This window comes from Artibeus jamaicensis, unplaced genomic scaffold (assembly GCF_021234435.1).
Source record: "Artibeus jamaicensis isolate MK-2021 breed Jamaican fruit bat unplaced genomic scaffold, CSHL_Jam_final scaffold_378, whole genome shotgun sequence".
NCBI lineage: Eukaryota > Metazoa > Chordata > Mammalia > Chiroptera > Phyllostomidae > Artibeus > Artibeus jamaicensis.
The window spans coordinates 214,505-336,400 of record NW_026522044.1 but is presented as its reverse complement, the minus strand read 5'-3'; the positions used below and the strand labels follow the sequence as shown (position 1 = coordinate 336,400).

Genomic DNA, 121,896 nt, shown 5'->3' with positions numbered 1-121,896 from the left:
ACCTTTGGTCCTTTTGACAAAGCCACTCCTGCCAAGTCCCATCTGTGGTCTTCCAAGTCCAGCCTGTTAAATCGGGCTGGGGTTACTAACCCTGGAGTCACAGTTTAGAAAACAATGGTTCAGAGGCCAATGATCGGAAGCCGCATCTCTGGACTCTGTGGCCAAAGCTCTTTCCCGTAGACAGCCTTGTCCCAGTGTCCAGCAGAGCACTGTCCTTTGCACCTCTGAGGCCCCACAAGTTGGCAAGCAGCGGCGACACGGGTCTGGGCGCGTGGGGGAGGGGCGACCCGCAGGCGCTAGGGCTGGGCCAAGACTTGGTCAAGGAAGTCTGGCCCCAGAGGAAGACTTCGGAAGGTCCAGGAGGCGGTGCGGCCAGGTGCCGAGCAGCAGAGCTGGGGAGCCGCCCCGCCCAGCCCCCCGCCTGTGCCTGCTTGCCTGGGTTACCTGCGGCCGGTGGGCGGGGCGGCCCTTCCCGTCTACGCCGGCCCCAGCCTCCAGGGCCGAGGAGCCGGGAAGTGGGAGCTGGAGCGAAGGAGGCGGAGACTGGTGAGGCTGCCACCACCCGCCGCGCCGGGCTCCGTGGCGAGGGGCTGAATGGAGCTGCCGGCGTGGCTCTGTGTGCTGTGGGCGCTGCTCCTCTGCCCTGCCAGCTGTGGGAACACCGCGCCCACGGGTGAGTGCAGTCGCCTGGCCTGGAGCGAGGGGAGAAGTGGGGCGCGGGCGAACAGGCGGGCGAGGGCGCCGCAGGGGCCGAGGGCCGCGACCGGGGTGGGCGCCGAGGTCTGTTTTCTTGACACCCAACATTCGGCAACGGCAGCCTCCGGCGCCCGCTTCCAGGTGGGGGACCAAGGGGCGCCCGAGCTTTTCCTGATCGCAGGCGGCGACGGCGGAGCGGGAGGACAAAGTCTCAACGTCGCACTTTCGTTGCGCTGTCGGAAAAGCCAGGGAGCCTGGCTCGGGGGCGCGGGACCAAAACAGCCCAATGTGTTCGGGATCGAGGGTCGTGGGATCTGGACCCAGAATGTCGCCTGTGAGTGCAAGAGGGGATGAGGGGCCGGGAGCCAGCGGGGACGGCGATCTAAATCCGGCGACCTGGGTCCAGTGAAGGGAATCTCTGAAGATCCTTGTCCTCGTAGGAAAAGGATGTGTCAGTCACGGCCTCCTCTGGGATCCGAGAAATCCGTTGGGAACTCCAGATCCGTAGTAGCATCCCGGCGGATGCTTTTTTCCCCCTTTAATACCTTTTAAATTTTGGAATAATTTTCTGTTTACAGAAAAGTTGTGAAGAAAGTACAGAGAGTTCACGTAAACCCCTCACCCTATGCAGCAACTTTTATCTAACCCGTCAGAATTAATGTGAAAAGTTAGGGGCCAGTGATTTCCCCATGGACAGCTCCTGGCTCGAGTGGCCTTCTAGACATTTTGGGCAATGAGAGTAGGTCCAAATTTGAAAAAGTTTTTATTATCATATTGACACAAACACTCACAATCTGCTTACTGCATTTTCACCAGTGTGTTTTGCTTTGAAACCTCGGTTGAAATGCTGATTAGGAAATCTTGACATTCTCAATTAATTTGGTCAGCAAAACACATGCAGAGTCTGCTGTGTGCCAGGCAGTATTTTAGAGGCTGAGGATGCAGGGGTGAGCAAAACAGATCAAGTCCTTGCCCTGTGGGGCTTATCTGCTACTGGTACAGTTGGGAGGGGATATAGGGGAGGGATATAAGGTATGTCAGGTAGTACTAATTACTATAGAGCAAAACAAAAGCCAGGAAGAGGTTTGCCATTGTAAAGAGGATGGAGTTCCCATTGAAAAGGTGGCATTTGAGTAGTGAGGTTTGAAATTTGTCACTCAATAATTATTCAAGTGTCTGCCTTGTTTAGTACTCAGCCAGGCTCCACACGTTTGCTTAGAGCCTCAGTGTGTACAGTATCATCCTTGCCCCCGGGTGCCCCTAGTTCTGTTAGGGAGACCCAATTCCCATAATTATTCATGGAAACTGCTGTCCAATGAAGAGGAGGGACATGTCTAGGGTCACCCATCTCACTAGTCCCCTGATTTTCACAGTGCTACTCCAGCATCCTCCCTGTCACAGACTCCCTCCCACACACACCTGAAACAACAGCTGGCCTTCTAGACAATACTAGCAACTTTGACTGAATTGTAACTTGATTACTTAGAATACAGACCCTTTTTTCCCCAATGGAAATATCAATAGCGTTGCATTTGAGGTATGATGAAGGGGAAAAAACAGTCAGGGAATTGAGTTTTAGTGGTCTGACATTTCCCAGCTGTGGGACCCAGGGCTAGGCATTTTCCCTCCATTGTGCAGCAGTTTTCTGTGGAAGAAGAAGGTTGAACTCTGTAAGTTCTAAGGGCTCTTCTAGCTCTAATCCTGAGAATGATTGTGTTACCAGTTTAGCTTAGTGTGTTTAGATTGGTAGCTCATACTGTGGTGTGAATTAATAACACCAGCTAGCATTTATATAGTGTTTACGCTGTGCCAGGCAGTGTTCTAAGTTTTTCACTTGTAATATTTCATTTAATATTTACACAAAACCTATCCTGTAGGTGCCGTTATTACTCCCATTTTGTACATGGGGAAGCTGAAGCACAGCGAAGAGCTTTGCTCAATGTCTCACCACTGGTAGAGTGGAAGAGCCAGGCTTCCAACCCCAGCAGCCTGATTTCAGAGGCCTTAACCACTGTATCAGTGCCTCTCTGTTTAGGAGTGAGGGGAGTCCTTGGTTGGGAGAGGAACAGGGCGCCTTCCATAATAGTAGGAGAGGACTGGTTGGAATCCATGAAAATATGTACAGGCCACTTGATATGAAGCGAATGATCATAGATTGGAGACTTGCTTTAGAATTGCCAGACTGTGTGATCCAAACAGTACTAAGTACTCTAGGAACTATGAGGGCTGATGGTTTCATGGAAGTGGTAAAACTTGAGCTAAACCTTCAGATGTGTGGAATTTGAATCGGTGGGGAAGTTATTCCCATGGGGGGTTGGATAACAGGAGCGAAGACCCTGGTGTGGGAGGGTGAGAGTGTTCTTTTGTGATCAGTGAGGAGCCCAGCTTGGCAGGAGGGTGCATTGGCAAAGTCAATCCAGGCAGAAGACCTTCATTTGCACTTGAAGGCCCCAAATGGGGGCAGAGTGGACACTGCAGGAGAAGCGAGCAGGGAGACCTAAGCAGGTGAGGGGAATCATGGGGATATGAAGCTGCGCAGAAATCTAGGGTTGAGGGTGTCCACTAGAAAGTTGTCCTGTGAACACCTGTCCAGGATCATGATGGATTGCCTTGCGGGGGTCCAGCAGAACACATCAGTGTGATTAGGGTGACAGAGAGAGAGATGATGGTGTAAGAAAAAAGGGACAGAGGTTGATTCTTGTGAAATCCTTAACTTTTACCAAAATATGTATGCAAAACTATTAGTTAAGCAACATGCCTTATTAGAAAGATCACTGATTGTGTTAATTCCTAATTAGAATAGAATATTGTGCTAGATGATCATACAGACTCCCTTGAGGTTTGAAGTTTAGTTGGGGGAGCTACTTGAGTCCATCTCTCCTTCCTACTTTGCCTTTCTGAAGTCAGTGATCCGCTTCTAAGAAATGGGTAAAATGAAATGCCTAAGGAAAGCTTATCAGGCACAAGAGAGATGTTCTATCTCAAAGGCCATGGACATATTATCACTTTTGGAGCAAAAAAAGCAATTATTTAGAGCAGTTTTGTCTCTTCAGAGAAAAAGAAAGCAGCTAACATTTATCTAGCACTTGCCTATGCCAGGCAGTGTTCTGAGCATTGTGTCTCTATTAACTCGTATAATCTTCATAATAATCATTAGGTTATTATGATCATCCTCATGTTATATATGAGGAAACTGGGGCATAGAGAGGTTAAGTACCTTGGCACCTAGTAAGTAGCAGAGCAGGTATATGAACTCTGGCAGTCTGGCTCCACAGTCATTACATTATACTGAAATTCTGTGTCCTACCGCATGTGAGCAAGAAGTACAGTCTCCACTATTTATGTAGCTGTCTAGATGTATTATACATACATACACATGTATTCATATCCATTTCAATATTTTGAGACTGTATTTGAAGTTCCATTGTGTGTGTATCTGTGTGTTTTAAAGTATAGGAAGAAAAATCTCAAGAGAAGTAGAAGGAACACCACTGGGGAAAAAGGAAGGATGGCAGATATCCACGAGTAGCCTAAAATGCAAAACAATGACACCTGATTAGAGACACTTCAGAACAGATGGGGGGAATTAAATCCATTTATGAAATTGGAAATAGGGCAGGCTATTAGTTTATTAAAATATGGAGGTTAAAAGTAGACTTTAAAATGTCTTAAAGTACTTGAAAGTTGCAGTCTGATTTAAGTGAACCATAAACATGTAATATTCTTTATCGTCAGGGCTTTAATTTTTGTGTGGCAGTGGGAGGTAGGTGGGAAGGTGGTTTTAGGAAATTTGCTGCCATGTGGTTCTGGAACCTGCAAAATAAGGCAGAGAATCTTAAAGTAGATTGTAGTCTTCAGTAGGAGAGAGTTTTTATTACAGGCCCTATACCTGACAAATGATTTGTCTTCAGAAACATCCCTAATGTTGTGTTCGAAGGGCCAAAACACAACAGTTGTACACTCCTGTAATCACTTAAAATCCTATAGCCTGAGCCATTGGTGCTCCCTGACACTAGCTGGTTTGGTATGAACTACAATGGAAAATCCCTGTTTCCACAAACCTGTTTCCACAGCACATCCATGCTGTGTGCTGCTCCCTCCCACATTTGGGCCTCTGATCTACCCTGCTAAAAAGGTAATGGTAGTGGAGTCAGGAAAGAGGGGATGAATATTGAGTTAAGGGCCTCTGTAGGCTGCAAGGTACAAAATTGACTATTGGGGAAATCCCAACTACTTAGTGCCTGCGGGATTGATATTGGGGGGGCACATGGAATTCTTTGTGCTGTTAAAGAGGAAAGAAATGCTGCATGTATTGCAGATTTTGTAAGATGCCCAGTGCACTCCACAGTGGTAGCATAGCATATGAGATATAACTATCGATTGACAAATTAATATAACTGTACTCCTTAATAATGATTAAGTTTGCCACTACAGAGACAACACGGGGGGTTGTTTTAAAAATTAGTTCAATAAACTTTATTTTGGAATAAGTTTCAATTTACAGAAAGGTTGTAAAGGTAGGACAGAGCATTCCTGTACACCTGGTAGTCCTGGCCTCAGGAGAGAAGTTCTTAGGAAAGTTTGAAATGATGCCCCCTGCACAACCTATTTCCCTGTGTTTGGCTGAAGCAGTAAATTCCTTTCCCTGATCTTAGAGCTGGGTGCAAAATAATAGTCAGTAAATAGTGGACACAGTGCTGAATTTTCTCCAAATGAAATACATTTTTAAGATACTAGTTCACAGTTTCTCCTCTTTTCTTCCCCGATTCAGATTAATTAAAGGTACCGTTCCAGCTTTTTAGTGTCAGACCCCAGGGAAACAGTAAGGGCTATTAGTCTTTCTTCCTCAGTACTTCTTTAGAAAAGTTATAGGAACAATTGCCAGATCACACAGATGAGCTTCTTAAGCTCACTGGCAGAACTGCTGAGATGGAAGTGACTTTATTGAGGGAGACATGATTCCAAGTGTGGGGAAGCCCAGGTCTCTGCAGGAGGAAAATTTAGGAATATACACTTCTTTGTATAGCAAGTAGTTAAGAATGTGGCCTTGGAACCACAAGAATTTCTGGGTTTCCACCTACCTCTGTCATTCACTAGGATATGGGACAAGTGGCTCAACATCCCTGCACCTCAGTCACCTCATCTTTAAGATGAGGCTGATAGTCCCTAGCTCATAAGATTGTGAGGATTCACCAGATAAATATGTGGGGAGTTCTAAGTACTAATATTTCTGCCCAGTTTTCTTATTCTTGGCATCTGGGAGTTGGAGTAATGAATTAAATAAACCACCCCCCAAACTGGATGATGTTGATAGATTTATTTCTTGTGCTTGATTTGAACAGAAACTCAGCCACCTGTGACAAATTTGAGTGTTTCTATTGAAAACCTCTGCACAGTAATATGGACATGGAATCCTCCGGAGGGAGCTAGCCCAAACTGTAGTCTATGGTATTTTAGTCACTTTGGCAACAAGCAGGATAAGGTAAGTTTTCTGGAACATACAGAATTGATGGGATAAAATGAATGCTATGAATTGGAGCCAAGAGTAAGACAAATTTTGCCCTGACTGGGTAGCTCAGTTGGTTGGAATGCTGTCTGTATACCAAAGTTTCGGGTTCAACTCCCTATCAGGGCACATATAAGAATCAACCAGTGAATGTCTAATAAGTGAAACGATGAATTGATGTCTCTCTCTCTCTCTAAAATCAATCAATAAATTAAAAATTTAAAAAAGAATAAGCCAAATTCTAATCTTATTTCAAGGTGAGTATTTTATTTTGGGCTATGTCTAAATTTTAACTGGGAAAATTACAGAAACAACTGTTGAGAAAATTGAACACATGAAATTATTTGCTAATTATTTGATAATCAAATGCAGTTGAGATTCTCTGATACGAAATACTAGATATCTTTATCTATTAGGCACTTGATAAATAATTATGTTAAAATTGGTTCCTGTGTTCCTGCCTAAAGCCTTGTATCTATATAACATTTTCAGTTTGTCAGGGAATTTTCACATTCACCATCTTGCTAGTCACATGCACTGATAGATATACAAGAACTTCGTGATGCAAAGGAAAGAGCTTGACGGCAAGTGAAAAAAAAAAAAGATGTACTTAGCAGGTCGGATTAACTAAAAGGTTTCGTGATGCCTGAGGAAAAATGAGGAGAACTTTCAGCCTTTCCAGTCAGCTGTTTTTGGCTCATTTCAGTGAATTTTTGTTAACAAGATTGGATAATTTCAGGTTTTTTAAAAAATATTTTATTTATTTTTAGACAGGGCAAGGGAGAAAGAGAGGGAGAAAAACATCAATGTGTGGTTGCCACTTGAGCACTCCCTTACTGGAGACCTGGCCTGCAACCCAGGCATGTGCCCTGACTGGGAATCAAACCAGCCACCCCTTGGTTAGCAATCTGGTGCTCAGTCCACTGAGCCACACCAGGCAGGGCATAATTGTATTTTTTAAATGGTAATTTTATTTAACAGAATTTTCTCCTGGGCTTTATTGGTTTGTAGCCCCTTCAGATGGACAGATTCTTCAAAGCATCAGATCATTTGTTCAAAACTGTCATATCTTTATACTTTGTTTCCATGGGGGTATACATGGAGGAGTTAGGGAATGTTGGGGGTTGAATTTGTCTAGGATTTTGAGGAGGCCAAATGAGATGTTGTTATTAGTGACAGTATTTTGAAGCAGTGAATTGTGAAAACACCAGTTCAAGCATTTTGGTGGCAGGGAGATGCAGGAGAACTAAGTTTTATCTGGTGTGCCACTTAGCTAGCTCAGTGGCTTGGGGTAAATTACTTAAGTTGAAAAGACCTCTCTGTGCCTCAGTTTCCTTGTGTGTCAAGTGTGGCTATACTCACTTCCCTGGTTTTGCTAGGGCATGGAAAATAGTGTATGTGAAGGCTTAATAAAAGTGAGGATGGAGTAGGCTCTTTTTCTTGAGGGAAATGTCCTAATCTGTCTTCTTGGACCTTTTCTTGCTGAGGTGTTAATTGAGGTTTCAGTGCTAAGTATTAAAGAATGGAGGCTGGTCAAAAGCATTTACGTTTTAAAAGAGGTCCTCTAAATGCGGAAGCCTTTAATATTTCTAGCAGTGAAACTTGTGTAGTCAGAGTTCTGCTTTTCACAATGTTGGCTTCCTCTTGTTCCTAAGGAGGCGCTTTAGGCATTTACAAATCTTAGCAGCAATTTTTGGTGGTTCAATCTTGAGAAATTCCGGGAAAGACCCTTGAGTCTCTCCTAAGTATCTAATTGAAACCCTGAGCAGAGGTCACTCTTTTTCTAACAGGTTCCTTATTCCTTAGGCTGTTAACTATGGTCAAGGATCAGTCAGGTGATATTCTAGCCTAGAAACTGGGTTTATTCCTCAATATTCTTACAGAAATTTAGACTTAAAAAAGTAACTTTAGGAGATAGTGGAATCAGAATTGGATTTGAAATTTCGTCTCTTTCCCTTTCAAGCTGTGTGGTCTTGGGCAAGTCACTTAACCTCTCTGAGCCTTTGTTTTGTTGTTTGTAAAAGGCTGGTGGGAGGATCAGCTAGTAAGAGTACAGTCGACCCTTGAACAACATGGGTTAGAACTGCACAGGTTCACATATGTGAGGATTTTTTTTCAAGAAGTATAGCTGGCCCTTCATATATGCTGGGTTTGCCTCTGTGTGTTCAACCAACTGTAGATCAAAAACATATTTTTGCATTCCTAACCACTGTTATCAAACTGTGGATTGAAAATGCTGTTTTCAGTCCATGGTTGGTTGAATCTGTGTATTCAAAGGGCCAACTATATGTGAAAAAGTTATATGAGGATTTTAGACTGCTAGGGGTGAGGGTTGGTGCTCCTACCCACCCTACAATTGTTCAACAGTCAAATATACCTACTTCATATGAAGGTTGTATGTATTAAAAGGAGATGATGTTTGTAACGCACCTGGTACAGAGTTAGAGTTCTATAATTGTTAGCTTTAGTATTATTACTCTTTTTTAAAAAATAATTTTATTAGTATTATTACTCTTAATAATTATTGAAACATAAGTAATTGTTACTTTTATAGATAATATTATCACTTAATCTTGTTCCCTCCATTTTGCCCCTGAGGAGACCATAAAGGGTGATCTTTGCTTAAAGTCATTGATTTCAGCCATTTGACAGCATTGGTTGGTCATTGTCAATCCTGCATTTATGATGAATGTGGATTATTCCTTCCAATTAGTGCTGGGAGGTGCTTCCTGTCTGAATCTTTTGAAGGTTACAATCTTGAGGCCGAGCATAAATGGCGGGAGTAATTTTCCTTTCCTCTTTCTGTCCTTTGGACTCAGCATTAACATCATAAGACAAAAGTAAGGTACATATGTCCCTTGAAGCATATTGAAGAAATATGGCATTATGATAGCTTCTGCATGTTAAAGGGCTTATTTGAATGTCTTAAGGTCTCAAGTTGCTAAGTGAATTCATTTTTAGTCTTACGGTTGGAAGGTCATTAAGATGAGTCAAGGATTTATGAATAATTCTTGGAAATAAAAAAAATTAGGTAACTGGCTGTCCTCTACCACTGTTTTAATATTCTGTAATAGTTTCCCAATCTGGCAAGTGCAAGAAGGATGTGGAATCAGATTTTAGATATCTTTCCTCACCAAGAGATTGGTAAGTCTCACCAGGTGAATAAATTAAAAGGTTGTGGTTCTGTCCAGGCATCCTGAGAGGCAAAGCTGAAGCTGACCCATGTTTGCTTCTGAGAAAGGAATCTACAACTTGGGAAAGGTTTGATTCAGCCAAATTAACACTGGTCCTAAGGGGAAGAGATCAGTTCAGGACTCTTGCCTTGGTTTTTGATAAAATTTTGAAAGGAGGCCAGATTCTCTGATGGGTGGAGCATAATGTCATACAGCAGCTAGCTACCAGTGCAGTGAGTCACCGTAGCTGAAAGTCACGTGGGCGCCATCATGCATACCTCATGAAGATCTGCTGGGAGGGCTTTAGTTCCCTGTCTGATAGAAAGAGGTATAGTTCCTGACTGGCGTAGCTCAGTGGATTGAGTGCGGGCCTGTGAACCACATGATCGCGGTTTGATTTCCAGTCAGAGCACATGCCTGGGTTGCAGGCCAGTTCCCAGCAGGGGACTCACAAAAGGCAACGATACATTGATATTTCTCTCTCTCTCTTCTTCCCTTCTCCTCTAAAGATAAATAAATAAAATCTTTAAAAAAAAGAGAAAGAGGTGTAGTTGACTTGACAATCATTGACAATTCAGGTTCCTACTTTATTCATACCAATTTAATATAATTTACCTTAAGACTTAAAAGAGATTTTTAAAAAAATATTCTTTCCCCCTACCATGCCTTTTCTAAGTCATTTTATTATTCCTATCCCCAAAACATAAGGTTCAAATTTAGGTAGTGAAGTATTTTTTCAATTAAAAATTCCATTATTATAAAAATACATAATAAAATGCCATAGCCCTCTCCCTGGAACAGTATCTAATATAGTAAGAGAACTGAGATTTTTCCATAATGATTCTGATACATGGCATTTCACTGCACATTTGCCCCTGGTATCTACAAAGGACAAATGCAGCTTCTAAACAAGAATTACCAATGACCCTTGGGTCAGAGTGGTTCCTTCAGTGGTATATAAGAAGTCCTGGAGTAAGGTTGTTTTGTTCAACATTGTTTTGTTGTAACATTAATGAGATGCCATGCAAACTCAACTCTTATATTAGTTAACCTATGGTAAAACTTAAAGGCGTAGAACTACTGATGATGTTAAGTGAGCACTTACTGTGTAGGACTTGTGCATAATAAAATTGTGAGGTCAGTGAAATTTGCATTCAGAGCTTTCCTGATACCATTACCACAATCCTGAGGCTGGTTTTCAGCTGCACAGGCTGAGAAGCTTCATTTCCTCGGCACACATTCACCTCTCAAGGGCCACTTCCTTACTTTGCCATGAAAACGATAAAGGTGAAATATTGTAGATAGCCTTCTTTTGGCCTAACTGGTGTGTTCCATCTCTGTTGGCAGCAACTGTATTGAAAGCCAAATGATAAGTAGCCTTCTTGGCAAAGAATTAGGAATTAGTTGCGAAAATGTATTTGCCTAAGAATAGCCAGAGGCCTCAGCGAGGGTAGGCATAGCTTTGCTGACAGGCCAGAAAACTCAAATGTCCATAGAGCTAAATCATCCTCTCTTGTCTCCCAGCCAGAATTTTGGTAGCAGACATTTCGGGTTTTTTTTTTTTTTCTTCCAGAGCTGACAAGTTAACTCCCTTTTCAGAGGGCTGTTTTGTCTGGGCCTAAGAGCTGTTCAGTCTCTGTAAAATAATTTGCTTTTATGTCTTTGCTATTCATAAATTCTTTATATGCTAGCTACCTCTCAGAGGGCATCCTTATGTGCTACTTTTGGGAATATCTCACAGTTGCCCTTATGTTCATCAGGCAGCAGGCATGAGATGTGGCAGAATAGTGCCTTTGGGTGGTAAATAGAGGTAGCTGTGACAAATTTCCCCTCCGTGGCCATCAGCACGTATGTAAAAGGAAATGCTGTCTCCAACTTGAGTCAGAAACTATTGCAAAACAGGAAACTTCTTGGAGCTCTGATTAAAAGCAACTCCATTCGTAATTATTCCAACTCTGTCACCTTGGCAGATATTTTCCTGAGGAGCCCTTTACTCTTATTATTCTAAATTATCATAGCTACATTTGTGATTTATGTCTGTATGCTGTCTTTAAGTTGGCTTTCTATGGTTCCAGAATGCTTATCTACTTTTGAGAAAAAGAGTGTGGTATACCCAGGGTATACATCAACCCTTAAAATTTATATGGATATGTAAGATAGTCAAAATGGTTAAACAGTACAGAAAGATTTTTAATGAAAAGTCTCTCTTCGGCCCTGAAGTACCATTTCTGTACTTCCTCTCCTGACAAGTGACCAAGATGACTAGATTCTCTTTAAAATAAAATAAAAGTTTTATTTATTTTTAGAGAGCAGGGAAAGGAAGGAGAAAGAGAGGGAGAGAAACATTAATGTGTGGTTGCCTGACTAAGACAGGGGTTGCCCCCTACAGGGGACCTGGCCCACAACCCAGGCCTGTGCCCTGATTGGGGATGCAACTGGTGACCCTTTTGTTCCCAGGTCCATGCTCAATCCACTGAGCTATACCAGCCAGGGCAGGATGACTAGATTCTTAGAGCAGTCTTTTTCATTTTGATGTATTTTTAAGTATATTTTATTGATTATGTTATTAAAATTGTCCCATTTTTTATTTTCCTCTTTATCCCCTCTGCCCTGTATCCTCCCTCACTCCAGCATTTCCACCCTTTATTCATGTCCATGGGTCATACAAATAAGTTTTTTGGCTTCTCTATTTCCTGTATTATTCTTAACCTCCCTCTGTCTATTTTGTACCTACCAGTTATGCTTCTTATTCCCTATACCTTTCCCCCCATTCTCCCCCCTCCCCCTCCCCACTGATAACCCTCCCTGTGATCTCCATTTCTGTGATTCTGAACCTGTTTTAGATGTTTCCTCGGTTTGTTTTGTTTTGAGGTTCAGTTGTTGATATTTCTGAGTTTGTTGTCATCTTACTGTTCATAGTTTTGATTTTCTTCTAATTCTTAGATAAGTCCCTTTAACATTTCATAGAATAAGGGCTTAGTGATGATGAACTCCTTGAATTTGATCTTATCTGAGAAGCACTTTATCTGCCCTTCCATTCTAAATGAAAGCTTTGCTGGATAGAGCAATCTTGGTTGTAGGTCTTTGGATTTCATGACTTAGAATACTTCTTTCCAGCTCCTTCTTGCCTGCAAGTCTTCTTTTGAGAAATCAGCTAATAGTCTTATGGTTACTCCTTTGTAGGTAACTCTCTCCTTTCCTCTTGCTGCTTTTAAGATTCTCTCTTTACCTTTAAACTTGGGTGACTTAATGATGATGTACCTTGATGTGTGCTTCCTTGGGTCCAATTTCTTTGGGACTCTCTGGGCTTCCTGGACTTTCTGGAAGTCTGTTTCCTTTGCCAGACTGGGAAAGTTCTCCTTCATTATTTCTTCAAATAAGTTTTCAATCTTTTGCTCTTCCTTTCCTCCTTCTGGCACCCCTAGGATTCAGTTGGTGGAACGTTTAACTTTGTCCCAGAAGTTTGTAAGACACTCTTCATTATTTTGAATTCTTGTTTCTTCATTCTGTTCAGGTCGAATGTTTACTTCTTCCTTCTGGTCCAAATCATTGATTCGATTACTAGTTTCCTTCCCTTCACTGTTGGTTCCCTGTATATTTTTCTTTATTTCACTTTGTATAGTCTTCACTTCTTACTTTATTTTGTGTCCATCATTTCTATGAGCAATGTGATCACCAGTGTTCTGAACTCTGCGTCTGATAGGTTGGCTATCTCCTCATTGCTTAATTCTTTTTCTGGAGTTTTGATCTGTTCTTTCATTCAGGCCATATTTGTTTGTATGTATGCACCTGTTACGTAGTAAGAGGCAGAGGCTTAGGTATTCGCCAGGCTGGGCAACCCACTTGGCTGCATTGGGGCACTGTATGTGGGAGAGGGGTCCAAGAAAACAATGCCACTTGCTCAGCTCTCACTCCACTTTTAGTCACTTTCTCCACTTCCCACAAACAAATTGGACCATTCTGGTGCTCATTCCAGGGTGGGTGTGTTAGTGTATATTCTAGGACTCTGTGGATACCTCCAATGGACTATCCTGTGAGACTGGGAGTTCCCCCACTGCCACAACCGCCACAAGTTTTTACAGCTAGAGATTTTGAGGTTTGATTTCCCTGTGCTCTAACCCTGGGTTTCGTGGTCTGTTTTGCTCCCTAGTTGTTCTTCCTGGTTTATCCACACTCGAATGTGGGAGTACCTAGTCAGCCAGCTGCTGCCTCCCCAATCTGGTGTGCCAGCCACTGCCTTGCCATGAACCCTCTCTGCCCCAGCTGCCTGTCTCTGACCCTCCTACCGGTCTGGATGAATGTTTCTTGTTTAACTCCTTGGTTGTCAGACTTCCATACACTGCTGTTTTATGGCAGTTCTGGTTGTTTTTTTGTTTTTAAATTGGTTATAGTCCTTCTTTTGGTTTTGCAAGGAAGCAAAGTGTATCTACCTACACCTCCATCTTGTCTGGAAGTCCTTTTTCTCCTTGATCTTGATGGGATGCTGCATATGTTTGGAATTGAATTCTGACAGTGTTATAGTTTTTTCTTTTAGAATTCCTTTTAAACAGTTGATGTTTTGGTATGGTAGGTTTTAGAGGTAAATGTCATGATGTCTGTACATTTAAAAAGTTCAATAAAACAAAAAAATCTCTTTAAAAAGTGGTAAATTGTCTTTTATCACACCAGGGTTTCTTAATGGTGGCAGCCCTGACATTTGTCACAGGACAAGTCTTATTTTAGGGGGAGAGAAGGCTGATCTTTGTATTTTTTAAAACTTTTTTTGAAGATTTTATTTCTTTATTTTTTAGAGAGGGGAAGGGAGGAAGAAAGAGAAAAAGTGAAAGATCAATGTGCAGTTGCCTCTCATGCACCCCCTACTGGGGATCTGGCCTGCAACCAAGGCATGTGCCCTGACTAGGAATTGAACTGGTGACCCTTTGGTTCACAGGCTGGCACTCAATCCACTGAGCCATATCAACCAGGGCTGATCTGTGTATTGTACGATGTTTATCAGGATCCTTGGCCTCTACTCACTAAATGCCAATAGCAACTCCCTTCAAGTCATGACAACTGAAAGTGTTCTTAGACATTACCAAAGGTCCCCTAGAGTGTTGGGTGGAGCAAAATCACCCTAGGTTGAAATAAGTTATCTATACCATTGGATAACTCCATGTTTTATGTATCTCCACATGCTACTGTTTTATTATATAAGTGTATTTCTGTGTATTTGCTATAGCAATCCCTATTTTTATTTCCTAACCTTAGAAAATTGCTCCAGAAACTCATCGTTCAAAAGAAGTGCCCCTGAATGAGAAGATTTGTCTGCAAGTGGCGTCCCAGTGTAGCGCCAATGAAAGTGACAATCCTAGTGCTTTGGTGGAAAAGTGCATCTCACCCCCTGAAGGTAACAACTGAAAGCAATTTATCTTGATATATAGAGAATAAATCCAAATTATCTGTATGCTTATGTTCAGTGTTCATTAATTCATCAGTTGCAAACATTTGCTGAGTCTAATAAATTCAAGCACTTGTTCTAGGCGGTAGCAACACAGTTATCAATATGAGGACATCCTGCTTTTCAGGTGCTCACAGAAACCTTACATAACAATCCATAACAGTTATATAGCACTTAATAATTTGGAAAATGACAGACACAAAAGACTTTCCCCAAATCAAGCCTCATAAGCTTATCTTGTGAAGTGAGTGAGTCATATATTATTATTACTGTTACCACTTTATAAGGAAACTCAGTAAGTTGCTGCAGGTCTTCAGATTCCAGGTCCAGTGCTTAAAAAAAAACCTCAAAATATGTGCTATCTTCCTCAGTATATAGAGATTGGTTTGATATACAGGATATATCTGAGGAAAGATGTTAAAAAGGGAAAATGAACTGTTGGCCTGGCTCCAATTCCAGATTAGCCTGAGGAAAAGCTGTCAAGTACTCAGGTTGATCATTGTCCCCCAACTGCTTTCCCACCCATCACCCAGTATCCTTCTGGCTTTTATGTTGCATACAGGGAACAGCATGTACTGGTTAAGAGCAGAGCTACCAGAGCCAAAGGTCCAACTTTAAAACTCAGTTCTGCCAGTTTCTAGTTGCATGACTATAAGCAGATTACTTAGCTCTTCCTTCCTCATAGGTAAAGTGGATATAATGATAGTATCTACCTTTCAGGACTGTTGAAAGGATTACATAAGTCAGTATATGTGAGGTGCTTAGAATAGTTGCTGGTAAAGAGTAAATGCTCTGTATATAATGTTGCCACCTTGGTTGTGCAGGGCCTATGTCCTACCTCCAAACCTTAGCGCAATGTGGCCTGTTTGCCAGACCATTCTGTCTACTTGCATTGCACTAATCAAAAGTGTATGAAGTGGCCCTAGTTGGGTAGCTCAGTTGGTTAGAGCATCGTCCCAATCTGCCAGGGTTGTGGGTTTGATCCCTGGTCAGGGCAAATACAAGAATCAACCAACAAATGCATCAATAAATGGAACGACAAACTGATGTTTCTATTTGTCAAATCAATAAAGAGGTAATGAAGTAGTATTTGTAAAATAAAATTCTGTATTGTTAGAAGGGTGGGAGCATGGTTTAAAACAACTTAACTCCCCAATTCTCATTTCTTTAGGAGATTAATAATCTGAAAAAAAGCTAAATTGTATTATGACAGTAAAATGGTTGATGATGACTCAGTGCAATAGCATGTTAAGGATCCTGGTGGATAAACAGGTTTGCAATTAAACAGAGGCATTTAATATAGAGACATGATGTCTCAACTGAAAACACTTTTTTTGTTGTTTTTTTATTTTGTTTTTTATTTTTTAATATCACTAACCTTTTGTTTGTTTCTTTCTTTTTTAATATTTTTTGTTGATTATGCCATTACAGTTGTCCCATTTCCCCCTCTTCATTCCCCTCCAACCTGCACACCTCCTCCCACCCACATTCCCCCCCTTTAGTTTATGTCCATGTGTCATAAGTTCCTTAGCTTCTACATTTTCCACACTACTCTTGCCCTCCCCTGTCTATTTTCTCCCCACTGTCTATGCTACTTATTCTCTGTACCTTCTCTCCCTTCTCCTCCTCCCACTCCCCTGTTGCTAACCCTCCATGTGATCTTCATTTGTATGGTTCAGCTCCTGATCTAGCTGTCCTCTTAGTTTGGGAACTCCTTTGTAGGTGCCTGCCCCCTTGTCTCTTCCTGCTTCTAGAATTCTCTCCTTCATTTTAACCTTGGCTAATGTAATTATGATATGCCTTGGTGTGTTCCTCCTTGGGTCTACCTGCTTTGGGACTCTCTGAGCTTCCTGGACTTCCTGGAAGTCTATTTCCTTTGCCAGATTGATTCTCCTTTACTATTTGTTCAAATAACTTTTCCACTTGTTGCTCTTCCTCTTCTCCTTCTGGTACCCCTATAATTTGGATGTTGGGACATTTAAAGATGTCCTGGAGGCTTCTAAGCCTCTCCTCATTTCTTTGAATTCTTGTTTCTTCATTCTTTTCTGTTTGGTTGTATCTCTCTTCCTTCTGGTTCACTCCATTGATTTGAGTCCCAGTTTCCTTTCCATCACTATTGGTTCCCTCTGCATTTTCTTCATTTCACTTAGTGTTGCCTTCAGTTTTTCATGTAATTGTGACCAAAATCAACCAGTTCTGTAAGCATCCTGATCATCAGTGTTTTGAACTGTGCATCTGATAGGTTGGCTATCTCTTGGTCACTTACAAGTATTGGCTCTGAGGGTTTGAGTTGTTCTTCTGCTTGAGCCATAATGTTTTGGTCTGTTTGCACCTGTTAGGTATGAGGGGCAGAGCCTTAAGTGTTCACTAGGGCAAGGCAACCCAGTTGCTGTGTTGTGGCACTGTATGTGGGGGCGGGGTCAGAGAGGGAGCAATGGCACTTGTTCTCTCTCGGCAATGGCAATGGCTCTCTGTCAGATTTCTGTCCCCTCTGCCACTTCCCACAAGGAAATTGGTCCCATCCGGTGCTGGTTTCCCAGTGGGTGGACTTGTGTACATTCTAGGACCCTGTGGGTCTCTCCAACGAAATCTCCTGTGAGGCTGGGAGCCTCTCCCTGCACCTCAACCCATGAAAGTTTTTTCAATCAGTGCTTTTAGGCTTTATGTCTGGTCACTGGGGCCCTGGGTTGCACGGTCTGTCTCACTGCCCATTTTTTTGCCTGTTTTATCTGCGCACGTTTGTGTGTCCGCGGTCAGCCAACCGCCTTGTGTGCCTGGTTTCCTCCCCACACCCTGTTCTGGTAACCACTGCCTCCTCCTGCCAGGACCCCTCTCCACTGGCAGCCAACTCCACCCCTCTTACCGGTCTGGATGAATGGTTTGTTGTTGTCGGACTTAAGTACAGTTCAATTTTCTGTCTGTTCTGGTTGTGTTTTTGTTCCTAAATCTTTGTTGTCCTTAAGTTTGGTTGTATGAGGAGGTATAGTATTTTCACCTATGCCTCCATCTTGGCTGGAAGCCCTAAAAACACTTTTTAATGGTAGAGATTTCAGATTATAAAGATTTTAAGGCTCCTAAAGTCATAACACACAATAGGCAACTAGTAAGAGTGACATTATACTTACCTTTTTCCAAAATGCTTCAGGAAAATTGTTTAATGTTTAGGACAAGATGTGATAGTATTGAACAAAAGATTAGAAGGTAAAATATAACTCAATAAACTTGCTATTTTAACGACAGGTAGATAGTGCTCGCTTCACCAGCACATAGACTAAGATTGTAATTATACAGAGAAGGCTAGCATAACACCTATGGAAGGATGACATGCAATTTTGTGTGTGGGGGGGAAGGATAGATATACAGTTTTTTTATACTTTCACATTCATTTAGAAATCCTATAGTCATTTCTTATGATTAAGATATTATTTGCCCTTTCACCTGTGTCTCCAGTTAGGGATGTAAGAGTTAGGGTCCCTCGATAATAAAAATGTTTTCTTAGTATGTGGAGGTGACAGAGAAAGTTGTGAGCATTATAGATTTGGATAAAGCAGCATGAAATACCCCATTCATCCTATGCCCCAGAGTGATTGGCTAGTCTGCCTTATAAGGAAAGGAGGGTCCTAAACTCTTGGCTGGGTGTTCTAGGTGATCCAGAGTCAGCGGTGACTGAACTACAATGTATTTGGCACAACCTGAGTTACATGAAGTGTACTTGGCTCCCTGGAAGGAACACAAGTCCTGACACTAACTATACTCTCTACTACTGGTAAGTTTGAGCAGAATGCTTATGGAGAAGGGCGGTTGTAATGGTGTTGGGAGCCTTTGGACCTAACCTAGTTTAAAAAACAAAAGAACAGCCTATTTTTGGCACACCCAAAAAGATGAGCAGTTTGTTACAGTAGAAAATATATCTGGTTTTGGTGTCTACTTAAAAAAAAACTTTAAAAAATCATTATAGATCTATAGGATGTTGCAAAAAATACACAAGGAGATCCTGTGTACCTTTCACCCAGCTTCTCCCAATGCTAACATCCTATATAACTAGAGGATGATGTCAAAACCAGAAAGCTGGTATTGGTACAATCCACCTAACTTTTTCAGTGTTTACAAGTTACTAATGTACTCACTTGTATGTGCATGTGTAGTTCTATGCAGTTTTATCACATGTGTTAATATAGAACAGTTCCATTACCACAAGGATTCCTGGAGTTTCCCTTTTATAACCTTACCCATCTCCCCTCTGCAGCCCCTCCTGCTGCCCTCCTCACCCTCTAGTCTCTAACCTCTGACAACCACTAATGTGTTCACCTCTGTAATTTTGTCATTTAAAGAATGTTATTGGAATGGAATCATACATCATATAACTGCTTGATGAGACTTTAAAAAACTTTGCATAATACTCTTGAGATCTATTCAAGCTATGGTATGGATTAATTTTTGTTGCTGAGTAGTATTCCATGATATGGATGTACCAGTTTGTTTAAACACTGATTTATTGAAGAATATGTTGGTTGTTTCTAATGTTTTTATTTTTATTACTATTTTTTAAAATCTTCACCTAAGGATATATTCACTGATTTGAAAGAGAGAGAGACAAGCAGAAACAAACCAACATTCATGTGAGAAACATCGATTGGCTGTGTCCCATGTAGGCACCAATTGGGGATTGAACTTACAATCTTTTGCTGTCAGGACAGTGCTCCAACCAAATAAGCCAGTTGGCCAGGGTGGTTGTTTTTACTTTTTTGGTGTTATGAATGAAGCTGCTGTAAATATTGATGGATATAACTTTTCTTTTCCTGGAATAAATGCCCAACAATACAATTGTTAGGTGCCATGGTAATTGCATATTTAGTTTTATAACAAACTGCCAAACAGTTTTCTACTAACAAACTATAGAAATGACCCCAGAATGTATAATCTTCCAAACTGTTTTCTAGAGTGGCTGTACCATTTTACATTCCCACCAGCAATGTATAAATCACTGGTGTCTCCCTTACAAAGGAAAATTATATGCTGCTCCGGTTAAAAACTAATTTAGTTCTCCACAAAATAAATAATAGTTGGTATTTGTTACTATAGCTACAAAATCTGTTAAAGTCATCAATTAATCTTTAATCATTTTTCTTTGCTTTAGGGCCTAGAATTATTAACAATAGGACAAGGAAGAAAAGACCAGGTTAATCAATTCAATTCAATAAAATTTTAATTTGTACACATTATGGGCAAAGTGCTGAATGGACAGCTGAGGTAGAAAAACATGTGTCTGCTCCTAAAGGTTAAAATGTAAAGAGGTAGACAGTGCTCAACACAAATACCTATATAAAAAGAAAAGTGAAGATGAAGGCTGTTGCAGAGGTATAGACAAACTCGTGAGAAGATAGAGTGGAGCTTCGGGTGCTGACAGGGGGAGACTGGGAGGCTTTGATGAAGGTGGACAGCATAGGTGGAGGGTTTCTCAGAGGCTAGCGTTTGGGGAGGAGCGTTCTAAGGAATGGGGATATTTAGTCACTGTGATGTCAAGGTGGGAAACTCGGGAACTGGCAGTCTGTTATTCATGTAGCCTTGTCCCCTTTTCTGTCATTCACTCCAACTGCTTCGGATTGAGTGGAGTGCAGAAACCATGTCCAGGATTTCTGAAGCTATAAGATAAACATGGCCTTTCACCCTGGAGTGTCCATTTTGCCCAATGACTGGATGAAAAGTGTTTTTGGTATATTAAAACACTCATGCCTAGACCATAGAATAGAATGCAAAAGTCACATGAATTTTTTTAACAAAAACCTCTAAAGTTACCTGGGGGTTCACATACTTCTGGCAAAGATGAAAAGCCCTGCTGGGGAAGCCAGGTGGCCCCACCCCTCTTGCACTCTGCTATTGGGCCCACACTGAACTTTTTTCAGTTCCTCAAACTGACTCTTGAAATGCCCAAACAGAATGATGGAATTCCAACAGAATAGTGGAACCATTCTGTATGCCCTCACAGCCTGTTTCTTGCCCTGTCACCCAAATACCTCTTATTTGTCCTTATCTCTTCCTCAGACATCATTTTCTCTCCGCAAAGCCTTCCTTGACCTCTCAAGTCTGTATATATGTGCCCCGTCATTGTTATGTCCCACAGTACTTTGCACTTTCCTGTATCATAGTACTGGGCACAATGTTGTCATTTCCTGTTTACTTAGTGTTAGCCCTCCCCAGACTGTGGTCTCCCTTGAAAACAGGGACTGTGTCTTGTTTCCCCCTCTGCCTGACACATGGTACATGCTGCATATAGTAGTTTTTTAATGTTTTGTAGGTAGGATCCAATGCAAGAGACTATTCGAGACTGGGGTGAGGACTTAGGATGGATAAACACCACAGGAATATTATAGTTCAGGACCGAAAAGAGAGGAGAATTGAGTACATCTCACTCTCTAAAGAAATGTTAGTGGCCCTGACTAGTGTGGCTCAGTGGATTGAGTGTCCTCCTGAGAACCAAAGGGTCGCAGGTTTGATTCCCAGTCAGGGCACATGCCCGGGTTGTGGGCCAGGTCCCCAGTAGGGGGGCATGTGAGAGGCAACCACATATTGATGTTTCTCTCCCTCTTTTTCTCCCTCCCTTCTTCTCTCAATAAATAAATAAAGTCTTTATAAACAAACAAACAAACAAACAAACACTTTAAAAAATAAAGAAATGCTAGTGAAGGGTCCAGAGAACTAAACCTTAAAAGGAACCTGTCTCTGACAGTGTTGCAGTGAAGTCTGAGAGAGCTATTATTACAAGCTTTCAAGAGACCTTACAATTTGGTGACATCCTGTGTTGATTATGCTATTAACTCCTCTTCCTTCCCCTGGAGTTATTGTTGGTAGAATCACAGGGTCTGTGTCCATAGAGAGGGCAGGCAAAGGAAGGGAAGACATTTTAAAACTGTCTTATTCCATGGCAGACTGCAGGAAAGTAACCCAGATATAGCAACTGGGGTGACACTGGACATAGATGGTGGCCTAGTCCTTGGATTTCTTATAAGAAAAATAGGAAAGTGTGTTGGGTCATGTACTAGCATAAACCACGTCTAGAGCAAATTGCAAAATGATTGCCTTGATGGGTGACTAAATTACAAAGATACTGGACCAACCAATTGGAAAAAGCATTTTTCTGCTGGGTTAATGCATTGTCTTACCAAAGCTGACAGCAGATGGTGCTTCATCTGCCTTTAAGCCCTCAGTCGATGCAAGTGCAGGGCACAATCTCCCATGATTGGAGGTGGCTCAAGACGTCATCTCAAGGGAATGGTGGTTCACTGGCACCCCAAGGGGCAGAGGTCTGGGGTAGCAGTTTGTGTCATACACATTCCTTCAGTTGATCATCAGCATGGACTCTTGCTAGACCTGTGCTGTTCAGTATAGGAGCCACTAGCCACATATGACCCTTTCTGTTTTAATTTAAATTTCTTAAAATGAAAGCTAATTAAAACTTTAGTTGCTCAGTCTTACCAGCCAATTTCACACAGGGCTAGTGGCTCTAGTGTTAGCACAAATATTGAACACTTCCATAATCCCCCCAAATTTTGTTGGACAGTGCTAATATAGATTCTATACCTTCTGCCCTCACCATCCTGTAACTTATTTTTTAAATATTTTATTTATTTATTTTTAGAGATAGTGGGAAGGAGAGAGAAAAAGAGGGAGAGAAACATCAATGTGTGGTTGCCTGTTGCACACCCCTACTGGGGACCTGGCCCACAACCCGGGCATGTGCCGTGACTGGGAATTGAACCAGCAACCCTTTGGTTCACAGGTAGGAACTCAATACACTGAACTGCACTGCCTTCAAATCTTGGTTTTCTTCCTTACTAGCAAGTGTGATTTGGGGCAAGTGCCTTTTCTCTAAGACTCAGTTTTATAATCTGTAAAATGGGGGTAGTAATAATATTACTAGTTCTTAAGATTGTTATGAGGACTGCTCTCATATGAAAAGTATTCAGAGCTGTGCCTAACTGCTAACATATATTTGGTAAGCACTCCATACATAATAGCTATATTATTTTCATTACATCCTCCTCCCTTGCAGATGTAGCCAGTATACATTGCTGGCTTCTTCCCCTACCTTGCAGGATTAGCCCGTAGCCCATACTTCCTCCTCCTCTGCTCCCCTCTAGAGAGATTCTTTCTAATCAAAATGACAAAAGAAAGAGAGACTCATGGCTCATTCATTACCAAGCACTTGGAATTGATTTAGATACCATTTTAAATCATGTCAAATGACTAGACTGTTTCCCTAATCCCCAATCTAAAAATGTAGTGTCATTTTGAAGACTCAGGGCACTGACTTGTGGCTCTGAATGGAGAGTATGTCACTGAAGCAGCCTGACCTTAATAGCTGCAGACTAGCCATGCCAATTAATTTAAGAGAATTTCTTACCACATTAATCATCTTTAGAGTTGGGGAAATAGTGTTTCATTTGTCCATTTCTTTCTTACTATGTCTGTGGTGTGAGTATGTGGAGAATTTCAGTATGTGATTTTTTAAAATTGTTACCCGAAGTTATGTTTTTACTGATTTGAGAAAGAGAAAGAGAAACATTGGTCGGTTGCCCCTACCCTGTATGCACCCCAACTGGGGATCAGACCCTCAACCTTTTGGTGTATGGGACAGTGCTCCAACTAACACAGTCACACAGCCAGGGCTGTGTGTGAATTTTTTTTAAAGATTTTATTTATTTATCTTTAGAGGGGAAAGGAAGGAGAGAGGGAGAGAACTGGCCTGCAACCCAGGCATGTGCCCTGACTGGGAATCGAACCGTGGTTGCTTGGTTCCCAGGCCCGCACTCAATCCACTGAGCTACACCAGCCAGGGCTGAATTTTAATATTAAGTAACTGAATGTTTTCTATCTTAGGTTATCATCTTGTCTTTCACAAGAAGTCCCCCAAAATTGTCTATGCAAAACCAATACTTTCTATTTTCTTATTTTTTTTCTAAATTATAACAAATTTAAATTCTATATCTGGGGTCCATGAAAATATGTGAAATGCTCAGTACAAAATTGAAAAAGGAATCTCAAAGATTGCCCATTAGAGGAGTCCCTTTATTATTTGAAGCAAAAATAATTTTGTACATAGTTTTCTTTAGTTATGTAACAAAAAAGTTCTGTGTCTTTGGTTTCTGTTTCTGGCTGTGGATGGAAAACATTCCAGGCCTGTGTGACCTAAAAACTATCCAGGGCAGTTAGTTCTTAAAAAGGCTGTTTTTATTTATGAACTACTGGGGACTACAGCTAGGAGAAAAGCCTTATGTACTATTTTTTAAGGAACAAGAACATTTTCTATATTGAAGCATTTCTTTGCACAGCCTTTGAAGGATTAAATATATTAGATTTGAATTTTATTTTTTAAAGATTTTATTTATTTTTAGACAAAGGGGAAGGGAGGGGGAAAAAAAAGGAAGGGAAACATCAATGTGTGGTTGCCTCTCATGCACCCTCTACTGGGGACCTTGCCTGCAACTTAGGCATATGCCCTGACTGGGAATCGAACTGGTGACCCTTTTTTAAAAAATTTAGTTATTTTTCAAGTACAGTTTTCTGTCTATTTCTCCCATCCCGGCCCACCCCACCGCATGCTCCCCACCTCCCTCCCATTTCCACCCCCCTTAGTTCTCGTCACTGTGTCCTTCCTATTTGTTCCTCCAAATCCCTCCCCCTTTTTCCCCTTAACTTCCCTTCCTTCTCCCCTCTGGTCACTGTCCCCTTGTTCTCTATTTCAGTGTCTTTGTTTTTTTTTTCTGCTTGCTTGTTTGTTTTGTTGTTTAGCTTCCTGTTAAAGGTGAGATCATATGGTATTTGTCTTTCAGCACCTGGCCTATTTCACTCAGCATAATGCTTTCCAGTTCCATCCATGTTGTTGCAAAAGGTAGTAGCTCCTTCTTTCTCTCTGCAGCATAGAATTCCATTGTGTATATGTACCACAATTTTTGGATCCATTCATTTACTGATGGGCACCTAGGTTGCTTCCAACTCTTGGCTATTGTAAGTTGTGCTGCTATGAGCATTGTGGTGCATAGGTTCTTTGATATTGATGTTTTAGGGTTCTTAGGATATAATCCTAGCAATGAAACTGCTGGGTCAAAAGGCAGGTACATTTTTATTTTTCTGAGAAAATTCCATACTGTTTTCCATAATGGTTGTACCAGTCTGCAATCCCACCAACAGTGAACTAAGGACCCCTTTTCCCCACAACCTCTCCAACATTTGTTGTTTGTTGCTTTGTTTATGATAGCCATCCTGACCGGTGTAAAGTGATATCTCATTGTGGTTTTAATTTGCATCTCTCTGATAGCTAACAATATTGAGAATCTATTCATGTGTCTCTGGATATTCTGTATGTCCTCCATGGAGAAGTGTCTGTTCAAGTCCTTTTCCCATTTTTTAATTGGGTTAGTTGTCTTAGAGTGGAGTTGTGTAAGTCGAACTGGTGACCCTTTGGATTGCAGGTCAGCACTTAGTCCACTGAGCCACACCAGCCAGAACTTCTTTTCTTTTTTTAAAGACTTTGTTATCTAGGTGTAATTTTAGGTTTACAATAAAATTGAGAGGACTTCCGCCAAAATGGAGGCATAGGTGGATAAGACGTGCCTTCTCACATAACCAAGTTTAGAGACAACTAAATATTAGCAACAGAAAACACAGCCAGAACACAGAAACTTGAACTTTTCAGAAGTCTGTTAACAACAAATTCTTCAGCCTGACTGGTAAGTGGCGAAACCAGCAGCTAGTGGAGCTGGGTTGCACAGGAAAACTCAGGCGCGCGGAATCCAGGCACAGGGTTGGACCTAGTGAGCGACCGAGCGACCGAGCAAGTGACCGCGGGGGAAACAGCAAGAGAGCAGGGCTGCGGGTTGACTGTGGTGGCGCATTTGTGCGCGGATAGACAAGCGAGGGAGTGGGCGATTGGACCGGAACCCAGTGGGTCCCCACAGCTAGCAGCAGGGAGGGTGCCGCCATTTCCCTGCTCTAACCCCACTTCCACATACAGCATCATAACCCAGCGACTCTGAGTGGCCCAGCCCTGGTGAACCACCTAAGGTGCTGCTACTCACCCAGCGATGGGAAACAGCAGAGGGGGTCGCCATTTCCTGCTCTGACCCCGCCCCCACATAAGCGTCACAACCCAGCGACCTGGGAGTCCAAAGCGCTGCTCCTCACACTTAAAGGGCCAGAACAGACCAAAAATGGCTCAAGAAGATCTCAAAGCCCCAGAGCCTATAAATCTAAGCGATGAAGAAATAGCGAAACTCTCAGATGCACAGTTTAAAACACTGGTGATCAGGATGCTCACAGAACTGGTTGATTATAGCCACACATTAGACAAATATATGAAGGCGAAACTAATTGAAATGAATGGAATTGCACAGGACACCAATAGCAATGAAAAGAAAACTGGGACTCAAATCAATGGAGTAGACCAGAAGAAAGCAAATAATGGCCAAACAGAAAAGAGTCAAGAAGCAAGAATTCAAAGAAATGAGGAGAGTCTTAGGAACCTCCAGGACATCTTAAAGACACTCCAACATCCGAATTATAGGGGTACCAGAAGGGGGAAGCGCACAGCCACCAGTGGAAAACTTATTTGAACAAATAATAAAGGAGAATTTCCCCACTATGGCAAAGGCAATAGACTTCCAGGAAATCCAGGAAGCTCAGAGAGTACCAAAGAAGTTGGACCCAAGAAGGAACACACCAAGGCACATCATAATTACATTAGCCAAAATTAAAATGAAGGAGAGAATCCTAGAAGCAGCAAGAGCTAAGGGGACAGTCACCTACAAAGGAGTCCCCATCAGACTGTCAGCAGATTTCTCAAAAGAGACCTTACAGGCAAGAAGGGGCTGGAAAGAAGTATTCCAAGTCATGAAATCCAAAGACCTACAACCAAGATTGCTCTATCCAGCAAAACTTTCATTTAGAATGGAAGGACAGATAAAGTGCTTCTCAGATAAGATCAAATTCAAGGAGTTCATCATCACCAAACCCTTATTATATGAAATGTGAAAGGGACTTATCTAAGAAAAAGAAGTTAAAGAAACATGAACAGTAAAAGGACAACAAACTCACAGTTATTAACAACCACACGTAAAACAAAAGCAAACTAAAAGGACAGCTAGATCAGGAGTGGAAACATAGAAATGAAGATCTGAAGGAGGGTTAGCAACAGGGGAGTGGGAGGAGGAGAAGGGGGGAGAAGGTACAGAAAATAAGTAGCATAGACAATAGATAGAAAATAGATGGGGGGCAAGAATAGCATGGGAAATATAGAATCTAAAGGACTTGAGACACATGGTCATAAACTGAAGGGGGTGTAATGGTGGGGATGAGGAGGTAGGGTGGAGGGGAATGAAGGGGGGGGAATAGAACAACTGTAACAGCATAATCAATAAAAAATTTTTTTAAAAATTGAGAGGAAGGTACAGAGATTTTCCATATATGCCCTGAGCTCACACATGCATAGCCTCCCTCATTATAACATAACCCAACAGAATGGTACATTTGTACCAATGGTGAACCCGTGTTGCCACATTATTATAACTCAAAGTCCATATTTTATCTTAGGGTTCACTCTTGCTATTATGCATTCTGTGATTTTGGACACATGTATAATGACATGTATCCACAATTATAGTATCATGCACAGTAGTTTCACTACCCTAATAGTCCTTTGTTCTCTGCCTATTCATCCCTTCCCCCACCAATCACCTACTGATCTTTTTACTGTCTCCATAGTTTTGCCTTTTCCAGAATGTTACATAGTTGTAATAATATAATATGTAGCCTTTTTAGACTGGCTTCTTTCACTTAGCAAGATGCATTTAAGGTTCCCCCAGCTTATTTCTTTTTAGGGCTTATAATGTTCCATTTTCTGGATGTACCACTGTTTAACCCACCAAAGGACATAATTGTTTTTTTCAAGCTCTAGCATGGTCTGTGACTAGATTGAGTTTTCGCATGTGGATATCTAGTTGTTCTGGCATCATTTGTTGAAAAGACTATCTTTCCTCCCTAGTATTGCCTTCACTCCTTTGTCAAAGATTAGTTCACTTTATTTATGGGAGTAGATCTGAGGGGTTTTTTCCTTTTTAAAAATTGTTGTTCAAGTACAGTTGTCTTCATTTTACCCCATCACTCCCCCAATCCCCTATATCTGGGTTTTATAAAACATGATTTGCAGCAGAATCCCCTGGAGAATTGCTGTCAGAATACTGGCTCCTAGTTCCTGGACAAAGCCTTCTAAGTAGCCTCTGGGAGAAGGTTTAAGAAATCTACATTTTTTACACTTTTTAAACAATTTTATTTATTTATTTTTAGAGAGAGGGGAAGGGAAGGAGAAAGAGAGGGAGAGAAACATCAACATTTGGTTGCCTCTCATGCACCCTCTACTGGGGACCTGGCCTGGAACCCAGGCATATGCCCTGTCTGGAAATTGAACTGGCAGCCTTTCTGTTCCCAGGCCAATGCTCAATCCACTGAGCCACACCAGCCAGAGCACTTTATTTTTAATTATATTTTACTGGTTGTGCTATTACAGTTGTCCCAATTTTTCCCCTTTGCCCCCCTCCACCCATCACACCTCACTTCCTCAGGCAATCCCCCTACAGCATTGTTCATGTCCATGGGTCATGTGTATAAGTTCTTTGGCTACTCCATTTCCTATACTGTACTTACATCCCTATGACTATTCTGTAACCACCTATTTGTGCTTCTTAATCCCCTCACCTCTTCACCCGTCCCTCTCACCCCTCTCATCTAGCAACCATCAAAACTCTTTATATCCATGATTCTGCCTTTGTTCTTCTTGTTTGCTTAGTGTGTTTTTTAGATTCAATTGTTGATAGATATGTATTTATTACCATTATATTGTCCATAGTTTTGAGCTTCTTTTTCTTAAATAAGTCCCTTGAACGTTTCTTATAATGGTTTGGTGATGATAAACTCCTTTAGTTTTTTCTTATAGGGGAAGCTCTTTATCTGCCCTTCAACCCTAAATGATATCTTTTCTGGATGGAGCAAGCTTGTCTGTAAGTCCTTTTTTCATGACTTTGAATATTTCTTACCAATCCCTTCTAGCCCGTGAAGTTTGTTTTGAGAAATCAGCTGATAGTCTTATGGAACTTTTCTGTAGGTAACTAACTTCTTTCCTCTTGCTGCTTTTAATATTCCATCTTTATCTTTAAGCTTTGGCATTTTAATTATGATGTGTCTTGGAGTGGGCTTCTTTGCATCCATCATAATGGGATTCTCTGTGCTTCCTAGATTTGCATGTCTATTTCCTTTGCCAAATTAGGGAGTTTTCTTTATTAGTTTTTCAAATAGTTTTTCCTGTTTTGTGCTCTTTCTCTTCTCCTGGCACCCCTATGATATGAATGTTGGACCTCTTAAAGTTGTCCCAGAGGCTGCTTATACTACCCTTGTTTTTTTCAATTTTTTTCTTATTGTTATTCTGATTGGTTATATTTTTTGCTTCCTTATGTTCCAAATCATTGATTTGATTCTTGGCTTCATTCACTCCACTGCTGTTCCCCTGTAAATTATTCTTCATTTCTATTAGTGTATTCTTCATTTCTGACTACGTCCTTTTTTATGCTGTTGAAGTCCTCACTAAGTTCCTTGAGTATCCTTATAACCAGTGTTTTGAACTCTGCACCTTATAGATTGCTTATGTCCATTTGGTTTAGTTCTTTTGGAGTTTTGATCTGTTTTTCTTTTTTCTTCATTTGGATCATGTTTCTTTGTCTCCTCATTTTGGCAGCCTCCCTGTGTTTGTTTCTATGTGTTAGGTAGAGTTTCTTTGACTCCATATCTTGGTTATGGACTAATGTAGTAAATGTCCTGTAGGGTCCAGTGGCACAGTCTCCCCTATCACCCAAACTGGGTCCTTGAGGTGCACCCTTCTCATGTGGGCTGAGTACACCCTCGCCTTGTAGTTGAGCCTTGGTTGCTGTTGGCAGGTCAATGGGAGGGATTTACCCAGGCCAGTCAGGTGGAAGGATTGGCTGTGACCACTGACCACCAACTTCCACCCTCTGTGGAGGATAATCGATGCAGGGGCAGGATGGTGTTGGTCTGACATGGTCTGTAGATGCCACTGGGTGTGCTGGCCCTGGGGTTTCCCAGGCAGTGCAGGCCAAGGTCAGCCTCCACCTGCGTTTTTACCACAGCCACAATGCATGAGCTATAAAGCAATCTGAGATAGCTGCTACTTGTGTTGGGCTTGGAGATTCCCAGGTGAAGCTAAGCTGTAAATCTAGGCTGGCTGCTGCTAGTTCCAGGCCTGGGGCCACTTAGCAAGAGGTCTGAGGGCTGGGGATTTACTGAGATTGTCTGTTGCTTGTTTGAGAGGATTTAGGAAGTTGTGAATCATGAGCCAAGACCAGCCATTCATATGGAAAAGTCATTGTTAACAGCTTGGGTGGTCTGGTAACTTGGGGAGTCTCTGTGTATCTCAAGGGTGGAGCAAACAATGTTAGCTAGGTTGATGGAGTCTCAGATATGGCACCAGCCTTCTCTCTCTGTGGCTCTGTGGCTCTGTGAGTGGAGGGTTCAGAAAAGGGACAATTGCCTCTGCCCGCCTTTCTGTCTAGGAGAAAGCTGTCTTCCACCTTCTACCTTGATGCCTGACACTTTAGTTCCTCCCTTTATACTACTGGTGCCTTTCAAGCTGCTACCCCAGTGCTAGAACTCAGAGGAGTGAATCTGGGTCAGCGAGTTCAGGTGTGGGTTCTTTAAGGAGAACGGCTTGGGTCTCCAGTAGTTTGTTCTACTCATTCAATCCCTGATGGTGTTTGTAGCTAGAAGTTATGGAGACTTCATGGCTCTGGAACCCTGCGCTGGGGGGCCTGATGCAGGGCTGGGACTCCTTGCTCCAAAAATATCTTTCCAGAATATTTCTACCACACACATGGAATGGGTTGTGGGACCAACCCGTTCTGCATCTCTGCCCTTCCTATCAGTCTGGATGGATGTAGTTTCTTTAATTCCATAGTTGTCAGGCTTCCACTCACCTTGATTTCAGATGGTTCTTAGTGATAATTGTCTATTTGTAATTTTGATGTGGTTGTGTGGGGAGGCGAGCCGTGCTCACCTCTGCTGCCATCTTGACCAGAAGAGGAATGTGCATTTTAAATGACTACAGATGAATCTGCGGTAAGAGGTCAAGGGTTTGGCACTCTACTCTTATTTCATTATTTAAACCATTTCCCTTTTCTGCAAAATCTTTGCATAGCTCCCATTTGGGTTGATGATATAAGGCTTGACCTGTGTTTTCTGCCAAACAGAATCGTTAGCCTAGAAAAAAAAAAGTGTAATGAGCACATTCTCTCTGCGTATATTATGCTAGGTGTTGAGGATCATTAGAGAAGTTACGTGTACAGGATTTTGTAACAGGAAATAAGGTATCAGTGGTACTGGTTATGGAAAGCAGTTAAAGCCACACAGTGAGGTAAGTCACTTAGAAAGCCAGTATGTTCTGGAACATATATCTGGCAGTGATTGGATGGAACTAATAATGAAGGTGTGAGAGGTTAGTCTGGAAAAGACATGAAGGCTGAACTGATTAGGAAATGCAACAGGGTGAAGGCAATGGGAATATCACAAGAGAGAATCCAAGAGGCTTTGCAAAGGAAGAAATAACAAAATTTGGTGATAGAATATAGGGAAAGGAGAGGCAAAAGGTGGTTTCAAAGGTTGTAATTGAGGATCTCGAAGGAAATGAGCTCTAACTAGTGGAAATTGGGATCATTAGGAAAAAAAGGCAGTTTGTTAAGGAAAAAGGGCATATGTGTGGATGTTGAATTTGAGGCAAGAGCAGAACACTCAAATGGAGCAGTTGTAAATCTGGGACTGGATCCAAGGTCAGGACTAGGCATCCCTAGCATAGATATTCTACTTGAGGGGTGAAAGTAATAAGCTGAGGGTGAACAGATAGATAAGGGAATAAGAAATAGAGAGGAATGTGCAGAGGGCTATGGAATGGATGGGAGCCCTCTGAGAAGAGAAGGGAGAGGAACAAGAGAAAACAAGGAAGAAGCAGACAAAGGACCAGAGGAGAATCATGGAATTCAACAGATGGGGTATTTTTAAGAAGCATAAAACTTGACATTTTGGCCTCATAACACCTTGTATTCAGAAGAGGAAAAAGAACTAGTACTCCTATAGTTTCCATAGCTATTGAATGTACCTGGGTTTGACAAAAAGGAACATTCATTTCTTCTCAGAGTATGAACTGGAGCTATGTAAAATAGAGTTTTAGAAAAAGCAATCTTGCCATGTTGCAAATATTGCTTTTCATGAACATCTTCAGTCATTAAAAAAATTCTGCCATTGTTTCTTGAGTTCCTTGTTCAAAATAATGCAGAAGATTTTGTAATTTTGCCTTGTAGGCACAGCAGCTTGGAAAAAATTCTTCAGTGTGAAAACATCTACAAAGAAGGTCAACACAGTACTTGTTCTTTTACTCTGACTAAACTCAAGGATTTGAGTTTCGACCAATACAGTGTTCAAGTCATGGTCAAGGATGATGCAGGAAAAATTAGACCATCCTTCAGTATAGTGCCTTTAACTTATGGTAAGTTTTAGAAGTCCTCTGTTGTCCTTTTGAACAGTCAATGCAAATAATAGTAAAGGATTTTGGTTTTAACATCTTTCCAGAAAAATAAAGGCTATGTTTATGTACCTTTCTTTGATCTTTTTTAAAGTAGCAAGGTCAGAGATTCTGACATTCTGTGTGGTCCATGCACTGATTGGTCAGAACAGCCAGTACAGCCTAGTGTTAACCTGTTAGAAAGAACCTCCTAATTGAAAACAAAATATCAGCTTGAGGTACTAGCTCCTTCACTTTGGACAAGGCATATAGGTTCTCTTTAAGTGTTCCCTCATCTGTAAAACAGGCTACATACTCCTTCTTGATCTCAAAGGATTATGCAGCTGACCCTTAAACAACATGGGCTGGAACTGTGTGGTTATACTGATATGTGTCTTTTTTTTCTTCTAGAAATTTGTACAGTACTGTAAATTTGTTTTTTCTTCCTTATGATTTTCTTAATAATATTTTCTTCAGCTTACTTTATTATAACAATATAGTATATAATGCATATATACAATATGCATTAATTGACTGTTCATAATATCAGGAAGGCTTTTGGCCAACAGTAGGCTATTAGTTATACATTTTTTAGGAGTCAAAAAATATAGACAGATTTTTGACTGGGGTGTGGTGAGTCCTTTAACCCGTTTGTTGTTCAAGGGCCAACTGTAGTTAAGTTTCAAGTAATGTGAGGTGTGTCAGAGTGTTTTGTAAATCTCCAAAGCCAACTACTATAAGCATCATGTTTATTTATTTGTTGTAACACCCTAGCAGGGAGGTCATATTCTGGCTACATGATATACAGAAAATTTATACATAAATAACCATGAAATAACTAACAGAAGTTCCCAAGTCTGTGAGCAGAGCACTATTTACCACTCTTTCAGATAGTTGTGGAAGTGAATTCTAATAGTGAATCAAAGGCAGCTTAGTTTATAGGTCGGGGGACTGAGGTCACAGGAACATGCTAAGTGGGATAATCTGAAGCAAAGCCTTTCTCTGTGCTCCCCCTTGCTTGGCAGGTTGTCCTTGATGGACCTTTTGACGCTCATTTTGCTAGTTTTCTTCCTAGAGATTAGTGGTGACATAAAGGGAGATCCTTCTCAGCAAGAGAGTGGCACCTTCAGGTTTTCTGTCAATTTTCCATTCTCTTCTGTTGTGTGGTCTTACCCATAGTTGAGTCCCCCAAAACTAAATTGACTAAGCAATTTTTTTTACTTTATTCTAAATTGTGGTTATAATCACTTAACATTAAATTTACATATCCATTCCTAAGTGTACTGCTCAGCAGTTAAATATAGTCACATTGTTGTGCAGCAGATTTCAAGAAATTTTCCATCTTGTGAAATTGAAACTTGATGCCCCCCAAACACTATTTCCCTGCTCTGGGTAACTACCTTCCTACTTTCTGTTTCTATGATTTTCATTACTTTAGATACCTTATGAGTAGAATCATATAGGTACTTGTTCTTTTGTGATAGGCTTATTGATTTTTTAAGGGTTTTATTTATTTATTTTTAGAGAGAGGGGAAGGGAGGGAGAAAGAGAGGGAAAGAAACATCAATGTGTGTTTGCCTCTCATGTGGCCCCCACTGGGGACCTGGCCCCCAACCCAGGCATGTGCCCTGACTGGGAATCGAACTGGGGACCCTTTGGTTTGCAGGACAGCACTCAGTCCACTGAGCCACATCATCCAGGGTGTGATGGGATTATTTCACTTAGTATGATCTCCTTGAGGTTCATCTATGTTGTAGCATGTGACAGAGACTGGACTAGTGTTTAAATTGTGGTCTTTGATTGGTACAAATGGCTGACAGCCAGGGAATCTTCTTATACCTGGTGCCCCTGTTACTTATTAGGTGAATGAACATCTAGATCCAAGCCCTTATTTTCTTTATGATGCAGCTGGATGTTCTGATTATACCCTGGCCATGCTCTAACCTTATGCAGGTCAGAGTTCATGTCACCTGGCAGACACCCAAAGATGTTCCTTAGATCCATTTTACTCAATGATTTAAAATCAGCTTTTTACATTAATTGTGCCTAATCAGAAATCTAGAACTGTATGTCTGATCATGTAATGTAAGACCATTCAAAGTATCAGCCCTATTTGGGTTTAACTTTGTGACCTTCATTATCTCTACCCACATATGTATCATATCAAAATAAACTCTGGAAGCTAATTTGTATTTTTCTATCTTTCAGTGCAACCTGATCCTCCACATATTAAAAGTCTCTCCTTCCAAAATGGTGTGTTATACGTGCTAGGGAAGAATCCACAGAATTTTAGTAGAACTTGCTTATCTTATCAAGTGGAAGTCAATGACAGCCAAACGGAGACACATTTTATTTTCTCAGTAAGTTTTTTTAGATCACTGTTTTTATTTGGATATTTTTCTGTCACTTGAATTTCTTAAAGTGTAACACATTGAAACATCAATGGAACAGTGTTTAGATTTGTCACATGATTATAATGATACTGAAACTTCTTGTCTGAAATAGGACGGTGGAAGGCTTGAGGTTTTATGGTAGCATTGACCTCAAGATTCAAGCCATACATTAATTCATTTGCTCAAAAAGTTTTATTATGCATCTACTCTGTGTTTACAATACCTGACAAACAAGTTGTTTTCCATGAAGCTTATGTACCTTACCTACTAGAAGATAAATATGTAAATGACCCAGCTAATTTCAGGGAATGGGTGCCCTGAAGAAAATGAAATGGGGTGACATAGTGGAGTAACGGGGGGGCTGAGGGAATATTAGGTAGGGTAGTCATCCAAAGTGATGACATTTGAGATGAGACCAGAGTGATGAGCAGGAGCCAGCCATGTGAAGATGTGGGGTTGGAGAGGGTAGCAACTACAAAGACTGAAGCAGCAATGAGTGTGGCATGAGCTAAAAACAGAATGGAGGCTGGGATGAGATCAGGTAGGTACTTGGAAGCTCCGGATGGCCATTCCAGAGTTTTCTTGGAGTTTGAATACTAAAGTACTAAAGTACTAAAGTATTCAAATTTGAGTAGTCAGTATTGGTTGGATTATCTGTGGTTTTGCTATTCAGAATCTAATATAAAACATGCTAATTAGAGCTCCCTGTAGAGAACTGGGCATAACAGCATGGGGTATAATATCAGGATATCAGTGTCATTGTTATACTTTAGAGTAGAGGCCATAAACTGGGCCTCCAACATTTTGTTTGTAACACAAGTGGGGTTTTGTTTATATGTTTTTTTATTTGAATTTTTTGCCCAGATTTAAAATTATGAACTCAAGGAGCATAGTTTCTATAAGGTGGCACCTTGAGACCACAGGGACTGTGCCACTCACTTGTGTGCCACCTGCCCAGGCCCTGTGTGCCTTTGAGTTTTAGATGTTAGAAACCAAGTGTTTTACATTGGCTTTTATGGAAGCCCAGCACCTCACATGAGGGCGAATTCCGTTGTTCAGTTGTTTTAGCTCATCATGGAAGTTTCAAAATACAGACTTACTATGGTTTGGCTTATGATGATGCAAAAAGTGATGCACATTCAGTAGAAACTGTACTTCAAATTTTGAATTTTGATCTTTTCCTGGACTAGCAATATACAGTACGATATTCTCTATGTGTAATTACTTTCAGTTCAATGCTTCAAACATTCTTCAGGCCTACTTTGCTTTTAGCTGTGTCCATTAATGATGAGTACCCATACATCCATTGTTTTTTTCATTTTTTTGTATACTATTCAATAAATTACATGATAGGCAACACTTTATTGTAAAATAGGCTTTCTGTTAGATGATTTTGCTACGTAAGTGTTCTGAGCATGTTTAAGGCAGACTAGGATAACCTGTGATGCTCAAAAGGTTAGGTGTTTTAAATGTATTTTCAACTGAGGACATTTTCTTTTTTTAAATTTTTTATTTTATTTTAATTTTTTTATTTACTTTTTTTTCAAGTACAGTTTTCTGTCTATTTCTCCCATCCCAGCCCAACCTGCCCTGTGCTCCCCACCTCCCTCCCATTTCCACCCCCCCTTAGTTCTTGTCCTTGTGTCCTTCCTATTTGTTCCTCCAAATCCCTCCCCCTTTTTCCCCTAAACTTCCCTTCCTTCTCCCCTCTGGTCACTATCCCCTTGTTCTCTATTTCAGTGTCTTTGTTTTTTTTTCTGCTTGCTTGTTTGTTTTGTTGTTTAGCTTCCTGTTAAAGGTGAGATCATATGGTATTTGTCTTTCAACACCTGGCCTATTTCACTCAACATAATGTTTTCCAGTTCCATCCATGCTGTTGCAAAGGGTAGTAGCTCCTTCTTTCTCTCTGCTGAGGACATTTCCAACTTATGAGGTGTTTATTGGGATGTAACCCCATCATAATTTGAGGAGTGTCTGTACGTAATAAAATAGGCCACTGTTGACAGGATGTAATAATTCCAGAGGGAATGACCAGGTCCACAGCTGAGCAGAGCTGTTCTGGAAATTTGCAGATAAATCTATTTCAGAAATAGAGTAACCATTATCTGGAACAGAAATGGGTGTCCCCATACAATACTGCAAAGGGAAAAAGCAAAGGCTTCCAAGAGCAGAGGAGGTGTGGCTTGCAATGTAACTGAGCTACCGGAAAGCTGAGATTTACTTGATGACTCCCAGCCTTTAGTGCTCTCCTGCATCAAATTCCAAACACACATGCTACTTGTATTAGTCACTTGGCGCTGAATTATGTCCTGCTAGTTATCCTGATCACATGTGTAGGCCTTTTCTCTCCACTATAAATATAACCTCCTGTAGGGAGGAGTTAGGTGCTATTTACCTTGTGCTGTCCCTGCTATTAATAGCAGCTAACAGGTATTGAGCACGTAGTATGTGCTAGGTATTTTAATAAGCATTTCATCTGAATTGTCTCATTAAGTCCTTACATTAATTTCAAGGGTCTAAATCCTGCTTCTCCCCTCATTTTACAGATGAGAAAAATCAGTCTCAGAGGTTATTCCTAAGATCACAATTTTAGAAAGTGGTAGAGTCAAGATTGCAGCAAAAGTCTAAGTTCAAACGTTTTGTTATTAACCACTGGGGACCACATTAATACTTCCCCTTAATAGTAACAGCCATCATTTATTAAGTGTTTGTGATATGCTACAGATATCTTCTTTTGTGTACTTCTTATATAGTGGCTTATAACATTTCATGAAATAGGTTATACTTTATTGAGAAACTAAGGCACAGAGAGGTTAAGTAACTTACTACAGGTCACACAGCTAATAAATATGACTTCAAAAGTTGGTCTTCATGTATTAAACTTTGACAAAGAATACTTGGTATAACACCATTTGTGTAATTATCACTTAATAAATTTTTGTTGAATTGAATTACCTTTTTTACAAACTTCTGAATGGAAGAGAACACATATACTATGGAATTTATTCACCTAAATCAGAACTATAGTCTATAACAGAGGTGTCAAACTCATTTTCACCAGGGGCTACATCAGCCTCACAGTTGCCTTCAAAGGGTCCAATGTCATTTTAGGACTGTATAAACATAACTATTTCTTAACAGTTAAGTAAGAGCTTGGCACTGCCATTGGGTAGAAACAGGGTGCTGGGCCGGATAAAACAAAGTGGAGGGCTGGATTTGGCCCACAGGCCTTGTGTTTGCCACCTGTGGTCTATGTGGAATTCACTCTTTACACACTTGAGTTTAATGTAGTCTCTCCTAGCAGATGGTCACCAGCTGCTTCCTTCCCTAGAATGTCATTGGCTTTTTGTGTGAACCCTGATCTTGAGCTGTGCTAGTTAGACTTTTTTTTCTTTTTCAAGACCTTTTGAGGAATTGCTTTGCCTGATGTTACAGTTAAGAGGGGGAAGTAGGCTGGAACATGAACTGGTGCCATCACATGGGGCTGTGGGTAGAAGTAGCCTATGACATACTCACAAAGTAAGACAGGTCTTATCTGACTACCTCCATCCCTGAAAACTATCTACTTGGTTCTCTGTGCCTTTGTTTTCCTTTTCTCATGGAGGTATCTGAGTAGCTGATACACAACACAAGAGGATTTACATTTGAACAAGAGTCCAGAGACTTTAGTTTACACAATGATTTGTGTATGTGTGTTTGGGGGGGGGGGATGGTCCAAGGGCAGGATGTCAATCTGCAACCTGATCCCTCAAGTGGTACTTGACACTTGTGATTCCCCAGCAGGCCTCTGATTCCAAATGACCAGCAATGAGGTACAGTAGTCCCTCAGTGGCTTTTTCTCTGTACCTATATAAAGCGTTGATAGGATGACCCTTCATCATTCAGTTGGCTTTTCAGCTCTTCATAAAATGCTGATAGGAACCATTTAGTGAATGACACTGAATGCCAAAAATCACGGCTATGTGTTCTGGTATTTGTTCCATGTTTGAACATCTCTTTGATAGAAGTTGAATTATTTTTATAAATGTCTAATAACTTACATTATATACCTGAAACTAATATACTATTGTTTGTCTATTGTAATTGAAAAATAAAAAATTGTTTTAAAAAAGAAGTTGACTATTTTTTCCAGTTTTAGCGAGGTTATGATTAACAAGTGAAAATTGTATATATTTAGGTTGTACATGTAATTATTTTTAAGGTGTACAATCTCATGATTTAATATACATATACATTGTGAATTGATATATACAATCAAGTTTATTAAGATCCATCACATGACAGAGTTATCTTTTCTTTTTGGTATGGTGAGAACACTTAAAATTTATTTTCTTAGCAAATTTCCAGTATACAATATGGTATTGTTATCCATAGTCCCCATGCTGCACATTAGATCCCCAGATGTCATTATTGACATTTTGTGCCATTTGACCAACATCTTCCCATTTTCTGTATCCTCCAGCCTCTGGCAATGACCATTCTATTCTCTGCTTCTATGAATTTGACTTTTTTAGATTTTACATAAAAGTGAGATCATACAGTATTTGTCTTTCTCTTTCTGTCTGACTTCACTTAGCCTAATGCCCTCAAGTGTCATCCATGCTATTGCAAATGGCAGTATTTACTTCTTTCTCATGGTGGGATACTATTTCATGGTATATATGTGCCACCCCTTCTTTATCCGTTCATCCATTGATGGATATTTAGGCTGCTTCCATATCTTGGCTAGGGTGAATAATGCTGCAATGAACATAGAAGTGCAGATAGTTCTTTGAGATCCTGATTTCATTTCCTTTGAATATATACACAGGAGTGAGATTACTGGATTGTATGGTACATCTATCTTTAATTTTTTTAAATATATTTTATTGATTATGCCATTACAGTTATATTTACCCCCTTCATTCCCCTCCACCCTGCACACCCCTCCCTTACCATTCCCCCCCTTTAGTTTATGACCACGTGTCTTAAGTTCTTTAGATTCTATATTTCCCATACTATTCTTGCCCTCCCCCTATCTATTTTCTACCTACCATCTATGCTACTTATTTTCTGTACCTTCTCCTCCCTTCTCCTTTTCCCACTCCCCTGTTGCTAACCCTCCATGTGATCTCCATTTCTATGGTTCACTCCTGATCTAGCTGTCCTCTTAGTTTGCTTTTGTTTTACGTGTGGTTGTTAATAAATGTGAGTTTGCTGTCCTTTCACTGTTCATCTTTTTTATCTTCTTTTTCTTAGGTAAGTCCCTCTAACATTTCATATAATAAGGGCTTGGTGATGATGAACTCCTTGAATTTGATCTTATCTGAGAAGCACTTTATCTGTCCTTCCATTCTAAATGAAAGCTTTGCTGGATAGATCAATCTTGGATGTAGGTCTTTGGATTTCATGACTTGGAATACTTCTTTCCAGCCCCTTCTTGCCTGTAAGGTCTCTTTTGAGAAATCTGCTGACAGTCTGATGGGGACTCCTTTGTAGGTGACTGTCCCCTTATCTCTTGCTACTTCTAGGATTCTCTCCTTCATTTTAATCTTGGCTAATATAATTATGATGTGCCTTGGTGTGTTCCTCCTTGGGTCCAAATTCTTTGGGACTCTCTGAGCTTCCTCAATTTCCTGGAAGTCTATTTTCTTTGCCAGAATGGGGAAGTTCTTCTTTATTATTTGTTGAAATAAGTTTTCCACTTGTTGCTCTTCCTCTTCCCCTTCTGGTACCCCTATAGTTCGGATGTTGGAACATTTAAAGATGTCCTGAAGGTTCCTAAGCCTCTCCTCATTTTTTTGAATTCTTGTTTCTTCATCCTTTTCTGTTTGGTCATTTTTTTCCTCCTTCTGGTCCATTCCTTTGATTTGAGTTCCAGTTTTCTTTCCATTACTATTGGTTTCCTGTGCATTTCCATTCATTTCAATTAGTTTAGCCTTCATATGTTCCCCTAATTTGTGACTAAAATCAACCAGTTCTGTGAGGATCCTGATCACCAGTGTTTTGAACTGTGCATCTGAGAGTTTGGCTATTTCTTTATCACTTAGATTTATCAGCTCTGGGGCTCTGAGTTGTTCTTGAGCTGTGTTTTGATCTGTTCATGCCTGTTATGTATGAGGAGCGGAGCCTTAGGTGTTCACCAGGATGGGGCCACCCAGGTCGCTGGTTTGTGAGGCTGTATGTGGGGGCGGGTCAGAGAGGGACAATGGCGGTACCCTCTGCCGCTTCCTGCCACTGGGGTCTGCTTGGTCCATCTCACTGCTTACTCCGTCTCACTGCTCGCTCCTTCGCCAGTTTATCTGCATGCGAATGTGTGACCACAGTCAGCCCTCAGTGGATCCGCCCACTACTCCACACCTGGGATCCACCCATGGCTGCTGGTGTACCTAAGTTGCATGCCTGGGTCGGTCTGGTGGATCTTTCCAGCCCAACCCTGCTCTGCTGCTGGCTCTGCCCCCTTACCGGTTTGGCTGAAGGGTTCATTGTTATCAGACTTCAATATAGTTCAATTTTCTGTGGTTTGGCTACATTTTTGTTCCTAAAACTTTGTTGTTTTTAAACTTGGTTGTGTGAGAAGGTATAGTGCTTCCACCTACACCTCCATCTTGGCGGAAGTCTCTCTATCTTTAATTTTTTTTAAGGAGACTCCATACTGCTTTCCACAGTGTCTGGACCAGTTTACATTCCCACCAATTGTGTTTGAGGGTCCCCTTTTCTCCACATCCTGGACAACACTTGTTATTTGTTGAGTTTTTGATGTTAGCCCTTCTAACAGGTTTCGGATGATAGCTCATTGTGGTTTTAATTTGCATTTCCAGGACAAATAGTGATATTGAGCATCTGATGTTCATGTACCTGTTGACCAGAAGTAGACTAAACAACAGATTTTTTATGTGTTGATTTTTTTTACTCAATTTTGAAGTATTTGCATTTCAGTAACTGATTATTCTCTTTATGTCAGACAGCAAGTAACTTAAGTTGTGTGGAATACAATTTTATACTATACTTTCTTTTCTGTAACCTACTTATTTTGGATATATTCTCCACAAGAGGGAATGATTCCTCTTTTCTTTTTTTTAACATGTAATTGATGTATAGTCTATGTAGAAAAATGTACATCATTATATAAAGTTCAGTGATTTTTTACTGACATAACAAGTACCCCAGAAGCTCTGTAACCCTTTTTGGATACTGCACTCCCAACGAGCAGCTATTATCCTGACTTTTAATCCTATGGATTAGTTTTATTGACTCTTTTTAAATGTTATAGAAATGAATTATAGGCAATTTATTTTTTATTTTAATTTTATTTTTTATTTTCATTTGAATTTTTAAATTATCATTCAATTACAATTGTGCTCATTTCACCCCCCCCCAGGGTACTCTCCCCTGCCCCATACACCTCCCCACTTCCACTTTTTTTAACTTTTTAAAAATTAAAAAAATTTTTTTCACATTTAAAAAATTTTTCAAGTACAGTTTTCTGCCTTTTCCCCCCACCCCAGCCCAACCCCTCAGCCCTCCCACCTCCCTCTTGTGTTTCTACTTCCTCCCCGTTATTGTCCATGTGTCCTCTATAATTGCTCCTGCAAGCTTTTCCCCTTTTCCCCAAAAATTCCCTTCCTTCTGCCCTCTGGTCACTGTCAGCCTGTTCTCAATTTCAATGTCTTTGGTTATATTTTTCTTATTTGTTTTGTTGATTAGTTTCCTGTTAAAGGTGAGATCATATGGTATCTGTCTTTCACTGCCTGGCTTATTTTGCTTAGCATCATGCTGTCCAGTTCCATCCACTCTGTCACAAAGGGTAGGAACTTTTTTTATATGTCTGCTTTCTTTCATTCAGTGTTACATTTATGAGATTGACTGACATTGTTGCCCATAGCTATAGATGGTCCATTCTCATTGCATTCATTCAATTATGCCAATATACCACATGTGATTCATCCATTCTCTCATTGATAGGCATTTGGATAGTTTCCAGTTTGGAGTCTTATGAGTAGAGCTTTTAATGAACATTTTCATACTTGTCTCAGTATACGTGTGCATACATCTTGGTTGAGCACATATAGGTCATAGGGTTACATCTAATTCTCTCTAGGAAATAATATCAGTTGTCTCAAGTAATTTTGCCAATTTACACTACTAAGAGTGGAAATTGAGAGCGCTAGATTCTTCATATTGTCACCAACACTTTGTATTTTCTGATAAGTGTGTGTATTGTTATCTTGTGAATTTAATTTTCATTTCCCTAATAATTAATGAAGTTGAGCACTTTTTTATGTTTACTGGCAATTTTAATATCTTCTTATGAACTGCCTATTCAATTCTTTTCCCAGTTTTTCTATTTGGTTGTCTGTCTTTCCCTTATGAACTTTTGGATATATGTATATGTGTGTGTATCATATATAAATGTAAATACATATTATAGAACATATATATGCAAGTCCTTTGTAAGAAATGCAAATATCTTCTCATTCTATATCTTACCTTTTATTTCCTTAGTAAGATATATTTTGATGATCTGGAGTTTTTAATTTTAATAGAGATAACTTTACAAAAGTTTTTTCTTTATGATTAATATTATTTTGGTTCTATTTAAGAAATCTTTTTTTTTTTGCTTCAAGGTCATGAAGATGTTCTATGTTTTCATGTAAAATCTTGCTTTGTTTACATATTTATTCGTTCATTTATTTTAACTTTTACATTTTGATCTGCAGTCTTTCTGGAATTGACTTTGTAAATAATGTGAGGTGGGGGTCAAGAATTTTTTCCCCATATGAATATGTACTTGACCTAGCAACACTTATTTAAAAAACATTTTTTTTCACTGCACCTGGTTCTGTTTTAATGGGATAAAGGAAACCTTGTTAGACATGGTTAATGATGTGAAATGTAGTCTGTAGTCTTTTTAATATTTCTAATTTACTCATTTTTTATATTTTCAAGGATGAAAAACTCATGTGTGATAATTCAGAAATTGAGGGAAGCCTGGAGGTCAGTAAACTCAGCTTTAGCTATTTGGGCTTAAACTCATAATAGTAATTGGGGATGGTATAGGGTGAGCATAGCCTAAATTTGAACTGCTTTGAGCAAATGATCTACTTTGTTCTCTGTGTTATTGCCAGTTTTTATCCAGGGGTTGTAAAGTCAGATAATGTGGATTACAATCCAAATTTTAATCATATACAGAATGTGGGCGATAATTATATTTAGGATTCAGAACCAGAGAAAGAGAAAAAACTGTTAATATTTCTTTCTTTTTTACTTTATATAAAAGAGTACAATTTGTTTCCGGGTTCCTGGTGTTCCTCCTGATACTTCGAACACAGTCAGAATGAGAGTCAAAACAAATACGTTATGCTATGAGGATAAACAGCTCTGGAGTAATTGGAGTCCAGTAATGACTATAGGTAAGGGAAAAGGATTTTGTTAAGATTGAAACCACTGATGCATAGAATCTATGCTGAAGCAGCAGATAGGGTGGGGGAAAGGACTATTCTGCATTCTTGATGTCAGCCAGAGAGTATTGCACTTGAAATGAATTTTCTGTTTCATTACTGTCAAATCACCCAGGGTTAATTTGCAATATATAGTTCTTTGAAAATCCACAATCTGAATGGTGTTATCTTCTCTTCTGTCCTGTCTCCATCTTGAAAAACCTGAACAAAAATATAGAAGATAGGCATGATTAAATCTACAGATTGTGCAATGGGAGAAGACTAATCTTTGTGCTGATGATAGAATCAAGAGTAGAACAGTGACCCTTGATGGTATTTAATAGGGATAAACCTGTATCTAGAGTTGAAAAAATAAGTTTCATTTATTAATTGAGAGGATGAACAAGCTACATGCCAGGCTTGAGTATTGGATTGAAGATACCTATGGTTTATGAACGTGTGTGTTGTAGGGTGGGTGGGGTACAGGGTTTTATTTGACTGTAAACTCAAAGTGACTGAACATTGGACCCTTAAGTGTTCCTAAAGGCATATGCAATCATAGGTAGCAGTGGTAATGCAGCACCTGAAACAAGGGAGTTCTGTGGGTGGGGCAGTAACCTGGCCACATCAGAAGTGTGTTGTATTCATTCTGGGCACCACATTGTAGGAGGAAAATCAACAGACTGGAATCTATCTTGAAAGGTAACTGGGATGCTGAAGAGTCTCAAAATTGAGGAAGGAACAGTTGATGAAATAAGCTTGAGGAGTCGTGATTGATGAATCCTAACATTTGAGGTGTTAACATTTGAGGAGGAAATAGACAGGCTCCATGCCCTTTTTGTGGCTCCATGGGGCAAAATAGGACCAACCTAAGGACTTTCTAACAGCTATCTAACAGTCAGAAACAGGTTTTTGAGGTAGTCGATTCCCTATTAATTGAGAAACTGAACAAGATATGTGCCAGACATGGTTGTATTAGTTATCTATTGTTGTATAACAAATCACCCCCAAATATAGTGGCTTTAAAAACACATTTATAATCTCACAGTTTCTTTCTGTGTGTCAGGAATCTGGGCACAGCTTATCTAGGTACCTCTGGCTCAAGTTCTCTCATGAGGTTACAGTCAAGCAATCAGTGGAGACTAGAGTGGCATCTGAAGGCCTGACTGGGGCTAGGTAGTCCACTTCTAAGCTCACTACTAATGTGGTTGTTGGGGAGCCTCAACTGTATTTTCCAAAGAGATATATGTTCAAGTTCTAACTCCTGGTACCTGTGAATGCAACCTTATTTGGAAGAGTTTTTGCAGATATAATCAAGCTGAGATGAGGCTTAGGGTAGATCCTAAATTCAATGACTAGTATTCTTATAAGAAGAAGAGAGGGAAGATGGTGGCATAGGCAGACATGACTCACCTCTTCACACAACCACATCAAAATTACAATTAAAATATAGAACAACCACCACTCAGGAACATCAGAAATAGAGCTGAATAGAAGTCTGACAACTATGGAATTAAAGAAACCACATCCATCCAGACTGACAGGAGGGGTGCAGATGTGGGACAGGCTGATCCCACACCCATGTGGCTAAAAAATTGGGATGGGTATCTTGGGATTGAGGAGCCCCAGACCCACACCAGGTCCCCCCCCCAGCTCAGGGTTCCAGTGCCAGGAAGATAAGTCCCCATAATTTCTGGCTGCAAAAACCAGCGGGGATTAAGTTGGGGGAAGAAACTGATGAAGCCCTAAGCAGTTCCTCTTAAAGAACCCACACACAGACTGAGCTACTCAGACTCACTCCCTCTGAGCTCCAGCACCAGGGTAACAGCTTGAAAGGCACCAGTGGTATACAGGGAGGAAGTGAAGTGTCTGCCATCAAGGCAAGCAGAGGCCACTGTCCCTTTTCTAAACATTCCACCCACAGAGCCAAAAGGCTGGTGCCATATCTGAGACTCCATCAACCTGGCTAACATTGACCCACCTTGGAGATCCCCAGAGGCTTTTCCCCACCCAACTTATAGGCCCACCCAAACTGCTTTTCCATAAGAACAGCTGGTCTTGCTTTTAAATACTATCAAACAAGCAACAGCTGGCCTCAGTGAGCCTCAGGCTCAGCACTAGCAGAAGCCAGCCTACATTCACAGCTTGACTTAGCCTGGGAATAAATATCCAAGCCCAGCACAAGTAGCAGCCATCTCATATTGCTTTATAGCTCATGGAGAATGGTCCCAGGGAAAACACAGGTTGGGGCTGACCTTGGCCTGCACCACCCAGGGAACCCCAGGGACAGCACACAACTACAGTGGACAATTACAGACCGCATCAAAGCACCACCGCCCTACCCCTACACAGCTGATCCTCCACGGAGGGTTGAGGTTGGTGGTCAGTGGTCACAGCCAATCCTTGCACCTGACTGGACTAGGTAAATACCTCCCATAAAAACAACCAATCAGAACAACAAAAAGAAAAAGAGTCCTAAAACATGAGGATAGTGTAAGCAGCCTCTGGGGCAACTTCAAGAGGTCCAACAATCACATCATGGGGGTGCCAGAAGCAGAGGAGAAAGAGCAAGAAATTGGAAATCTGCTTGAAAAAATATTGAAAGAAAACTTCCCTAATTTTGTGAAGGAAATAGACATGCAAGTCCAGGAAGCACAGAGAATCCCAATTATGATGGATGCAAAAAGGCCCACTCCAAGACACTTCATAATTAAAGAGCCTAAGGTTAAAGATAGAGAGACTCTTAAAAGCATCAAGAGAAAAGAAATTAGTTACTAGAAGGTTGCCAGATGCGGGCAGCGGGGGGGTGGGGAGGTGAGGGAGAATGGGTGAAGAGGTGAGGGGATTAGGAGGTACAAATAGGTAGTTACAGAATAGCCATGGGGATGTAAAGTACAGTATAGGAAATGGAGTAGCCAAAGGACTTATACTCTTGGCCCATGGACATGAACAATGGTAGGGGGATGGCCTGAGGGAGTGGGGGTGCTGGGTGGAGGGGGACAAAGGGGGAAAGATCAGGACAACCGTAATAGCATAATCAATAAAATATAAAAACTGAAGAAGAGAGGATACACAGAAATACAGAGACATACAGACACACAGGGAAGAAGACTATGTGAAGACAGAGGCAGAAATTCGAGTGCTGCAGCTGCAAGCCAAGGAAAACCAAGCATTCTGGGAACCACCAAAAACTAGGAACAGGCAAGGAGGGAGTCTTCTCTAGAGCCTTCAGAGGGAGCATGTCCCTGTGGATACCTTCATTTTGGACTTTCAGACTTCAGAACTGTGAGAGAATATATTTCTGTTACTTTAAACTGACCAGGGTATGGTGATTTGTTACAGCAATTCTAGGAAATTAATACAGAGAACTTCTTCAGTTTCTTGCTACATGGACCTCCTCAGAGTCTACCTCAGACACAGCAGCAGCTGGCTTCCCCAAATGAATGATCCAAGCAAAAAAAAAAAAAAAGTACGAGAGAACACCCGATATGGAAACCACAATCTTTTATAACTTGATCTTGGAAATGACATCTCATCACTGTTGCTGTTCAGTTCTTCACAAATGAGCCACTTAGTCCAGCCCACCCTCAAGGGCAAGCAATTACACAAGAGTATGAATATCAGGAGGCAGGGGTTTCCTGAATATCATTTGGGATCATCTTAGAGGCTACCTAAAACAATGATGTTAGACCTTGATGCTTTCTAAATGTTCATGCTCTTGTGGAAAATGTAAGCAAATAAATAGACATATGATATTTCATGTGTTAGGTATAACAAGGCAGTTAATGAAACACTGTGGAATTGGTCAGTGCCAGATTTGAGGCTTGGCTCCATCACTTACTAAACCCTTAGGCATAAGTCAGTAAAACACCCTGAGCCTTATCCTTCTCATGTGTGTAAATAGGAGACAATATTATCTATCTCTATAGCATAGATATAAGTATGTAGAAGCACCTGGTATGGTACCAGACATATAGAAGGTGCTGAGTTAAGGATAGTAGTAGTGGTAGTTGTTGGTAGGATGATTTTAGTTGTTCTAATAGTATTAAGTAACCAATAAGAAAAGATAGCCACTGTTAATCAGATGACATATTTAACAGACAGAATGTATTTGTTAATAGTTTCTGAAACCTGTCAAGATATCTTGGTTTCAGATAATTTTTAAGGTGTTCATCGATTCGTGGAATTTTAGACACTAGAGCAGGACTCCCCCACTCCCAGTATTAAGATAACAGAAGATAAAATAATTGAAGGCTTTTGAAAAATAGGTTGAGGTAGAGGGGAGAAATATCTGTGATATCACCAGTCTCTAATAAAGCTGTTGCTTAATTTATTTTTGAAAGGATTTTATTTCTCATATCTTTCTGTTTGCTTTCATTTTCCAGGGAACAAGACCAATGCCACACTCTACACAACCATGTTACTCATCATTCCGATCATCGTTGCAGGTGCAATCACAGTCCTCCTGCTTTATCTAAAAAGGTAAGGCAGCTGCTGAGGCAAACTTGACACTTTGTGCTAGCCCAGTTGCTAAGGTTATTATATTACTCCATGTGGGTGTTTGACGTTTGCCCAGTGTGTTAAAGGAATTTGGATTATAACTGGCATTTGGTACTATGACATGGCAAAGCAATATTATTATACACATTTTCTGGTGAGGAAAGTGTTAGATTAGTTTCCCAGGGCTCTGCTCAGGCCTGCTCCCTTTGCATGTATTTAGAATTATTGGTAAGACCTGTGTTCGCTCTACTCTTCTAAATGCCTAATTTATTGATACTTAGTTGATAGCTGTTAGAATGAAGTTTTAGAAATGGAGACCATTACTAATTAAATAACCTGTCTGGTATGAATGCAGATCAGGTTGCTACTTAATGCCCCAGGAATGAGAGCTTCTCCAAGTTGTCTGTAATATATGGTATTTGAGAAATTTAATACCATATATTAAAACTTGAGAATGTTTTCCTCTTTTTTTTAGATTTTATTTATTTATTTTTAGACAGGGGAAGGGAGGGAGAGAAACATCAATGTGTAGTTGCCTCTCAGGTACCCCCTATTAGGGACCTGGCCTGCGACCCAGGCATGTGCCCTGACTGGGAATCAAACAGGTGACTCTTTGGCACACAGGTCAGTGCTCAATCCACTGAGCCATACCAGTCAGGTCTGTTTTCCTTTCTTTATTTTACCATAGGGACTATGGTAGGTACAATAGCACTCTGGTGCTATTCTATGCTCCTTCAGTAAATACACATATTTATTGAATGCCTATCTGTGTAGGCATGTAGTCACCATCTTCATTGCTGGCGTGACAGCAGTGAACAGTACAAAGTCTCTATCTATATTTTGGTGGGATGGATATACATATATATAAAAGAAATAATAAATACTACAACTTCACTTAGTGAGTATAAAGTTCTGTGGGTAAGGGATAAAGGCTACATACATATTCAGAGAAAGAGTATTCTAGGCCAAGGGAACACTAAGTGCAAAGCCTCCAAGGCGGGGATGAACTTCATGTGTCTTGTTGGAGTAGAGTGTGCAAGGAGAAAGTGACAGGAGATGAGGCTGGAGAGATTGGCAGGGCTGGATCATGTAGGCCATGGCAGGGATTGAGCTTTTATCCTAAGCATAAGGGGGAAACATTGGTAAGTTTTAAGCAGGGGAGGGACATGATCTGATTTACTGCCACAAAAGATCACTATAGTTGCTCAGTGAAAAATAGGCACGAATGGAAGCAGGCAGATTAGTTTAGGAGGTATTGCAGTGTTTGAAAGGAAAGATGAGAGTAGCCTAGGCTAGGTGGTTGGCAATGGAGGTAGTAAGAACTGGTCTGATGTGAGATATATTTTGAAGATAGAGTAGTACCAGCTGTTGGCTGCTTCTCTGTGGATATGGAGGGGAAATTGAGGATTCAAACATAACAGATTTTTGGCTTCAGCAAACTGAGTGAATGCTGGAGCTATTTACTATGGTAGAGAAATTTGGGAGGAGAGTTGGTTTCAATATAAAGGTGAGAACTTCAGTTTCGAACACAGTAAATTTGAGATGCCTATTAGATAGCCAAGTAGAAATGTTAAGTAGGTAGTTGTATACATGAATCTGGAGTTTAAGAGAGGTCTGGGTTGGAGATAGAATTTTAGAAGTCTTTGGCATGTAAATGATTTTAAAGCCCTAAACAGCAAGCTCCCATGTGGTCTATGGTAACTAAAGCATTATTATTAAATGGTAGGGTATCACACATACACAGGCATAGCTACATGAAATGATGGATGTGTAAATTTGTTTGACTGTGGCGATCATTTCACAATGCATATATATATATATATATATATATATATATATATATATATATATCAAACATCGCATTATACATAGGCTTCAAATATGTACAGTTTTAAAAAGGTTTTATTTACTTTTAGAGAGAGTTGAAGGGAGGTAAAAAGAGAGGCAGAGAGACATCGATGGGGAAGAGAAACATCAATATATTGCCTCTTGTATGCATCCCACCTGGGGTCCAAACCCACAACCCAGGCTTGTGCCCTGATAGGGAATTGACCTTTTACTTTGTGTGTCGACACCCAACCAACTGAGCCATGCTAATCAGGGCCCATTTGTACTCTTTTAAAATTTGTCAACTATATCTCAATAAAGAAGGAAAAAATTTAAATAGTAGGCGATAGATAGTCTGCTTATCCTGAAGGTCCCTTTACTCCACCCACACTTCATTCTCTTTGGACATTGATTTCTCGGCCTGTTTTAGAAATTTCTTGCCCTGGCCAAGTAGCTCAGTTGCTTAGAGCATTGTTCCAAAAAGCCAAGGTTGTGGGTTAGATCTCCAGGGAGGGCTCATATAAGAAGCAACCAATGAATGCACAGATAAGTGGAACAACAAATCTGTGTTTTCTCTTTTTTCTCTCTCTCCCTTCCTCTCTTTCTAAAAAAATCAGTAAGTAAAACTTTTTAATAAAAAATGATTTTTTTACAACTGCTCTATCACAAAAGATGTCTTCTTTACCATATCTTTTTTCCAAGCCTTCTTTTAACATGGGTGTTTTTAAGTGTGATGTTCTATGACGTGAAAGATTTGATTTAAAATGTTTTTATTTTCTTAAAGGCTCAAGATCATTATATTCCCTCCAATTCCTGATCCTGGCAAGATTTTTAAAGAAATGTTTGGAGACCAGAATGACGATACCCTGGTAAGCACTGACTCCATGAGATTCCAAGTTGGGTTTATATTTTTTGAAACTATGGCATTTATTTTAAGTTTGGTAAAATATACATACCATAAAATTTACCATTTTAACCATTTTAAGGGTGCAGTTTAATGGCATTTAGTACATCTGTGATGTCATGCAAAGATCATCACTATTTCCAGAACTTTTCATCTTCCCAAACAGAAACTAGGCCCATTAAACAATAACCCTCAGCCCCTGGTAACCTCTATTCTACTTTCTGTCTCTCTGAATTTGCCTAATTTAGGTACCTCATGTAAGTGAAATCCTTCAATATGTGTGCCCTTTTGTGTCTGCCTTCTTTCACTTAGCATAATGTTTTCAAGGTTCATCCATGTTGTAGCATGTGTCAGAATCACCCTCCAAAATTGGTTATTTGGAACTACATTTTATCTAAAACATTGAAGAAGAACTGATTGGAAATGTATCTCAGTCCAAGCATAACATTTAAGAAATCTCCAGAATACTTTATCATAGCACTTGGCTTCATTCTCTCTCTGGGGTGGGGGACGTATTCGATCCAAACATGTGGGGGAAGGGCCTCTGTTATGAAACTAGCCCAATAGGCAAGGCTTTTGACTCTTGGAATAATTTTACAGCTTGATTTGAGGAGCTATAAAGATAGGTAAATAATTTAAATAGATTTTGCTCATGTTATTGCCTGGAAACCTGGCCTCTGAATGCATGGAAGTAAAGCAAGCCCACCCCAACTGTTACAGTTAGTTTGTTACAAACTCTGATGTTAGAATCTGTAGCTGGGAAACCTAAAACCTTATGGGAACAAAGGAATTTGAAGTTTCTGTAATCAATACGTTCACCCAAATAAAGCAATGAAGACATTAAATAAATGAATATCAATGTTATTTTATAATCTAAAATTATTAATATGAGGCATAGGGCAGTTAATTGAGGGAAGTAGTTTAGCAGTAGATAATAGCCTGGGCTCTGGAGTCAGATTGTCTGGATTCCAGTCTCTGCTGTGTCATTTACCATCTCTTTGACCTGAACTAATTTCCTTAACCTTCTGTACCTCAGTTTTCCCATTTGTAAGCAAGAGGTAATAATAACACTTGCCTCATAGCATCATTAAATGGATTAAATTTATTTCATGCATGAAAACCACTTAGTGTGCCTGGCATATTATAGATCCTTAGTAAGTGTTAGTGATTCATATTACTAGTGATAATACTTTCCATTTATCTTTAGTCTCCAAACAATTTTTGTAATAATGAGTGATTCACAGTGGCAGTGATGATATGTAACTAGGGAAGTAAGGCAGGGAGGCTGACATGCTACCTAAGGATACTTCATGTGGATCACTTTTACACCAAATAATGCTGGCAGACAGTGGATACCTTTGCCAGACCCTGAGGGACAGGGCACTACCAGGCAGGTAGGTTGAGGTAGGTCCAGAAGTCAGCTATCTGAGGAAGAGATTGCACACAGTAACTGAGGTGAATATGGCAACCAGTGGTGCTTCAACTTTAGTTGAGTTACAGTCACCTAGGGTATTTGCAACAATGTAGAATCCTGGGTCCTAGCTCTAGAAATTCTGATTTAGCAAGTCTGGGATGGACCCCAAGAGTTTGCATATTTGCCAAGGGCCCACAGATGATTCCAGTCCTGGGAAGATAGTATGTAGACCAGATTTTGAAAATCACTGTTACAGATATTTGCCTTCAGATTACTCCCCCATCTCTTTCTTCATTTCACCAGCTACTGTGATAGATCCTGGAGGTTGGGAATTGTGCAAGTACTCTAATAACAACTCCAACCATCTCTTAAAAGTCTACTATGTTCCAGGCAGTGTACTAAGTGCTTTTCTGATATTCCCTTACTGGAATGCGAACAAACACCCTGTGGTGTAAGTGCTGTTAGTACCATTTAAAAAATTGTTTAAAAGATTTTATTTCTTTAATTTTTAATTTCTTTTAATTAATTAATTATTTTATTTATTTTTAGAGAGAAGGGAAGGGAGGGAAAAAGACAGGGAGAGAAACATCAATGTGTGGTTGTCTCTCATGTGGCCCCCACCGGGGATGTAGCCTACAACCCAGGCATGTGCTCTGACTGGGAATCAAACCAGTGACCCTTTGATTTGCAGCCCGTGCTCAGTCTGCTGAGCTACACCAGCCAGGGCTATTTATTTTCATTTTTAAAGAATATTTTAATTGATTATGCTATTACAGTTGTCCCATTCTTTTCTCCTTTTTATCCCCCTTCACCCTGCACCCCTACCCCCACCAGCATTCCACCCCCCCCACACTTAGTTCATGTCTGCGGGTCATACGTATAAGTTCTTTGACTTCTCCATTTCCCACACTATTCTTAACCTCCCCCTCTCTATTTTGTACCTGCCATTTATACTTCTTAGTCCCTGTACCTTCTTCCCCATTCCCCCTGCTGATAACCCTCCATTTGATCTCCATTTCTGTGGTTCTCTTCTGTTCTAGTTGTTTACTTAGTTTGCTTTAGGTTTTTTTTCCTTAGGTTCAGTTGTTGATAGTTGTGAGCTTGTTGTCATTTTACCATTCATAGTTTTTGATCTTCTATTTCTTAGATGAGTCCTTTTAACATATCATATAATAAGGACTTGGTGACAATGGGCTCCTTGAACTTCACCTTATCTGGGAAGCATTTTATCTGGCCTTCCATTCCAAATGAAAGCTTTGCTGGATAGACTAATCTTGGATGGATGTCCTTGCCTTTCATGACTTGCAATACCTCTTTCTAGCCCCTTCTTGCCTGCAAGGTTTCTTTTGAGAAATCAGCTGATAGTCTGATGGGAACTCCTTTGTAGGTGACTGTCCCCTTATCTCTTGCTGCTTCTAGAATTCTTTCCTTCATTTTAATCTTGGTTAATGTAACTATGATATGCCTTGGCGTGTTCCTTCTTGGGTCCAACTTCTTTGGGACTCTGAGCTTCCTGGACTTCCTGGAAGTCTATTTCCTTTGCCAGATTGAGAAAGTTCTCCTTCATTATGTTTTCCAATAAGTTTTCAATTTCTTGCTCTTCCTCTTCTCCTTCTGGCACCCCTATGATTCAGATGTTGGGACCTTTAAAGTTGTCCCAGAGGTGCCTAAGCCTCTTGTCATTTTTTTGAATTATTATTTTTCATTCTGTTCTGGTTGAATGTTTATTTCTTCCTTCTGCTCCAAATCATTGCTTTGAGTCCCAGTTTCCTTCCTGTCACTGTTGGTTCCCCATATATTTTTCCTTATTTCACTTTGCATAGCCTTCACTTTTTTCTCTATTTTGTGACTACACTCCACCATTTCTGTGAGCATCCTGATTACCAGTGTTTTGAACTCTGGATCTGATAGGTTGGTTATCTCTTCATCACTTAGTCCTTTTTTGTGGAGTTTTGACCATTAGGGCCATATTTTTTTTTTGTCTCAGCATAGCTGTTTCTTTGTAAGGGGTGGAGCCTTAGGTATTTGCCAGAGTAGAGCAACCCAGTTCACTGTGTTGTGATGCTGTATGTGGAGGAGGGGTCAGAGAGGGAACAATGGTGCTTGCTTGGCTCTCACCCCATTTTCAGTCACTTCCCCCACTACCCACAAGCAAGTTGGGCCCTTCTGGTGCTGATTCCCTGGCTGGTGGGCTTGCATATGTTCTAGGACCCTGTGGGTCTCTCCAATGAACTCTCCTGTAAGGCTGAGATTTTCTCCCGCTTCTGAACCCCCACAGATTTTTACAGCCAGAAGTTTTAAGAATTTATTTCACTGTGCTGGAGCCTATCATCTTGTAGCACATTCTCTCCCCACTGGCTGCCTGTCTCTCTCCCTTCTACTGGTCTGGATGTATGTTTCTTCCTTAACTCCTTGGTTGTTGGGACTTCCATACAATTTGGTTTTCTGGCAGTTGTGGTTGTTTTTTGTGTTTAAATTTGCTGTTATCCTCTGTTGGTTGTGCAAGAAAGCAAAGTGTATCAAATTATGCCTCTATTTTGGCTGGATGTTTTGTCCGGATGTCTATTTATTTATTTTTAGAGAAAGGGGAAAGGAGGGAAATGGAAACATCAATGTGTGGTTGCCTCTCATGCGCCCCCAACTGGAGACCTGGCCCACAACTCAGGCATGTACCCTGCTTGGGAATTGAACTGTCAGCCCTTTGGTTTGAAGGCTAACACTCAATCTACTGAGCCACACCAGCGGGGGCTGTTAGTACCATTTTAAAAATGAGGAAATGGAGCATCAGCAAGGCTAGTAGGTGGTTACATGGGATTTGACACAGGACTATCTGATTCTAGAATTCTTTCTTTCCACTATGCTGTAATCACTTTTGTAAGAGAGAATGCACACCTCAAGCACCTTACTCCCTTTGAAGACTTCTGTATGACAGAAATAGAAAGTTGGGAGAGAGGAATTCTGACAAAAAGATCACAGTATGGCTGAATTTATATAGGAAAATAATAGGAATGCCATTCTGACAATAGGAGGGGAGATTAAATTCTAATTAAGGAGGGGAGGCACTAGCTTGTAGCAAACTGGGAACCTAGTCATGAATTTGCCCCATAGGTGATTTATTTGGGCAGCATGGTGTATTTAATTTTTTCACTTTGGAAATTTGAGTTGGAATTTTTCACTTTTGGAATTTTGAACTGTGCAGTTCATCTCAGGCCCTACTATTCCCAATTCCCAGTGTGGTTTCAGACCCCTAAAGGCATTTGAAGTTTACTACCCCTCTTAGCAGAATGAAGACCAGTCAAAGTGCCATAACACAAATGCCCAATATCTGTGAAAACACATTTGGACTCACTAATACACACAAGGCATGCCAACCAAAGCATTGATGAGATACAAATTTCCAGCCTAATAATTTCAAAAAATGATAATATGCTGTGTTAACAAGTGGGTGAGGAGCTGGCACTTTTTGTGCACTGCTAGGGGTCTGTAAAATGGTATATATTCTTGCTGGAGAGCAACATGGTAAATTGTAGCAAGAATCTTTGATCTTGTAATTATACATTTAAAGATCTATTTTAAGGGAATAACAATGGCACAAGGATGGTCAATGCAACATTTGTTTTTAACCTGAAGAATTAGAAACCATGAAACATCAACAACTGAAAGTAGTTTTTAAGAAGTTAGGTTTTCAAAATATTTAATGTCATAGTAAAACATTCATGATATAAAAGTAATGTATCACAAATGTATAGTGTATTATAATCCTAATTTTTTAAAAAAAATGTTGTATTTGTTTCTTAGAGACAGGGGAGGGAGAAAGAGAGAGAAACATTGATGTGCTAGAGAAACATCAATCAGTTGCATCTCAAAGGTGCTCCAACCCAGGACTGAACCTGCAACCCAGGCATGTGCCCTGACTGGGAACTGAACCAGCGACCTTTCGGTTACCAGGATGACATGGCCCAACCCACTGAGCCACACCAATCAGGGCTATAATCCTAATAAAAAAAATTAGGCCAGAGGGGAGAGGGAAGGGAATTTAAGGGGGGAAAAGGGGAGGGATTTTGAGGAACAAGTATGAAAGACACAGGGATAAGGACTAGGGGGGAGGAAATGGGAGGGAAGTGGGGAGCACAAGGCGGGGGGGGGCTGGGATGGGAGAAATAGACAAAAATGTACTTGAAAAATAACTAAAGAAAATTTTTTTAAATGAATTAATGTTTATGCAGAACAATGAATGGTTGGAAATGGGTCAAAAGGATCGTCTCTGGGCCCATTGGATAATTGATATCATTCTGTCTCTACTTGTATGAAATTTCCAAATTGCCTATAGTGAGCATGTGTTACTTTTATGATAAAAAGAAGCCCTTCATAAGTTATTAAGGGAACAGAGAATATTGTACCTCATCCAAATCTGAGAGGTGATAGGGACTTGAACCAGGGTGGTAGCAGAGGGAATTGATGCAAGAGACATTGAAGGAAACTCATTAGACTTGATGACTGTGTGTGGGTCATGAAAGGTGGGGAGAAAGTAAAAGAAAAAAATCAGGATTTCAAGCCTGGATGATGGAATGAATGATGGTAACACTGACAGGAAAATCAGATCAATTATCTTTCTCAGAAAAGGGAAAATTGCTTTTTTTCAGTTTGCTGTCTAGAGGATAATACATTGTCACCGTGAGTTAGATAATGGTATAATTTGGTGAGGCGGATACACTAACAAGATGGACCACGAAAAGCATTTGATGTTTTTGTTTGTGATGGTTGCAGACCATTAAATAAAATCAGTGTTTAAAACTAAAAGTATAATAGCCCTGGTTGGTGTGGCTCAGTGGATTGAGCACAAGCCTGAGAAGCAAAGAGTCACCGGTTCCATTCCCAGTCAGGGCATTAGCCTTGGTTGTGGGCCAGGTCCCCAGTAGGGGGTGTGTGAGAGGCAACCACACATTGATGTTTATCTCCCTCTCTTTCTCCCTCCTTTCCCCTCTCTCTAAAAATAAATAACTAAAATCTATTTTAGAATACTGAAAGTATAATAAAAATACCAGAGTGGGGATAGGGTAATAGAACAAATTTTCATGTTTCCTTTTTAACCAAATGAGAAATCTTCTTTCTCTACATGGCAGCGATCCTCTTATTTCTAGAATCATCAAATTACAGAATGAACGTGGCCCTAGAGTCATGTAATAAGGTGGAGGTTTACATGGTTAATTACATTTCTTTAATTATAAACTTCCAAAACTCTAGATTCTAGTCCTGCCTCCTCATTTGAAAGATGGGGACATTGGGGCTTACAGAGAAATTTCTGAAGGACTAGTACATAGAGAAATAATTGTAGAACCTAAATGAGAAGCCATTATAGCCCATTACTGACTCATAATCCAAAGAAATAATCTATGTCCTTTTTAAACACCAATAGTGTTTCTTTAAAGGCTTATTTAGGTGTGGTCACAAATAAATTGAATCTTCTGCATAGTTTTTCTTAAGGTTTCTAGTGTTTTGAAGTGTTTTGTTCATCACTGTAGCAACATTTTGGCTGCCAGCATTTCTTTCTGTTCCTTTGCTGTTTGCCTTTTCTCTGTGAGTAATTGGGCTGCTGGCCATATTGGGAGAGGGGGGCACACAAGGTATTGCTTTTCCTTTACATCTGTGTTTATTTTTCATCACAAAATATTTATTTATTGTTTCCCTGCTTCTTGGAGACCAAATATATTTTCAGTACTGTGCCAGTTTTGCATTCCTAATTGGAAAGCAGCTTTATAAATTGGAGTTGACTTCAACAATTGATGATTTTTTAAAGTTCAGTATATCTCTTTAAAAACTAAGAATGCTATCTTGTATGGTAAAACTAGCATGGTCACACTTTAAGAGTTATTCATCTCTTCATATCATCTAATACTTAGTCCATATTTAAACTTTTCCCAAATGTCCCAATTGTCAAGAGACAGATATTGTCCAGTTGTCCCACCATTAATGAGGCTAAGATTGACCCCTCCTGCCATCTAAACTTATTTCCCCCTTGCCACCTGATGATAATTTGTGTGATGTTATGTAAGCACCCTGTCAATTCTTCAGTTAATGTTTTTATGCCAGTTGAATCACTAATTTCATTAGAGGTTGTGTAATGATGATTTTTCTCATCTATTATTTAATCTACATTTATAAGCTGGCACTTTTGTATAAAGTGCTGCTTCCAGTCATCAACTGGACTCTTTGTTTCTGAAATTAAGTTTTGGCTAGAAAGGCAGGAAACATGTTTTATTCTTTACCTCAGTTTTTAAAGTGAAGGGTTGGATTATTAGTCATATCAAATGGTACCAAATTAGCCCCCTCCACACCACAGTCAACAGTTCTTTTTGAAGCTACAATGATTTTAAGTCATGGGGACCTTCAATTTATATTGTACAACTTCCTACTGTGAATGTTGATCTGATGAAGACTGGGGCATGTAATCAGTTGACTTGTATACAGAAGGCCAGTGTTTTGTATGGTGCTTAGGTCCATGAAACCCACTTAACCTCTATGGAAAATTTGCTGTGGGAAATAACCAAATCTTGAAAGTACTCTTCAATTGGGAATTGATATTCCATTATACTATGAGATTTGTTTATTTCTTTAAAATATAAAAGCCTGTATAACACACTATTTTTCTAGGATTAGATTACTTGCACCTAAAGTCAGTAGTGTTAGCTTCCTAACCACTGATTTTTTTCATCTATGGTATTTTTCATCTTTGGCCCCTATTCTATTGTTGATTACCTTGTTTTAAAAAACCAGGAATGTGAGAATTGAATTGTGAAATGGTAATTTTGTGGATTTATTTTTTCTATGAGTGATTTTAAAATTAGACTGACATACAATTTACGAAATTGAAGAATAGGTCAGAGCCTTTCCATTTGTTCCTTTTACCTTACATGCCCTAGTCATAGAAGCAGTGTTCAGGAAAAGGCCATGATGCCAATGATGAGTAAAAATTAGAGTAATCCAAGTTTCAGAAATGAAGCAAGACAACTGAAAAAATGAATGTATCCTCAGAAGCCTTTTCTGCTGCAGTGTTCACCTCATTGAAACAGATCGCTTTATTCCTATCCAACACAGCTAAGCACTGGGTCTCATGACCAAAAACCAATGAAAGTATAATGCTTAAGGTGTATTTTTAGTATATGTGCAGCTGAAGTGAGCACTTTAGGGTGTATTTTTAAAAATTAAAACATTTTCTTTTAAATTAATACATATTTATTATAGATGAATTAGGAATACAAATAATCAAAAGATAAAAATAAAGTCACTCTTAATCCTACCACTCAGACATAACCATATTTAATGTTAGGTGAACAACATAGAGAAAGGAAAATACTGGCCCTGGCTGGTATGGCTAAAGTGAATTGAGTGCTGGCCTGCGAATCAGAAGGTTGCTGGTTTGATTCCCAGTCAGGGCACATGCCTGGGTTGTGGGCCAGGTCTCCAGTTGGGGGTGTGTGAGAAGCAAGAAACATTGATGTTTCTCTGCCTCTCTTTCTCCCGTCCCCTCTGTCTAAAAATGGATACATAAAATGTTTTGAAAAAAAGGAAATGAAAATACTTTTTATTGGTAGATGGAATAATAGCAATACCAACAATAATGATAATAGTTCATGCTTACTGAACTTTTACTATGTATCAAACACTTTTTGAGGCACCTTACTCATTAATTGGTCCCCTTCTGCAGTAGTTATTATCTCAGTTATACAGATGAAGAAAATGAGGCACCAGGGAATTATGTGTAATATTTCTAGTACATAGCAGTGGTAGGATCCAAACTTAACCAACAAGTATCAGAGCTGGGATCTGCACCCAGGCATCCTGATTCTCTATGCCACAAATGTTTTAATTAAATGCTCATATTTCATTTTATTTAGATTTAACAGGTGGGAAACAAATAGGTGAAACTAAAAGAATTTGTGAACTTTGGACAACTTATAAAGTAATTTTTAATGATTATTAAAAAGAATATTTTTTCCATTTCATTCTCCCCCATTCTCTCCCAATTTTAAAAGTTGTTCAGTATCTACACTGTCAGTGCAGAAGGCCATTATATATTATATTATGTCCCTTATAGCCCTCATCTGTGTGGGTATGTTTTGATGCTTACTAGATGTCTTTATGTCACTCTAGTAATTTTGGTTGTTTGAAGCTCTAAAAGTTTTCTAAGGAAGGATTCATGGGACCAACATTCCCTAAAATGTTTATGCATTGATGGAGTCTGCTCTACTAATAATTATAAATCATTTTAGCTAGATATAAAATCTGTGGTTCATACATTCTTGTGTTGGGTATCTTAAATGTGTCCTCCATTTTCTTCTGGCATAACATGTTGCCAAAGTCTGCTGACAACATAATTTTCTTTCTGTATTAAAACACTTGGTGTTTTTCACCTGATAAAAGATTTTTTTCCCACCTTGACTGGTGCGGCTCAGTTGGTTGAGCATCATCTCACAAAGTGAGAGGTCTCTGGTTTGATTGCCAGTTCAGGGCATATTGCCTGGATTGCAGGTTCTATCCCTGGTCAGGGCACCTATGAGATGTGATCAATTGATGTTTCTCTCTCACATTGATGTTCCTCTCCTCTTTCTCCCTCCCTCCCCCTTTCTCTAAAAATAAATAGGATCTTTTTAAAAAATATTTTTTTCAAAGTTCAGTAATTTTACTAGAATATGTCTTAATGTTGTTGGTCATCCTGGGTTAGTTTTCCAAGAATTTGTTGTGCCCTTTCAGTATATAGTTTCAGAGTTTTAAAAAAATGTTCAGTAAAATTTTCTTCACTTACAGATTTTAGTTATACTGTTCTCTGGTTTTCTTTTTCTAGATATTTGCCGTATCCTCTTGAATACTTTTTATCACCTTCATTTCTTTTTTTATTTAAAAAAGTTCTTTTTTCTTCTGTTTCTTTTAAGGTATTATCTTTTGTGTTTATTTGCTCTTGTATTCCTTCTAGCTTAGTCTTCATTTCTGAGGTTATTTTCTGGCACAGCAACTCAACTCTGCTATTGTAGCATGAAATCAGCCATAGACCATACAGAAATAAGTGGGTGTGTGTCTGTGTTCCAGTAAAACTTTATGAACAAAAACAAGTGGCCTATGGGCTTTGGCCCTTAGACCATAGTTTGCTAGAACTTGGTTTAATCTAACAACTTTCTTGTGCAGATGAGGGGACTGAGCTCAGGTTTTATCCTTTCCCTTGATTTGTAAGTAAAGATGGCAAGGACCAGGTTGTTGGCTTTTACTATAAGAGATACACTTAAATTGAGTTCAGGATGAGCTTAACTTATGCATAATTCCCTGTTCTAGCAAATGGTGTTACATGGAACTGTTAATACAGGGTCTTTCAAAACTTTTCACTGCACTAAGACTTTTGGGACATTTCATATTGCCATTTACTAAAATGCTGGCTGACCTTTTGAACCTATTATATCTCTGGAACAATGGTCAAATTTGAATGGTAAGAAAATAAAGGTCACAATAATTGAAGTAAGAAAAGTATGCCACTCTTTTATTCTTCAGACGTCTTTGTTTCTAATTTTGGAGCTGTCCAGATTTGTATATCTTTTATGATAGCCATTCAGTGTCACATAAAAATCCCATGCTTTTTCCCTCTTTAACGTTAATTCCTGATTGTTTTGTTTAATTACTTGTTCAAATAGAAGATTCTTTGGTTAAAAAAAAACACATAACAGCCTGGTAGTTCCATGCACGCAAAGCTAAAAATAAGCATTGGCTTTGAGTACTCAGGGAAAGAACATGATTTAGAAAAGTCATCATGTATATGTTTTCTCCTTTTTTCCCAGCACTGGAAGAAGTATGACATCTATGAGAAACAAACCAAAGAAGAAACTGACTCTGTAGTGTTGATAGAAAACCTGAAGAGAACCTCTCAGTGATAGGGATAATTTATTTTAACCCTCATCGTGACTTTGTGAAGATTCTTCCCATTCTCCACTTGTTCTCTGGGAACTTGTTAAATGGAAACCAAAACTACTGGACTATTTAAAAACAGGCAGCTCCTAAGAGCCACAGATTTTTATGTTGTTGTGCACCGAAAAACTAAAAATAATTGGCCCTTTGGAGAAGAAAGTGGAATTATTCTCACTGAATTATAAAAGCAGGCATCTTTTGTGAAGGTTACAAACTAGGAGACAAAGCAAAAAGTGATGAAGACAGTAGAACTGATCTCATCAAGAATTGTGACAGCAGCCTGAGGGATGGATCTATGTCTGCTTTGTATCATCTGTGTCAAACAATACCAACAAATTTTATTTGTGGGGGAACTCATTTTTGGGTGCAACTGTTAATGACAAACGAGTCACAGAGAAGATCTAGCAAACAGAATTGAAAAAAAAAATTGTTATCCATTGTTTGGGATCCCAGTAAGTAATGTCTGTAGCTATTAAAACTTAAAAGGCTGAAATCATTGTCCCTTTGGCAACATTTTCCTCTGCTTTGAAAGGGCCAGACATCAGTATTGGTTGTCCATGATGACACCTACAGACAAAGCAGAGGCAGCTTCTGTTATTGGGACCTTTCAAAGCCATTGCAGGCTTTTAAAGGCAGCAGAGACAGAATGACTTATTGGGTATTAGAGTTTGAACCACTGCATTCTATAATAATATATTGTTTTTTTTCACCTCCTCTATTCAAATCAAGTATTTTCTATATGTCCAGACTGTTCTAGGCCCCCAGGGGTGAGGCATCTCCCTTAAAAGGTGGACACTCTGGTTGGGACTCCTCAGTTCTTAACCACTTTCTTTTTTTTCACCAGTCATTTTCCACACCTTTCAACTCCCTCATTCCCACACCTGATTTCCCCTTTGCCTTTTCCCTCATTGTAGTCTTTCACCTTTCAATAGATATTACAATAAAAATCTACTCAGAACACCTAGAGGAGCAGGGAGTAATTTGCAGCTCAGGTAAATTGTGAGTAGACTGAGAGACAGTGACAAGTCTTTGCATATTTTGTAACTTCTATGTGTCTGCATTTATTTGAAGGTTTTCAGCATTTACTGTTTCTCTACATATTTTCTAAACAGAAAGGAGATATTATCTTCACTTAGAATTTTGCTATTTGCTTGGTAAAAAAGAATAGTTTTATTTACCTCTTTTTCCTTACTGTCACAAAGTTATTAGTAGGTTTTATGACTTATATAGATAGCCAGCATCCAAGGCTCCAACATTTGTATGCATTTTTTTGCATATGTTAGGGTTCCATTCTCACTCATCTCCACAACATATATATTCCCTCTACTCCTACTTACTCCAAATTTAAAGTAGTATGGAAATGATAGTGCCCTCACCCACACCCCATGTTTCTCTCCTTACACACATAGAGTCAGATTACAGGTAGGAACTTGACAAATTTGTATCACCCGTTCTCCAAACATTCACCCCTTTGTATTAATCAAGTGACACTACTTGTAATTCCTGCTGTTAGGGGATGGGAGATCAGAGATCTCTGCTCTTCACAGGTTTGGGGAAAAGTGGCAACCTGCTTGTACTGCAGAGGAGGAGTGCAGTGTCCCTGGCTTTTCTGAGAAAATTGGTGTCCAGAGCAAGAGTAGATGCCAAGGTGTTCCCTCCCTGTGCTTTTATTTGTGAGGTCACATTGAGGGTGGGAGACAGGCATGAATGTTCCACTTTGTTCTACTGTTGTGTAAAAAAACATACTTACTTTTCCTTTTTAGGAATGAGATTCCTTCCTAGCCAGGTCTTTTATAATTCTGGGAAGTAAAACACTGAAATACCTCACCCAAAGCCATTTTTCCTGTTACCCTATTCAGATAGTATTGGTGTGGGTGCTTTGATATTCTATTTACCCAAGCATCAGATGCTGACTATCAAGTATCCTGGGATTGTAGAAATTGTATTTTGTTCCCATTCTCTTTTAGTAGTAAAATAGTTGAGGGAAAAGGGGGCAGTGAGTTATGCGAGTTGCTAGCTATGGCAGTTTTATAATTGTTGAAAAGTGATCCCCAGGTCTTGGGAGCTCTTGGAGACTTTAATACTAGGTGTAGTGAAAGTAGGTTTACAGTTGTTCATATGGAAAATAATACAATAATAAATAAATAATAATACAAGAATAAACTGTGTTTCACGTACTCACAACTGCTAACCTACTCCCCGGCCCACCCCCACCCCCCGTACATCAGTGGGATTATCATCACCTGTAGGAAAGTAGTACATTCATTTACTATTTTATGTCTAACATAATACAGATTGTTTTCTCCGTATACTTAAGTAAACCTACTGTAAGAATTTTTATTCTTATTCTTGCATTGAGATAAGTGTTTTCTTCATCTGGGCACTAAAGGGATATGTGAAACAATATTAACATTTTTGGTAATAACTTCAACTAGGGATCATTGTGTTTAACTTCTTATAAGAAAGTTTGAATAAAATAAATATTGCCTTTTTATATGTCACCCAAATGTTTTCCTTTAGTATTATTTTGGGGGAAGTATTGTTAGGGGTGGGTGGCATAAAAAATTGGAGTTAAAAAAATAAATGTGAAAAATTCCAAGGTAGCTATTTTATCTTATACTCATTTATCATAAGCTTCCCAGCTGTTCTCCGTATGGCTGTGTTTCCTGATAAGGCATGCACTAAGGAATGTAAGCATTTGATAAATTGTAGATATGTTGATAAGGGAAATGGAAAACTGGTGCTTTCTAATATTCAGCTTAAAATAGAGTGCAATATATTTAAGGAAGCTGTCATGTTATACATGAAGGGGCACCCCCTAGTTATAAATTCATCACATTACCAAGTTAGATTTGAGACTAACAAAATCAGTTCTCAATAGCTATCCTCTTAAAAGAAAGTGATATAGTTTCATATTTTCTATAACAGCAAAATGCTTTGAATACCACAGAGGGTTTTTCTCATTTGGGTTGAGCCAGACCACATTTGTCATAGGCTGAGTCTTCACAGGATCCAGACCCAGGATATATGCAGGGGGTTTTGATCTTGGTTAGGTTAGTCCTATTAACTATCTTGAATGATCCAAGAAGATTCTGGAAATCTACTTCCAGGTAAGTATAGTTTTGTTTTTTAACATAATTTTTAAATTCTTTTTTAAAAGATTTTATTTATTTTTAGAGAGGGGAAGGGAGGGAGAAAGAGAGAGACAGAAACATCAATGTGTGGTTGCCTCTCACGTGGCCCCCACTGGGGACCTGGCCCAGGCATGTGCCCTGACTGAGAATTGAACCTGCAGCCATTTGGTTTGCAGCCCATGCTCAATCCATTGAGCTACACCAGCCAGAGTGGAAACTTTTGATTCTTGATATATCAAAACACTGAGTAGTATAATAGAAAACATTTAACTGAAGGCCCTTGGGGTTGTATGTCTGTATGAGGTCTATGGAAAACAAATTCCTGTATCCACACACATAGTCACCTCATCTCAGAGGGAAAGGAGCCAGCATGATCTAAGCACATTGATTTCCAGAACCTCTTTTAAACCCTAATGATTAGATCAAGCAAAAAAATTGTTTGGGTAAATACTGTAGCTAAATCTTGGCATGCTTTTACTTCAAGGGAGGAGTTTTACTGACTTTTGGATGTGCTAGCTATTTTTGATATCAACCCCCAAATGATTTCTTTCTGAAGGTTCTTTGGCCTGTTTCCTAATGGCCATGCTTTGAGTTTATCAGCAATAGCAATAGGAACATATTTCACTTCTAGTTTTCAACATTGATTATATAGACAATTACATAAAAAGAGAAGATTAATAGTTATTGAGTAACCACTGTGTGCCATTACATGTGTTATTTCACTAAATCCTCATGTGAGTGCCAGGGGATAGGTTACATTATTATCCTCATTTTATAGGTGAAAAAGCAGACATAAGATGATTGGTCTATGTGTACAAGATCACACAGCCAGTAATTGATTGAGACACAATTAGAAAACAAGTCACCCCAACTTTAGAGCTTATATAATACAGCCAGTGATGTATTTGTCCTAAAGAGGCAACTACCTAAAGAAGAAACATTTCACATTATCATTTATCAACTGGAAGACTGAGAATTTAAATTACTTAATTGCAAAGTGAGCTTTTTACAATGTATTAAGATTCATTTGTGTATTCATTCATCTACATGCCAGGCAATGTGCTAGGTACTAGGAATTTAGAAGTCAATAAGTTCAGCTTGTTATTAGGTGGTTAGTCAGGAGGCTACTTTGTTCAGGGGAAGGAAATCTAGATTAGAATTTAGGAGTTCCAAATGACCTTGGCCAGGTATTTCTTCCTGTCTGCATCTGCTTTTTCATCTATGAAATGCAGATAGATGTTATGCTTAGTGATTTCTTATCCTATTCAAGGCTCATAAGAGGCTGTAAGTTGTGGAGCTCATTTAGAAGTGACAATTTTCACTATACAGTGATCCCTCACCTATTGTGGGAGTTACATTCCAGAGACCTCCGCAATAGGTGAAAATCTACAAAGTAGCGGCATTATATTTATTTTATTATTTATATATACTTTAAGGCTTTATAAATCCTTCCCACACTCCTATAAACCTTTCCCACTCTCTTATTAACCTTTCCCGTGCTCTTATAAACACTTCATATGATCTTAAACACTTTCTACATTCTTAAGCCTACGTAATTTTAACAACATATAAAATTCTATATGGGCACTCACCAGTGAAGTATACAGTTGTCCCTCACTATATTGCAGTTCACTTATTGTGGCTTCACTGTATCACTGGTTTTTTAAAGCCCATGATACAGTGAAGCCGCAATAAGTGAACTGCAATATAGTGAGGAATGACTGAAAATAGTAGCAATACCATGGACAGGTCCCTTTCTCTATTGGGACATCTATAAAATGAGGAGGTTGGACTAGATCAGCTCTATTCTGACATCCAAACAAAGATGATATTTACAGTCATCTACTCTTGATCCAGGAAGGAGCTAGCTACTAGTAGTAACTGCCAAAAATAACCAGAGTAGGTCCTTTATTTTATTTTTTAATTTATTTTTTATTGATTATGCCATTACAGTTGTTCTATTCCTCCCTTCATTCCCCTCCACCCTATCCCCCGTCCCCACCATTACCCACCTTTAGTTTATGACCATGTGTCTCAAGTTTTTTAGATTCTATATTTACCATATTATTCTTGCCCCCCCATCTATTTTCTATCTACTGTCTATGCTACTTATTTTCTGTACCTTCTCCTTCCTTCTCCTCCTCCCACTCCCCTGTTGCTAACCCTCCTTCAGATCTTCATTTCTATGTTTCTGCTCCTGATCTAGCTGTCCTTTTAGTTTGCTTTCGTTTTAGGTGTGGTTGTTAATAACTGTGAGTTTGCTGTCCTTTCACTGTTCATCTTTTTTATCTTCTTTTTCTTAGATAAGTCCCTTTAACATTTCATATAATAAGGGCTTGGTGATGATGAACTCCTTGAATTTGATCTTATCTGAGAAGCACTTTATCTGTCCTTCCATTCTAAATGAAAGATTTGCTGGATGGAGCAATCTTGGTTGTAGGTCTTTGGTTTTCATGACTTGGAATACCTCTTTCCAGCCCCTTCTTGCCTGCAAGGTCTCTTTTGAGAAGTCCGCTGACAGTCTGATGGGAACTCCTTTGTAGGTGACTATCCCCTTATCTCTTGCTGCTTCTAGGATTCTCTCCTTCATTTTAATTTTGGCTAATGTAATGATGATGTGCCTTAGTGTGTTTCTTCTTGGGTTCAACTTCTTTGGTACTCTCTGAGCTTCCTGGATTTCCTGGAAGTCTATTTCCTTTTCCAGATTGGGGAAATTCTCCTTTATTATTTGTTCAAATAAGTTTTCCACTGGTGGCTGTGCCTTTCCCCCTTCTGGTACCCCTATAATTCGGATGTTGGAGCGTTTAAGATGTCCTGGAGGTTCCTAAGACTCTCCTCGTTTTTTTTGAATTCTTGCTTCTTGACTCTTTTCTGTTTGGCCATTATTTGCTTTCTTCTGGTCCACTCCATTGATTTGAGTCCCAGTTTCCTTTTCATTGCTATTGGTGTCCTGTGCAATTCCATTCATTTCAATTAGTTTCGCCATCATATATTTGTCTAATTTGTGGCTATAATCAACCAGTTCTGTGAGGATCCTGATGACCAGTGTTTTAAACTGTGCGTCTGAGAGTTTTGCTATTTTTACATCACTTAGATTTATAGGCTCTGGAGCTTTGAGATCTTCTTGAGCCATTTTTGGTCTGTTCGCGCCTGTTAAGTATGAGGAGCGGAGCCTTGGACTCCCAGGTCGCTGGGTTGTGACACTGTATTTGGGGGCGTGGTCAGAGCGGGGAAATGGCGACTCACTCTGCTGTTTCGCGCTGCTGGGTGTGGTGCAGCATCTTAGGTGGTTGGGCCACTCAGAGTCGCTGGGTTATGACGCTATATGTGGAGGCGGGGTCAGAGCAGGGAAATGGCGGTGCTCTCCGCTGCTGCTCGCAGGGGGGACCTGGTGGGTCCCGTCCAATCGCCCACTCCCTTGCTTGTCTATCCACACATGAATGGGCGACCACAGTCAACCCGCTGCCCTGCTCCCTCGCTGTTTCCCCAAGGTCGCTCGCTGGGTCTCTCACTAGGTCCAACCCTGCACCTGGATTCTGCACGCCTGAGTCCATCTGACCGAGTTTTCCTGTGCTACCCGGCTCCGCCAGCTGCTGATTTCACCCCTCTTACTGGTCAGGCTGAAGAATTTGTTGTTAACAGACTTCCGAAAAGTTCAATTTTCTGTGTTCTGGCTGTGTTTTCTATTGCTAATATTTAGTTGTCTCTAAACTTGGTTGTGTGAGAAAGCACAGCGTCTCCACCTATGCCTCCATCATGGTGGAAGTCCCAGAGTAGGTCCTTTAATAAAAGGAATTGATACATTGCATGAATGCTGTGGTCCATTCAAATCAGAATTTTCACAAGGGCCCAGCCATGGTTGTGCCTAACAAATACTTTTTTTTAGCAAGCTTTGCAGACCTTAGGTCATTTTGCCTAGAAACACAAAAATGGACTTTCTATTATATAGATTGCTTGTATAATGACTATATTTGATACATTACCTGAAATACAGTTCATTTGATTTCAATGCTTGCAAATTTGGTCATTGAATTTAATGTCTTGGTTTTTACTTGATCAAAACAAAACATGTACATAATATTTTATTTTAATTTTAATTATATTTAATTGTTGTTCAACTACAGTCGTCTCCATTTTCTCCCCACTACTCTCCACCACCTCAGCCATCCCCACTCCCAACCCTTGATCTTACCTCTCTTTGGTTTTGTCCATGTGTCCGTTAAAAATGTACATAATTTTAAGAGTACCACAGAGCTTATAAAAACATCAGTTCCCTGCCCCACCTTTCCTTAGGCCTGCTCTCTGCTCCCCAAAAAGATGCCCACACTCTAATCCCTTGGAGCTGTGAAAATGTCACTTTACATGGCAAAAGGGACTTCTTCGCAAGAGTAATTAGTATTATAGACCCTTTTTTCCCCCAGAAATGTTATACTTATTTTTAGGGAGAGGGGAAGAGAGGGATAAAGAGAGTGGGAGAAACATTGACGTAAGAAACATCGATTGGCTGTATTCTTATATGCAACTGAACCTGCAAACTGTGTGACCTGACTGAGAATTGAACCTGCAAACTTTTACTTGGTGTGACAATGCTCAACCAACTGAGCCACACCAATTGGGGCTACATTGCAGACCTTAACTGGAGAGATTATCGTGAGTTATCTGGGTGGGCCCAATCTAATCACTTGAGCTCATAATAGAGTAATTTCTCTGGCTGCAAGCAGGAGAGGAGAGATTCCAAGTTTGGAAAGGGCCTAAAGTGCATTGCTGGCTTAAGGATAGATGAGACCATGTAGAAAGTGTTAGAAGGAACCAGATCCTGCTCACAATGAAATTGAACCTAGAAGTAGAATCTGTCCAATACAAGAGCCCAAGCATGCCAAACCCATAATTTTGGCCTCATGAGTCCCTGAGCAGAAAATTCAGTCATGCTGTACTGGACTTTTTTTTTTTAGAGGATCTTTTTAAAAAATTATATTTTGTTGATTTTGCCATTATAGTTGTCTCAATTTTTCCTTCTTTGACCCCCTCCACCCAACACCCCCTTCCTTCTGGCAATCCCCCCACCATTGTTCATGTCCATGGGTCATGTGTATAAATTCTTGGGCTACTCCATTTCCTATACTGTATTTTCCATCCCCATGGCTATTCTGAAACTACCTATTTCTACTTCTTAATTCCCTCAGTTCTTCACCCAATTCCCCCCATATCCCCTCCCATCTGGCAACCATCAAAATGCTCTCCATATCCATGATTCTGTTTCTGTTCCTCTTATTTGCTTAGTTTGTTTTTTAGATTCGATTGTTGATAGATATGTATTGATTGCTATTTTATTGTTCCTAGTTTTGATCTTTTTTATTTTTAAAAAAGATTTTACTTATTTATTTTCAGAGAGGGGAAAGGAGAGAGAAAGAGAGGGAGAGAAACATCAATGTGTGGTTGCCTTTCACGTGCCCCCATGGGGGACCTGGCCTGCAACCCAGGCATGTGCACTGACGGGAATTGAACTGACGACCATTTGGTTCACAGGCTGGCATTCAATCAACTGAGGCACACCACTCAGGGCTGATCTTTTTAAAAAAAACAGTTCCTTGAACATTTCATATGTCAAGGGTTTGCTGATGATTAACTCCTTTAGTTTTTCTTGCCTTCCCTTTGATTCTAAACGATATCTTTCCTGGGTAAAGCAATCTTGTCTATAGGTACCTGCTTTTCATGATTTTGAGTATTTCTTGCCAATTCCTTCTAGCCTGCAAAGTATTTTTTTTTGAGAAATCAGCTGACAGTCCTTACTAACTTCTCTCTTGCTGCTTTTAAGATTCTCTCTTTATCTTTAACCTTTGAAATTTTAATTGTGATGTGTCTTGGAGTGGGCCTCTTTGCATCCTTCTTGTCTGTGACTCTCCATGCTTCCTAGACTTTCATGTCTATTTCCTTCACCAAATCAGGGAAGTTTTCATTCATTATTTTTTCAAATACATTTCCAATTTCTTGCTCTTTCTCTTCTCTTTTGGGTACCCCTGTGATGCAAATGTTGGACCTCTGGAAGTTGACCCAGAGGCTGTTTATACTATGCTTGTTTTTTTGGATTCTTTTTCCTTCTTGTTGTTCTGATTCATTGTTTTTTGTTTTGTGGGGGTTTTTTGTTTTGTTTTGTTTCGGGTTTTTTTTGTTTGTTTGTTTTTTGCTTTCTTATGTTCCATATCATTGATTTCATTCTCGGCTTTATCCTCTCTACTGTTATTTCCCTGTAAATTGTTATTTATTTTAATTAGTGTGTCCTTCAGTTCTGACTACATCTTATATGCTGCTGAGGTCCTCACTAAGTTCCCTGAGCATCCTTATAACCAGTGTTTTGAACTCTGCATCTGATAGATTGCTTATATCCATTTCCTTTAGCTCTTTTTCTGGAGCTTTGATCTGTTCTTTCTTTTGGGCCATGTTTCTTTGTCTCCTGGTTTCGGCAGCCTCCCTGTGTTTGTTTCTATGTATTAGGTAGAGCTACTATGACTCCATGTTTTGATAGAGTGGCCTTAGGTAGGTGTTCCTTAGGATCCAGTGGCACAGCCTCCCCTATCACCCAAACTGAATACTCAAGGTGCGCCATTCAGTGTACACAGGGCTAAGTACACTCTCCTCTTGTAGTTAAGACTTGATTGCTGTTGGCAGATCAATAAGAGAGATTTACCTAGGCTGGACAGCTGCAAGGACTACCTGTGTGACCACTGACCACAAATCTCCACCCTCTGTGGAGGACCTGTGCAGGGACAGGATAGTGGTGTGCCAACCTGGTCTATAGCTATCCACTGGGTGTGCTGGCCCTGAGGCTTCCCGTGTGGTACAGACCAGGGTCAGCCCCCACCTATGTTTTGCCCAGGGCCACCCTCCCTAAGCTATAAATCAATGTGAGATTGATGCTCCATGTTCTCGTCTTAGAGATTCCCAGCAAGGCCAAGCTCTGAATCTAGGCTGGTTGTTGCTACTGCCAGGCCTAGGGCCACTTGGCAAGAGGTATAGAGGCTTGGGCTCACTGAGGCTGCCTGTTGCTGGTTTGATAGGATTTAGGAAACTGTGACACATGAGGCAAGACCAGCTATTCATATGGAACAGCAGCTTGGGTGGGCCCATAAGTTGGGTAGCACAGAGTCTCTGGGGATCTCCAGGGTGGGGTACACAGACAGTTGATGAAGTCTCAGATATGGTACCTGTCTGCTGGCTCTGTGGCTCTGTGGGGGTTCAGAAAAGGCACAATGGCCTCTGCCCACTTCTATGTCTTAGAGAAAGCTGTCCCCCAGCTCTCTCCTAATGCCAGACACTTCAGCTTTTCTCTGTATGGCACTGGTGACTTTCAAGCTGCTACCCTGGTGCTGGAGCTCAGAGGGAGTACGTCTAAGTTGTGTGTAAGTTCTTTAAGAAGAACTGCTTGGGACTCCATCAGTTTCTTCCACCAACTGAATCTCTGCTGGTTTAAGGGGACTTACCTTTCTGGCACTGGAAGCCTGGGCTGGGAGGCCTGGTGTGGGGCTAGGATGTTTTGCTCCCAAGGTATGCCTCCCTAAATGTTATCTACCACATGTAGATGTGGGATCAGCCCATTCCAACACCTCTGCCCCTCCTACCACTCTGGATGGATGTGGTTTCTTTAATTCCATAGTTCTCAGATTTCCATTCAACTCGATTTCTGATGGTTCTGAGTGATGGTTGTTCTATATTTTAGTTGTAATTTTGATTTGGTTGTGTGTGGAGGAGAGCCATGTTTACCTATGCTGCCATCTTGACCAGAAATCTCTTTTTTTAATTGAAATTTTTATTGGCCAAATTGGGAAGATGGAATTTATTTGAAAAAAATACATATAAAAGTATAATGTTATGTGCATAAACTTACAGTCTTCAATATCTTAACTTTTTGCATTGGTCACAATAGTATACATTAAGTATTTTAGCAAATAAGTGGTATTTTGTATGGTTTTATTTAGAAAAAAATAGTATTTGATTTGGTCACCTCTGTGATAGGTAAGAAATGTGATAGAGTGAGAAATGAATAATCTATTTACAAAAAGCATCTTTGCTTGTTGGAAAAGAAATGTAATTTGGATTGTGTTGAACTTTTGACCTGTAGTTGTTGGGAACCACCCTGACTGGTTTCAGGAGCTGTAACCCCCCCCCCCCCATGGCTAAGGCTGAGTGAGCGATATTCGTACCATAAGCCACTAAGGAGACAAAGCTTATCTCCCTGGCAGGAGCACTGCTTCTGCTCTTTTTTTCATAACTGGCCCCCAATGCTTGATCAGTTAACCAATAATGGGTAAGATTCCCCAAGAGGGGAATGACCTAAGATAGGCATTACCACGTGGAGGCCCAGGGAAAAACTTGGGGGGGCTATGGAGAAAGGGGGTGATGGACCCTCACCCCTCAGCTTTGACAAGGCCTGAGTCCTCATTTCTCCTAATTCCTTGGCTATTTTGCCTCCTCTGCCTGACTTAAGCCTGAAACAATGACAGAGGGTGGTGCAGCCCTGTGCTGGAAAGGGCGGTTTCCCCAGGTGATGAGGCCTGAGAAAGGATATGTAAAATCCTGTGAAGGCTGCTTTGCTAAGAATGCTCTTAGTTAAATGATAAAGGCCCAAGCAGGAAATGAGTTTGTTTCCCAAAGTTTTGTAGCCTTTTAGCTGATAGACCCTGACTCAGAAGAAGCCCTAATAGTTCTTTGTATGCTATTGACTGTTTGATCCTTACTGCCTGACAATGATTAATGAGCTGTACCTGTATTCCTGCCAAATTAAACCCAATAACATCCCATCTAGGCAAAGGCATGCGTACTCTCCCCTTGAGAGAGTGACTAGGCCGCTCTGAGGCGCTCCCCCCTTGAGGGAGTAGCTGTGCCACCCCTTTTCCTCCACAGGATTCAGTAGTCTGTGTAAATTTGTCTTGAATCCCATACATGACACTGCAGGCACTGAGAGCTAGTGCACGTATCACAGGAATGTAAGATAATATATTTATCTTGTCCTGAAAAGATGGCAGAGTGAGTGGAAGCTATACTACCCTCCTCCCAGGACCAATTATAAATAAATTATGGAGAAATCATCCAGAATAAACAACTGAACAATAGATGGAGAGAAGCCTTATAACCCGAACAAATAGAACAAACACCTTCACCACAATGAGACTTGTAGGGAATGCACAGGAGATGTGAGAAGGTTGGGTAGGCTCCCATTGGTGGCAGCTGAAGTGCTAGAGGAATATTTAAGTGGCCAAGGGGATCCCAGTGAGAAGTACAGGGTCTAAACCCCAAGCTGCGCTCCCCAGCCTACAGCACAAGCACCTGAAAAGTACCCAGATAACATCCAGTTGTGAAAAGTGGCAAGGTTTTCTCTACTAGGGTCAGACAGCTGGAGACACAGACAGCCCTTTAAAGGGCCAACACATACATTTTCCATTTTAAAAAAGATTTTACTTATTTATTTTTTTTAGAGAGGGAGGAAAGGAAGAAAAAATAGAGGGAGAGAAATATCAATTTCTGTGTGGTTGCTTCTCACATGTTCCCCACTGCGACCTGGCCTGCAACTCATGCATGTGCCCTGACTGGGAACAGAACTGACGACCCTTTGGTTCACAGCCCACGCTCAATCCACTGAACTATACTAGCCAGGGCAACACACACATTTTCATTTGTAGCCACTTACCCTGGGCTCTGTCAAAGGGAGGGCAGAGAAGAGTAGAGGTGCTTGACGAGAGACTGGGGCTGGTGGCTTTGAGGAGAGAACTGAGAGAGCAGCCATTAGGATCTTTGTGCTAAGTCATCCCCCATACTGCAGGAGCCATCTTTCTCAGGCAGACCACCCCCACAAGTGGTATCAGCCTGAGGGGAAGCAACAGCCCCACCTGCAGGAATTATTCTGCCCTACCCTGTGGTGCTTAAGCCTAACTGCTGGGTGCATAGTGACCAGATTAACAATTGAAGGAGGCAGCCACAGACAGTAGATCCCTGGTAGTCTCAAACATGCTGCCTAAGGCCATACTGGGTCACCATCTGATGTCACCAGAGGCAGATCCAGAAGAAAAAAACAATGGTAAATACTAGACACTATCGAGATGAAAACCACTGTGGTCTTCTTCGTGATTTGTGATATTTTCTCTCCTGCATAGCTTTTTAACATTCGTTTCTTGTCCTTCAAGTGTGTGCATATTAAGTCACTAAACTTTATATTATAGTTTATTTCAAATCTCATATTTTGCTACTCCTTTCTTTTACCCCATTTCACCCTCTTTTTTCCTCTTATTTTCATTTTATATTTTGTTTTCTCTCTTGCTACAAACTTGTTTCCATTCTGCACTCTTACTATTTCTCCCCCCTCCAGCCTCTGATAACCATTTTTTTTTTGTCATTGGTCATCTCAATTCTTTTTTTCCACTCAAGATATCTGTGTTCTTTCAACATCCCTATTCATCTTTTCTCAGAGGTAGTGGATAAGGTAGTTAGTTGTTGTTAAAATTCTTCAATCTTATTTCTAGACAGTGACTATCTTTGTACTTTGAATCTCAAATTTTTGCCTTCTACCTGTCCTTCCTTTCTTTTGTTTTAAACATAAATTTTTCCCTTTCTTAACAGGGTTTTCATCCTGCATTTCTAGTATTCCTTTTTCTTCTATCTTCTCAAAATAAATTCCCTTTCCTCTAGACATCTCTTAAGCTCTTCTGTCTTTCCTTGTGCTCTCTTATTCCCATTCTACCTGTATAAATCTTAGCTCATTGGTGGTTGATATCTCTGTGGTGCAGATTTTTCTGCAATTAGGATCATATTATTTAATATATACATATGTTTTATTGTGGTTGTCAGTTGTTTCTCTCACTAGACATATACACATATTTTTTTTTCTTTAAACTTTGGTTTTAATCTAATAGTACAAGCTTCTCCTGTCTTACTCCATTTCACCTTCCTTCCTTCCTTTTTTAGTTAGGAAGTAATTTTATTTTCTTTCCCACTTTTCCTTGTCTCTATTCTTTACTCTTATTATTGCCCCTCCTTCTACCCTCTCAGTATCTTTTTTTAAGTTAGTCATCTCATATTCACTTTTCCTTTATTATAATAGTTTTAATCTCTCTACCCCTTTATTAATAGTGGTACATTGGCCATTGGTAGTGTAAATGTGGGTGGGAGATACCTTTGAAGGTGTGGGTCTGTTTCCCAAGCTGTTTGGATTTTGTTCTGGCAGCACCTGTACAACAAAATACAAGATGTGGAGGGCAGAGTGACTCTCAGTAAGTCAGCTGGAGGGAAGGTACCACCAAAGAATGACCCAACAACAACCAAAACCCAATTACAACCACATAAAAGGCATAAAGGGCAGCTCAAGAGCATCAAGTGCAGGAAATCAAGGAGATTGCACCATGTCTCACAGGTCTTCTACCACAGAAGATCACAGCATGAAGACAGGAAGTCAAAGCAGATAAATCTAACAAGCAGAAAAAACAGTTACCTAAAATGGTGAGACAAACATACAACCAAGAATCAAAAGGAATGGCAAAATTCTAAGATGAATAGAGAATCTTAAAGTCAGCAAGGAAGAAACAGGAAGTAACATACAAGGGAGCTCTGATAAGGCTAGAAGCTGATTTCTCAACAGAAACACTGTAAGGAAATGGCAAGAAATATTCTAAGTGATGAAAAGCAAAGGCCTGCAACCAAGACTACTGTATCCAGCAAGGCTCTCAATTAAAATGGAAGGCCAAATAAGGAGTTTTCAAGACAAAGAAGGCTCAAAGAATACACTTCCTTCAATCCAGCACTGCAAGATATGCTAAAGGGACTGCTGTAAGATGAAGAAAAAGAGTGACAGAAAGAGAGGAACACCATTACAAAGGGGGTAAACTGGCAATGAATAAGTACCTATCAATAATAAACCTAAATGTAAATGGATTAAATGCTCCAATCAAAAGATGTAGGGTAGCTGAATGGATAAGAAAATACGACCCATATATATACTATCTACAAGAAGCCCACCTCAGTCAAAATACATACACAGACTGAAATTGAAGAATTGAAAAAACATTCCAAGCAAACAGACAGTAATAAAAAATTTGGGGTAGCAATACTTATACCAGAAAAAGTAGATTTCAAAACAAAGGCCATAAAAAGAGACAGAGAAGGTCACTTAATAATACTGAAGGGAAGAATCCATCAAGAAGAAATAAGCAAGCCCTGGCTGGTGTAGCTCAGTGGATTCAGCGTGGGCCTGCGAACCAGAGTATCACAGTTCGATTCCCAATCAGGGCACATGCCTGGGTTGCAGGCCAGTTTCCAGCGGGGGACACATGAGAGGCAACCATACATTGATATTTCTCTCCCTATCTCCTTCTCTTCCCCTCTAAAGATAAATAAATAAAATATTTTTTAAAAAAGAAGAAATAAGCATTATAAGTATACATGCACCCAACATAGAAGCACTCAAATACATAAGGAAACTCTTTGAGGACTTCAAGAAAGATATAGACAGCAACACATTTATACTAGGGGATTTAAACACCCCACTGTCAAAAATGGATAGATGTTCCAAAGAATCAACAAGAATTTCGTGGCACTGAATGACACACTAGATCAAATGGACTTAATTGATATACACAGAACATTTCACCCCAAAGAAGCAAAACACATTCTTTTCATATGCACATGGAACATTTTCAAAGAGACACCACATGATAGAACACAAAACAAGAAACATATCCAAGATAATTGAAATCATATCAAGCATTTTCTTGGATCAAAATGGTTTGAAACTAGAAACAACCTAAAGGAATGGGTTAACAATGAGATCAAGGAAAAATCAAAAAGTTTCTGTAAACAAAATAAACACACAACAGGTGAAAACCTCTGGGGCACAGTGAAGGCAGTCTTGAGAGGGAAGTTCATAGCAATGCAAACCTACCTAAAGAAGATAGAAACATTTCAAATAAACGGCCTAAATCTACATCTACAAGAACTGGAGGAACAAAAACAAACAAAGCCCAGAGCAAGTAGAAGGAAGGAAATAACCAAGATCAGAACAGAATTAAATGGCACAGAGATTAAAAGAACAACTCAAAGAATCAATAAATGCAGGAGCTTGTTCTTTGAAAAGATAAACACTCGATGCACTCTCACTTCCCTTACACAAATACAAAATTTTTTTGGTTAAAATATTCAATATTTGGGACTTCTGGCCAAGATGGAGGCTTAAGTAGATACAACCTACTCACAACTATCAACAACTAAAAGAAGGACAACAACAAATTTATAAACAAAAAATAACCAGAACTGCCAGAAAATTGAACTGTATGCAAGTTTGACAACCAAGAAGTTAAAGAAGAAACATTCATTCAGATGGGTAGGAGGGGTGGAGACAGGGAGCTGATGCAGAGAGGACACAAAGCAAGGCAGCAGCTGTAGGAGCAAGAGGTCGCACATTTTTGTGCAGATAACTGGGAAAACAACTGGGAGTGAGACAGACTGCAGTAACCCAGTGTTCCAGCACAGGCAAAGAAAGCCTCAAAACTTCTGGCTGTGAAAACCTGTGGGGCTTGCAGTAGTGGGAGAAAAATCCCAGCTTTACAGAAGAGTTCATTGAAGAGACCCATGGGGTCCTAGAATGTACGCAAACCCACCCACCCAGGAATCAGCACCAGAAGGGCCCAATTTGCTTGTTTGTAGAGTGGAAAGTGATTGAAAGCTGGCCAAGAGCTGAGCAAGCATCATTGTTTCCTCTCAGACCTCTTTCCCACATACAGCACCACAACACAGTGATGTGGGTTGCCCTCCCCTGGTGAATACCTAAAGCTCTGCCCCTTACAAAGGAACAGCCATGCCAAGACAAAAAATATGTTCCAAATGAAAGAATTTATCAAAGCTCCAGAAAAAGAATTCAGTGACAAGGAGATAGCCAACCTGTCAGATGCAAAGTTCAAAACACTGATATTTGGGATGCTCACAGAAATGGTTGAGTATGATTGCAAAATGGAGGACAGAATGAAGACTATGCAAAGTGAAATGAAGATAAATGTACAGGGAATCAACAGTGAAAGGAAGGAAACCAGTAATCAAATCAATGGTTTGGACCAGAAGGAAGAAATAAACATTTGATCAGAACAGAATGAAGAAACAAGAATTCAAAAAAAAATGAGGAGAGGCTTAGGAACTTCCAGGACATCTTCAAACGCTCCAACATCTGAATTATAGGGTTACCAGAAGGGGAAGAGGAAGAGCGACAAGTGGAAAACTTATTTGAACAAATAATGAAGGAGAACTTCCCCAATCTGGCAAAGGAAATAGACTTCTAGGAAATCCAGAAAGCTGAGAGAGTCCCAAAGAAGGTGGACTCAAGGTAGCACACACCAAGGCACATCATAATTACATTATCCAAGATTAAAGATAAGGACAGAATCTTAAAAGCATCAGGAGAAAAGGAGACAGTTAACTATAAAGGAGTTCCATAAGACTATCAGCTGATTTCTCAAAAGAAACCTTGCAGGCAAGAAGGAGCTAGAAAGAAGTATTCAAAGTCATGAAAGGCAGGGACCTACATCCAGGAATACTCTATCCAGCAAAGCTATTATTTAGACTGGAAGGGCAGATAAAGTGCTTCCCAGATAAGATCAAGTTAAAGGAGTTCATCATCACCAAGCCCTTATTATACAAAATGTTAAAGGGACTTATCTAAGAAAAAGAACATCAAAACTATGAACAGTAAAATGACAACAAACTCATAACTATCAACAAATGAACTTTAAAAATACCAAAAATCAAAACAAACTAAGCAAAAAACTAAAACAGGAACAGAATCACAGAAATGGAGATCACATGGAGGGTTATCTGTGGGGAAGTGGAGGGGGGAATGTGGGAGAAAGTTCAGGGAATAAGAAGCACAAGAAACATAAATGACCAGTACAAAATAGACACGGGGAAGTTAAGAATAGTATGGGAAATAGAGAAGCAAAATAACTTATATGTACAACCCATGGATATGAACTAAGAAGTAGAGAATGCAGGTGGGAGGGGGTTGCAGGGCAGAGAGGAATAAAGGGTAAAAAATGGGACAACTGTAATAGCATAGTCAATAAAATATATTTTAAAATATTCAATATTTGCAATTTAGAATATAATTATTCCTCGCAGTTGATCCATGTAAAGTACCATTAATTATATTTATTTTATTTATTTTCCCCAGATTGTCTCTTTTGTGGTTTGGTTTGTTTTTCTACCTACTTGTCATGAGTTCAACCCCAAACTTTTTGAGAGAATCATAAAACTCCACTTGGTATGGTCAAACTCCACACTTGGTATGGCCCTCACCCTCCTGATCCATTCTGAAATGGTTGCCCTTTTGACCTGCCACCCAGCTGCCTTCCTGGGAATTCCCCTAGCTTCTCTTCTGTATTAGACTCTCTTTCCTGGATCTCATGTTTTCCTCTTGTTTTAATGTCGTAGTTTTGTTCAATGACGCTCTGCACTAGCTTCCTTAGAAACATTGCATGGGAGATAATTTTAACGAAACCCTCGGTGTCTAAACATACAGTCAAAATTTTCAGTAGGTGAAGAATTCCTACCTAGAAATAATTTCCTTTCAGTATTTTGAAGACATTATTCCAATATGTTCTTGCTTCTGGTGTTGCTTTTTGAGAACGCTGATTATGCATTGTTTTCGTTTCTTGTGTGTAACTTTCTGCAAGCTTTAAAGGTTTTCTTTTGGTGTATAATTTTTTTAATTTTTATTTACTTTTTCTTTCTTTCTTTCTTTTAAAGATTTTATTTTATTTATTTTTAGACAGAGGGGAAAGGAGGGAGAAAGAGAGAGACAGAAACATCAACGTGTGGTTGCCTCTCACACACCCCCCACTGGGGACCTAGCCTGCAACCTAGGCATGTGCCCTAGACTGGGAAGTGAACCAGTTACCCTTTGGTTCACAGGCTGGCATTCAATCCACTGAGCCACACCGGCTAGGGCTATTTATTTATTTTTAGAAAGGGGGAAGGGAGGGAGAACGAGAGGAAGAGAAACATCAGTGGTTGTTGCCTCTTGATTCCCCCCTACTGGGGACAGGGCCCACGACCCAGGCATGTGCCCTGACTGGGAATTGAACCAGCAATCCTTTGGTACACAGGCCAGTGCTCAATTTCCTGTGTCACACCAGCCAGGGTGGTCTATAGTGTTTTAAAATTTAACAATGGTATGCCTTCTTGTGCATCTTCTTCTATTTACTGCGCTGAGCTTTTGTGAGACCTTTCACCTTAAAAACAGATCCTTTATTTTTGAGACATGATCTTATATTATTTCTCACATAATATTATCCTTTCTGTTTTCTCTAATTTTAGAACTCCTATTAGATGAATATTGGATATCGTGGGCTGATTCATTTTCATGTGTTTCTTTCATGTTTCATTTCATTGTCTTTATATTCTACTTTGTGGAAAGTTTCCTTAACTTGAGCCTCAGTTCTTATTTGTAAAATGGTGATAAAAGGACCTATCTATGGGTTATTGTGTGATACCAGTGAAGTAAACCATGCAAAGTAAACTTCAATAAATAGTAGCTGTGGTCCTGACTGGTATGGCTCAGTGGATTGGGCATTGTCCTTCAAACCAGAAGGTCACCAGTTTGATTCTCAGTAGGCACACAGGTCTGTGCTGCAGGCCTGTGAGAAGCAACTGATCAATGTGATGTTTCTCTCTCATACTGATGTTTCTCTCCTTCTCTTTCTTCCTCCATTCCCCCTCTCTAAAGACCTACATCCAAGATTGATCTATCCAGCAAAGCTTTCATTTAGAATGGAAGGGCAGATAAAGCGCTTCTCAGATAAGGTCAAGTTCAAGGAGTTCATCATCACCAAGCCCTTATTATAGGAAATGTTAAAGGGACTTATCTAAGAAAAAGAAGATAAAAAAGAGGAACAGTGAAAGGACAGCAAACTCACAGTTATTAACAACCACACCTAAAACAAAAGCAAACTAAGAGGACAGCTAGATCAGGAGTGGAATCATAGAAATGGAGATCACATGAAGGGTTAGCAACAGGAGGAGAAGGGGGGAGAAGGTACAGAGAATAAGTAGCATAGACGGTAGGTAGAAAATAGATAGGGGGAGGGCAAGAATAGTTTGGGAAATATAGAATCTAAAGAACTTGTGACACATGGACATAAACTAAAGTGGGGAATGGTGGGGGAGGGGTGTGTAGGGTAGAGGGGAATAAAGGGGGGAATGGAACAACTGTAATGGCATAATTAATAAAATATATTTTAAAAAATTAAAAAATCAAAAAAGAAAACAAGCAAGAAAAAAATAAAGGGAAAGAAAAATATAAATAAATAAATAAATAAATAAATAAAATCTTTAAAAATAAAATAAAAAATAAATGGCTGCTGTGGGTACACACAATTTCTTCTTCCCTCTTATGTGAAAATGAAAGTTTGGGTGGCAACAATATACCTGAATTTTACAGTATTGCACTATTCACCTTCTTCATATTAAATTTGTAATAAAATGGTATTTTTCAATTGTACTATTTTTAGGAAAAATGTTATGGTATAAATTTAGCTGCCAATATTAGGACATTGGAATGTGAATCACAACTTTTAATTTTATGCATCTAAAATCTTAAAATCAAAAGTCATTTTTTCTTTCCTTTTTTTTTTGAAGTTGTCAGGGAAAACAAACATATCCACTCTCTCCCCTCACCACTGGGATAGATAAAAACTGGAAAAATAATGCTGGAAAGCTGCTCCCTGACAGTAAAACAGCTAGTTTGGAGCCCATTTTTTCAAAATGAGAGTACAGTGTGAAACTTTAACCTATGAGGATTAATGTACACTTGCCATGCAGCCCAAAATGAGGTTGGCAAGTATGTGGGGCCACTGAGGAGGTGAACAGACTAATTGATAAATCTCAGCCCCCCAAGAGGGGGCTTGGATTAGTTGTGAGCTTTACAGCCAAGAGCTGTTCTGCCTGCAAGTAGGGCCCCCAGAAACCAGAATCAGAATTATAAAGGAAGAAGGTCTCATTTTTTTGTATATGTGCTGCCAAAGGAAGCACTATTTGTTCATTTTTTTTCCAGCCAGGAATGATATTAAAACTACATGACATGGGCAGCACCAATCAGATCTGATACCAGCTATAATTTCTTGGTAGGGTCATACTAGCATGTATCAATCCTAGATTCAACAGGTATTTCTTAAGTGCCTGTCATATGCCTGCACTGTATAATACTGGGTGAGTCAATTCCTTCCTCTTAGTTTCATTTTTTTTTCACCTATAGAAAAAGTACTGTGTGATCTACAGGGTTCCCTTCAGTTCTAACATTGACAATCCATAAAATTGTAATTTTTGTTTTGAAAAAGATAATGGAAACAGATATAGAAAAACAGCAGCTGACCCAAAATTTGTAGATTTGAAAATATGGACAAAACAGAAAATAATTTATGAGTTAATTGACTTGAGAATTGGACTAAGAATGAATTCTAAATGTCTTCTTTCCATGATGTTTCTAGAAAATAAATAAAGATGAATTTTGGCCTGGCTTGTGTGGCTCAGTGGATTGAGCACTGGCCTGTGAACCAAAGGGTTGGTTGTGTGTTGAATTCCCAGTCAGGGCACATGCCTGGATTGCGGGCCAGGTCCTCAGTTGAGGGTGCATGAGAGGTCACCACACATTGATGTTTCTCTCCCTCTGTCTAAAAATAAATAAAATAAAATATTGAAAAAAAAAGATGAATTTGTTTTACAGCTTTGCCACTTAAGCTGTTCCCCAGTAACCCCCACAAATATGTGTACATAAGATGCCTTTCTTGTTGATAATCTACGACTTTGATTTAGCTGCAAACCCCAGACACTCTTTCAGTGGTTGGCCATAGCTTATCCAGTCTAGCCAGAGACTGTGTTCCAGGAGTTTCTGAACCTCCTCTCTTCTTGGATTTGTCTGACTCATTTCTTCTTCCTTTTGGCCTCTGCTTCCTTACAACACATCTGACAAGTTCATTCTTGCTAACCAAGGTGACCAAGGAAAGCGATGATGTTGGTGGATTATTATTCTTGGATAAAAATCACAGTACAAGGGGCCTCCCCAAACCATACAACCACTTTCATAGTGAACTTTGGAAAATATTTTATTATACAAAGTTCAAATATAAAAGTAGAGAGACTGTTGCAGTGAATCACCAACCACATACCCATCATCCAGCTGCAGCAGTTAGGTTATCGATGTGGTCAGTCTTGTTGCATTTATATCTCCACCCATTCTCTACCCCCCAAACAGTGCATGATTTTGAAGCAAATCCCAGACATTGTATAATTTCACCTGCAAATACTATAGCATACATCACTAAAAACTAACGGCCCTTTTATTTAAAAAAAACAACTGCAGTACCATATCACACTTTTAAAAATTGAAATAATTACTTAATGTTATCAAAATCCAGTGTTCATATTTTCCCAATTGTCTCATAAATGTTTTTCTTCTATAATTTGTTCACATTAAGATCCAACAAGGCTCATGGTAGATTTTTAGATAACAATACTTTGTGATATAAAGGATCAAGGACTTGGAAGCAAAGAATTGTTTGGTCTTCAAAACTATGCTACATTGACATCTAGTAATGAATATGGCCCTGTCACCACAAAGTAGCTTTCCCCTCTTATAGACTGCTGTGGATAAACATTAGTTGACTATCATTGAACTGTGGAAATTCTTTACAAGAATAGTAAGACAACTGTGAAGAAAGTGAAAAGTCAAGTTTAGCCTTGAAATTTGAAAATTTTTATACAACCAATACATGGTTTTCCTAGGGAAAAAAAACCTGGTGCATTCACACACACAATCAAATGTCAACTTCTAATATGCCTACGAATGTTTTTGCCAATGGCAGTACAAAGCATTTTTGTGTTGTATCATTTTCCCCCTCACAATAAGGACCAACTTTACACATTGGAAATGTGATACTGACAGAGCACTTCACCATTGGTTAATTAAGACCAAATGGTGCAACTCCTTTATGATATTTCTTAATGCACTAAAAATTTGAAAGCAGAGTGGAGAAACAGGCTTATGACTCTGAATGTTAGGTTGAGAAACATTATGTCAGGTTAAATACTGTTGATTATACACTTTGTCATGCAGCTTTCGGTAAGTTGCTGCCTTGAATATGATTGGGAAATATTGAAATACACTGTGAGTATCACCAGCAAGATATAATGGATATACTGGAATCTGGGAGCGGCATTTGTACTTCCAGGGTCTTCTCTACTGCAGTTTACTTCTCAATTTATTCATTCAAGAAGTCTTTATTTTAATTTTCTAAATATTTTATTTATTTATTTTTAGAGAGAGGGGAATGAAAGGAGAAAGAGAGGGAGGGAAACGTCAATGTGTGGTTGTCTCCAGCGTGCCCCACACTGGGGACCTGGCCCACAACCCAAGCATGTGTCCTGACTGGGAACCGAACTGGGGACCCTTTGGTTTGCAGGACAGCACTCAATCCACTGAGCCACACCAGCCAGGGATAGAAGCTTCTAAATGAGTATAGATTATGTGCAAGATGCTGTGATGAATTCAAAGAAGATAGGACATTTTCTGTCTTACTGTTTCTTATAGTCCAGGGCAGGGATGAAAAATTTGTTTCATCTTGTGAACTAGGTCTGCCTGGTGTAGTCTTTCATGAAGGATTTTGAGCCCTGACTGCTATGGCTCAGTGGGTTGAGCTCTGATGTACAAACAGAAAGCTTGCAGTTTGGTTCCTGGTCAGGACACATGCCTAGCTTATGGGCCAGGTACCTGGTTGGGGGTGTGTGAGAGGCAACCAATCGATGTATCTGTAGCGCATCCATGTTTTTCTCCCTCCCTTTCTCTCTACTGCCCCCATTCTCTGAAAAATAAATAAATAAATACCCAAAAAAGGGTGATTTTGAGATCGATTTTGTGCTCAATAGGAAGACAGCTAAGATCTATTAGTGATGTCTGTCGTTGGGTACTGGTGGAGGATGACTTCAAGCATTTGTGCCACATATTGCCATCCTGGCCTATGTGATAGAGGGGATATTCATGCTTATAAATAACCAATAATCTGCAAGGCACAATGTCAAAAATTACAGCTGTAAAAGCTACAAATAAAGTGTTGTAGACAGGCAGTAGAAAGAATGATGGGAGTGTTGGGGCTGAGAGGAGACCCAGAAAAATTTCTTGAAGATGGTGCTAGTTGATCTGCACCCTGAAGTGTGAGTAGAATGTGACTAGATTAAGAGGAGGGATTGTTGTCCTTGGAAGAGTTTGAGTAAAAACACAGATTGTGGTGGCAGGATGGAGTTAAGTGGATAGGTCAGAAAATTAGTCAGGAAGTGGTAAGAATCTCCTGTGCCAAACAAATTGGAGAGAAGGGTGCAGATCTGGAATATTTTAGAGTAGCTTCACCATGAATGGATGAGAGATGTTTCAGATGATATAGAGAAACAAAGCTTGAGTGGTGGTTGGGGATGAGGTGGATGAAAGACATGAATTTTGTTTTGGACTTGTTGGCCATGAATTGTTGGAATGAACCATTGGGGTCATGATTTCCAATAGGATTGGGAGGCACTCAGAGGTGGCAATGAGACAATTTCAAGAGTCAGGGTGTGGGAGCCAACTACTAGGAAAAGACAAATGGAGCCAATCCCATAAGAAGCCCCATTACAAACCTTTGGCACAGGGTGAAGAAGCCCTCAAATCTAATCCGGCTATGGGGCAGTCAGGGGATGGCAATTGAGACATTGTTGGGTAGGAGTAATCATTAGGAACTTCCAACTCAAGAATAACACACTGCTGCCACCTGGGGGCTGCATGTAAGAATTGTAATGGCGGCATTGCGAAATCCACTTAGTGAGATGGCACATTATTTTGAAGCGCGATCCCTCCTCTCAAAAGCCTTTTATAATTCTTCTTCTTTTTTATTTTATTGATTATGCCATTACAGTTGTTCTATTCCCCCCTTCATTTCCCCTCCACCCTGCACACCCCCGCCCCCAACATTCCCCCGTTTAGTTTATGACCACCTGTCTCAAGTTCTTTAGATTCTATATTTCCCCTACTATTTTGCCCTCCCCCTATCTATTTTCTACCTACTTACTTTCTGTACCTTCTCCCCCCTTCTCCTTCTCCCACTCCCCTGTTGCTAACCCTCCATGTGATCTTCATTTCTATGTTTCCGCTCCTGATCTAGCTGTCCTTTTAGTTTGCTTTTGTTTTAGGTGTGGTTGTTAATAACTGTGAGTTTGCTGTCCTTTCACTGTTCATCTTTTTTATCTTCTTTTTCTTAGGTAAGTCCCTTTAACATTTCATATAATAAGGGCTTGGTGATGATAAACTCCTTGAATTTGATCTTATCTGAGAAGCACTTTATCTGTCCTTCCATTCTGAATGCAAGTTTTGCTGGATAGAGTAATCTTGGTTTTAGGTCTTAGGATTTCATAACTTGGAATACCTCTTTCCAGCTCCTTCTTTCCTGTAAGGTCTCTTTTGAGAAATCTGCTGACAGTCTGATGGAAACTCCTTTGTAGGTGACTATCCCCTTATCTCTTGCTGCTTCTAGGATTGTCTCCTTCATTTCAATCTTGGCTAATGTTACTATGATGTGCCTTTGTGTGTTCCTCCTTGGGTCCACCTGCTTTTGGACCCTCTGAGCTTCCTGGATTTTCTGGAAGTCTATTTTCTTTGCCAGATTGGGGAAATTCTCCTTTATTATTTGTTCAAATAAGTTTTCCACTGGTGGCTGTTCCTTTTCCTCTTCTGGTACCCCTATAATTCAGATGTTGGAGCATTTAAAGATGTCCTGGAGGTTCCTAAGACTCTCCTCATTTTTTTGAATTCTTGTTTCTTCATATTTTCCTGTTTGGCCATTTTTTTCTTCCTTCTGGTCCACTCCATTGATTTGAGTCCCAGTTTCCTTTTCATCACTATTGGTTTCCTGTGCAATTCCCTTCATTTCACTTAGTGTAGCCTTCATTTTTTCAAGTAATTTGTGGCTAAAATCAATCAGTTCTGTGAGCATCCTGATCACCAGTGGTTTGAACTGTGGATCTGAAAGTTTGGCTATTTTTTCATCGCTTACAGTTATGGGCTCTGGGGCTTTGAGCTGTTCTTATTGAGCCATTTTTGGTCTGTTCACGCCCGTTAAGTACGTCGAGCGGAGCCTTAGGTGTTCACCAGGGCGGGGCCACCCAGGTCGCTGGGTTGTGGGGGCGGGGGCAGAGTGGGGAAATGGCGGCCCTCTCTGCTGCCTCTCGCCTCTGGGGCCTCCTGGGTCCTGTCTCACTGCCTACTCCCTCGCTGGTCTATCTGTGCACGAATGCGTGACCACAGTCTACCCGCCACCCTGCACCCTCACTGGGTCCACTGGTCACTCACTGGGTCGCTCACTGGGTCCACCCGTTGTAACCCCACGCCTGAATTCATCTGACCCAGTTTTCAAGTGCAACCCCGCTCAACCAGCTGCTGGCTTTGCCCCTCTTACCGGTCAGGCTGAAGGATTCGTTGTTATCAGACTTCTGAAAAGTTCAATTTTCTGTGTTCTGGCTGTGTTTTCTTTCTTTCTTCTTTCTTTCTTTCTTTCTTTCTTTCTTTCTTTCTTTCTTTCTTTCTTTCTTTCTTTCTTTCTTTCTTTCTTTCTTTCTTTTTAAAGATTTTATTTATTTATCTTTAGACGGGAAGGGAGGGAGAGAAACATCAATGTATGGTTGCCTCTAGTGCTTCCCCTGCTGGGAAATAGCCTGCAGGGAACTGGCCTGCAACCCAGGCATGTGCCCTGACTGGGATTAGAACTGTGATCCTCTGGTTCGCAGGCCTGCGCTCAATCCACTGAGCTACACTAGCCAGGGCTGGCTATGTTTCCTGTTACTAATATTCTGTTGTCTCTAAACTTGGTTGTATGAGAAAGCACAGCATCTCCACCTATGCCTCCATCTTGGAGGAAGTCTATAGTTCTTCCTTGAACTCTTTTTAGCCTAGCTGTATTTTTCTGTCCCCAGTGAAGTAAATCATAGGTACACGTGTTCCATATTATCCTTTCTTTATAGAATGGTTTAACCCTTTACAGAAGACAACTTTGGATCAGCTATGCATTGCAGTGCTGAATTCAGATCTTTTTTGCTGCTCATGCTGCCCTTCAGCTACTGAGCAAGGGTCTGACCTGAAGCACAACTCCCTGTTGGATGCACTCATTTTGAATAAATCACTGGCTAGCTCTGACTTTGATACTAGAATTCTTACACTTTGCTTCCAGAGGCACCACTTACTTACTGATGTGTTGTTTGTCAACCCCCTTTTCTGGAGTGGACTGTATCTTCATATTTGTGTTTAGTCACTCAACAAATATTTATTGAGTGGCTACAGTATGCTAAGTACATATTGAAGATATGCTGGGGAGCAAAAACAGAAGGGGGTCCCCTCAAAAATTGCATTACAGTGTAACTGTAAAAACAAAAATAACCATATGAAATGTGATAATTGCTATGAAATAAAGGTTATGCATGACACATTGAGAGTAGGTTAACAGGATAATCTGACCTGGTCTTGAAGAGCGGCAAAAACTTTTCTGAGGATGTGACATTTAAGCTGAAATTTGAAGGATTATAGGAATTAGCAAGGAGTTAACTGCTCTGAAATATGTGAAACACACACTAGAGAAAAAAGGAGCCATCCTCCAGGTTCCTTTGTCTTCTAAGCTGACAGTGCAGTAGGGAGATTCAATAGCTTTACACAGACAGTCCCTAGGAGAATCTTTAATCCTGAATTGGCAGGTCCATTACAGTGAAAAGTACGTGTCTTTTAAAAAAATGATACGAGAGAGAGAGAGAGAGAGACACCTATTTGTTTTCCCACTTATTGAAACATTCATTGGTTGATTCTTGTATGTGCCATGATCTGGGATTGAACTTACAACCTTGGTGTATCAGAATGACCCCTTTGTAACCAACTGAACTACCCAGCCAGGGTCAAAAGTACGTATTTTAAATAAAAATAGCAATTACAACAACAACAACAACAAAAAGCAGGACATATAGAAGTACAGAACTGAAAAAATAACTCCAAATTAGACTGCCATTTTTGGAAAAGAATAGATATAAATAGGTAAAGAAATAGTAATTTTCTTGAAGCCATGAAATATTGTTTTGGTTTCTTTAATTTTTCTTCTTCTTTTTAAGAATTGAACACATATTTAAAATCTCTATATACCTTCACTTCAACTGGAACATTATGTCTTAAATATTCTAATAAGTTGGACCTGAACCAAATCAACATATTGAACTCTTCAGATTTGTCATTGGTAAAATAGGGATAATAATAATAACTACATCCTAGGGTTTTTGGAGACATAATGAGTTGCACTTACAAAACATTTGAACCAGTTCCTAGCCCATAATAAGTACCTAATACATGTTAGTATTATTATTTCAGGGCTGACCTGTTTATCAAACATGTCAGAGGAAATACTTGCAGGCAGATGGAACATTGAGGTTGCTTCGACACCACGCCATGGAAAAGGCTAGTTACTCCAACTACACAAAGGGCCAACCATGACATTAGAAATGGTAAGTAAAAAAGCATCAAGCTCAGTACACTGCATGTAAGTCACCTGGTTTGCAGAAGTGCACACAGAGAAAAGGTTATGTAGCTTATGCTCATAAGGGACCTCCTATTCCTTCATTCCTAACAGGTAATCTAGTCTCTACCCAAATACCTCCAGAAACAGGGAATCACCTGTTTTTGGAGAAAGATCATTTCATTTATTGGTAGAAAATTCTAATTTTTAGATCAGTCTTTACATTGTATAGCTCAAAATCATAATCCTCATATGTTCACCTGTTGATCTTCTGTCTGCCCTGAGGAACCAAACAGAACAAAAGTCTTCCCTTACAGTTAGCAAAAGTGGAATAAGGATTGTAGACTACACTAGTGTATCACTGTCTAACTTCCTGAATTTGATAATGGTACTATGGTTATCCATGAGATTGTCCTTGTCCTTAGAAATGGTGTGTGAAATATTAAAGAGAAAAGTATCATGATGTATGCAACATACCTACAAATAGTTCAGAAAAAACTGAACATTAATATATAAGTAGTGGCAGAGAGTGCGAATAGACAAATCCCCAAATATTTAAAATTGGTGAGATCTGAATAAATGGTATATGAAAATTCTTTGTAGTATTCGCACAACTATTCTGTAACTTTGAAATTATTTCAAAATAAAAAATAATAAAAAAATCTTCCCTCTTCCATATGACAACTTTTCAAAGGCTTGAGAACAATGACCACATTAATCTGATTCTATTTTCCCTCTTACTCATTTGTTCCTTCATTCATTCTTTCATTCCTCAGCAAACAATAATTGAGCATCTGCTTTGTGCCAGGCATTGGGGATATAGCAGAGAAGATAGTTAGTTGATCCCAATTGCTTTCATGGAACTTGGGGGCACTTAAACCAGAAGTCATTAAATTATTCCACAAATAGTTCTATTCTTTCTGTGCTGGAATTACAATGAAAGAATGGGGGTGGGGTGGTATGAAAAAGCCTACCATAAGATTCTAAACCTAGCAAAAGGTCCCAGCATCTAAGGTTGTAAGGATGCACAGGGTAGTGAGTCAGAGACATTAGCAATATATTATGAAAAATCTGTTGGCTGAGGGGAAGGATTTGTGGGCCCCAGGTGAGCAGCTTTAGACAAGTATTTGACAAGTTGTTCTATCTGCTCCCTTAATGGCACAGAGCACTGAAAAGAGATTACCTGGATTTTAGTGATAGCTGCTGTGTCCCAGTGATGTAATTGTGAAAGAAATAGAATAGCCTCAGTGCCTCAGTGCATGCAGGTTGGAATCGATCAACAGTAGTTCTTAGCTGACCTCTCAGAATGTTCCAGATGGCCTTAGGAACCAGACTCCAGCTTCTCCCCTGCCCGCATCAATCATAGCTGTGCCTGATGGCATGGCTATGGCAGTTGGTCCCCTTGCCACACAATTTCGAGCTTGGATTTCACTTGGACCTAGAAGAGTTCTGGGAACAGAAACTCCAATGAGAACCATGTCAGTTTCTGCAGGATTTGCCTTATAGCCTAGAGGAGAAACATTAAGGTTCAGAGCCATCAACGTGTATTTTTTTCCTAAGAAAAGTAGCCATTAAATCTTTCAAGATCAAGCTGAGAGTGTGCACGTGAAGCCTAGTTCTGAGAACATAGTAAGTAAGCCCTCAATGAATGTTAGCTATCCTTCTTCTCATGATTGGTGCCAAGTGGGCCTGCTTTATATCTCTGTACTCCACCCTCTTCCTTCTGTTGCTCTAGATATGGTTTATGTTGCAGCAGTCCAGTCATTCAGGAAGGATTTTTCCAAGTGCTCAGCACTGTGATTTCACAGTAAATGTATCCCAAAGGGCTACTTGGGCCTCAGTCACCTCAGTCAGGTCAGACTAGCAGGGAGGGGCTAGTCTGTATTTCCTGAGGTGTTGTAGTTGTACAGATGTGGTTGAACATTTAGCTGTGCCCCCTCTATGGTGGTGGTCTGGGTGAGTGCTCTCCTGTGTTCAGAGACCTGAGGCAGAGGGAGAAGAACGGGTGAAATAACTATATTGCATGCCAGGTCTCTCATAAGAAGTTTGACACTGGGTTCCCTCACCCTCAGATTTGGTGGCCTGTGCTCTCCTGTCAGTAAAACACTCTCCTTGAAAACCCTACCACTGCATTCAGAAATGTTGCCAAACTGCTAAATTGTTGCAATTAAAGCAACTTTTAGGGACACCTGTTTATAGACCACAACAGATTTAGTTCTATTCTGTAATGGTACATGTGCACTGTATGAATTTACCCAGGATACAAAGCATCCAGGCTTTTAGACATGCTTCTTCCATCTTAAGACATATAGATACCTTAATAAAGAAGTGTTTGCTTTCAAAATTATTTTGAATCCCCTGTGGATTGATGGTTATGTTTAACTCCATGTCAACACAGTGCAGTGGGAAGTGCAGGGGCTTTGGAGTTAGATGGACCTTTAGTCAAAACATGCCCTTGCTTCTTCTAAGCTGTGCAACTTTAGGCTTCTTACATAACCTCTCTGAATCTCACTTGCTGTTAAATGTTGCAATCCACAGAATAGGTTTGATAAATAAGGAAGTTGGCATATGAAAAGCAACTGACAACGCTTAGCACATTGGAACATTCAGTAAATATTTCTTTCAACATCCTTCAAGCTGAGGAGACAGAACCAGTCTGAAAGTGAAAGGTAAAAAATGTAGATGTTTAAAAATGCTATTTTAAGCCCTGGCTGGTGTAGCTCTGTGAATTGAGCACAGGCCTGCAAACCAGAGTATCACAGTTTGATTCCCAGTCAGGGCACATGCCTGGGTTGCAGGCCAGTTCCCAGCAGGGGACACAGGAGAGACAACCATACATTGATATTTCTCTCCCTATTTCCTTCCCTTCCCCTCTAAAGACAAATAAAGAAAATATTTTTTAAAATGCTATTTTAATATTTTTGTTTACTTACCCAATTGGAAAATAGGACAATAACAGACATACAAGATGGACTCAAAATTTATTTAATGTACCTTATAAAGAGCTCTAGGAAGAAATAATAATAAATGATAGTTATTGAGCACTTATGTGTCAAAAACCATTCTCAAGACTTTACAAGGATTATCTCCTTTAATCTTCACAATGACATTTGAGCTACACATGATTATAAACTCTTTTTACAGATGTGGAAACTGAGACACAGAAGGATTAAGAAACTAAGAACTAAGTGGTTGATGCAGAATTCAAACCTACTTGGTTGGGTTGCTGAGCCTGCATACCTCTCCACTATTACCCCATTTTTTTAAAGTATAAAAGATAGCCTTTAATTATAGTATGCATCATTTTCACTTACTTCTAATGAGTACAATACTGAGGCAGAAGAATGTGGCAACTATAATTTCGACCAGGGAACCAGCATTTATTCTTTATGTCTCCCAGAGAGTCCAAGTATGAATACATAATATCAAAGAGTCAAATATTGATGAAACATATGGAAGTGGTTATTCTTAATATTGGTTGACAGGGCCAAATATAGAACATATTTTATGAAATGTATAACCAGCAATAAAGACCACATAAACATTTATAAAGAAATTAACTGATGCTTATACAACATTAAGTGAACAACTACTTACAATCTTACACATCACTCCCAAAACAATATTTTCCAAAGAGGATTTTAGTAAGACATACAAACTAAGCAATTTATTTTAATTATAATTATTTTTTAAAAACAATTCTTGTTAAGTGGTACTATTTTGGGAAGCTATGATAAGGTCCCACTGAATGATCAGAATGTTTAAAGCAATGTAAGTATATATTAAATGCTTTCAACTATAATGTTTTATTTTAATTCAAAGTACACTGTGCTGATACAAAGTTATTAATTCTAATAGTATACCATTGTTGAAAAATAAGGACTTCTGGCCAAGATGGAGGCCAGAAGATGGAGCACAATGTAGGTGGAAACACTGTACCTCCTCACACAACCGAATTTAAGGACAACAAAGATCTAGAAACAAAAAAAAAACAACCAGAACACACAGAAAATTGAACCCTACCAAAGTCCTACAACGACAAACCATTCATCCAGACTGGTAAGAGAGGTGGAGTCAGCAGCCTGTGGAAAGTGGTCCTGGCAGGAAAAAGTGGTGGTGTGCAGACCACAGGGAGGAAATGAGCAAACCCAGTGAGGTGCACAAGGTGGCTGGCTGACTGCAGACACACATTCGTGCATAGATAAACCATGTGAAAAATGGACGGCGAGACAAACCACACAATCCAGGGCCCCAGAGACAGGAATATAAAACCTAAAAGCACCAATTGAAAAAACTTTCAGGGGTCGAGGTGCCAGGAGAGACTCCCAGCCTCACAGGAAAGTTTGTCAGAGAGACCCACAGGGTCCTAGAACATACACAAACCCACCCACCCAGGAACCAGCACCAGAAGGGCCCAGTCTGCTTATGGGAAGCGGCAGAAGGGACTGAAATCCAAGAGAGCAGAGCAAGCATCATTGTTTCCTCTCTGACTCCGCCCTCACATACAGTGTCACAACCCCACAACTGGGTTGCCCTGCCCTGGTGAACACCTAAGGCTCTGCCCCTCATAAATAACAGGGACAAACAGACCAAAAATTATGGCTCAAACAGAAGAACACATTAAATCCCCAGAGCAAATACTTTTAAGCAACCAAGAGATAGCCAACTTATCAGATACACAGTTCAAAACACTGGTGATCAGGATGCTCACAGAAGTGGTTTATTTTGGTTGCAAATTAGATGAAAAAGTGAAGGCTACACTAAGTGAAATGAAGGAAAAGGCACAGGGAACCAATAGTGATGAAAAAAAAAAACTGGGACTCAAATCAATGCAGTGGACCAGAAGGAAGAAAGAAACAACCAAACAGAAAAGAAGGAAGAAACAAGAGTTCAAAAAAATGAGGAGAGGCTTAGGAACCTCCAGGACATCTTTAAGCGCTCCAGCATCTCAATCATAGGGGTACCAGAAGGGTAAGAGGAACAGCAACAAGTGGAAAACTTATTTGAACAAATAATAAAGGAGAACTTCCCCATTCTGGCAAAGGAAATAGACTTCCAAGAAGTCCAGGAAGCTCAGAGAGCCCCAAGGAAGTTGGACCCAGGGAGGAACACACCAAGGCACATCATAATTATATTAGCCAAGATAAAAATGAAAGAGAGAGTCCTAGAAGCAGCAAGAGATAAGGGGACAGTCACCTACAAAGGAATTCCCATCAGACTGTCAGTTGATTTCTCAAAAGAGACCTTACAAACAAGAAGGGGCTGGAAAGAAGTATTCCAAGTCATGAAATACAAGGGCCTACATCCAAGATTGATCTATCCAGCAAAGTTTTCATTTAGAATGGAAGGGCAGATAAAATGCTTCACAGATAAGGTCAAGTTCAAGGAGTTCATCATCACCAAGCCCTTATTATATGAAATGTTAAAGAGACTTATCTAAGAAAAAGAAGATTAAAAAGATGAACAGTGAAAGGACAGCAAACTCACAGTTATTAATAACCACACCCAAAACAAAAGCAAACTAAGCAAACAACTAGAACAGGAACAGAAGCACAGAAATAGAGATCACATGCAGGGTTAGTAACAGGGGAGTGGGAGGAAGAGAAGGGGGAGAAGGTACAAAGAATAAGTAGTATAGACGGTAGGTAAAAATAGACAGGGGGAGGGCAAGAATAGTACGGGAAATGTAGAAGCTAAAGACACATGGACATGAACTAAAGGGGGGGAATGTGGGTGGGAGCGGGTGTGCAGGGTGGAGGGGAGTGAAGTGGGGAAAATGGGACAACTGTAATGGCATAATCAATAAAATTATATTTTTTAAAAAAGAAAAATAAATGTTTCTTGCTAAGAAATGCAAAGAAAAAATCATAACTTTATATTGTGTCTAATATTACCCAATTTTTAGTGCTTTGCTAAACCAAACTACTACATTTAGGAAAGTCAAATCTCCTTCCCTTTCTACCCTACTTCTTCTCTACCCCTACTCCCTCTTTTAATCTCATAGACACTTAATTTAGCAACTCCTTTTTTAAAAATATCTGGAATAAACAGTCTGGCTCAATCCAACATTTTTACACTGGCTCAGTGTAGCCTACAAACTCAAGTGAATGAGTTTAATTTTGCCATTTCTTTGTTTATTGTTATTCTATTATAGTTGTCCCAATTTTTCCCCCTTTGCCCTCCTCCACCCTGTCCAGCCCCCATTCCCACAGTCAATCTTCACACTGTTGTCCATGTCCATGGGTCATTTATACCTGTTCTTTGTCTAGTCCAGTCCCCAGCTTTCCACCACTAAGTTTTTAAGTATATTTTATTGATTACACTGATACAGTTGTCCCATTTTTTTCTCCCCTTTATCCTCCTCCACCCTGCAATGCCCCCTCCAGCATTCACCCCCTCCCCTAGTTCATGTTCATGGGTTACACATATAAGTTCTTTTGCTTCTCCACTCCCTATACTATTCTTAACCTCCCCCTGTCTATTTTTCACCTACCATTTGTAGCACTTATTCACTGTAACTTTCCCCCCTTTCTCTCCCTCCCCTGCTGATAACCTTCCATGTGATCTCCATTTCTGTGATTCTGTTCCTGTCCTAGTTGTTTCCTTAGTTTGTTTTAGGTATTTTTTTAGGTTCAGTTGTTGATAGTTGTGAGTTTGTTGTCATTTTACCGTTCATAGGTTTTGATCTTCTATTTCTTAGATAAGTCCATTTAACATTTTATATAATAAGGGCTTGGTGATGATGGACTCCTTTAACTTGATCTTATCTGGGAAGCACTTTATCTGCCTTTCCATTCTAAATAAGAGCTTTGCTGGACAGAGTAATCTTGGATGCCCTTCATGACTTGGAATACTTCTTTCCAGTCTCTTCTTGCCTGCAAGGTTTCTTGGAAGAAATCAGCTAGCTGATAGTCTTATGGGAACTCCCTTGTAGTTAACTGTCTCCTTTTCTCCTGCTGCTTTTAAGATTCTGTCCTTCTCTTTAATCTTGGATAATGTAATTATGATGTGCCTTGGTGTGTGCTTCCTTGGGTTCAACTTCCTTGGGACTCTCTGAGCTTCCTGGACTTCCTGGAAGTCTATTTCCTTTGCCGGATTGGGTAAGTTCTCCTTCGATATTTCTTCAAATAAGTTTTCAATTTCATGCTCTTTCTCTTCTTCTTCTGGTACCCTTATGATTTGGATGTTGGAATGTTTAAAGTTGTCCCAGAGGTTCCTAACCCTCCCCTCATTTTTTTTTGAATTCTTGTTTCTTCATTTTGTTTTGGTTGAATGTCTATTTCTTCCTTCTGCTCCAAATCGTTGATTTGAGTTCCAGTTTCCTTCCCTTCACTGTCGGTTCCCTATACATTCCTCTTTGTTTCACTTTGCTTAGCCTGTACTTCTTCCTTTATTTTGCAACTGTACTCAACCATTTCTGTGAACATCCCGATTACCAGTGTTTCAAACTCTGCATCTGATAGGTCATCTACCTCCTCATCACTTATTTCTTTTTCTGGAGTTTAGATCTGTTCTTTCATTTGGGCCATATTTCTTCGGCTCGGCACATCAATTATGTTGTAAGGGGCAGGGCCTTACAACATAGGTATTCGCCAGGGCTAGGTAAGCCACTTTGCCGCGATGTGGCACTGTATATTGGGGAGGTGTCCAAGAGGGAAAAATGACACGTGCTCAGCCCTCAACCAGCTTTCAGTCATTTCCCTTGCTTCCCACAAGTGGATTGTAACTTTTCAGATGCTGACTTCTGGGTGGGTGGGCTTGTGTATGTTTTAGGATCCTGTGGGCCCCTCCAACAGACCCTCCTGTGAGGCTGGGAGTTTCTTCTGCTGCCACAACCCCGATGGATTTTTACAGTCAGAGGATTTTAAGGCTTTAATTTCCCATGCCAGAATCCTGGCTTGCATGGTCTGTCTCACTCTCCAGTTGTTTCTTCCAGCTTATCCACATGTGAATGTGAGACTGACTGGTATGCGAGCTGCCTCCTTGCCACACATCCTCTCTGCCTGAGCTTCCTGTCTCTGCCCCTCCTACCAATTTGGATGAATGTTTTTTAACTGCTTGGTTGTTGAACTTCCATACAGTTTGATTTTCTGGCATTTCTGGTTGTTGTTCTTTTAAATTTGTTGTTGTCAAAAAATTAAAAAATAAATGAATAAATTTGTTATTGTCCTTATTTTGCTTGTGTAAGGAAGTGAAGTAAGGAGGTTCGATTCCCGGTCAGGGCACATGCTTGGGTTGCAGGCCAGTTCCCAGCGGGGGATGCGTGAGAGGCGGCCATACATTGATGTTTATCTCCCACTCTTTCTCCTTCCCTTCTCCCCTCTCGAAAAATGGATAAATAAAATATTAAAAAAATAAAATAAAATGTTTCACCCTGGCTGGTGTAGCTCACTGGATTGAGTGTGGGCCTGCAAATCAAACAGCCGTGGTTCAATTCCCAGTCAGAGCACATGCCTGGGTTGCAGGCCAGTTCCCAAAAGGAGATGCATGAGAGGCAACCATACATTGATATTTCTCTCCCTCTCTCCTTTCCTTTCCCTGTAAAGATAAATAAATAAAAATCTTTAAAATATATTCCAAGTTGTGCAATCATTATCACAGTCAATTTTAAAACATTTTCATTACCTTGAAAATTAACCTTGTATTCAGTAGCAGTTATTCCCTTTTTTTCACCCCTGGCAACCATTAATCTACTTTCTGTCTCTATGGACTTGACTAGTCTAAACATTTCATATGAACAGCATCATACAATACGTGGTCTTTTATGACTGGCTTCTTCCATTTAGCGTAATGTTTCCAAGTTTCACCATGTTGTTGCACAAACTGTACTACCTTTTATCTATCCATCAATTGATGGACATGTGGGTTGTTTATACTTTTTGTCTATTTCTAATAATGCTGTAAGTGTATTTCTTCATTTCTTACACTCCTTCCTAATATACCAGTTGAAGGAGGAAGATATTAATGAAGAAAGATTATAGGGGAGTGGTTTTTAAGCATTGCTGGGCTACTGACCTACTAAAAAAATCAACAAACCTGCCCTGACTTTTATGGATCATTGGATTGAGTGCTGGCCTCTGAACCAAAATGCTGCCAGTTCAATTACTGGTCAGAGCACATGCCTGGGTTGTAGGCCAGGTCCCGGTTGAAGGCACATGAGGAGGCAACTGATCGATGTATCTCTCACACATCAATGTTTTTGTTTTGTTTTTTTGTTTGTTTGTTTTTCCATTGATTTTTTCTCTAATTATTGTTCAAGTACAGTTTTCTGTCTTTTAATCCCATCCCAGCCCACCCCTCCAGTGCTCCCCACCTCCCTCCCATTTCCACCCCCTTAGTTTTTTCCATGTGTCCTTTATACTAGTTCCTGTAAATCCTTCCCCCTTTGCCTTGAAATTTCCTCCCCTCTCCTCTCTGTTCACTGTCTGCCTGTTCTCTATTTCAGTGTCTTTGTTTTTATTTTGCTTGCTTGTTTGTTTTATTGTTTAGCTTCCTGTTAAAGGTGAGATCATATGGTATTTGTCTTTCAACACTTGGCTTATTTCACTCAGCATAATGCTTTCTAGTTCCATCCATGCTGTTGCAAAGCGTAGGAGCTCCTTTTTTCTTTCTGCCGCATAGAATTCCATTGTGTAAATGTACCATTGTTTTTTGACCCATTCATTTACTGCTGGGCATGTAGGTTGCTTCCAGCTGTTAGCTATTGTAAATTGTGCTGCTATGAACATTGGGGTACATAGGTTCTTTTGGATTGGTGTTTCAGAGTTCTTAGGATATAATCCTAGCAATGGAATTGCTAGGTTCAAAGGCAGATTCATTTTTAGTTTTCTGAGAAAATTCCATACTGTTTTCCATAGTGGTTGTACCAGTCTGCAATCCCACCAACAGTGAACTAGGCTCCCCTTTTCCCCACAACCTCTCCAACATTTGTTGTTTGTTGCCTTGTTTACGATGGTCATTCTGACTGGTGTCAAGTGGTATCTCATTGGGGTTTTTTTTTTAGTGTTCTTTTTAAAAAATATATTTTATTGATTATGCCATTACAGTTGTTCTATTACCCCCCTTCATTCCCCTCCACCCTGCACACCCCTCCCCCATCATTCCCCCCTTTAGTTTATGACCATGTGTCTCAAGTTCTTTAGATTCTATATTTCCCTTACTATTCTTACCCCCCCCTACCTATTTTCTTTCTATGGTCTATGCTACTTATTTTCTGTACCTTCTCCTCCCTTTTCCTTCTCCCACTCCCCTGTTGCTAACCCTCCATGTGATCTCCATTTCTATGGTTCTCTCCTGATCTAGCTGTCCTCTTACTTTGCTTTTGTTTTAGGTGTGGTTGTTAATAAGTGTAAGTTTGCTGTCCTTTCACTGTTCATGTTTTTTATCTTCCTTTTCTTAGATAAGTCCCTTTAACATTTCATATAATAAGGGCTTGGTGATGATGAACTCCTTGAACTTGATCTTATCTGAGAAGCACTTTATCTGTCCTTCCATTCTAAATGAAAGCTTTGCTGGATAGAGCAATCTTGGTTGTAGGTCTTTGGTTTTCATGACTTGGAATACTTCTTTCCAGCCACTTCTTGCCTGGAAGGTCTCTTTTGAGAAATCCACTGACAGTCTGATGGGAACTCCTTTGTAGGTGACCGTCCCCTTATATCTTGCTGCTTCTAGGATTCTCTTCTTCATTTTAATCTTGGCTAATGTAATTATGACGTGCCTTGGTGTGTTCCTCCCTGGGTCCAACTTCTTTGGGACTCTCTGAGCTTCCTGGATTTCCTGGAAGTCTATTTCCTTTGCCAGAATGGGGAAGTTCTCCTTTATTATTTGTTCAAATAAGTTTTCCACTCATGGTTGTTTCTCTTCCCCTTCTGGTACTCCTATAATTCAGATGTTGGAGCATTTAAAGATGTCCTGGAGGTTCCTAAGACTCTCCTCATTTTTTTGAATTCTTGTTTCTTCATATTTTTCTGTTTGGTCATTTTTTTCTTCTTTCTGGCCCACTCCCTTGATTTGAGTCCCAGTTTCCTTTCTATCACTATTGCTTTCCTTTGCATTTCCCTTTATTTCAATTAGTTTAGCCTTCATATGTTCCTCTAATTTGTGGCTAAAATCAACCAGTTCTTTGAGCATCCTGATCACCAGTGTTTTGAACTGTACCTTTGATAGGTTGGCAATTTCTTGTTCGCTCAGATTTATGGGCTCTGGGGCTCTGAGTTTTTCTTGAGCCATGTTTTGATCTGTGCACGCCTGTTACATATAAGGAGGAGCCTTAGATGTTCACCAGGGTGGGGCTACCCAGATCTCTGGTTTGTGATGCTGTATGTGCGGGCGGGGTCAGAGAAGGAGCAATTGCGGTCCCCTCTGCTCCTTCCGGCCGCTGGGAAGATTGGGCCTGCCCGGTCTGTCTTCCTGCTCACTCCTTCGCTGGTTTATCTTTGTGCAAATGTATGACCGCGGTCAGCCTGCCACCTTGCACTGGGGCCTGTGCAGTCTGTTTCAATGCTCGCCCCTTTGCTGGTTTATCTGCGAGCAAATGTGTGACTGAGGTCAGCCAGCCACCTTGCGCCTTCACTGGTTCTGCCCATCCTAACCCACACCTGGGATTCGCCCTTGGCTGCCTGGGTCGGGGGCTCTTTTTTGCCCTACCCGCTCCACTGCTGGCTCCGCCCCTCTTACTGGTCTAGCTGAGTGGTTTGTTGTTGTCGGACTCCCATGTTGTTCAATTTTCTGTGGTTTGGCTGCGTTTATTGTTTCTAAAACTTTGTTGTTTTTAGATTTGGCTGTGCGAGAAGGCAAAGTGTTTCCACCTACAACTCCATCTTGGCGGAAGTACACATCGATGTTTCTCTCCCTCTCTTCCTCTTTTTCTAAAAATAAATAAATAAAATATTTACCCAAAAAATCTACAAATCTATGGATTCAGAAAGACGTAGTCTGTATTAGCTTCCAATGGCTGCAGTGACAAATTACCACAAACTTGGTGGCTGAAAACAAGAAAAAATTATTCTTTCATAGTTCTGGAGGCCAGAAGTTCAATATCAGTTTCTCTGGCTTGAATCCCAGGTATCAGCAGGGCTGTACTTTGTTCCTTGCCTCTTCCAGTTTTTGGTGACTACCTGCATTCTTTTGCTTGTGGTCACACACTCTAATCTCTGCTTCTGTCTTCACATCCCTTTCTCCTTTCCAGTACCTCAGTTTTCTCTTTTCTGCTGGCTAATGACAGTGATGATTGGATTTAGGGCCCACTTAGATAATTCAGGATGATCTCCCTGTGTTACGATCCTTAGTATAACCACATCTGCTAAGACTGTTTTTCTTTATAACATTTACAGGTTCCAGAGATTAGGACTTGATATATTTAGGTGGCCATTATTCAGCCTCCTACAGAATCCAAACTTTTTCCATACAATTTCAGGAAGATCATGGGCCCACCTAAGGACATCCACTCTGGAGATGTATTTCACCACAGATATGCTGTGAAAAGATACATTGGAGGCAGGTGCACTTACTTACCATTTCTTTACTCATCAAAATCAACTATTGTGCTGGTTAAAAATCTAAAATCTAAAATCACACCCCCAGTCCTATTTCGAAATCAGAATGCCCCAGAGACCAGGCCCAGGAATCTACATTTCTTTTTAAAAATATTTATTTATTTATCTATCTATCTATCTATTTATTTATTTATGAAGGTAGGGAGAAAGAGGGAGAGACATATTGATATGAGAGAGAAACATCGATTAGTTGCCTCTCGAACATGCCCCCAACTGGGACCAGGCCTGCAACCCAGGCATGTGCCTTTACTTGAAATCAAACCTGTTACCTTTTGCTTTGCTGGAGGACACCCAACCAACTGAGGCATGCCAGCCAGGGTCCAAGAATCTACATTTCTAATGGATTCCCCAAAATGATTCTGATGCACCCAGCTTTGCACCCATTGTTTGGTGAGTGACTAACAGCCTGAGTGCCTAAGTTCTCTCACTGTTAAATGGACATACTGTCACCTTCTTCACAGTCAGAACTGTCAGTGCAAGTCTATTTGCACAAAGAGAGCACTAATGTTCCCCGCCCCCCGCCTTCCCACTATACAAAAGTGAAGTACTTCTATAGTTTATTTGCTTTCCATTCCATTTCATGTTTAATGCACTTGGCCTCAAAGGTGCAGAGATGAGGGAAAGGGAAGAGGGAGAAGAGAAGAGTTACAAACTCTCCCAAGCCATGCAACCGAGCTGCACTTGAGGTCCTATAGAACTGTGGCCCCCTTTAATCACCCCATCCTCATGTATAATTTGCCTCAGCCCGAGGCTGTGCGGGGAGCCACCCTGCCCCAGCCTCTTTGATTGGTCACGTAGGCCCGGGCATCACACACTTTTGTCTCAGTGGACAGTGAATAAAAACATCCGAAGGGCATGATTTTAAACATCATGCTGAAGGGCATGAGATAAAATGCTTCTCAGATAAGATCAAATTCAAGGAGTCCATCATCACCAAGCCCTTATTATATGAAATGTTAAAGGAACTGATCTAAGAAAAAGAAGATAAAAAAGATGAACAGTGAAAGGACAGCAAACTCAGTTATTAACAACCACACCTAAAACAAAAGCAAAGTAAGAGGACAGCTAGATCAGGAGTGAACCATAGAAATGGAGATCACATGGAGGGTTAGCAACAGGGGAGTGGGAGGAGGAGAAGGGGGGAGAAGCTACAGAAAATAAGTAGCATAGATGGTAGGTAGAAAATAGATAGGGGGAGGGCAAGAATAGTATGGGAAATATAGAATCTAAAGGACTTGAGACACATGGTCATAAACTAAAGGGGGGGGGGTAATGGTGGGGACGGGGGGTAGGGTGGAGGGGAATGAAGGGGGGAATAGAACAACTGTAATGGCATAATCAATAAAATATATGTAAAAAAATAATCCAAGGCTGCCGGCTGCCTGGGAACCGTGCTGCTAGGATTCGTCTCCCCCTAGCTGCGCGCCTATGCAGAGCAGCTCGGTGCTAGCAGCCCCCAGTTGCTTAGTGGTCGAGGAAGTGCCCATCATTTCCCCTTCAGGGTCCTGTAGACCGAAGGCGGTACACAGAGCTGTCACGTGAGAGCTTCCGCTGCCCACCCGCGGAGCAGAAAACGGGAGCGACTGCCTGGCGTGGAGAGAGGAGGGGAAGCCCTACCAGGACTAGGCCGTTCCTCTCTTGGAAAATTGAGAACTGCGAGGCAGAGGGCAAGAAGTTCTCCTGTGGCCTGACAGCGTTGAGTGAGGAGGTGAGGTGCCGCTGGAGGCTGCCGAATAAGTAGGATTTACCTGGATTGAGAGGGAAGTTTCCTTGAGGGGTGGGGGAGGCAAGGGGCTGGGGCCAGGAGAGAATCACAAGCTGTCTGTCTCGAACCCCTTTGTATCCTCTCGTCTCTTCCTGGGGAGGAATATGTAGGTGTGTGTGTCCAAGTCCTATTCCATTTCTCGGTGGCAGGCCATCAAAACCCAATGCAAACCTGAATTCTGTGCTGCTGATTGCAGAACAGGTAGGTTGATGATTTTGGCTTGTATTCATAAGGTGGGAGGGGGGATTTTCCACTTGGCTACAGCAGAGGCAGCGAGGGTTGGGGAGGAAGCGAGGGAAGGGGATGAGGGATGAGGGATGAAGGATGAGGGTGTTTTTGACCCTTCCTTTCCCAGCTTCGCCCTCCGCGTTGTCGAAGTCTTGACGCCCCTTCGTCTGGGATTGGTAACCCCCGGTGGACAACTTTCTCATGGTGGCCACCAGTTGCAAAGGCTGGTAGTGAAATAAGGGCGTGAGCTTGCCCCTGAGCTCGTGTAAGAATCCGAAAAATAAGGGATGGGGGTGGGGGCAGAGAGACACTTTAAGAAGGGTGGTAGAGACCAGACACCATGAGGTTAATGAGATTTTATTTAATCCCACAAATCTGACCACTGTGCTCTATTTTGACAGCCTAGCATCAGGTCAATACACTGTAACACTTAGAAGTAAAATTGCCATCCCTCTTGAAGGACTGGAGGGATGGATGTGGCTTTCAAAAGCTCCCTGATAACAGGGAGACACCCGCTGGCTGGCTCCATGAGACTGTAATTGCCAGTCTCCTGGAGGGTATTTTTAGGGCAGTAGGTAGATATGAAATGTACTGCCGGATATTCAGGAAGGGAGAGACAAAAGCTGCAGACTTATTGATCCCTTATTACTCCCCTCTTATTATTTTTTTCTTTTTTACAGTTCCTACTGAGATAGGAGGAAGGCCCGCCTACAGATTAGGCTTTTCCAAAAAGCCCAACTTTCTGGTTAATATTCAGATACCCTATCATCGTTGGTCATGGCTAGCATCATTGCACTCATGGGCAATACCCGACGGCAGAATGCACCCTTGCCGCCCTGGGCCCATTCTATGCTGAGGTCCCTGGGGAGGAGTCTTGGTCCTTTAATGGCCAACGTGGCAGACAGAAACATGAAGTTGTTCTCAGGGAGGGTGGTACCAGCTCAAGGGGAAGAAACCTTTGAAAACTGGCTCAACCAAGTCAATGGGGTCCTGCCAGATTGGAATATGTCTGAGGAGGAAAAGCTCAAGTGCTTGCTGAAAACACTTAGGGGCCCCGCCCGGGAGGTCATGCGTTTACTCCAGGCAGCCAATCCCAGACTAAGTGTGGCAGGTTGCTTGCACGCAATGAAATTAGTGTTTGGGGAGTCTGAAAGCAGTGTGACTGCTCATGGTAAATTTTTAAACACTCTGCAGGCACAAGGGGAGAAAGCCTCTCTTTATGTGATCCGTTTAGAGGTGCAGCTCCAGAATGCTATTCAGGCAGGGATCATAGCTGAGAAAGATGCAAACCAGAGTCGCCTGCACCAGCTCCTTGTAGGGGCTGAGCTGAATGGGGACCTTCGCTACAGGCTGAAGCATCTCCTCAGGATGTATGCAAATGATCGGGAGCATCTTCCCAATTTCCTAGAGTTAATCAGAATGATAAGAGAGGAAGAGGAGTGGGATGACACTTTTATCAAACGAAAGCGGGCCAGGAGATCTGAGTCAATGGTGGAGAGGGCAACAAGCCCAGTGGCGTTTCAGGGCTCCCTACGGATAGTGATTGGCAGTGCTGATTGCAGTGTGATAGAGATAGAGGACACCCAGGGTGACTCAGATGAGGATGTGATCCTGGTGGATTCTCAGGACCCTCCACTTTCGTTCTCAGGATCTCTTCCTCCCAGAAGTAGGGCCAAACCTCGGGATCAACTGCTAGTCATTGATTCCCCCAACAGTTCCCAGGCTCAATCTCCTTCTACCAGTGGTGGTTCTGGGTGTAAGAATGATTGTCCTGGAGATGTGTGTAAAGCCAGGAAGCGAAAATACACAATCGGTTGTTCATATTGTGGCGAGGAGGGTCACTTGAAGGAAACCTGTGATAGTGAGAGAAACAAGGCCCAGTTGTTTGAGAATCTCATAATCACCCTGCAGGGGCTGACACATACAGAGCAGGAGGGGTCAGGAGAGGTTCCTGATGAACCTGATGACCCTTCTGAGTTACAGTGAGGTGCTAGACCCCAGCCTTAAATGAATCCTAAGCTATATTCAGAGTCAAGTGATGGCAGGACTGGGAGGGATGCCTCTAATTACATGAATTAATCCACAAAACAGCTTTCTTTTAGGGTGGAGCACAAAGGGTCTTAGACAACAGCACAATGGAAGAAGATGGCCTGTCCTTTGACCTTTATTGCTCACCACCTTCGTTGTCTAAGGCTCTATGTCTTGTGTGTGCACATTTCTTTGATAGCTTTATTCTCTTTGTGAAAGTGGTATAATTCATTGTTAAGTATTCAAACAATAAAAAAGTACAAAAAAGACAGTACAAATAACTCCAAATTTTCCACCCTTATATGACTTGACTACTGTCAACCCTTTGATGAATATCCTTCTAGATGTTTCCCTATACTGATGTACCCAGATAAATATATATGTATAGATAAGAGTGTTCAAATATAAATGCTGTTCTACAGTCTGTATTTTTTCATAAAACAACTTATGTTGTGGGCTTCTTTCTATGTTAATAAATATGTATCAGCATCTATTTTAATGTCTCTGTGGCATTATTTTAAGAAGAGGTAAAGGAAAAAGGAATAAGAGAAATATACTTAAAAAAGCTATAAAGGGGTGGAGTTATATCCTGAGGTGGGGTTTTTAGCAATCTCATTTTGCAGGTGAGGAAAAGTGAAGAAGAAAAGGGCTGAAATATTCCCCAAAAGTAAATGGACAGAGCCTTTCATTACAACTGACTTGTTGCTTAGGTCACAGAGCCCAACTATGGTACTCACTAGTTGACAATACCCAGTGCTTTTTTCTGTAATGTATCCAGAGGAGTTTGATGGCTGGGGAGTCTGGTGCTGAGGTCATAGTCCAAAGTGGTGAGTCCAGAGGCTCCATTCATGGTCCCTTTGGAGAGGGGTAGCCCTCCCTCCTCTAGGTGGATTTCTTAGATTATTGTTGCTGCTTCTAGACAACATTGTGGTCACAACCAGGAATCTGTCTTGTGGACTAAAATTTCCCTCTCCCCAACCCCCAGTTAAGGAAAGGAAAGAACAGCTACTAATGGGATCCCAGCACCAGAGGCTCACCTAATAGCATGAAAGCCTCACCCCATAAACCAACCCTGAAACTACATGTGTAACACAGAAGGTTGAATCCAGGAATCTTGACTGCTCACTCGGATAAGCCAAAAAAGTCTCAAGGAGGACTGGATGGAGCAGTTGTAACCTTCATTACTCACATTACAGGGAGCACTGATGGTGGTAGATCAGCAAAACAGGACCACACCTCCTTGAGTCCGAGACTTGTTTTAAGGGGTCCCAGACAAAGGGGGCATGTGTCTTCTGTGTAACTCTGAACTATACTACCTCAGTGTGTGTGTGCAGAGAGAAATGGTCAAGAAACAGTCGCAGGACAAGAAGCTGCTCCCAACAGGAGATAAGGAGAGAATTACAGTCCATTTCTAAAGTAATACACATTCTTTCTGGCTAGGGTCCTTCTGGTCAGCCTTCCATTATGGAGGTTGGAGGAGCCATGTCCACCATGACCCTACATTCCACCCCAACATTGTTCCTCCACCTCACATTCTTCATGTTACATTCTTCTCATAGGGGACCTGTGTGCTGAGCATGTTAGCACATTGCATCCATATGCCACGAATTCAGTAAAGCCCCCCAAGACCAACAATGCAAGACAAAACCCCAAGAGGCCTCGAAGAAGGTAATACCACCAAAAACCTAGACAATTCCACCAAGTTGTAAAAGGGTCAGAGGCTATGGCTGATATGTGATTAATTTCAACTTCTAGGTCAGTTGAGGCTTAGGAAACACTGTGAGAATTATCAAGGATGGATACACAATACTCAGTGTGCAGAATGGCACAGGTGCCCCCCTGGGTAGCAGTGAGTAAGTCTACTGCAATTCTATTCTGCAGCACAACTTTCCTCATTTGAGTTACCTCATCAGAAACCAGGGCTGTAGCGCGACTGCCGTGCCCAAGGGCTATTGCAGTGTGATTTGCTAGGGCCTTAATTACTTCATGGGTTAGAACAGTACCAGCAGGGGGCACAAAAATGGCTTGAGATAGAACCACCAGTCAGAGTGCTTGACTCAGTAGTGTGCCCCTAATGAGTCCCAATTTCGAGGGACACTTAGAAGAGTATTTAACACTCACCCTGAGATGTATGGTTCTCCCCAGGTGCTATGCTCAGTCCAATTAAATGGGAGGTAAGGCCAACCATGTTGACCACAGACCCCAGCTCCCTGTGGGATGGGCCCAAGTCTTCCTAGTAGACTGCCCCCAGTGGTCCGTAGCAGTCACTACCATTATTTTCTTGTATGGGGCTGTTGGCATCCACCCTATGGGCTGAACAGTTTCATTTACAGTACCATTTCTACATTCAATATGTATGGGCAGGGGTTGTTGCACCTTTACCTGTAATGCTGACAGCCACCCGCACACTGTCCCAAACTGTGTACGAAAGCCATGGCTTGGTGCAGGTGGCCTGTTCCTCATGAGGAAAAACATGCTTTCAGGTGTTTTCTCGAAAGGAGGGGTCAGGAGCTTTCCAGCCTTGCAGCCAGTCCCAAGATGTCTGTCTAATTTGCAGGTTGGATCCACCATGGTAGGCTGGAGGAGGCAGTAGTGGGAAATGCAGTGCAGACCCAACAATCAGAAAGGTTGCTGATGACTGCTAGCTTACTGGCCCCCTGTAGAAAGGAGTTTCCAGAGTAGAGTACTATGGGTGACAAGAGAGATGTTTAATAGGAACTGATAAAGGTAGATCTTGGCAGTCTGGCAATACACACACCACAGTCCAGTCTTTGGTTAATATGGTTACACTGACCAGTGGATGCCGCGGTCATTAGTTGGTACCATGCCCTATCTGGCCCTAGGCTAAGGTTAAGGGCCTCCTGTGCTTGAAGGGCAAGGCAGGTGTGTGTACCTGCTAGATTGAAGCTATATAAGTTCCTTAGGAACTGAGGCCTGCTGTGAGTTGTAACAAATAGGGGTAAGGGGCCAAGAGGCTGCTACCATGGGTGCCAGCAGCAACCCCATGACAAGTCCCTCCCCAAAAGGATCTACCAAGGAAGACCAGCAAGACTGTACCTGTGCCTGTCAGGGCCAAGTGAGGGTGAATTTTCCTGGGGGTATGTCTTGTGGGGCTGGCAAGAGCATGTCCCAGCCCAGGGTGAAGCAGAGGCTCTTGTGCTTCACTTAACTGCAGACAGAGAGGCACCACCAAAAGTTTAGTGAGGAGGGTGATGGGAGATGTTTGTCCTACCTTAGGCCATTCATTCAAGGTTCTTGGGCAGTCGGACAGGCAGGTCATCCACCCCTGGAATGAACTAGAGTCAGTCTTCAGGGTGCCTTTCGAGAGGCCGTTGCACCTTTCAGTGAAGCTGGCTCCAGTAGGCTTGGATGGTAGATGGACTCTCCAATCTATATTGAGGGCATCTGCCCATTCTTGCACTTGATGTCCTGTGAAATGGGTGCTTTGGTTGTTTTTTATGCCATCTGGGCTCCCATAGGCAGCACAGAGATGATTCAGGCCTGGGATGGTGGCTCACTGTGTGGCCTGCTGGTATGGGTCTGGTTGCAGCAAGCCAGTAGTCATGTTCATGTACACCAAGGCACAGCATGAGCTTCTGGTTAGTGGCAGGGGGCTGATGTAGTTGACCTGCCAGCAGGTCAGTGGGATGGCCTATCAATGCAGTTCACCCGTATCTTGGGGCAGCCAATGAGTGTGCTTCTCTGTACAGACAGTGCATTGCTGACAGGCCATGACTGCATCGGTATAACAAAGAGGTAGGCCCCAAGCTCTTACCACTTCCAATAAAGTCTTCTGTCCTGCATAGTGCATCTTTTGCTGGAGCCACTCAGCCATGTCTTCTGCTGCGGACTCTTTCAACCAGTGGATGTGTGCCAGGTCATCAGCCTCAGTGTTGCCAGGGGTGAGGAGAGTTTGGTGTCCAGTGACATGGTAAAGAGTTATAGGTTTTCCAGACTGTTCATACATGTTCTTCCATAGGTCCTGCCCTCACAGGGGTTTTTGAGTCACTGGCCAATCATCTTGCTGCCAACAGGGCAGCCACAGGGTCAGTCCCCTGTACACTGCCCAGCTGTCTGTGCAGATGGTCACCAGACCAGGTTCTTGGGTTATGACTATCCACACAGCTCTCAACTCAACCCATTGACGACTTTGTCCTGAGCCATCTTCCATCCATATGCTGTCTGTGCTGGGCTGGTAGTCCTCTGCCCTCCAGGGGGTGGCTGGCCAGGAGTCACCAGTGTACTGAGCGTCCTCAGGCACAGGGGCTCATCCCTCTCTTTCACAGTAGGCCCAGGCATGGGGAGAGGAGCAGGGACCTCCATGTTCACCTCTAGGTAAGAAACCAGGCCCAAGAGCTGCTGCATTTCTAGGCTCAGAGGGCTCATGGCTAGTTTGCTTTTCTGTTGGAGACATGCACTCTGCTCAGTCAGAGTGGCCATCCGTGGGACTGAGCTCTTGGGTAGGTTTATCACTTCCTGTACCCACCCAGCGATGGGATAGGTGGTATGTACTTGAATCTCAGTCAGTCTGGTAATGTCTTCAGTAGCCCGGAGAGCCTAGTAAACAGCATTCACTTGTTCTATTGGGCTGTATCAAGCCTCTGCCCCTTCCAGAGCTGGGACCAGAAGCCAACTGGCACCTTGGTGTGCCATTGCTATTGCTAGGGGCCTGAGAGGCATGGCCCTCGGGGGAGACGTGGACATCTAAATCACATGCCTGAGATTGATCTCTGACCCCCAGTGCTTGTACAGTCTTTGCCATTTTCTTAGCAGCCTTTAAGGCCTGATCACGCTCTTGCCCCCAGTCCTGGGTGTCTCCTTTGTGGGTGAGGCAATAAAGAGGGTGCACAGGCTGAGCTAAGTGTGGTACGAAAACCCACCTGTACCCTCAACAACCCTAAAATTTCTTGTGATTGCTTCAGCTTCTGTGAGATGGGGAGAGCCTGAATCTTACCTATATCACGGTGGCAAGTATCACTTTTGTCTTACCTGACTAAACAGCACCCAAGAATCTGACAGACAATTTAGGTGCCTGGATTTTGTTGGAATTGACTGTCCATCCTTGACCCTGAGCTGAGCCAACAGCTAAGGAGTGGCACTCTAACTCTGTGAGAGAATCAGAGGTCAGCGTGATATCATCAATGTAATGGTGCATTCTCATAGAGGAAGGTACAGTCTATGCAGCTAAGTCTTCAGCCACAGGCTGTGGTAAACCGTAGAGCTATGCAGGTAACCCTGAGGCAGAACAGTAAATGTCCACTGGCAGCCTTCCCAGGTAAAGGCAAACTAGCCCTGGCTTTCGGGATCAATATCAATGCAGAAAAAGGCATTGACCAAATCTAATATGTAATGGTGTGTGCCCAGCTCATGGCTGAACTGGTCTAGGAGGCTAGCTATGTTAGGCATGACTGCAAAGAGAAGGGGAATCACCTTATTTAGTTCTCTATAATCTACATTCAAGCAACAAGCTCCATCCTGCTTTCAGATGGGCTACAAAAATGAGTTGTAGGGGTCTGGTCTGATGATATTCACCTTAGTCAATTCTTCTATGGGCTCCCCAATCTCCTCATGGCTACCCGGAAGGCAGTAATATTTGGTGGCCACTATTCTATGAGGAGTGGGAAGTGACATAGGAGGGTGTCTAGCATGACCCTCAAAAAGGCTGTCACAACCCATATTTGGAGGTGAAACTCAACCATGGTGGTCTGTAGGCACATGCCAGCTAGAATGTCAACTCCTAGGATATACTCAGTGATAGGGGAGACATCCACCTTATAGGGGCATTGACATAAATGCCTTGTCCCAAGAGTCAGTGTCGCAGCCTGCACCCAGATGGACTGTCCTCCATAGCCATCAGTTGGTTACCTAAGTCTGTCTGGGTTGCTGCCATAATAAGAAAACATTCTGCACCAGTATCAACTAAAGCCAACCCTCTTTGTATGTTCTTTGGAGACCAGTAAATAGCAAGTTCTACATGCGACCTTCGGTCCCCACTGGGTCCCCATATGTGGGTCCCTTGGCCATCACCCTATGCAAAGACCCCTCCTCATGGATCGTACTCTGGATGGGCTGGAAGAAACCCCACAGAAGTCAGCCATGAACCCCTGCCATGAAGTCAGCCAAGCAGGGGTTCAGTGCTGGGGGAGCTAATGGGACCAGTCCGGTTGGTGGTGCTCATTCAAATGTTTGGACAGTGGATGTCGTTACAGCTGGAACTGTTGCTCAGGTTTCAGTTGCTGCCACAGATTTAAAAGTATGTGGTTAGGCTTCTTTCCTACCTTACCTTTATCTAATCTGGCCTTTATGAGATCATTCCATAGTTGTTTTCAGGTTGCTTTCACTGGACATTTCTGCTTACATTTCACAGTTACACTCTCTCCCTTTTTTTCTCCCTTCTTTTTTCTACTGTCTTATTCCTTTCTTTTGTCTCAGTAGCTCTACTTTCCCTAGGTTGGCAACTGTCTGTGCCACTTCTTATACACAATCGCCCATGTGAGTGGACAAAGTAGGTATCAGGGTGCTGAAATAAGCTGGGGTGTTGTTTGCACAACCTGATCTCTCATTCCTTTGGTAAATCTTTCCATATCTGGCCCATTGGAGTGTGGGTTATAGATGGTGTGTTACATGCCTAGCTCCTGCATGAACTGCTGGAGTTTTAGTAAACTGGTCTGGTGTGGGTTAAAGGATGGTAGATCCCCCTCATTGGGCCATGCTGTCCTACAGCCAGCCATTAACCACACAAGGAGGGAAATTGTGTGACTGGCTTGGACTCTGGTCTAATGAATTCTTTGTCTCAAAGAAAGATGGGTGGTGACAGATGACCTATGTTTTAATTCATACCCTGTAAGCAAAATGCCATCAACCCCTTTATCCCACAGCTGCAATAGTCACCCTATGATGGATTTAGACCCTTTCTGTCTGAACTTAGCAGCCAGCTCTTCTAGCTCGGCAGGGATGTAGGGGTGCAAAGTAGTGTGTGAGGTCTGCTGGAGAGGTGGCATTGGAATGCCCTGAGGTGCCTGTGGCTGTTGGGTCTTAATCTTTTGAGTCATAATCAGATGAACCTAGGTTTCCCTTCTTCTACCTCTACGGCCTCCTTGCCCGAATCCCTTATGATCTCTTCATCTGAGTCACTTTCACTTTCAGCTGTAGGTTCCCACTTGCGAGGATTCCAGTCAGACTGTGCCACAATCACCTGTATAGGGGTGGGTACTGGTCGCCATTTCTGTGCCCTGGCAAAGTTGCATGCTAGGTCCCATAATTGCTCACTGGTCTGTTCTAATTGTTTCCCTAAAGCATACTTTTTGTCCATCATTAGGAGATGCATGTTCCTTTCTAGTTTCAGTTCCTCTTCTAAATGCAGAGCATGTGCCTCTGCCTCTATCTGTCTCTCAGTTACCCTCTGTAGTGCCACCAACATTAACCAGTCTGCAGCAATGGCAACATGGCAGAGGTCTTTCTTTTCCCCTAGGGAGCACTGCTCTCTCACATGCTGCAAGGCTCATAGGAGGCCACCAGGAGTTTTAGGGGTGTCTCCTTAATCCTGTGGTGGTCTCCACATATCAAGAATATTTGCCACCTCGAACCACATAGAATTTGCCGGCCAGTCTGGGATTCTTCCCAGCACCCCCTCCCTTGGCTTAGCATTGCCCACAGTCCATTCAACTTGGGAAGTTTTCAGGGTATCCGAATCCTGCCAACTACTATGCCAGTTGTAACACAGGAGGTCGAATCCAGGTATCTCAACTGCTCAATTGGATAAACCAAAAAAAAAACCACACACACACAAGGAGAACTGGATGGAGCAGACATAGCCTTTATTACTCACATTACAGGGAGCACCGATGGCAGCAGATCAACAAAGTAGGACCAAATTACCCTGAGTTTGAGACTTGTTTTATGGGGTCTCAGACAAAGGGGACACGTATGTTGTGTGTGACTCTAAACTGCATTACCTTATTGTGTACGTTCAGACAGGAAAGGTCAAGAAGCAGTCACACAGGACAAGAAGCCGCTCCCAAAAGTAGATAAAAAGGGAATTATCATCCATTTCCAAAGCAATACACATTCCTACTGGCCAGAAGCCCTCCAGCCAGCCTTTCATTATGGTGGTTGGAGTACCCATGTTCAGCACAACCCCACAACATGCTAGAGGTATCAATGTAAGTAATGTCCAAACCTGTAAGAATTTCTATGAGTTTATTTGAGCCAAACTGATAACAACTGCCAGAAAGCAAAACCTTAACAGATTGAAGAAGTGCTCTGGAAAATCGTAATTTAGCACCTCATTTTATACATTACAATCAAAAGAGAAGGCATAAGGAGCTTACTTGAAATCTATTGGTGATAGACTAGGAAAGTGGGAGAAAGCAAAGCAGGGAAACCTGTGAGATTGGATGGACATATACTTCTACACACATAAGTACAAGATAGTTCACAGTCAACAATTAACACAATGATAATGATAATAATAAGGGGATTTGTGGTCTCTACTCTGGTGTGGTTGTTGTATCTGGAGGGGTCTGGAAAAAGGGAAGTCACCTTGACATTCCAAAGGTATGTCCTAGATGCAAAAAGACAGTAACAAGGCTCAATTAAGGTAAAGTTTGACTTGTCAGAGAAGATTCTAGCCTAGGACAATGACTGTCCACTATGATCTACTTTTAGAATGTTTTTAATTTCAGACCATCCTGCAGTTACTTTAGGTCTCTGAATTTGTCAGGCTGCCACACAGGCCTCTGCTGAGCTGACAGGTTTAGTATATGGCAACTTTTCTTCCACAGAGGACACAGACACCCCAGGACTCCAAGTCAAACCCACACCAATCTGAAAACTGAGAATAGCTGGGGAGAGATGAATAGCAATGGAGTGGCTAGGAGGTATGAAAGAACATGAGAGACCCACATTATTTTAGCAGAGAGGAGGACATTCATGGGGGAGGGAGGAAGAGAGAGACCGTCCCAGGAACCTGCCCGGTCTCCCCTCCTGATCTCATATTGGAGGGTGATTAAAAAGAGGGACAGGTGTGACTTTAGGCCCCAAGGGTCCCTTATCTCTTATAGGTGTGCAAGTCCCTTCTCAGTGAGCAGGACAAGGTTGGGGGGCATGTGGGGATGACTGCATTTAAGGCACAGAGAGGGAAGAAATTGAATGCACAAACATGAGATCTGAGGAGTTTGTTAGGCAGGAAATAAGTGCTCCACAGAGATGAGGGGACAGATTATGTAGCAGTGGGAGATGATGCCTCACAGAAGAAGCACAGCACAGTGTGGGTAAGGGGAGAGCAGTTAAGGTTGAGATGACCTGGGAGAATCACATGGAGATTGACAGGGACAGGAAGCTTGGTAGGAACTGAAAATTTCGGTGTTTCACACAGAACTCTGGGCTGTTGTATTGTGAATGGCACAGGTTCAGGAGCCCAGGAAGCAGAATTGGAGTTCTAATTATGCCAGTAGTTGATGGGCCACTCACATGTACTGTAAGAAGCCAGTGCAGGCTTTTTTGGAAAAAAAATATTTTAATGATTTGAGAGAGAGAGAAAGGGAAGGAGGGAGGGAGAAGGAGGGAGAGAGATAGAAAGAGAAACTCATTTGCTGTTCCACCCATCCACATACCCACTGGTATTCCTGTATGCACCCTACTTAGGATCAAACCCACAACCTTGGTGCATGGGGACAATGCTCCTACCAACTGAATCACCCAGCCAGGGCAGAAGCCAGTTCAGACTCATCTGGGCTTCCATGCCCAGAAACTGCCTTGAAGAGATTTTCTTTCCAGAAACAGCCCCTCAGTTCCTTCCTAGCTTCTTGCTCTTGCTCCATCAGTGACTCCACAATCTAACATTACTACTTCCTCTTCCCTCCCCATCCCATCCGAATTCATCTCTTGCTGGAGGGGTGTGAATGCTCTGCCTCTATGCTCTGCCATCACCCCTCCCCACCCCAACATTCCCTGTTTGCCTTAAGCTTCAGCCTCCTTAACCTTCAAGGCCAGAAGAAGACTGAGAGGACCTCTCTGCTTAGGACCCTTTAGCTGAGAACTACCCAGCCACAAAGACTCAAGAAGGCCACTCTTTGCATCTCTTGGGGGCACCTCTGGGACCCTGGCAGCCACCTCCATCTCTCCAGAGCCAAAGAGAATCCCTCCATGATCCCCAGGCAAGAGGCAGATCCACTCAGCATGCCATATGAGCCCCCAACACTTTCCAACTCACATAAGATTTAACCCTTAATTTCTCTCTTTCCCTCACTTAATCTACCCATTTGGAGGCATCCACCTCCCTCACCTAGTCCAGATTTGAATATCATTCCACTTCCTGCTTATCTTTTCTCAATTTTACTCTATAACTACTTGTTGAATATTTGACCAAAGATATGGTTTATCCTGTAATAATTTCTGTCCGGCACCAGGTAGAATAGAAACATAAAATAAAAAATAAAGAATTTCTGTCCATACCACTGCCCTTCTTTTTACTACTGTTAGCTTGGAACTGCAGTATGAATCAGTCCTTTGAAAACCTGTTCTGTGATTCACCCTGCTTTTTCCTTCCTTATCATCCTCTCTGTTGTGTAAATTTGAGAGACTAAATTTTTTTCACAAACTTGATGTGACCTGACATTTGTTGTGTGTGTGTGTGTGTGTGTGTGTGTGTGTGTGTGTGTGACTGACTTTTCTCCTTTACTGAAGTGGAACCTAATCAACAAAACAAATAAGCATGCAAAATATAACCAGAGACATTGAAATTAAGAACAAACCAACAGTGTGACCAGAGGGGAGGTGGGAGGAGACAATGGGAGGAAATGGGGGGAAAGGGTTTTCAGGAACATCTATAAAGGAAACATGGACAAAGCTAAGAGGGGATAGGATCAGGGGTGGGAGGTAGGGATGGATGAGGTAGGGAGGGGTGGGGGGTAAATGCAGACAACTGTACTTGAACAACAATTGAAAATGTTAAAAAAAAAAAAGAGCCCTGGCTGGTGTAGCTCAGTGGATTGAGCACGGGCCTGCGAACCAGACAGTCGCGGTTCAATTCCCAGTCAGGGCACATGCCTGGGTTGCAGGCCAGTTCCTTGCAGGCCAATTCCCAGCAGGGGACGCATGAAAGGCAACCATACATTGATGTTTCTCTCCCTCTCCCCTTCCCTTCCCCTCTAAAGATAAATAAATAAAATCTTAAAAAAATATATGTGTTCTCCCTAATTAGAAGATATGGAAGCAATACCTGGGCATTCAGATCAGACTAATGGGGTTAGCCTAAAAACAGCTTCATTTCAAACTATGGGTTTATTTTCTTCTTTTCTGCTTTCATCCTCATTGGTCACTAAGATGAAAATCACTCTATTGTGAGAAAAAAACTGGCTTCTGAGTGCTCTTTTGCATTCTATCTCTCTCCTTCCTGAAATCTTTTCCCTTTGTTTCCATGACACCATTCTCTCATGTTATCCACTCCCTGGCCTTTTTGGTGCCCACTTCTCAGTCTCTTTTGCTGAATCTTCTTCCTTTTCCTCATCCTCCAACAACAGCAACAACAACAACAACAGTAATTACAACTGATTTATTAAGAGCTTACTGTGTGCCAGGCATCCTGTACCAAGTCCTTTAAATGCATTAGGTCACTTAATGTCAACCCTGTAAGATAAGTATTACTATTAGCACATATTTCAGATGAGGATGTAGCTAGTTAGTGGTAGAGCCAGAGGTCAGACTCCAGGATGGGAAGCCGAAGCTTCTTACATGTCTTAGCTCTCTTCTGTTCACAGCACTCTGTGATGTAGGCTTTATTATCCTCATATGACATATAAGGAAACTGAGGTGTGTGTGAATTCACACCTGCCTCTCCCAGATGTGCCCTGTGTATGAGTGATTCACACAAGTCTGATCCATTGCAGGCTCTGAAGAAATGGTAGCTAGTATCACTCTGCTAAGATGCACTACTCTGCTAAGGAAGGGTGGGGAAAATTAAATGTCTATGCCATGCAGAAAGTGCTTGCTTAGTGTTAATCTGATGTTATGACAGTCTGGCTCTAGGAGTTACATCAAGACTGGCCCTTAACAGGAATATGACTGAATTAAAAAATACCTGACATTTTAGTGGTGATGATGATGATGATGAAGAAATGATAAAGGAACACTTATAGAGTGCTGAGGTGGCTTTCTCCTGGTTTTATGTGTCCCCAGGAACTGTCTCCTTCCTCCCACTTGTCAAAGTCACCCCTATGCCTTTAGATAATTCAGAACCAGTTTATTATCCCCCTCCCAAACCACTTCCCTGAACAACAGTTGGGAGCTAAGGGAAAACAGAGCTGATCTCAGAGAAACATAGAGGCTCCCATGTGTGTGGTGGTAGGAGGTGTGGCTGAGGTCTGAGGAGTCCTTTACAATCCAGGTAACTCTGAAATCCTGTCTCTACCAAGGACTTCAGGGGAAGGATAACAAGGGGCAGAGAGAGTGGGGCTGGGTCTCATACCTCATCCTGAAGGGATGGATGTATGGGTCCCCAGCTGTAGCATTTCATCTCAGATCAGAACTCACAACGTATTACCGTCTCTCACAACTGCTCCCACAGATATGTGCCATTTCATCATCCCCATTTTACAGACCAGGATGCTGAGTCACACAAGATAATAGTAACTTGCCTAAGATCAGACAGGTAGTAAAAGATGGAGCTGGAATCAAACATCAGATCTACTCTTCCCCAGGGCTGGAAGTCTACTGTTGTACTGTGAAGTTTTCTCTAAGGTAATGAGTACAAAGTAGCTGATCCTTCTATTGGCTGCATGCTGGGTATGAGTTTATGAATTGTCATACTCATGACCTAAATACTGCACAGTAGGATAGCCTCAGTCTCATTTCTTTTATTGAATGAAACAGAAAACAATATCAGTTTGCGAAACTTCTCAGAGGGTGAAACCATCTTCTCACATTTATTCTTGTATCCAATTTTTGAGGTAAATTACTAAAATTAACAAATTGTTGGTAAGGATATAGGCAAAGAGTCTCTCCCCTACACTGCTGGTGAGACTGAGAATTGACACATTCTTTCTGGAAGGTCAACTAGGAAATGTATCAAAAGTGGAAATATGAAAACCCTTGAATACAGCAGTTTAAATTCTTAAAATTGATGTTAATAAGTGAACATACAGATGATGTATTATAGAATTGTACATCTGAAACTTAAATTTTATTAATCAATGTCACCCCAATAAATTCAATTAAAAAGTAAGAAAAAAAGAAAAAACTGAACAAGTGTAAAAATTTTTTGTAAACAAAAATATTTACCCTAGTTTTTTTATAATATTGAAAAACTGGAAACATGAAAGACCATGAGTAAGGTTTGACTGAAGAAAAGTAGGCTCCATGCTTGGAATGAAATGTTACACATTTAAGACTCTAGGTGTGTCTTCAGATCATTGGTCTTAACCAGACAAACAAACTGTGGCACCCCTAGAATAGAGCTTAAAAGACCACCAATCCATCAGGTCATCTGTGTTATCTTTGACTCCCAACATGCTTTTTAAATTTTTTCTAAAATTGATATTCAAATACAGTTGTCTCCATTTTCCCACCACCACTTTCCCCTGCCATACCCATACCCACCTCCTGCCCTCAATCCCATCCCCCCTTGGCTCCATCTATGGGTCCCTCACTTATGTTCATTTACATCCCTTTTCCTTCTTTTCTATGTTATTTCCCTCTCCGCTCCCTGGCTACTGTGAGTTTCCAACATGGTTTTCTGTCAGCTTTGTCCTCCCCTTCATCTGGCAAAACCCTTGTCACACT

At 41.0% G+C, this 121,896-nt stretch overlaps 2 protein-coding genes and 1 pseudogene across 2 annotated transcripts; all 3 read left to right on the top strand.

Moving 5' to 3' along the window:
• Positions 1-235: 235 nt before the first annotated feature.
• On the top strand, positions 236-65,326 carry IL13RA1 (interleukin 13 receptor subunit alpha 1). The gene is made up of 11 exons (XM_037146005.2): positions 236-673; positions 6,039-6,178; positions 14,623-14,761; positions 18,458-18,578; positions 32,221-32,405; positions 34,629-34,780; positions 43,742-43,789; positions 44,073-44,205; positions 48,618-48,714; positions 51,344-51,428; positions 62,699-65,326. The coding sequence occupies exons 1-11, from the start codon at positions 595-597 to the stop codon at positions 62,789-62,791; spliced, it is 1,272 nt and encodes a 423-aa protein (XP_037001900.2). The 5' UTR covers positions 236-594; the 3' UTR covers positions 62,792-65,326.
• LOC119049865 (uncharacterized) lies at positions 18,060-18,181 on the top strand (annotated as a pseudogene).
• Positions 65,327-106,793: 41,467 nt separating the features above from the next.
• ZCCHC12 (zinc finger CCHC-type containing 12) lies at positions 106,794-108,481 on the top strand. The gene has a single exon (XM_037146001.2). The coding sequence runs from the start codon at positions 106,867-106,869 to the stop codon at positions 108,073-108,075; it is 1,209 nt and encodes a 402-aa protein (XP_037001896.2). The 5' UTR covers positions 106,794-106,866; the 3' UTR covers positions 108,076-108,481.
• Positions 108,482-121,896: the final 13,415 nt, after the last annotated feature.

Excerpts from the sequence above, each read along its gene's own strand:
- IL13RA1 (XM_037146005.2), top strand. The coding sequence starts at position 595 with ATGGAGCTGCCGGCGTGGCTCTGTGTGCTGTGGGCGCTGCTCCTCTGC. Across the intron at positions 6,179-14,622 it reads TTGGCAACAAGCAGGATAAG|AAAATTGCTCCAGAAACTCA; the intron begins GTAAGTTTTCTG and ends TCCTAACCTTAG. Across the intron at positions 14,762-18,457 it reads GTGCATCTCACCCCCTGAAG|GTGATCCAGAGTCAGCGGTG; the intron begins GTAACAACTGAA and ends TGGGTGTTCTAG.
- ZCCHC12 (XM_037146001.2), top strand. The coding sequence starts at position 106,867 with ATGGCTAGCATCATTGCACTCATGGGCAATACCCGACGGCAGAATGCA.